The sequence below is a fragment of the Filicampus tigris genome, chromosome 8 (assembly GCF_054856515.1).
Source record: "Filicampus tigris isolate MCC_2025a chromosome 8, RoL_Ftig_1.0, whole genome shotgun sequence".
In the NCBI taxonomy this organism is placed as follows: domain Eukaryota; kingdom Metazoa; phylum Chordata; class Actinopteri; order Syngnathiformes; family Syngnathidae; genus Filicampus; species Filicampus tigris.
Window position 1 is genome coordinate 8377660 of NC_141224.1, and position 120853 is coordinate 8498512.

The following is a 120853-nucleotide window of genomic DNA, read 5'->3' on the forward strand; positions in this document are numbered from 1 at the left end:
GGTTCCGCGTTGTTTGCAACGCATTCAAATGTGTTAATTTCCCTTAATGCATTAATTCTTTTTTAAGATAGTTATATATACACATATTCTGGACAATCACATATACTTATACATACAGTATATAAAATATTTTAATAATATAGTTGCATTTCCTTTAGGAAAGAGAAGTTATAGTTTCATATTCTTTGATAATTAAGCTGCATTTATCAAGAAAAATGTTGTACACTATTTTTTTATTATTACTATTTTTGAGAAAAAAATCCAAAAAGTTGTATATTTGTAAATAATTTCAAGACCTTTTGTGAGAAACAAGCTGATAAAAAAAAAAGTAAAAATGTTGTAGATTTAATTTTTCATTTTTTTTTTCAAGAACTGTAAAAACTATAACAATGTATTGATTTTAAAACCAGGTGCATTTCTTTACTTATTTTACTTGGTATATTTAAAATAAAAAATAAAAAAAAGTATTTTTGAGAGGAAAAAAAGACCCCCAAACTTTTCAAGAAAAATCCAACAACCACAAACAACTGTCAATTTTTCACTGTGGCTTTTTGTTTATTCATGAAAAAAAAACAAAAACAAAAAAAAACAGCATAACATCAATAGAAGGCCGACACAGCCCGACCTGACTGGTACGCACGGCGGCAGCTACTAAACAGGTGACGGGCGTGGGCACGCCCGTTAGCACGCTGACGGTGCTTTCCAGGTGTTCGACACACTCAGCACGAGAAGATGCAGAAGAAGAAGAAGCTGATTGAAAGAGAGGCACCACAGACGTTTCTCCGCTCAGCACATTTGCACTCTATTTACATTGTTGCGTGTGCGTGCGCGTGTATATGTGTGCTATGTACACTTTTACAAACATCAAAAGTCCATTGGCCATCTTTTTAGAGAACAGCAAGAAAAGCACGTATGCAGGGAGGAACCGCTTCGAAAACAGTCCGTCAGAATCAAACAAAAACAAAGAAATTGAATTTTCACAATTGGCTTGTTAACCAAAAAGGAAGACACACATGATTTCCACACAGATTGCATAATGTTTTGTTTTTTTTCTCTCTCAACGCTTATTAAGCTTATTTGCATGATGCTTGTAAAAATTGCATACAACATGAAATCAGTGCCACTCGCCGTTGCGCTTTTTTTTCCTTCTGGGATTATAGGCCACCTTTAAAGCACATTTCTCCTATGGAAAACGTTTAAGACACTTTTAGTTGTTGTCCGTCCGTTTGAGTATAAATAGAAGAAAGATGGGGGGGGCTAGAAATGTAAAAAAAAAAAAAAAAAAAAAAAAAAGATCAATTACACCATCAACACTGCAAATAAATAAGAAAGATGGCGTCATTCACATTTCTCATTGTGTGTTCCAGTGGCAAAAGGAACTGTGTGGTACAAGGCATTGTTGGCATAGGTTGATCATATATATCACATATATTTATTTATACACAGACAGTAGAGAGAAACTTTTCCTTAGATTCTGTTCCATCCTCAACAAACCACACAGGAGTGATGGCCTGTTGATCGTCATATTAAGATTAACAATAATACGTGACACCTGGTGGTCTTTTAAGGCCTTGTCAAACAACTTGGTCCTTTATTTTTGTTAAAAAAAAAAAAAAAAAAAAAAAAAAAAACACACGTAAAACCACAAAAGTTGCCCTAGGGAATAAGAAATGGATTAAACCAGTGTCAGTTTTTCTTGCCGACCGAATCAGAAGTTCCAAGACAGAAGGAAAGAAAAGTCAGTGCGAGGATGTGTCCACACGTACACGCTTCCGTTTAAATTTCTTTTCTTTTTTTTTTTTTGTGATTTTTGAGAGGGGAAAGTAATCTTACAAGAATAGTCTTTTTCAGGGGTGAATAAATCTTGAGAATACTGTAAGATTTTTCGCAAAATAATTTGGTTTACCACATTTTTTTTTTCCTAGAAAAAACAGAATATATGTTTTGGTTTTTTGGGGTATTGTCAATTTCTAGAAAATATACTGTAACCGTACAAGAATAAAGATGTATTTTGGGAGAAAAATGTCTAAATCTGAAGAGGAAAAAGTCATAACCTTGCCATAAAAAAGTATTTTTAGGGAAAAGGAAATTTTATTCTTACAACAGTCATAGAGAATACTATTATTTTAGAAAAATTGTACTATAATCTAATAAATATAGTCCGATTTTCCCAGGGAAAAATTAAGATTACAAAATTGTTCTTGATGTGATATTTTTCCAAGGAACTTTACATCAATATCGTATATTTTTCAAGAATACATTTAGAATTTGACTTTTTAGAAGAAAGTCTTAAGAATAAAGTTTTAGTTCGTTTTTGGAGAGAAGTTATCAAAGAGAAAGAAATGTGCCTTATTAGAGAAAAAACAGTACTATTTCAAGAATTACGTGTTTATGTGGACAGACTTGGGTAAAAAATCCTGTTGTGTGTGAACATAAATGTTTTTAATGGTGTGAAATGTGAAATAGTAAAATGATGCCTTTTAAAACAACTACGTGTGGACACGTCCTAAAAACTGAGTGCAGTTAGCAAATTTTTCACCCAATGGCATGATTGCCCAAGTCATTTTTAATTTACTTTCACAAAATGTAAAAAAAGAAAAAAGAATAAATTTTATCTGTGCAGATTGTCAGTCATCCGGGTTAGGGTAGTTTGCAAAGGTTGAATCCGGAATTTGAGGGGAAAAAAAAAAAAATGAAAAAAAGATTCAACTCTTTTTGTTCTTGTTTTCTGAAAAGGTTAAAAAAACGACTTAGGCAATTACGCTACTAGGCACTGCCCATTTCCACAGGTTACGAAACGATGCCAGAAGAATCTTTACAGTGAATCATACTCATCATCATTATCATCATAATACAATACTTTTACAAACTGCAAAAATTGAGAGTCCAGGCCAGTCTTTTGTTCCTTTTAGTCATTTGCTTGCTCCACGATGGGGGCGGGGCCTCCTCCCCCTCGCCCCAGCTGCTCCTCCGTCTTGACCACGAAGGCGTTGGCGTTGGTCTGCGTGGTCTCGTCCGTCTCCTTGAGGGCGTCGCCGCCCTCGCCGGGCTCCGAGGGCTCCTCGTCCAAGGCAGCGGGGCTGCTGCCGCCGCCGCTGCTGCAGCTGCCGCTCCTGGCGCCGCCGTTGTTGGCGGGGGGCGTCTCCTTGGGCCCTTTAGCCGAGTGGCTGACGTAAAAGCGCTGGTTCTGGAAGAACTTGATGACGGTGAGTTTGGGGAGGTCCAGCTGGGCGGACAGCGTGTGGACGGCCTCCTCGTCTGGGTAAGGGCCCACGTCCTGGATGAAGCTCTGCAGGATGCCCAGGGCCTCCAGGGAGATCTTGCCGCCGCCGCCCGCACGCGACTTGACCAGGCTGCGCACCACGTCGTCCTCCGTCTCGGCCGGGGAGGCGGTGGAGGGCTGGCGCGGGGGCAGGCGGGGGCCCGAGGGGGGCTGCTGGGACAGGAGGGGCTGGGAAGGGTGCTGCAGGGACAGGGCCGGCTGATGTTGAGGCTGCCAATGAGACGCGCAAAGGGGGTGCGTTACACACGGCAAAATGGATTCGGGGAGCATCGTGTTGTGGGGCTGTAGTGGTTTTGGGGGAGGAAAAAAGGATTTTACTTCTCATTTTCAAGAATAAAGGCAAAGAAATTTTGCAAGATGCGAGTGGGCGAGCGGAGTAGCTTGTTGACCCATCCAAACGCTCACGCTTTGATTTGAATGGGTGAGTCACACGCTGGACATGAGATGTTGCACAAGATCGTGTTTGCGCAACACTTGACAAGCGTACGCACGCACGCTGAATTTGTCATTACGTCCGCCATCGAACCTCACATGCAACGCAAAAAATAAATAAATCAGCTAAATCTTTAAAAACAATTATGCACATTTTGGAGAGGTTGACATATTTTTGGTTACTTTAAAAAACAAAAAACAAAAGTGGAAGCCAAAGGATTTAATGTGGGTTGTGTTTTGCTTCTTCTTTGTCTTTTTTACTATGAAAAAGTACTATTGTTTTCAAGAATTGAGTTGTAATGGAGAATAAAGTCATGTTTTTGATGTAGAAAAGTTGTAGTTTTCAAAAGTAAAGTTGTCACATTTTTGGGGGTGGGGGTAAATGTATTTTACAAGAAACAGAAATTTGTATTTTGGGTTAGTAGGAGGAGAATTTATTTTCTTGAACAAATTTGTATTTTTTCAAGAATTCCTTTGGTAAATGAGGTATTTTCCCAAAATATTTTTTATGCTTTTCATATTTATATTGTAGTTTTCGAGACATGTCATTTTTTCGAGAAAAACACATTTGGAAAAATTCTGATGTTATTTGCAGAGAAAAAAATATATATTTAGAAGCTTTTCAAGGATTTTGTTTTTTCAAGGAAAAGGTTTTTGGGGGTGAGAAAAAAATACATACAAAAATATTTTTTCCAGAACAAACTGTTTTTTATAGTTAGTTAGCGTTTTATAATTAGTTATAGTTTGGAGTGTGAAAATTCCTGCAAAAAAATATAGCATTTATTTCCAGACTATTGTTTTTCTTTCTAGGGAAAAAAAAAAAAATTGGAGAATATTCTTTGATGTTTTTTTTTTTTATTTAATAAAATGTTTTCAAAGGAAAAGTATTTAAAATCTTTTCAAATCGTCTTTTTTTTTTCCAAAGAAATATATTTTTAAAAGTGGACTTTTTCAATAGTCGCTGATGGTGTAGTGGTTCACACGCCTGAGTCGTGTGCGGGCAGCGTGGGATCGGTTCCCGCTCAGTGACGGTGTCTGTGTGTGTCCCCTGCGACTGGCTGGCGACCAGTTCAGGGTGTAGTCAGCCTTTTGCCCATTGTTAGCTGGGATAGGCTCCAGCACCTCCCCTGTTATGCTGTGACCCTGTACAGCATAAGCGGTTTGGAAGATGACATGACATGACATGGCTTTTTCAATAATTAAATTGCCCTTTTTCAAGAAAAAAAGTTGTATTCTTGAGAATAAAATATTTATCAAAAAGTTTTGGGGTGAAAAGTAATATTTTGTAAGAAATTCAGTGTAATTAATATTATTCTTATTTTTTTTATAATTTAAGCATATTTTTTCAAGATTTATTTCCCAAATAAAAGGTTATTTTTTTCAAGAAAACTTTTTCAATAAGTAACTGTTAAAAATGACTATCATTTAGTATTATCATTATTACTGTTATCATTTTTTTTTTCCACTCAGCAAACTGAAACATTGCCTTAAATTGTTATTGTCCTGGCTAATAGTCACTTAGTGACGTAGCTCACCTGTAGCTGGTCTGCCGAGACGTGTGAGAAGTGTGGCGGCCTGTCGGCCCCGTTGTTGTGATGTTGCTGTCCGGCGCTGCTCTCCTGCTCGTAGATGGCGTCGCGCTCGGCCTGCGACAGGCTGAGGAAGCGGCGGATCATGGACAAATTCTCCCACAGCGTCCGGTTCTCCGGTGACGGATCCTCTTTCCAGCGCAGAAGTTCGCACAGCCAACCCTGCAAAAAAAAAAAAAAAACACATGTGTCACAAACGAGCTACAAAATAACTCTTGGCCTCTTATTTGTAAAATTCCAGAGTTTCAGAAACTTTCAGCGATTTTAGTCCAATTACCAACTTTTTTTTCCGCCCCACACTTGTATGTCCCTTAAGAACATTAAGGACTGGTTTGGTCGGATCGTGGCCGCTGTGGTAATCCGGCGTCCGGTGTTCGTCACCACTGGATTACACAGGCGGCGCTCGCTCGCTCGCTCGCTCACTGGCTAGCTAGCTGGCTCACGCACGCTCTCACGTGCACGCAGCCTGCCGCGGCAGCCGAGCGCACACGCTGCACGCGGGAGATAACTCAGCATTTTGCGCGTCCCATTCCAGATCCTCCCGTAAGCCTCATCAAACCGTAGAGGAAGGAGGAGGAGGAGGCGGGAGAAAGAAAGAGAAAGAGGGGCCATAAAGCCTCCGTGCCCACCTTGTTCCTTTGCCACATTTATTGTTGCCTTTTTAATTTGCATGCAGAGGGATTTGGACCGTGCTCCAGTTGGGCCGTCTGTGCTTTCAGCTGATTCGGCAGTGAGGGAGGACACACACACGCACGCACGCACGCACACACACACACACTCACACACACACACACACACACACTTGTCTTGTCCAACGCGGGCCTGCGATGGCGTAATCCAACTCAAACACTCTGCAAAGCAGCAGGATTAAACCCAAAGTAGCAGAGCCAATCAAAGCCCACATGGCGGGGACCCCCCTTGCCTGCCAGGAAGTCCATTTCATTAAACGCAAAGTATATGCTACGTCTATTAGCTCGCTGCTAGTCACGGTTAATTCAAATGTTGGTTGTTGCTGTTACTTGTACTTTGTGGAACTAAATATTGGTTCGAAAGTCATGTGCAAAACCTGCACATGACTGTGTAGTCCAAGAAGTTAGTAACTACTTTTCTCTCTTCTTGTGTCCCTGATAAATTTTTGACAATAGTTACTGCTGTCTAGACGTGGTCCTCTAAACGTTACTAACTTCAGCGTGAAATGTCCACCTTAATGGGGCTATTTGCCGATTTTTTTTTACTTTAAAGGAACCACCATGCCCAAGTCTGTTCAACTTACCAGAGACAAAAGGCATAACCGATGAGATGATAACACAAGCTAACAATGGCTAGTTAGCTTGAGATTCAAGAGCTTTGATTACTATTTTGGAATAACTGCATCTAGAGAAAAAAAAAAGTCCATCTCTTCTTTGCTAACAACTAAGCAAGACTAGCGTACAGAAGCAGAGACGATTCAGAAGCAAACTAGCAACATTTCTGTTTGACAGGTATGTTAATCGTCTCTTTTTGAATTGCTTATTGATTGAACACTGCAAAATATAAAACTTCAAACTAATATATATATTTTTTTGCTTAAGTAACACATAATTAAAATAAATCATGCTACCAATGTCCGCAACCGCTAACCTTAGCTTGTTTACAGTGCTAATGCTACCTCAGAACTGCTAGCACCGCCATGTTATTGAATCTGGACAGCATTTTTTTGTTACTTTTTATCATAACTGCGCACGTTCATAACCGCATGCCACGATGAATGGCCATGTTTGATAATCGTGCTCGTGCGCATATCAGTGAGGGGCGGGGCTTTGGCCAGACTCGAGGGCGTGTTGGGGATTCGTGGAGTGGGGCTAAAAAAACGGAAAACCTCCCCTTTAAATGAATGTAAATTCAGTAACAAGAAATAATATGCTGAATTTAAAAAACTCATATAATAACATAAAATAATAAAGCACAGGGGAAAAAAAAGAAAAAAAAAAGTCTACTGCGTGTGCAACATACACGTCATATGATGAATGCGATCGCTCCTCCTGTTAGTTATTCATGATAACCTGCCACCTTGCACCATGGAAATGAACATGACGTCTAAAAATAATCCACTGAAGTCAAGAAGTGCAGTAAAGGCCAATCTACATGAAGCATGAACAAGACGCATTTGCATTTGTTTCAATGCGTTGCTTCTCGTGAACAAGCAGTCGGCAATGACGAAACTCCTAAAAGTCATCATTCAGCACCATGTGCAACATTCCCGACATTGTCTGGGCATTATGTTTACTTGTTAGCTTCCCTCGCCATGATGTCATTTTGCACAGCGTCTCTGAAAAGCTGTCGAAAAAAATAAAATAATCTGGAAGCGGAAGCTTTTCGAGCCCACACGGACGGATCCCAGTCGGATCCGACCGAGGGATTTCCCCAAAAATTAACATAACAGAACAAATTGAAAGAGTGACTGTGATCTAATCTAAACCTCACAGTCCCCAATCACTCATAAAAAGTCCAACGGGAACCAGTTTAGTCAGGACAAATTCTTCAAATGATTTACTAGTCGCAATGCCAAAGGCCCATCCCCAAATGTCTGAAATCTGAAGTTACAATCATTGGTTTGAATCAGTTGAGAAATTGTTCATTTGAGGTGAGTGTATTAAAAAAAAAAAACAACAAATTACCGATATTTCTCAGTTTTCAGAAACGAGGATTTATTCTGAAAGTTGGATGTTTTTGCACTGCTGAAAATTCGGATTATCCTGATTAATTAGCGAATTTTCTCAAGGGAAATGTGGAATTCTTCAAAAAGTTGGATTTTGGAAATGTTGAATGCTTTAACGGCAAGGTCAATTTGTTCCTTTTTTCCCTCATTTCTGAATTTTGTCAAGGTAGAAACTAAGTGTTTGCAATGATTTGGGGTTTACACCAGTCACGGTTCCGCTTGCGAACGCCACATGGCCAAACCCAGAAAACAGGTGAGCCGTGAATGGTCGTGAACAGAGCGACTGTGATGTCATTTCCAGTCGACAGCAAGCGTCAAAATGGCCGCCCCCTGAGATGCATCAATACAGGTGGATTTTACTGCTTAATACATATTCCACAAACACAATATTAATCAGAATGCCGACTAGTGGGGGCGCATAGAACATATTAGTGTAAAACATTTTTTTGACTTGACTTAACCACTTTAAGTCTAAAAAGTCATGCAGCTGCCGCACATACTCTTCTGGCTGAGTGGATTCTTCCATCCACTTAGGTGCCTTCATGCTAGAAAAGTGGGCGTTCCCTGTCATATCTGGCGTTGTGCTCATTCTGCCATTGACTTAAGCACATTTCATTTCATGCACTCCAGAGGCTGTCCCGTTTGACGCACGGTGGGTGTGTCCAAAGTCGAGATAGGGGAATGTCCAAGTGGACTCTGTCATGTAATCGGACCAAAATGTTATGCGCTGCTGTTTATTGTCATCTTCCTTGCGCATTTCCTTATAATAGACCGATTTAATTGGTTATGAAGTCCACTTTCACTGAACACATATTGCCAAGTGAAATAATGCCTTCCACATCGGCAATTGAGAAGATCAAACCCCAAAGCCGCTGCTTGTGTAAACACATCGTCCTTGCAAACATCATGGTGACCTACCGAGGTATGAAATCCTCCTCCTATAGACATCTGACAAGCTCCCAGATGCTGTAAACAGGTTCATCCCAGCAATAAGCAGCGACAGCTCGGGATTATCGCGCGATGTTGGCACACACCTGCCACAATATTGCACCGTAATCCTCTGCCTCTGGGTCACCGTCACCTAATTAATAAACAGGAGAGTCGGTGTGGGAAGGGGGGGGGGGGGGTATTTCAGCGTTCACGAGAGGCAGATTGTCGACATTTTCTACACGTGTGACCGAGAAGCGGCAAGTTCACGCGGTCGTAAAGCCATCAGCGGGTCTTTTGTGGTTCAAATGGCACAATAGTGCAATTCATAACGTTGTGGTGTGCGAGTGTAGAGGGTGAAGTCACAAGATGGCCAATGACACACACACACACACACACACACACTTCACATATATACATATATACACGCACACACACACACTAACACCTTCCCATCTAATCTCATTTGGTCGTTATCAGGTCCATCAGGCTGACCTCGGCCGCCCGCCGGATAAATGAAATAAGCCAACAGATGTCCATCAGTTTGCTTTTTTTTTTTTTTTGCAGCTAAAGCAAATCCCAAAAATACAGACCCAGTCCTCTGTTCATTTGGTTCACAGGCTCAAACAGTGAGCTCACGCGGAAAGAAATGGAAGCATTCCAAGCTAAAAACTGAAAATAAACATAAAAGCTATGACAAAACATTCTTTGACCTCTGTTGCTAACCAAAATAGCAGCACCCAGCCAAACACCTAAACACAGACACAGACCTTCCCATCTAATCTCATTTGGTCGTTATCGGGCTCATCTGGCTGACCTCAGCCCGCGGGATAAATGAAATAAGACAACAGACAGCCATCACTTTGCCTTTTTTGCTACTAGAGTAAGTCCTCGAGCCAAAGGCCCAGTCTTCTATGTGTTTTCTTTGGTTCCCAGGCACAACGGATGATGAAACGGAAGATTGGAAGAGGATCTGGCCCCCTCAAAAATGAAATGAAACAAGCAAAATGATGGATATCTTTTGACTTTTTTTTTTTTTTTTATGCTGCTAAAGTGAAACCTAGAACTGACGACGCAATGTGTCGGAAGGAAAAGATGAGCTCCTCCGAGGTGCACAAACCAAAAAATAAATAAATAAACAGGACAAAGGCAACGCGTTTCATTGTCTCCTTGGACCTGGCTGGGCTCCAAGAGAAGCTCAGTCAGACAAAAACATGAGATAGGGAAAAGAAATGCACGAACCGGTTTGTCCTGCTCCGGCGCGGGCTAACGTGCGGCGCCTTGGAAATGGATTCCGCCACAGTGGACGCCATCTGCCGAGGACGACCGCCATGTATGCGGCGCACCATATGCCAATCTCCCGCCACAATAAGCAATAATTGCAGAAGGGGGAGGGGCGTACTGTATTTTCGTCTTGCCATGTCAACGTAACTTCGGCGGCGAAGTGAAAATGGCCTGCTGGCCACAGGAGGAGGAGGAGGGGCCATGGAAACAGAACTGGCCTTGAATGAACTGCAGAGGCGTTTATCACGGGCGATACGTATATTTTAGAACCATCCACAATAGGTTAATCTTCAATGTAGAGAGACCACATAAAAAAAAGTCTTTAAATTTTACATACGCCCACTTATACTGTACTATATTATATGGCTTGGAAGTGTTTTTTCATTCAAATATTTACTGTAATTATGACTTGACTACTGTACTAGCATTAATTAATGACGGACTTTAACGTATTCCCACTCATGGTATAAATTCGGGTTCCGTTCCCAGCATAGCAAAGGAATTCAGTCGTAAACCGAAGACCGCCTGTATTACGAGAAAACAGATGTCCAGTGGATCCCGACATACTCGTGGTTCGGCACCCGTGGATTTGCATATTGAATGATTTTCAGTATTTTTATTTATTTATTTATTTTATCATCTTTTGGGCGTAAACCAATTATTGTTATACTGTAATGATTTTTTCTGCAATGTATTACAATGGCCGCAAGTTATACACGGAATTTTGCTAATCGCGGGCTGGCGCAGTCCTTATCCCCACTGTAATTTGTTTTATGATACGCGTAAAAAGACAATTTCCTGTAAAAAAAAAAATAATAATTGTAATATTTGGAGAAAGAGTTCAAATGATCTGAGAGTACAATTTAAAAACAATAAAATTCTAAATATTTGTGACCAAAGTTAAAATAAAACTTTGACAAAACCTAATAAAAATTCTATGAGATTAAAGTCGTAATTTTTGTGATTGAAGTCGTAAAACGTAGTTTTCTTTACTGTAATTCTGACTTTACAACTGCGCTAGCTGAGGTTAATGATGCACTTTGGCGCATTTGCACTTACGTACAGATTTCTATTACTCTGTTGGCAGAGAAAAAGAATTCACCCGTAAAGTAAGGAACCTGTGTATTATGAGAAAAAAAAAAAATCAATTGTAGAATTGTATTTTTTAATAAAAGTTGTAATGTTGGGAGGAACAAAATTAATTAAAAAAAATATATACAGGTACATTTTTGAAAAACATCAAGAATAAAGTTGTAATTTTGATGAAGAGGAAAACTAATATTAGGGGAAGAAAAGTTTGAATTTCTGAGAATGAAATTGTAAAAATCCCAATTGACAAAGCTCACAATACTACGACCGAATTTTCGGAAAATATGCTGTAATCAAAGTAACGTTGTTATAGGATGCGACCAGTGACTCACAAATTACGTGATTGTGTTATTTGTAGTTATAGCCTAGAAGTGTTTTTCATGCAAACATTTACTTTAATTATAATTTTACTACTGCGATAACACACGTTAATGATCGACTTTAGAATGTTACACGTACACGCAAATTCCGACCCGGCGGTATAATTAATTATGGTGGAACTTCAACAGCCAATAACACCAACATTTCGTATTTTGACCACATATTCCGGGGGGCTAAGAGACCCTCTGCATGATACGGGCAAATAATATTACGGCTTTACAAGTGCATGCGCGAGGTTAGCGACGAACTATGGCGCACGGTCTACTTATTGTACTGACAGGTGGCGAGCACGAGGACAGCGTGGGAATAAAAATGATGTGTAAATATAACATCGTTGTTGTTTGTCTGAAAATGACAAACAAACCCCGAGGATGAACGGATGATAAAATTGCACGTTGGAATCCTGACTCACTGTCCCTGTCTCACAGACAGGATTAAACAATGAATCATTACAATCAACATAATATATTTATTCATTTCAAACTAATGATCTAATACCGTTGTCAGGCTTTGTCAAGAGGCTGCCAGACTTGAGTCTCACCGCGCGACGTGACAAGCCGTCATCCCCACGAGCGGTCGCGACCTCTCTTGGGGAAACAATGGGCTGACTTGACAACAATGACACGCCACGGCGTGACTGCGCAGGAAAAGCGACCTCCACGTGTCACCACTCGCTCCTGGCAGAACAATGGCGCGGCGGTTCAGCGGGGCAGCTTGCGTCACGGCCGCCGCAGCCAATAACGCGTGTGTGCGTGTGCGTGTGTGTGTGTGTGTAAGGGGGTTCAGGCGGAGGCGGTGGAGGTTTAGGCAAGCAAACAGAGGCAGATGGAGCATAAAGAATAACCAAAGGCAAATGACCAGTTCATCTTAAATGGAGCACATTAAACATCTGCGTGACTACACTTATTTTTAAGGACATCTTTTATTCCCGTGCAGCACACACAAATGTTCACAAGACAATCACCTTCAAACCATAAGTTGAACAATGGAAAGTGTATTAAAACCATGCTTTCGTCAAAGTACAGAAATTCTTATTGTTTGGCTAATTACAGGTACAATCGCCATGGCCAGTGTACTGTCAAACTTAACATTGAGAAAATTACACACTACGCATTTTCAAACAACTTTGCCTGCTGCTAGCTAAATGCTAACACACAATGCAAAACGCCAAGGCAGGCTACTGAAACGCATCAATAGTCACGGTACTAAAACCCTTTCAACAACGGTAGTTCAACACAACCGATGCAACTACTCTGAGCCCTGAGCAACTGTGATGTCATTTTCAGTCGACAGAAGTGACAAAATGGCCGCCCCCACAGACGGCTAAAAACGGGTGGATTATCTCTTATTCCACAATCGCAATATTTATCAGAATGCCTTGTTTCAACTAGTGGGCCTGCATAGAACATATTCTTGAAAAAAAAAATATGTTTGGCTTTAATTGATTATCAAAAATAATGATCTATTAATTTGATAATCGATTAGTTATGGATTCATCAACTAGTCGTTTTTGTCTTGTATTTTTAAAAAGTACAATACATTAGATTGCTATTTTCCTTTTTTAAAAACATACATTCCCAAAATCTGTGATGTTTTTTTTTCCAATCCAGATCAGTACATCGTTACATCAACATCCGTATTATTGAGTCACCGTCCGCCTGTAGTGATTTTGTCTGCTAGCATCTTGTTTGTTTAAAACTGGATTTCAATGTGTTTTCGCACGCAGACCTCTTCAAGTCCTTAAGTCCCGACTATTGGTCGCATTGCAATGTCTCAATCTATTTGTGTCAGGGTGTTTTTTGGGCTGTTGGTACAGCACAAACGTTTTCTTGATGGTCTTTTGTGTCGCTGCGGTGCTAGTCGGGCAGATGGGGGATAAAAATGCACCAACACGGCGCCGATGAAGCAACAACAACAACAACAGCAGCAGCTGCATTTCAAACGCACAAGCGACGACGCAAAGTCTGATTCCGTCAATTAAGGCGCGGGTTGTGATTTCATCCAAATACAGGCTTTAATTGCTAATATCAAAGCGTAATTAAGATGATAAATCGTGACTGATCTTATTGAATTAGGAGCCAGCAGAGAAGCAGCAAATTGACTGTCAGCTCAATAAGTGTTTGTAATTGGCTGACAAGTTTGCTTCCAGCATTCAGCAAACGAATGTTAGCCTCAGAAACTATTCCCAAATAAAACTTGTTGTTTTTTGAATGCAATTTAATAGCATTAACTTGGAAATTCCCTTGTTTTGGGACCTTTCTTTAGATCTTTCACAATGATCTCTTTAATTAATTTGTCTTAAAGCATTATGTTCGATTTATACCATTATAAATACGGGCGAACTGGTGGCCTGGACTATGTAAGTAGCTGCATTCTAGAGTTGGACGGATTTTGTTTCATGTTTTAGCCAAGACGACATGTTCACACAATAGAACCCTTTTAAGTTTTCTCCGAGCACTCATTGAATGCATTTTACTTTAGTAAACTAATCACAAATTAAAGTTAAAAAAAAACCTTTTAATTTAGCAAGATTCCCTTGGAAATTCCCTATTCTCGACTTTCAGAAAGACCTTCTTTTGTTGATGTGTCATAAAGCATTATGTTCACTTCATACCAGTCTTTAGGGGGAAAGTACACCGAGCGTTAGGATTACAGTAACCCTACAAGTGTACCAAGGAGAGACAACGCGGATCATCATCAGCATACACATTGTGTCTAGTACATACATTTTTGTGATGCCGCCCCAAAAGGTTGGGAAAGAATAAAAATGTGAAGATATAGATTGCAGATATTGAAGCACTTTTTTTTCTTTAATGGGTTTTACTGAATAATCTGAATTTAGGTCTGCACGCATTCAGTGTAGTACCATGTTGTGCCACAACATGCTGCAGGGCAACGCTGGGGTCTACTGGAAGTGATGTAGTGTAATTAACAGCAAGAAGAAGAAGCACGGAAGGTTCCAATTAAGCTTCAGTAAAAGTCGAGACATAATATATGTCTGTTATATCTATTATTGTATGCTTTGTATGTGTTGCTGCTCCGTGTGTTAAACTACCAAATGTTTAAAAGTTTAAGATTAGTGTAACATCAAAGCCAATATCCGTTAGCCAGTCTATGGAGTTTTGCATTATATGTTAGCATTAAGATGGCTGACTTTTGTTAGACGATATGACATATTTTGAGGTTATACATTTTGGTGTTTAAATATACAATGTTGTGATTTTCATTGCCCATTATTTGGAGAGCTATGCTAAAAAGTGTCTTCTTTTCGTTCAGACGATACTTTCCTATTTCTTGACTGCGAGACAGTGAAAACAGGCGTACAAGGGATCTTTTAAAAAGTGTCTTTTAATAAGTTTATGTGTGTTTTAATAAGTTTGAATGTGTTTAAAGTGTTCAGGAGGGGTACAACTATAATAACAATTTACTGCATTCCCATTTCCTATCCTTTGAAATTTGACCAAATGAGTTTCTTGCGGCATTTACGTCCAAAATATCACTGCTGAAGTCCAAAAATGGCCACTTTAAGACCCTCCTTGGTAGGATGTGTGCGGAGGGAACACATTGTGTAATGATTTGAGACAAAAATATGATGATGACGATGATGTGTTAGGAGGGAAAGGAGAAAGCAGCAGCGACCGAGAGAGAGAGAGAGAGAGAGAGGGTGGACACAAGCACTATCATGAGCACTTTTATCGGCCTTAATATCTCCCCAAGCACACACACACACACACCTATACACACACGCGGGGCCGTAGTTAAATTGAAATATTTGCCGGCGTGTGTCACAAGCATGCAGCATGGTAATTATGACAGATCTGATTAGGTGGTTCCGAGTCGGGCGGCTCCGGGCTGCAGGTGCGACCTTGTGCATTCCTGCGTGTGTACATAAAATTAATTACAAGCATGAGGGGGGGGGGGGGTGTAAGGAGGCGGGGTGGGGAGGGCGAGGGAGCGCGCCCGGGCGGGGCGGGGGCGGCCGCTCCCACGGGGGGCACCCTAATGGAATATTTTCCCCGAGTCTAATAATACAGTTGGTATTGACTTGAGGTAATTAGGGGGATCATTAAAGCGCTTTTCCCGGCGTATTTGCCTGCCTGATCAGATTAGCGGGAATGGGCTTCAGAACAAGCCCTGTGTGGTCTGTCAGGAGGAGAGCAAGCAAGGCGAGGCGAGGAGGAAGAGGCCCAGCTAGCAATGCTAAACCAGTAGCGGGCGGTGCATTTGGTACGTGGGCCTTAATCAGCCTCTTCATGCCACCACTAGCACGTCACAATTATGAAACCCATCAATTCTATCTAAATATACTGTACAATATAACACATGTTGTATCAATGTGTGCAGATGATTAAAAAACAAGCTGTAACAAGGATTGCCCTGACCAACCAATCAGAGGATGGTAAATGCTGACATCATCGAGGGCCAATACTCTGGCCCTGTCAGGACGAATTTGAAATCTGATTGGTTAAAGGAACCATTGCTATGGTCACACTGCAGCTCAATTCCAATTTTTTGCTCGGGAGACTACTGACATCGACCGTGACTCTGCAAAGTAACAGGTACCTTTACATTTGACTTTAACCCATTAAAGCCTGAAGCCCCTCGTGAGACATCTCTCGAAAACCTACGGTCGTCTTTGGAGTCTCCTTTGAAAACCTGACATTTTCGCCACCTACAAAAGAATTAATATCTCAGCCCCTGTAGCAGATAGAAACATAATTCCAAAAGAATTTGAGAGCTTAGACATGTGGCTATTTACTGTTTCAATTGAAGATGCAAGTGAAGCACTATTTTTAATTTCACAAATCGAGTGGTAACTACCATGCTATATTCTCTTACAATGACGTTGAAATCGTCATCGTCTACGAACATATATCCGAACCATACATCACGTTTGGATGGTTTCACGGCTTTAAAGTCCGCGAGCGTGTGAGTCTATATCACTGCCGCGACTTATAGCAGAGCTCTCTCGATCGGCGGCGTCCGCCATTATTCCTCGAAGAAATTCCGGGTATGCTCCGACAACTCACGACGCCGTCACATGTATATTCTGATGCATTTCATTGGCTAAGAGACTGAGAATTGGATTGATAAAAGAAAAAAGAAAAAGACGCTCTCCCGGCTTTAAAGGGAGAAACACGCAACAGTGCTACCGGCTTTAGTGGTACAAACGCGGTTATGCGCTCCCGTCCTTAATGGGCTAATTGAATCCCACTTGTAACATAAAGCATCAAGTGGACATTGAGAGACAAGATGCATTTAGAGTCCTAGTCCACAATTTCAGGCCATGAATAAGGAGCTATTTAGTTAGTTCTACCTTTGTAAATGCGTTTCTAGACAGAACTACTGGTGAAACTCGCAAGCTACTTCTCTCTCTCTGCTGTCCAGACTATTTCCCGCCCCGATTGTAATGCGTCAGGCTGAACAGGAAGTCTTCCCGGCTCAGGGTTCGTGCTGTGGCGTCCTCGGAGGAGGTAGGTAGGCGAGGAGTGACGTGCCAAAGCCGACAGATGGGGTGAGAGGTGGCGTAAGCGAGATGACAGGGGAGTCACAAAGTGCTATGAGTATGCACAGTGACGGGAGGAGGAGAAAGACGAGGAAGAGTGGGGGGGGGGGGCGTGGGGGTTGGGGGGGGAACAAGCTGGTGGGAATTCCACCGTCCATTAAACAATTTAAAGAGAGGCTCATTTTCAGAGGGAAGGGGAGGATGCCGCCGTTTGCCGGATAATTCATTCGCTAAATTAATTATTCAGACAGCTGCCTCTCTAGTTCCGCAATAAGAGACAATTTGGTTCCCATGGCAACCTAATAAGCAAGCGGGAGATAAATAAATACATGAATAAATTAATAAACAGACGCTGCCTGTTTTTGAAGCCCTCGGGGCTGCCAGCTCTCATCTGCCTCATTTTTTGTTGCAGGGGATTGTGGGTCTGCAAACATTACGAACAAGGTAGAGTGACTCCCAACTACACAATTGGCTCTTTTTGTTCGTCACAGAACATTTCAACATATTTTTTATTATTATTAATGTGATGCACAGAGAGAAAGGAGGCAAGATAGATTGTACAGGAGAACTATGATCTCCTCATTCTTGTCAGCTGTTGTTAAAAGTCAGCTGTATTTAGGGTCGTAATGCACCAATAAGGCCTTAATGGTCCTTGCAGAAGAGGGGAAAAATAAATAAATAAAGTAAAAAAAAATAAATAAAAAGAGTTCAAGTACACGAGAACTCTGATCTCTTCTGCTAGTTCTAGTAAGCACTTGAAAAGACGCATTCTGGGCCAGCTGCTCATCCACTACAGTATGTGGATGTTTTTGTTTTAATGACATGTTAACTCTTGAGGGATAAGCATTTTTCTTTCATAAGTTGGCATAGGCAAGTCCTCAATTTTTGTTCTTGTTTTGAAAATAAAACACCACTTATGATTACGTCAACTGTGGAAAATGATTTAAAGTCATATATATATATATATATATATATATATATATATATTATTATTTATTTTTTTTTTCCCATTTAGGGTACTAGACGACAACTAAGGCCATAAAAAGTCCTTGCAGATAACCCAAAAAAAAGAGGAACTAATCAATTATTTCAATCACTGATGGCGCACATGCGCAGGCACACACACACACACAACATGTACGCACACACACAACACACACGCACACACACAGAAACTACAAATCACATCGGTCCACTAAAGTGATTCCAGCCAATTAGTCATTTTCAAAACAAGATGGCAGCAGTTGAAGCTATGTCGTCACCCTCCCTCATCACCCCCCACCTCCACAGACCAATGGTGGCGCCCCGCTGCCCCGCCCGCACCCTTCCCTCCACTCCTGGGACTGCCGTGCCAGGCGAGTGCAGCGCGACAGATGGCATACACCAACCCCCCTTGCTCCCTGTGCTACTGCACCACGGCGAGCACAACCCCCCCCCACCTCAATCTCAACCGCCCCCCCCCACCTCACCCTTTCACCGTCTCTCTTGCCCACCCCCTCTGGTAGACCAGATCAGTGCCATTCTGTCTCATTAGAGCCTGGCTAATTAGCGTAGCCTCTTCCAGGGAGAATGAGCAAGGGAGGGGAAAGTGGGGGGGGGGGGTGGTGGGCCGGGGTGGCGGTCTCTACTGGTCATTGACAAGTCGCAGGGCTTTGAGCCCGGGTTCCCAGGGTGCTTGTTTTATGACAGCAGGGACTCTGATTCCATCTGTTGTGAAATTCCTCTCAGGAAGTGTCGGGAATGTTGCGACATAAAAGTTGAGTCAAAGGAATGAAGCCCACCCAAACCCCCCGTGCACCCAAGACAACCTGTGTTGCCCCAACCCAATATTAGCTTGCCAAGCTAACGGGTCTCTTCCGTTTCTGCCAATGACAACAAAGAGCTAGATCAAAAGTGGAATGCAACACTGATGCAAACAGCAGTCAGGGGCGCTTTATTTACTCAACTGCAGATGGGAGAGGCGTCTATTTTGGCAAGTCAAAGTGGAGTTAAAATTTTAATTTGCACTCATTTGTGGAGGGGCAACTCTTTGAGGGACTACACTAATAAAAACTAAAGCTAAACTAAGCCTTGTTAGGATTGGAAAAGGGCTGTTTCCAAACAGCATGCTTCAATTCTGTATAGTACTTTTTTGGGGGGCATGGCGTTTCCATTGTCCAGTCATGAAGGGGACAAAATTGTCCATTTACCATTGTCTTACCAATCACAATGGTGGCTAAAAGGCAGATACAACAAACCTATTTGAGGTGTAATTATGTTAAATCTATTATTCAAATTTTATTACTACTCTTCATGCAATGACCCATTCGAAAACGTCGATCTTGGAGATACGCATTTCAGCGACGAAGATGAGAGTGGAGGATGGGCCCGACTGGCAGGAAGCCCAGACGGGAGTCCTGGAAAATAATGGTTGGTGGGGGTGGCAAAGTGGCCTCACCATTGAGCCTGGCACGGCTCTGTTACATCGATGTGTTCAGTTCTAGAGGATCCATGGTGCATGTCGGTGGTTCTGGTTCTAGTGGGCTAGTGTTTCATCCACTGAGATACAAAGTGAGGCAGCATAGTGCTCCCCGGAGTAGAATAGCGATAAACACTAGTTTACTGATGCATGCAACTGTGTGTACGTGCGTGTGTGCGTGCAATATATGTCGATGTGCAGGCCTCTCTTATTGTATTCTGTGTGTGTTTGGGGAGAAGGAGGGGGAGGGCGAGTGATGGCGGTGGAGGGGATGTTGGATTTTTGCCATCCTGTTCCCTCTCAGGGCTCGTAACCATCGGGGTCCTCTGCCAGCCTTTAACTGCGAACCCCCACCCACCCCACCCACACACATTCAATGTGGCATTTCCACCGTGCTTTAAAGACCAGGGAGTTCTTCACGTCACCTTCCGAGTCCTCCCAGCTGTGATTTACAGTCATAGTAAGTGTTAGGATCATTAATCATTGGGATCAAGTTCTGAAGCTGCTCAGCAATGTTCCGTTTTGTATCCTTTTCGACACAGCAACTTTGTAAGTGTGGTACCCGGGTAGAAGCGTGCAGAAACTGTGATAAGGGTACATTATATTCATTGTGATACGAAATGCAGAAATATGCCATCCTACATCACCACCTTATGGTGCCACGATACCAGCACTAACATTAGCGTTCTGGCTAGACTTTACACTGGCTCCCAGTCAGCTGTAGAATAGATTTTAAAATTATGCTACTGGACTACAAATCACTGACGGCTTTGATTCTGAATACACTAAAGAAATGCTAATGGGATATAAACCCAGTAGGGTTCCGAGCTCAGCAGACTCGGGTCAATTAGTGGAGCCCAGACTTGAACGCAAACATGGTGCATCAGCATTTAGCGGTTATGCTGCACGCAAATGGAATAAGCTGCCAATAGAACTGAAGTCAGCCCCACGTATAAATGTTTTGAATCCAGGTTAAAAACTCAGCTTTTTTCCCCCCATACCTATTTTTTTTTTTTTGAGAATTTCTATATTTTTTTCCAAAATCATGTTCTTATTTTTTTAGTAATTAAAAAAAATACTTTTTATTTCTTTACTTTGCTTTTAAATGTATTTTTTGCCAGTTTTTTTAATGTCTTGAATAGTTTTGTCTTTAAATGTTTTGTAACAATGTGAAGCACATTGAGTTACCTTGTGTATGAAATGCAATATACAAACAAAATGTCTAGCCTTGCCTTTCCTGTAGTACACGTAGAGCTAGTTTGTTAAAGTAAGTGGAGAAGAAATGTGCTCGGTCCCAACAGTGATCTTGTACAGTACTAGCTTTCCGCTGGATAGAGTGTGAGGAGGGTAAATAAAAGACGCTCAATCTGGGGACGGGGGTCTCACATTTACACCCACACGGCAGGATATGTTGGTGGTGAAAGTGAATAAAAGTACAATTGTCTGCCCACGGCATGAAACTCAATCGGAACCTCCTTCCACCTTCAACGACGAGGGAATAGCCACAGATGTGTTTGCTGGGTTCTCATCTGCTTACTACTTGTAGTTACGTCACCTTTATGAAGTTTTGGGTCACCTCACCCCAAGCCGGTTATTTGATTGACTGCAACTGAAGACGCCAAGGGCTCGTCTGTTTCGCTATATGTGGTTACGTTACTTTGAGGGGATTGAGCATCACGTCTGATGTAAGCCCTGATAACAGCTAGCTTGAAGTCAGATCACTTTTCTTTCCACACTTGAAACACGTTGCTAAACCATAGCGCGTTCGGTACATTCTAAACTATCTGTTGCTACCTTTTCTTTTTTAGATATAGTGTCATGCCTGATTGGTTCATTTGCCAGTTGGACCATCTCTAAGTCGGATCGAGTTCCTACCGCAATAAAAATGTGCTGCTGTCTGATTTGGCTAGCTGTAGTTACGTCACTATAATGCGGTTTCGGGTCAACTCTAACCGGTTCTTTTGTAGGATGGGATCACATTGAGGTCGGATTACTTTCTTACCGCAAGCAAAGTATGCCAGGATTCCACCTGCGTTTGACTGCTGCGTTCAGACCTGACCAAACGAACCGCATCGATGGTGGGAAAAAACACATTCAAACTGAGACCAAAGGGTGCCAAGCATGGAGTTCAGAGGTGCTGACAGGAGGAAGAGCTGCGAGGTTGGCGCGGAAGTGGCGATGCCGGCTGGGTTGGCGGATGGGTGGGAGGTTTTGGAGGGTTGGTTGGGGGTGGGGGGAGCGTACCAGCTGCCCGGGGAGCGCCCATTACGAGATGGAGGCAGCGATAAGTGCTCTCCCAGGCCCCCTTTCGCAGGCATAATTAGCACACTTCTTATCTGCTCCTCAATTCACATTCACAGCCGCCCGCCATCAATGAAGCAGGCGTGAATCGGCGGCCAGACACAACTGCGTTCCCCCACAAAAATGCCTCGTACACCCCTTTCTCCCCCTCATTTTTCTTCCCCAACCTTCCGCACAGTCTTTGAACCCTTTGACAAAAAAAAAAAAAAAAAAACAGTGGTTTGTGCATCAAACTGCAATTTGGTCAAACAAAGCTATCTACACGCGTAATCATGCTAATCAGCAGGAAAAAAATAAAGTCTTTGCAGATATTTTGGGATGATTCCCCACCCCCAGTGATCTATTCCCCCCTCCTCCTCCTTGTCTTTTTTCATCAAGTGCAATTGTGGAACTCTTCCAGACTCTGTGAAAATCTTTAATAATAACTCATTATTGCTGCTTTTTTCGGGGGGGGGGTGTTAATGGCTTTGTTAAGCAGTGAGTGAGGGGGAAGCGGTCGCATGTCTTTGCCAGTTTTTAACGACTGTGTGAGGGCAATCGTCTGTGTGGGAAGGATAATATCAACAATTTCAAATCCAAAGCCTTCAATTAGAGGCTCCCCGTGTGTATTTTGTCAGATGACACCTATGTGTGTACCTGGCTTTTGGAGGCGGCCACTTTGGCAAAGAGCGCCTGGGAGACTTTAGCCCGCTTCATCTCTCCCTGGATCTCGTCGTAGATGTTGGAGTTGATGTTGAGGATGCAGCTCTCTGTTTTGCCGTTCCACTCACTGGGCAGAGGGGATGGCTTCACCTGCTCCCAAAGGGAAACATTTTAAAACTCTTGAGCATTTAATTTGCTTCTGGGCGTGTTATTTTATTAATACAGTGGTGCCTTGAAATACTAATTTAATCATTTACGAAACCCAAAATCATCTTTCCCAAATGAAATGAATGGAAATACCATTAATCTGTTCCAGCCTCCCGAAAGAAATAGCAATAATATTTGTAATGCATTTTTATGGCCTTAGTGGTCAAGGAAAATAACTCAATATAATATTGTAGTGTATAAAAACAGAGTAATGACATAATTCAATAGACTGTCAAGAATTAGACAGTTTGTGTATCATGATTAATTCTTTGCGACTCCTTCTGGTATAAGTGACTTTGCCGCCAGGAGGAAGCTAAACCAGTCAAACAGACAAACAAAGAAGAATATTTTTTAAGTGACTCAGTGACCTGCACTGTTTGTGTTCAAATATCGTTTGCTTAAAAGGTTAACACACTGACACTATCAATGGTATTTGTTAGCCGGTTAATGGTGTTTAACATCGTGTGTTATCATTATGCTAGCACAAGCAAGTTAACGTACGTTACATATAATTCTCTTTGTTTTGTTTAGTAGACAGAAAACTTAACTTTGACTAGTAACTTAAACTGAGTATGGCATAAAACAACTTGAAGACACTTTTATAAATAGTTGTATAATATTATTATTAATATAATTATTAATAATATTATTAATATTAGTAATAATAGTAATGAAGTGGTGTCTGCCATTTATTATTATTATATACAATTAATTAATAATATTATCAATATGAATAATAATATTAAGTGGTGCCTGCCTTGGTAAGTGAGTGCACCGACTTAATGTTTTTTGTATTAATATTAATATTATTAATATTAATAGTAGTAGTAGTAGTGGTAATGGTAGTAGTGGTAGTAGTATATTTTACTCACAGGAGAAAGGCCCACGGGAATGCGAGGGTTCCAGTCTTCGGGCCGCACGCTGTTACAGTCTTCTCGCCGTGGCTGCACAAAAGACAACAACACTGTCATTTATTTAAAATACACCACAATGTGTGCACACAGACACACACACACATTCAAAAAAAGCACTTGGAATTGTTGTACTCTGTGATTTTGTCCTGGCGAGGAGGCAGAAGGATTAAAAAACAAAATCAAATCATCTTCATTCAAGGCGTGTTGCTTCTTGACGAGATTCCTTTGACGAGGCAACAAGTAGCCTGATAAAAGCGGAGAAACTATCAGCATATTAATCATGCTCTTGCACGAGTGACGTCGGCGTCAGATTTGACTGGTAGGCGAGTATTACTGTTAGGACAGTGTCGGGTTAAGAGGAATATTCGTGAGGCTGTGTTCTTGTGTTCTGACCAAAAAACATTTTGAAGCTCCACATATACTTCAGATTTTTCTTTTTTAATTGAACCAAAAATTACATGGAGCGATTGTCAAGAAAGAAGCCGCACCCCACACATTATGCCATAGTTGAGTTGCTTTGGGGCGTGTTGCTTGGTGTGACGTGGTTGTAGGATTAGGGTAGTGTAATATTAGACGGTAAGATTAATGTGAATGCATGTATTCATTTGTTTACTTATTTATACTCATTTATTGAACCTTTACCCATCCAAGCAGTGCAATTGAGAACATGTTCTCATTTTCAATGCCGACCTGGCAGCAGAGGAAAACAACACAAAAGAAAAGCAACAAGCAACAACAAATTGTAGACTGTTGTTTACTTATATAGTTTCATACGACATGATGTAACATCACAGCACATTTGAAATAAAATGTTCTAAACAGGCTAAAAGCAGGTGCAGTGATTATGTACCATTTCCCACACTAACTTTTTAAATGAAGATATGGGATGAATGATGCAGTGGTTAGGGTCAGGATAGGGCAGGGTTAGGGCAAAAATTACAGTGGTACTGGAACTCGTCATTCGGAGCTAAGTGTTATGGCGGCGGCGTGCACCAGCGCCGCCACATACCTCCGCATGTGTTTTTTACAAGCCTATAAAAACCTTCCTCTGTCTCGGCCTCAATTGCCACCCTGCATGATTTATGTGTGCATATTCATTCTGCATCGCACCATATATGAGAGCCTGGCAGATGGCCAGGAGTGAGTGTGCGCGTGAGTATGGGTGTGCATGCGCGCGTGTGTGTGTGTGTGTGTGTTTGTGGCTTTGTGAGAATTGCCTCATGTAGGTCTATATGAGAGATGTCAGCAGGCTTTAAATCACGCGGCTAAATGATATCAGCCCGCAGATATTCCACTGATGTTGATTTGAAAATAAGGCCGCAAATTAAAAAGGCGGATTACTTTTCATGTCATCACACCGCCTGTTTGACAGCTTGCTAAACAATTTTTTGTAGTAACGGTGAAAAGACTACTGTAATAAAAAGATGGATCAGGTGAGTTACGTTTTATTGCTAACAACGCTTACTATCAAGACGACATTTGGCATCGCAGCTTCAGACTGGATTACACAAGAAGCATGACATCTCCATTTTAAGTATAAGGGTCCCCCCTTTTATTAACACTGAAGTATCCAAAGTGTGCCTCAATTATACAGAAATTTACGAATTTACGAATAAGTGGGCTTTTTTTCCTCAAAGAGGTTAGGGTAGTATTAGTGCTACAGTAGTGAAGGGCTCAGGTTAAAGACAGGGTTAAGGGACAGGGTTAGGCCAGTATAAGTGGAGGTGAGAGTAATGTAGGTGTAATGTAGGTCACGTGAGGCCATGTTGCGCTACTTGTTATGGCAAACAATTATGAATAAAATGGGTGCTTTTCCCTAGGCTCCTAAATATCGTAATGATTGTACGATGGACTGCAAGAGTTAAAAAGGGAAGGAAAACAACAAGGATTCTCAACAAACACCCTTGTTCTTTGACTTGGGTGTTCTCTCCCGTTGGCTGAACTGACACTTAAACACAGTTAGGTCTGAATGTGAAGATGAGCTTTCAGCCGCAAAGTGGTCGGTCCCACTGAAGTGCAGCTCCACTGCTTCACAATCACACTTTTGACTTTCTGTGACGGTGCGCAGCCATTTAAAAAGAGGGGCAGGTGGGGGTACAGTTTGTAGGCGGGCGGCTATGCGAAAAACAAGACAGAGGAAGTCATTGTGGGCTGTTCTCAGCGGCAGGATGCTGCTGACAAATGCACTTCTCCTCGCACGTAGTGTTCCTTTAAACACGGATCACTGACTCAAGTTGTGTAGTTGTACATTTGGGCTTAATACACTGAGTGAGAATCAGCTAAGTGGAAAAAAATGCAAAGTACAACCATTGTTTCCTTTGCGGAGGATGTGGAAGTTATGCTATGCAGTATTGTATAACAATGTTCAATAAAAGCTGGTAAAAGTCACACCGAATTTTCTATTTTGCCTGTAACTGATCTATGTAAATAAAGGCTATCTGCAGGTTTAAGCAGACATTTCAAGGTCATTTTGACCATTTACATTTAGGTTCCACAAAGGCAAACTTATCATAGAGATCTTGTCCAACTGCCACCAACCCTTCGCTGCACAGTGAGATACGGGCTTTAAAAATCAACATTTTAAAAATCCAACCGATGAAACCAGTTTCACTGAGCAACATGAAATTTGGTAGGCGTGTCTTATCACGACTAGACCAACAAAAAAGACTCAAGAAGCCATATCAGAAAATACACGGGAGGTCTGCCATTTTGGTGTGAAGTGGAAATTTTGGGGTGATTTTGGCCATTTCCAGGGCCCTTCGAAGACTAACCTGAGAGATTTTGCCATGGCTAACAAATTTGAAGCCTGCATAGTACACAGATGGATGATGGTAAATTGTGAAAAAGTTGAATTTGGTTTCAACCAGTCATTTTGGAGTCAATTTCAGGTACCCTTCAAATATAAACTCCTCCTAGAGATTTTGTCCAGTTTTGGAAGCCACCAAATTGCAAAACAGTTTTCTTCAGGAAGCCAAGTTGGAAAAGACACAGAGGAAGTCAGCCATTTTGGTTTAAAGGCCGTTTTAAGGTCATATTTACAATTTGAATGCATTGACGACTCTTAAATCAGTCAACACAAAGAAATTGAATGGCCGCACCTGAACAGGCCGGCTGGGTGGTGTGCTGATGAGCGGGGCAGCGCCCATGGCGGATGCAGCGGTCAGGCTGCGCTCCCTTTCCTCCTGGTAGATGCGGTCGCGCTCGGCCTCAGGGAGCTGCAGGAAATTCTGCATGGCGCGCAGGTTGACCAGCAGCGACTGCGAGGCTGTTTTCGGGTCCTCTTCTTTGCGCAGGATCTCAGACAACAAGCCCTGCGGGACGCCCAGACAAGGGGAGTTAAAGAAAAAGAAAGAAAAAAAAAAGCTTGTCACAGAATTGTTGGTAAGCACTGGATGTGTCCTACATGTGAGAAAAGTGTACCATAGTCTTCATAAGTGGCCAGTGATTGAAAAGTGGTCAGGTTGGCAAGATGGACGAGGCCTATGGTGTGGCAGAAAGTGTGGCAATTTCTAGCAAGTAGAGGTTTGCATCCTTCTCGTGGCGATAAACAACTGTAGTCTTTATGTTCTAGGGGGAAAAATGGTTAGGATGCTACTAAGAGGCCGACAGCAACATTGAAGGAGCTGCAGGTTTTACTGGAAAGTACTGGCTGTGTCCTACATGGGAGAGCAATCTACCCTAGCCTTCATATGCCAGGGAAGACACTGGTCAGGGTGGCAAAACGTGAGCAGCCTAAAGTCCAATTTTTTGGCAAGTACTGGCTATGTCCGACATGTGGCAACAACCTATCATAATCTTTATGTGTCAGGGAAGAAAATTGGTCAGGGTGGCAAAGACATAATGGGCCAACAATACCATTAAAGAAGCTGTAGCAATTGCTGGAGCGTAAAGGCTGTCTCCTAGTTGTGAAAACAATCTACCATAGTCTTCATATGACTGTGAAGAAAACTGGTCATCCTGGGAGGATCGAAGAGGTTTACAGAAACATTTAAAGGAGCTGCGAGAAGTGATGGAAACTACTGGCTTTGTCCTTCATGGGACAACAATCTAACATAGTTTTCATTTGCCAGGGAAGAAAACTGGTATTGTAGAGGAATCAGACTCTAAAATAACATGTTTTTGAGAATAAACTGATGATTAATGATCATTTGTGGAAATGAATTAGAGTGAAACTGGTTTCAAAGCCTTGCGGGCAATCTTGGACATATTCTTAGACGTGAGACACAGCTGGCAATCAGCAAGTCCTCTTGTTTACTCGTCAATAGTCAACCGTGGAGCATGATTGGCCCTTTTTAGCCATCTCTCGGTCGCACGCTGCGCAATTCTCTCACAGTCAATCGGTGTGATTTGCTTTGAAAACAAGGTGACGGAGGCAATGTGTGCTGATTTTTAGCCACTTTTTAGTTTACTCTTCAACATCTTGTTGTGTTGTGGTAAAAGGGGAAACTGTTTTTTCACTATTAAATGTCCACAAATGATCTACAAGTAGACTCTTCACCGCATAATTATACACTGGGCCCTTGTTATTATTCTTGCCTCAAACAAATCGCAATTTTGAGGGCTTCCCCATAGTAAAGAATTAAACAAATGAAACCAAAATAATCCAGCCCTCAAGCCAGTTGTATTTGGCAACATGAAATTTGGTAAGCATGTCGTTCATGAGTAGACCAAAAAAAAAAGCCTCAAGAAGCCATTCTTTGGAAGACACAGGAAATCGGCCATTTTGGTTTGAAGTGGCCATTTTTGGTTCATTTTGTTAATTTTCAGTGTTCTTCGGCTTGGTAGCACCCCATGTATTTTTTGCCTTTTTTTTCAGCCGCAAAGCCAGTTTCACTGAGCAACATGAAATTTGGTAGGCATGTCTCTCCTGAGTACAATAAGCCCACAAAAAAGTTTCAAGAAGCCATGCCTGAGAAGAAAATGGAAGTCAGCAATTTGGGTTTGAACTAGCCATTGTAGTGTCATTTTTGGCCATTCCAAGGTTGTCCTTCAAAGGCACACTTGCCCTATAGATTTTGTCCAATTGCTAGCAAATGGGTGAGTGGTGTATGGCAGCAAAGTTGGACAAGTCGCATAAAACACAAAGCTTGAGTAACTCAACAAGGTCAGAGCCTGTTTCACTTAGCTCTTTCTCATTCAAAAATTCAACAAATCAAGTGGCCATATGGTCAATTTTGCCTTTTCCAGCCAGGGCTCCTTCAAAGATGAACTTGTCTTGGAGATCATGTCTGGTTGCTACCAAATTTGAAGCACGTACACTAGACAGATGTCAGACACTAAAATGTAAAAGTTTTTTTCCATTGCGTGTGGGTGGAGCAGAGTAGCCACATTTGATGATTGGCCATAAATCACATCTTCAGCTCCTCCCAAAGCTTCCCCGCGACACCTCCACCTGCACCTCAGCAGCCATTTTATTAACCACCCCGCCCCCCCAAAAAAGAGCTAATAAATAATCCTCCAAAGACAAACTCTCAAATGACACACAAGGCCACATTCCTCCATCAGCACAGATAACAGATTGTTGTTTGTGTGGGAGACAGTACATATTGTACTACGTGGGGAGGAGAAGCACAAGGAAAAGATTCTTATCACGTTATACTTTCATTTTTTGCACATTCACGCTGAGGGGGTGTCATAATGGTGTCGTACATATTCACAAGCAAAACACATGTTAGTAAAAGATGAGAATTAAAAATGAGGAATAAAATAATAAAAAGACAATTAGGCTACATAAAGTATGAGTATTAAAAAATGACCTGCAAAGACATCTGAACACGGTTTAATGGGCAAATGGGCAAAACAAATTCATTTTTAGAGAAAAAAAAATCTCTGTTGAAAAAAATTGGGAAAATGTGTAGTTTTTATCTTGAATAAATCAGACTTTATTCATATTCAAGATTCCTAAAATATACAAATTTTGTATCTCCACAAAATAAGACTTTTCCCATAAAATTACAACTTTTCATCTAAACAAAAACACATGCATTTTTTTCTTATTATTTCTTATTTATTTTTTTAAAATATGACTATTCTTGTAAGATCACAACTTTTTTTCTCGAAAAAAGTACGAGTATCTCCCAAAATGACTGTTCTTTTCAGAGTACGACTTTCCAAATATCTGACTGGCAATTTTGTGGGAACGTTTTCCCAATCGGCAACTTTTTTCTTGAAATACGGATACCACTAAATACGGGACTTTCTCAACATCTCAAGCTTGTTTTGAAATGTGACGATTCTTGTCAGATAATGAATTTTCTCTCAGAAAAAAAAAAAACTTTTTGCATTTTTCTCCTTTTCAGTGTGGCTCTGATACTCCATAACAAAAAACAATTGACCACGGATGGAATCAAATTGTATTAGCCCTCACCTGAGTTCTGTTGAAGGCCACTCGGGCGAAGACGGCCTGCGATATGCCAGCCCGCTTGAGCTCGTCACGGACCCACTGGTAGATCTCGGAGGAAACCTCAGTGTTGGATCCCACCTGGGGCTCCAGGGGCTTGGCGTGCGAGTTCCGGTTGACGGGCGGGTGGTTAAGGTACTGTTGCGACAGCGACTGCTGCGCCAACAGACGGTTGACGGCGTACTGCTGGTTGAGGATCTGTGCCATCACCAGCTGCTGGTTGACCAGCTGCGGGCTGATGGGCGTGGACACCAGGCCCGGGTGGTGCATGCCGGGGGGCATTTGCCGTCCGCCTGCCTGGCCCCCTCCGTGCTGCTGGGGTGGCGGCGGGGCGTGGGACAGCGGGGGCACCGGGGACGAGGGCGTTTGCTCCGCTGTGCTGCCCGGGATGGGCTGCTGTTGGGAGAAGCCCAGGTGGTTGTGATTGTGGTTGGAGCCGGGCGGAGACAGGTCGGACAGGCCGTCCATCTCAGCTGGAGGGAAGATGGTAAGAAGAGGATAGAAAATACGGAAATTCAAAATAGTAGATTTACTAAACAAATGGATGAGAAAACTATGAATGGCATTTGGGGAGACACTGGCTCATTTCCCAATCATAACATTTGGATTTTTGAGCAGGGCAGCAACTTTTTTAATCTTAATGCCTGTCTGAAATGCTAATTTGAAATTCCAAGCCTGGTTAGAATTAATTCATGACCCCAACCCTAGTCTAAAACCCTGAACTTAGTTTGAAAGACTAGTTTGAAAGCCTAGCCTAGAAAACCATTGATTGAAACCCTAAACCTAGTTTGAAAAAATTATTTTGAAATGTTAAGCCCAGTCTGAAACTCTAACCTTAGGGTGAAATACTAATTTGAAACCTTAACCCCAGTCTGAAAGTCTAACCTTACTCTGAAACCCTAAGTCTGATCTGAAACTCTAATTTGAGACTCTACCCGAGTCTAAAACAATAGATTTGAAACCCTAGTTTGAAATCATAACCCTAATTCGAATCCCTCCTTTGAAACGTTAGTCTGAAATGCTTATTTGAAATAACCCTAATTACAAACCCTAATTGGAAATCAGAAACTTAGTCTCAAACCCTAAAACTAATTTGAAACCCTAACCACGGTCTAGAAATCCAAATTTGAAATCATAACTCAAGATCAAAACCCTAATTTAAAACTGCAGCGTGAAACCCAAATTTGAAAACCCTAACATTGGTGCGAAACCGTCATTTACAACCCCACCCTTGGTGCTGAGGCCACAATATCATTAATGGCAAGAGTTTGTTTAAAATATGTTCTTAACTCTTAAGATTGTTTATCTTTGCCGTCGACGTTTGCGCTTTTGTCTTTGGACGTGAATGTGGCCTTTTCACAGCAGTGCGGGGGCCACATTCATGCGCGAACACCTCCACACTCCGCATTCATTCATCCTGATGAAAACGGCGCTACGACGTACAGTTTTAAGCAGATGATGATTAAAAACGCGTGGACCTTTTCCAAAAATACCCACAATCGTCGCGCCCGTTTCCTGACTGTCAGTTAGCATAAAGCAAGCGGCCGAGATGAGTCTATTGAGCGTTTGTCAAAAACAAATGACGACAGAAGGGGGGTGAAGGGGGTTAGTGGGAGGAACAACAACAACAACAACAACAACAAAATCATCTTGGTAATAATCACGTCTTCTTTGCCCCGTAATCCCTGCCATTCCCGGGTCTCTGATGGTATGACTTGTATGTGTATGTGTGCGCGCGTTACTGCTGGGGGGCATTGCCATGCAAATTGAACAGAGAAAAGGAGCATGCAGTCCCCGAAAGACGGAGGAGGAGGAGGAGGAGGAGGAGGAGGTGGTCCTCCTGTGGAATGGTGCCACAAAAGATCCCTGGATTAAAGGCACAATGGGAACGTGATGTGGGCCGCAGGGGTGAAGAAGTGAATGAGGGGGTGAGGTTACGTGAGAAATGAGTAGGGATCTGATAAGAATTTACTGAATCTGATACCATAATCGATACTGCTGCAAACCCACCCAGTAGTCTTAATCTTACAAGAACCAAGTATATTTTAGAGCGAAAAAAAAGTCCTATTTTATGAATAAAAAATAGGAAAAAGTCCTGTTTAAAACATTCACACCTATGGACAATTTAGAGAGTCTTCAAAGAAGTTAACATGCTTGTTTTTGCATAGTAGACATGTTAACTACTCCACCAATATGATGCATATTCCTGTCATTTAAAAGTGTTAAATATCTTCTTTTAAAAAACAAAACAAAAAAAACATGAATCCATTTCTTTATGTAGTCGTTTTTCTATGGGAAAATAAATGTTTTCAATTGCATTTGTAATTGTTTTAAGTTCTCATATACAGTACATCCATCGGTCGACTATTTGAATTGAAAAAGACTGCCATACTCTTGTATTCCTTTAAAATGCTATTAATTGAGTTCATTGATTACCAATCCTGTAATTGATTACACTATATATTTTTTCATAATCGAGTCACCACTACTAATTACACACAAAACTGTGTGGGTGTGGGTGTGCGTGTGTGCGCGTGTGTGCGTGTGTGAGTGCCCAAAACATACCTAGTGCATTAGCACGGGGGCTCTCACGGAGGACGCACGTGCCCAGGTAGCCCTCCAGCTGGGAGGATTGGCGGATGCCTACAGGGGAGGGGAGGGGGCACACAGAAACACACACACGCATGCACACACAGAGAGCAGCGTGGTGAGGGAAGAAAGCGCAGTTAATACGCCAGCAAGGCGTATCAATGACAGCTGTGAGAAGTAAGGTACAATGCTATGCTATCCATGTTAAGAGCAGGCATTCACAAAGGGCTGCGCCCATGTTCCGACAACTTGACGTGATAGCGTCGCAAAAACAGATTATTAATTAGCCGCGCTGTCATCTTAACCAAGAAGAGAAGAAGATTGTGCTAGAGATTGCCAGCATCTTAGCAAGCATTCAGTGTTTGATTTATTTTTTTATGTTAAAGTAACATACGCTGTCCAGTTGTCCTGGGCAGCAATAATTTTTTAAAAAGTGTCATACAACACAGATGTGAAGTCGGTCTAAAAAAACGACACAACTGAATTTTAGTTCATTAATTGTAATACTACAATGTCCTTAAACTGTAAGCTAACAGGTACCAGAGGTTGGTTGGTGGACTCCATGCAACACAGTTGTGAATCAGTAATCAGACACAGTGCTTATACAACAAACATATTTGTGATTCTAACACTCCAATGACCATATATAGGCCAATGGTCCTTGGCTGTAAAAAAGAAAGGAAAAAATTCTCAGGCCTCCATTTGTTTGCAGCGTGATTGGATCAAATCAAAGCAAAGTCAGCTCAGCTGCTAAACACTGCGGCGTAATCTCAAATTATTAGATAACAAGATAAAAATGTGTCGGCCGCTTCATGTGACAGCAGTGAGACAAAGACGTACTTAGTCAGACAACATATTGTGTTAGTGCGCAAGTGAGTGAGTGTGTGCGTGTGAAGGACAAAAGTGTGCGTGTCACATTTTTGTAAAAACCCGCCCCGCCCGGTTCTGCTTACCCATCATATCCTTTGTCTTCTTGAAATGTTTATACCAGCGCCCGAATTCTTGACACTTTGCCGCCGACACATTTGCATAGTAAGTGCTGTTGACAATGGAGGAAATCATACTCTGAAAGAGAGATTGATTGAGAGAGAGAGAGAGAGAGAGAGAGAGAGAGAGAGAGAGAGAGAGAGACAGAGAGAGAGAGACAGAGAGAGAGAGAGCGAGAGAGAGAGAGGGAGAGAGAGCAAAAGAGAGAGAGAAAGACAGAGAGACAGAGACAGCGAGACATTAGAATCCGGCCGTGGAAAGAACAATTAAAGGTGGACTGAATGTTTGTAGAAAAAAAAAAAAAATTTAAAAAGCGGCGAGGAAAAATAAAATTGACGGGAACTTAGAACTTGACAAAATAAAGCAGTTCACAGATGCCAGGCTGGTGTTGACTCCATGCAACACAGATGTGACACAGTTGTTAGACACAGAGCGTATACTGTCCAGTGGTCTTGGGATGGAATAGCAGTTCACTGGTGCCATGCAACACAGATGTAAAGCAGTTGTCGCAAACACTGCCCATAACAACTGAGTATTAGTTCTGTGATGTTTATACTATAAGGACCATATGAAGTCAAAAGGTTCACAGGTGCTAAAAATGTATTTTGACTCCATGCAATACAGACATGAAGCATTTGTGTGAAACAATGCCTGTACAACTAAATTTCATTTCTGTGATTTTAATGCGTGTACAGTCAAGTGGTTCTGGGTTGGAATAACAGTTAGCCGGAAGTTGGGGGCCTCCATGCAACACAGATATGAAGCATTCCTCAGAAACACTGCTTTATATGAGTATCGCTAAATATTAGTTCAGTGATTTTAATGCTATAATGACCATATGCAATCCATCGGTCCTGGGATGGAACGACAGTTCACCAGTGCCATGCAACACAAATGTGAAGCAGTTGTCATAAACAGTGATTTTACAACTGTTTTACCACGACAACGACCATATGCATCTTAACGGTCCTGCCTGGGCTGGGGTAACAATTCCCAAGTGCGGTGCAACACAGTTGTGAAGCAGCTGTCATACAACAAATCTTAGTTCCCTGATTTTGATAGCAGTCTCTCGATGTCAGAGGTCACAGTCTACTCTTTGCAACAAAGATGTGAAGCATATCTCAGAAGCGGTGCTAGTATAACTTCGTATTCGTCGACGGATTTGAATGCCACAGTGACCATCTACAGTCCAAATGTCCTGGGCTGCAACAGCAGTTAGCCAGAAGTTGGTCGACCCCATGCAACACAGATGTGCAGCAGCTGCCAGAAACTGTGCTTGAACATGCAGCGGCGGCGAACAAAAAGGCGACGACGGTACAACAGAGCAAGTTGGCACGTTGCGAGCAAAGAGAGAGGGAAAGTAAGTGAAACACATCAGGCATGCAAGCAGATTGGGTCTGGTACAACAAAGGAAAACCACAAAAGGCCTTTGCCTGTTCTCCTTTTTATCAAATGCCACCGAGTTTGTCTGGAGTTGCTCTTTTTGTTTAATCACACGGCGATTGTGCATCTGTTGAACGCAGAGGAGAGCTTTACCTTCAGAAGGCCGCCGCGTCGTCTTTTAATACAGTAATAATAATCGCAACAGCTGGCTCGGTTTGAACAATCTGTCGGCAACTCGGGCTTCAAGGAGATGGCGGGTCGCGGGGAGCATGTCGGCCACGCGCTCCCGTCTCATCCCATCACATCGGACCTTCGCCCTCCTCCTCATCCTCACCTCCCTCCTTCCTCGGAAATAAGCAAAGACAATCTCCTCCTCCTCCTCCGTGGCGGCCTTTCATTATTAAAATGAACGTTTGAACACCTCGCTGGCCTCCGGGTGAATATCAAGGTTGGCGCGGGGGGGGGTGAGAAAAAACACTTTTCGATCATCATACATATTCAAAAGAGCCCGACCATCTGTTTTCAAATTACAGGTATATGCCCGTCTTTATCATTTTCCGTAATGTATGCGCTGGGGGAGGTTGCTGGCGAGCTCAGCAAGCTCCACCGCAAAGCTGATAATGTTCCTCGCCAACAAGGGGAGATGATCCCTCAACTCCTGACCTCCTAATCACCCCGTTTCACTTTTTGATAACATAATATATCAGAGTGTAAACTTGTGCCAAATGTACGTAAACAAAAGGGACCCCAAAAAATCCTTCCAGCTAGCTACTGGTCCAGAATGCTGCTCGAGCGCCGACTTCAACTACACTACACTGATATTAATAACAGTGATTCCTGTATGAGAACCTACAATCACACTTTGGACAAGAAGTACAAACAAAAATGGGAAAAATAACATTCACACGGCAGCTGATCAGAATGCTGCTACTTGAGAGCCGACAAGAACTACAAGCATACTCCGCTGCTTTTAAAAACAGTGATCCCTCCTTGAAAACAATCAAACTTCAGTTCAATGTGATGGTGATCTTTGTCAAGGATCAATAAAGGTGTTTTATTTTGAAACTTAGCAAATGATCAGACTGTCCAGAATACTTCTACTTGAGTGCTGCCTAGAACTTATATAACTGCAGTGAATCTACGATTTAAAAAAAGAAAGAAAGAAAGAACATTTCTTTCCATTTGCCAGAGACAACATGCTGGATAGCTAGGACACACTCATAAGTAAGAGTGTTTTATTTTGAAAATCAATGGAGAGTTAACCACCAGTTTACAATTTGAGCAATTTCCCTCTCGGATCAACAACGTTTTATTTTGAAAGCCAGGAGATGCGCAGCTGGTCCAGAATACTACTACCTAAGTGCTGACTCGAACTTTTAGAATAGCAGTGACTCAGAGAGAGCGAGAGAAAGCGGAAGAGAGTGAGAGGGTGAAAGAAAGAGAGGGACCGAATGTTGCTACTCCAGTGCCGAATAAAAGTAAACGACATTTCTGTTGATAATAGTGATTCATCAATGAGAGCCACAATTACACTTTAGACAGCAAGTGTCTGTCATCTGTGACGTCAATGTCACGAATGAGTTTTATTTTGAAAGTCATGGAGCACTAAGTGCAAACGCATGTAATCGAAATTCCTCAAATTTGGTATCTAAGTTAGTGTGAGCATGACATCCGTGCATCCATGTACCTGGCAGGTAAGCAGCTGGCCGAGACTGCTGCTTCTCAAGTGCTGACTAGAACTCATGTAACAGCAGTGATTCTATGGGATCAAAACTCACAAAAATTGGACGTAGATGCTTTTCAGTGGACGGCGATGACATGCCAGAGAGGGGGAGACACCATTTCAATTAGGGCTGCTAAGATTAGCCGACTAGTCGCGACTACTATCGGTAACTAGTCGACGAGCAAAATATTTGTTTGTGGCAGACCTAATTTCAAGCTAAGGGTAGTTTTGAGATTGGTGGATTCCATGCAACGCAGGTGTGAAGCAGTTATCATGAACAGTTAACAGCTTATATGACTCAATAATATGTCAGAGAGTTTCAATGCCGGAATGATCATAATTAAGTCCAATGGTCCTGGGCTGGAATAGAAAGTGCTAGAAACAGTAGTCACAAGCTGCTAACTTAATTATTTAAAGGCATCACAAAGATTTTTTTATGTTTTAAATTTTTTTATGCATGGGAGGCCATACACAGAATATTTCCATTCATTAAATATTAGTTCAGTGATTTAATGCTATGATGACCATCTGCAGTTCTACTGTATATGCAACCGGTTTGTAGCATATGTTCAATCAATGTATATCTAGTGACACCTGGGGGAGGGGTAGCCGCCAATTAGTGTTGTCTGAGAGTGGGGAGTATTCGGAGGACCTTTGGTACTCAAAATTGGAGGCGAGCAGGACGAGGCACATTTGGACATGCGGCGTATTACAAAGCCGGCTTTTGTGGCTCTGCGGAAAAACCTTCATTCAATTTGAGTTGAGCTAAGTGGAGGGTTAGCAAGGCAAAATATTCCTTTTAATGGCTCATACATTTATGCATGATGGCCTTCTTTATTTTGTCCTATTGGATTTTAGCCTTTTTATCTCAGCTTTTAATGTAGTGAATCGTAGACGCTACCTGGCTTAGCCTCCCCGAATTCCCCTCCAGCCAGCCGCCCATGTTTTATTTACAGTGTATCTGGGCTAAGGCTCACTCACTCTCTCTTATTCCCTCTCTCTCCCACCCCCCGTGCTTTTCCAAGGCTGGCTCGCCCTCGCCGCCATCTTTGACACAGATGTTCTAATAAACGCTGCTCATTAATCAGTCCTCTCCCTCAATACATCACGCCGGCCGGCTCTCTCACGGGGGGCCCGGCCGCGTGATTGTGTGTGTGCGACACACAACACATATAACAGAACGCTGTGATGCCACCTTGGTGCCATTGGGAAGTCTCTGTAACAACATGTCAACAGGTAACATGATTTTGCACCTGTGTGTGTGTCGTGCGTATAACGTGTGTGTGTGTACGCGTGTGTGATAGCCATCTGCAGCTCACTGAGCTTATCAGCAGGACCAGGAAGTGGCACTGGGCGACTATCGGGCCCCAACATCTACTCCGTTCCCATCTAGGGAGACAGGAAGTGTGTGTGGTGCGGCGTCTCACACAAATGCACACCAACACGCAGACAGGCTAGATTAACACACCAACACAATCGGACACACACATTCCAATTCGGGCAGGGAGCAAAACTGCATTTGCCACATCGCCAACATCACAGCTCAATTACGCCATCCACCTCAACTGGGGTGACCCACAAAACCTCCCCCCACAATACATACACACACTCGCGCACACGCACACTAAGATGGCATTTTGATGACTCTTTGCAGCTGGCGCATCGGTGTCTGTAGATTGGCGGGGTTGGAGCTCGTTTGTTGCCATAGTTCCTGTCCAAGTGGGCAAAGGGGGGCTGCCAAGCTTGGTACCAACCAACCACAGCGCTAAACCCTGATTGGCTGAATGAAACGAGCGGGGTCAGCACGCTTTAAGCCTCCAATGTAGCGGTCTTGGCTAAACGCGTTCGTGGGCATGACACCTACGACATTAGTCCCTGTGTGAATACAGCTATAACTGAGGACTGAAAATGAATACAAACTTGAGTGGTTTGGGCGTTTTGTTTTTTACTATCTTAAATATTTGTTTGTTTATTTGTTTTTTAAAATGATAATTCCTGAATAATTGTTTCGGAGGATATCCACCCAAAGCAATTCTCAGTGTCCTACACTGGTCACCACTCAACCGCAGGGCACAAGCCGTCGACATCGCAGCACTTATACTCACATTCACAACCACACAATTTAGAGTCTGTAAAGGCACTAACATGCATGTCGAAAGTCCACCTAAGCATGGGAGGAATATGCAATCAAACCCAAAATCGCAGAACTGTGAGGTAGACATGCAACCACCAGTGCACTTTGCTGCCATTAAAAAAAAAAATTAAAAAAAACTCCAATCTGGAAATAAAAGGTGACCCCCTATATCACGCTCCCCAACGTATACTGGAGGTCAGGGTAACAGAAGATGAGCCAAAAATGTCTTTGGTCAAATAGTACCCAACCGAGATGACAGATGGCAAAAGCACGGCATCGATTGTGACGAAGGTGCGAAGTCAAAACAAAGCAGGTTCCCTTCATGACCTTGTGTTGCCTCGATGGCAACAAGCTGTTGCCTCTGAATAATAGAATACAAACAGGAACGTCACATTGTGTTTTTCTGCACTTGGTTTATCGAAATAAAGCAATGACGATTGACTGCTGCTTTGATAGCATTGCTAATCGCGACGCCAAATAAAATATAAAACACAATTCATTAATAAAACATGTTTTCATTGGTCATTTTGATATGGAATGTATGGATTTATTTCTAGGGATCCTTCAAAAAGCAACTAGTCTGCTGTTTAGCACCCACTGGAATCAAGAAGATTCAGCCTCCAAAGCCAGTTTCACTTTGCAACAAGATCCTCATGAGAAGATCCGCAAAAAAAACTGTCAAATATCCATACTCAAAAACATACATGAAGCGGACATTTTAGCAGTAATTTCCAGGGATCCTTCAAAGATGAACTTGGGGCGCTGGGTAGCAACCCCTGGAATTTAAAGTCAATTCAGTCCCCGAAGCAAATTTAACTTAACAACTTCAAATTTCTGAAGCACTGACCCACAAAAAAGTCAAGTAACCATGGCTGAGAAGATACAGGAAGTTGGCCATTTTTGTTTGAAGTAGCCATTTTAGGGTAATTTCCACAGGTCCTTGAAAGTACTAGAGATTTCATCCTGGTTTCTACAGAATTTATAGCATATACCAAACAGATGGGCAACACTATTATGAGGGCTTTCACATACTCAAAATTCACCAATTTCAAGGTTGATCATTAAAATGGACTCTGTGGCATCCCCCAGAAATCTTTCAAAATCGGTCATCCAAAACCAGCTTTACTTGGCAAGATCTAATTTGGTATGCTTGTCCATCTTGAGTAGCCCATAAAAAAGTCATAAGGAGCCACGTCTGAAAAGAAACAAAAAGTCTGCCATTTTGGTTTGAGCATTAATCTTAGTGTAAATTTGGTTATTTCGAGGAATTCTTAGATTACTACCAAATATGAATGCCCTATGCTAGACAGATAGATGACGCCAAGTTGTGAAGACGTTTAGTTTTGTCAATGGGTGTGGTCGAAGCATGGCCGCTAATTTTCACTTATCCGCATGAAATTGGGTAGTCAGGTCTTTCATGAGTAGACCCACCAAAAAGTTTCAAGAAGCAATGTCTAAAAAGAAACAGGTAGTCACTTTTTTTGCTCAATTGGGTCAATTAGGCCTTTTCCAGGAGTGCTTCAGGCGAACTTATCCTCGAGATTTTGTCCGATTGCCACCGAATTTGAGCGAAATATACTAGACAGATGGGCGACGCTAATTTGCACAGAATTTGCATTTTCGTTGTAGCGTGTGGACAAAGCATGGCGGTCATAAAGAATAACCGAACAACTGTAATAAGTCGTTCGCAGATTGTTCAGATTGACCAATAGCCACTAAAAAAAAAAAAAAAAAAAAAAAACTATCAAAAAAATTATTGTAGAGTCCAAACATATAGAAACATCTCTCCGGCTCAACTATAAGCACAATAATAGACATATTGTTAAAATAATAAAAAGGAGAGTTGAAGAGGTCTTCTGCGCTCACTTGAGAACTGACGCAGTCTTCAATTTAATTTAAAATTGGTGTGTATGTGATAATAATAAAACGTGACTGCGTGCTTGCCAGCGTGTGCGCGTGTGTGCGCACTCTCTTCTGAGCCTTCTTCACATATGGACCGTAAACAGGGTGATTACCAGACTGGGCTGGGCTCCGCCTGAACGCCACCCAGGGACTCTTTACATCATCAGCGCACTGCTCATGCCCGGCTAAACACACAAACACGCCGCCGCAATGCTAAAGAACACACACACACACACACACATTGCACAAGAGGGTCTCCAGGTGACCATACGCTAGCATGAGAGGAGATCTGGTTGCACATTTACTGACAATATGCAACACAATGAAATACAGTTTGGACTCACGTATCGTGCATATGCATTGCACAAACTTTGCATTGACGCGCGCTCACACACCCACACGCACACGCACACAGATATATGGCCCTTCGTTGCATTGAGTCCAGTGCTGCCACCGTGATATATTGACTAGAGCGCCTGTTAGCAGGATATATGCACACTGAACACACAACCTGTGTGTGTATGTGTGTGGGTATCGCAGAGTAACTCACAAGATTTTGCCGACAACAACATCATGATGTCGAGATAATGGAAGGGGATCAATTGGATGATGCCGTGAATGGTTGGCTAAGAGTCCCTTAATCCACTGGCTCCTCAAACTGGGGTCCACATAGCTTGGGATCCACAAAATCTTGTGCAGTCAATTATGTCATATAATTTAGAAAAATGACTGACGGCCAATAAAATCAACATAATGAACCAATGACCCCTCAGTACCTTAACTTCGGGTCAATGAAATGGTCTGATTGCTCAAAACTCAGATAATGACCAATCATGGCTCAGCTTCAGAAAACAGGTGAGTTGTGATCGGTCGTTACCTGAGCAACTGTGATGTCATTTTCAGTCGACAGAAGTGCCAAAATGGCCGCCCCATGAGCTTGCTAAAAACGTGTGGATTTTGCTGCTGAACTCATATTCCACAAATGCAATATTTATCAGAATGCCTTGTTTCAACTAGTCGAACTGTACAGAACATATCTTTGAAAAAAAAAAATGTTGAGTTGACTTTCACATAAAAAAATTAAATTAACTAAATTGTTATTGTAGCAATTCAACATTTTTTTTTCTCGAAATAAGCAACTTAAATTCTTTTGACAATTATTTACACATGGTACTTATGTTCAATTGGCATTAGGAATATGAGGTTGTCCTGGAAAAAAAATTCTCCCTTGTAGCGGTTCTCTGGACCCAAAATGTTTGTGAACTATGGTCCAAAACCACAAAAAATATAAGTTCAATTAATGTATCATATGCCCTTTTGAAAAGCAGGATTTGTCATCTTTCGCCAAACAAGCTAAAACTTGTAAGGATGGTACAGTACATTCGCAGAATGAGCAAACGCTAAACGTGTGGGTAGTGCCACCCAAATACTTGCTCATTCCACCGAAGCCTCGTCCTTTCAAGTTATACATGGTTGTAAAGGTGACAAATCTGGATTTCAAATGACATATAACCAGGGGTGCGCATAAATGGTGCATGCGCATTTGCATTGGAAATATTGAATGTGCACTAGACTCAAGTGTGTCACTGTGCATTTGAGCTCAGTCGCGAGCGTGTGCCGCTTGAGAAACTCCCCTGCAAGCGGTGCCACTCGTGGGGCGGCGACGGTCGTTACGCGCAGAAAGGGCGCCGATGAGGCGGGAGACTTTGAGGGCGTCTTGGTCTCGCTGCGCGGCGACTACGACAGTCTGACTGATAATGGATAATTCATCAAGATGATTTGGACCGGCAAATACATCTTTCATGCCAATCATCATTACGTTGATTATATGAAGTTGTTGGAACTTGGTTTATTAAAACAAAGTAACAGCAATGGGTTGAGTTTTCATTGTTCGGGGAAGAAAAACAAAAACGATAGAAATACGCTTTCATTAAACAGGAGCGCTTGTATAACAGATCAAACTCAGGGCATTTGACAATATTGGAATAGTAAGTCAAGGATACAAAGGTGTGTGTGCTTTTGTGTAGCATAGCTGGGCTATTTGTTGTTCTTAGAATATTTTTTAAAGGGGGAGTAATAAGCAGACTGGGCTTCAGCACCTGTGATAAGGGGCATTCTTTAGCCAGAGAGCTCTGATTCATGTCTTTGAGTAACTCCTTGAGGGCGTTTCTTACTGTAGAGTGGCTCCATTGCTCTGGTGGCAGGTCCTCCAGCTTAGGACAACTGCAGAAGAAAAAAAAAAAAAAAGACAGAGAAAGAGGGGGGGGGAGATGGGGGAGGAAGGGATGGGGCATTTGAGAAGAAGATGAGAATAATGAGAAACAATTCAGAAGGAGAGCACGCAGATAGCACAGATAGCACTGATGCTATCTTGAATTAAATTATAGTTGCAGCAATTCAATGTCCAATATGATTTAATCTTCATTAAAGTGTTGGGACAATTCCCCGATATGTGGGATAACAACGGCAAGCTTTGAAATCTGCGGAATAACACAGTAACATCACGTGATTCTCTGATTAAGGCAAGTCAAGTAGTTCGCATTAGTTTGCAGTATGTAGGGTGAACCTATCTACTCTTTTGTTTACTTAAAATTAGGGCCCGACCGATATAGATTTTTGAAGCTGATGAAGATTTTTGGCAGAAAAAAAAATTCTGATTACCGATTAATTGGCCAACAAATTTAAACATTTACAATGCATAAACCCCCACCCCCACCCCCCAACTCCCCATTTCAGTGAGTGTCGATTATATGTGAATTTTTCGCTATTCGCGGACTGGTCTAGTTCGTGTCCGGTGCGAATAACTAAATCGCCGCTGTCCTTTGAAAAACATGCATGTCCATTCTTTTGTCATTTTAAAAATGTTTGTGTTAATGGACTTTCCGAATTACAGACATCCCATTAACGTGAAAATGTTAAAAATGACAGAAATGGACATAATTGTTTTTTACAGGACAGCGACAAAATATATTGTTCCAACAAATAACATTGCTTTTCGGTTCCCAGAATGCAGTGCGTGACACAATATACAATTTAATTAATGAAGCTATAAGGGCATTAATCCTTGTCAAGTGTGTTTCTGTTACTAGTAGTTGAATGTGTGCCATATTTAACACATTTATGTTTGACTTTTGTTCCACTTTTTTTTTTTTCCAAACAAACTGACTTTATGTTGTGTGTAAACTTGCATTGCTCACCTAAGCATTTCCTGTAAAATGTTTGATGTGCTTTGTTTTGAATGTCAGGTCCATTCAATGACCTTATCAACAAATGTCAGAAATATTTAAGGATACAAGTATATGGTATAGATTTATGTGAAATAAACAACCTGTGTTACTTGTGCACAACTGCTGTAAATGGTTACAGTTCATGAAGGTAAAAAACAACAGACAAACAGTAAACATGGGCCATTTTGCAGATTATTTTGGCCGATGTTAGAAGGGCCATAACCGGCCGATTTAATCGGCCGGCTAATTAATCGGTCGGGCCCTACAAAAAAAATAACCTAATTTCGAGAAGAACACGCTCTCGCATATTATACACGCAGCCAAAACCACCCCACAAGCTGATTTTCTTTCTTTGTCCTATTATGAGCTCCCCCAATTCGCTGGTATCCATGACCAAAAAGTATTTGAAGAAGGCCTACTTTTTGCATAGTAATTTGATAGATTGGAACTTCTCACGTTCACACATTTTTTTCGTGTGGTGAGAAGTTCTCTTACCTTGCTAATAACAGTTTCAGCTGTCAACACAGTAGCCCACAGATATGAATAGGTAGCTAGGTAAGGCCCCTTTTGTGCTGCGCGCTTACGGCGTTGCTACACTAATAGAGTCAAAGTGCAGCGCATTTCATTTGTGTCGACAAGAAAAACCAACCCTGTTTTCAAATGTTGGATATTGAGAGCACACGCTTTGGCATTGACATAACGGCAAACCTCATGAAAATCGGTTGAGAAATGAGCAAGTTACGACTACGTTTCAAGGTCCAAGCATTGCCTTGCATGGCCGACATGTAGGCAAGTCGTTAGTCGGCTGCTGCGGCTGCAGGTAAATCAAGGTACCGCTGTAGTTTCAAGAGTGTATATGACAAGTAATGTGCAGTATACTCCAAATAGGATACAGCATTTGTGGCTATGAAGTGGCAGACTGAGCTGTAAAGGAGGAGAAGCACCACCACCTCCTCCTCCTCTTTCCCTCCCTCCTCCCTCTCTCCATCCTCTCAGTTTTCCTGCTGCAAGCGCCCCTCCAAGACAGACAGATTTCATTTGGCGCATCAAGCAGATGCATCTGGAGATTACTCCCTCGCTCTCTCCCTCTCTCGCTCCCTTGCTTTCATATTCTCTCTCTCCCTCTCCTGATTGTTCTGATTAGTTAATTACTTTATACAACACATCTGCTGGATTGATGCATGAATTATACATCAGCTGCATGTGGCCGCCGCCGCCGCTATTATTTTGTCTTACTTCTACCTTCTCGCCGTGCTTTGCCAAAACATTGGCTACATGTCTGCAGTAGTCAGGTGGGGGGCGAGGGACGTGGATGGGGGGGGGGTTGAGATAATGGGGAAAATAACAACAAGGAGCAGGAAATGTACACACAAAGTGGATTAGCATGTTAGCTGATTCCAAACTGGTGTCGTTTTTCGCCTATCGGGGTAGCCGAGGGTTTAAGGGAGTCAAATTTGAGACCTCTTCTTTACTAAGTATGACTGCGAGGAGAGAAATGTTGCCATAATGTTTGGATAGACAGTAATTCCCCCACTATTTTGCGGTTCACCTACCTTGGTCCCGCAATAGAGAAAATTTCATTTAACTCATTCACTGCCAGTTTTCAGAGCGGAGTTTTCACTGATCTTTCGAAAACCAACAGAATTTTGTATTCTGGGACAAAATAAGCACTGAACCAACCAAAGGAAAGAGTGGACTCTCTTATGCGCCGTGAGCGACGATGAGCCCCCACTGGATTTTTTGCAAGCGTGTTGTCATTGTCTTGATTACTCAAGTTATTCTCACGATTGCAACATACTTTCCACTGCCAACCGCAACATATACTCTGTTCATACGATACACGTACAAGCTCTGTTTGAGTGTGAGGTGCCTGCATTTTTCCGACTTCCAACGGGATGGCGTTACTCTACCTCACGATGGATGGGACAAACCGAAATTCACCCCTTAATCTTTGTCTTCGACTCAAAAGCTGTGCTGATCCTAACTCCAAAGTGATGCAACGTCGCTATCTACAGGAATTCGTTTGTCACTACCAAACTTGATATTCACACACACACTGCGTGAGCCAATTATTCTATGATTCGTTTTTTCGACGAATTTTTAAAATGCTTGGCTGTGTGTGTGTGTGGGGGGGGGGGGGGGGGGGGGTGTGCAGTGAGAGGAAAAAATAAAGAACTCCTTGGAAGAGAAGCAACAGTGCTGAACTTTCTCCATTTATAGACAATTTGTCTAACAGTGGACTCATCAAGACTTTTAGAGAAACTTTTAGAACCTTTTTCAGGCTTCGACAATTGGAAATGCAACGCCAACAATCATCATCAACATCAATACGATTGAGATGGCGCTGCATGACCTCAAGATGGCAATTCAGATCCGACATGCCAGGAATCTTGCTGAACTAAAAGAATTTTGTAAAGGGGAATGTTCCAAAATTAAGCGGTGTGCACGTCTGATCTGCAACTACAGTAAACATTTGATTGAGGTTATTGCTGCCAGAGGTTCGAGTTATTAAATCCAAGGGTTCACTTACTTTTTCCTCCCAGTCTTGTGCATATTTGTTATGCTCCATTAAAAAAAATGAAAGCATATAAAGTAATTGTTTGTGTGTATTAGTTTAAGCTGACTGTTTGCTTTTTTCGTGTGATTTTGTTGGATATTAGACTACATTTTATGACCAGGTTTTGCAGAAATTAAAGAAATTCCAAAGGGCTCGCATACTTTTTTTCTGTCGAGATACGGTTCCATACATGTATTCCATAACGTAAGCAATAGAATGTTGACACCTTACACACATGCAGGCACACACACTTCAGTATTCACAAGTGCATTCCAGAGGCTTTTGAGCCATTGATACTGAACAAACCACTGCTAACCCTCCTGATATGCTACAGGACAAACTGACCCGATCTATTTTTTAAAAACAAAAAATAAAAATCTCAAAAATTTTGTAAAAGGGCAACAAAAACGTATGGCAAAAAAAAAAGCATGAAGTTTCTCTGATATTTTCATATTTAACTAACTCTAATTTTTATTGGTTAATTTTAATCACACCTTCCCATGCATTTTATATTAAGTATGATTTAAAGTTAATACATATAAATATAGAAAACAAAGTGCAAGAGGAAACTTTTTGCTGAATTTGTTCTTTTAATTTTATTTGTGCACATTCTAAAATTTAACGGAATAAGAAATGCTTATTATGTGGCATTTATATATATATATAAATATGCCATTTTTTAAATTTATTTATATATAATTTATTTGCACTATGCTACCGGTAATTAATATAGAATTCAGGAAAATGAATAAAATATATATTTTTAATTGATTAAAAAGAAAAAAAAAATTGTTGTTTGTGTTTAGGATATTAGCTTTTTGCTAAAAACGAAACATTTTGAGCTTTTCGATGGACAGTGAATTAGGACCATAAAATGGTGTCTTTATAACAGTCAGTAAATTCATTTAAGGATTGCTTTGGAACTTGTCTGATAGATATTACCACATGACGCAAAAACATTATCTGAATCAGATAAAGGAGGGGAAAATTAGTCTAATAACATCTGTTCACTTAAAAAAACCCTTTTATGTTGGTAAAAATAAAAAATTGTTTCAAATATCATTAAATAACTTGCTCCGGCCTTATTTTTGTTCTTTGGTTGTGATTACTATATATCATTAAACATAACAGGCTTAGGGGGTTAAATTAGAATGTAACCATGTGGGATTATTTAACATGTGCTCCGAAATCCTTAAGGACGAGCTAAAATATGGCTAATCTTGTATCGTCCATCAATATACATAAAATGCAGGTGTGACACGCACGCACACACCACCCACACACGTGCACACACAATCATCCAAGTGGCACTGGTGTTGAACCAGTGCCAGCTGCACACTAAGCCAGTGTTCTGCAGGCCTCTGGTGATCTGCTCTTCCCTTTTTCCCTATCACTTCCCTACCTCCTTCGTCTTTCTCCCACCTTCATCAACAAAGACGCACACACGCACGCGCACGCGCGCGCACACACACACACACAACAGCAGCAGGAACACAGAAGGTTGTGTTTATTTCCAGCATGCTGGCCTTGAATGCATGGTTAACCATCCTCCTCTTCCTCACTTCCGCCTCCCCTCCAGGTTTTTGTAGCCACCGCATCAATTTGCCGTGGAATACCCAGTGTGTGCGTGCATGTGTGCGATGATGCCCTAACCTGTGCAGCTGGATCTTGAGCGTGACCACGTGGTAGACATCCTGCAGCATGTCGGCCACCGTGGCGTCGGGCGCGTCCGTCACGTATGACAGGGGAATGGGGTTCCACTTGCCCACCTGAATCATACCTGGTGCAAAATTGAGGCACAGTGGGTCTTACTGAAGTATCAAACGTTATGCAAGTCGTTTTACTGTTTCAACATTGGTTGACTTCTTCTTACACGTGTATGCCAGTTAAACATTTCATTGTATATAGAGGATGGGAAAATATCTGAAAATAAGTCAGCAGAAGACATTGGTGCATTTTTTAAATATTTTTCCCGATTTCGTGTGTGTGTGCGTGTGTGGTGGGGGAGGGGGTTGACCCACAACGCAGATGGTTAATATATGTGCATAAGGAAGTGTTTGCTACATCAAAAATATGGATTGTATAACACAAAATAAGTCAATAAATAAAGCCAGCAGAAGACATTTCATCAAATTTTTGTAAGATTTTAAAACTTTGTTCTTTTTATTTTAATGGGTAAAAATCAAACATGGCCCGAATAGGTTGAAAATTTAAAAAAATGTTTAAAATACTGGTCATTTAAAAAAAAGTGTATCCCTGATTTTTTTTTTAATGAATTAATTTATTTATTTATTTTTTAATCAGCCCACAACATAACAGGAGGATTAAAACATTACCTATACAAGTTTACAAATCTGGATCTATATGCAGTCTTTCTCCTGTGGTGAAAAAAAAAAACCTTTCAGTATTACCTAATCAGATCATTATTTTTTGGCATTTGGCAGTTGATAATAAATTGGAATTGTAAAAATCTTAAGTTACTTTAGTTAGTCACTTTTTTTTCCTCCAAAATCCGCAGAAAATCTTTTTACGCCAATAAACGCAACCTATTTATACTCGTGTGATGTCTTCATCGACGAGCTCGACAATGTGTGCGGTAGCAGTGATTCATGCGTTCGGCTGTCTTAAGTGCGGCATTTCCGTGCGTAGCATTAGTGCAACAAAAGCGAGAGGATCAATAGGATCAAGAGGCCGCGACGGCGCTTACCTTTGGCCTGGGCGGCTGAGCTGTGCGAGTAGCCCAGCGAGAGCAGCGCCATCTCGATGAGCTGATTGAAGAGCATGTCCTTGCGCACCAGCACAAACTCGGCGTGCTCCTCCTTGCTGTCAAAATCCATAGGATTCTCGTAGTGCTCCACCACGCAGAAGACGGGCAGCATGTTGCCTGCCAGGCGCACACACACACACCCGGGCAAACCTTTGAGTGATTGCTGTCTATGCACAAAGGCCGTGTGAAGATCATAAAAAAAGCATTTTTCTTCTTTTATGGGACAATTTCTATCTTGACCCGTCGCCTATTTGTCTCGTCGCCAAAGTGAGGTATCAAACACTTTGGCAGGGAAATAACCTGCACAGTAATAACACATGTGGAGGGAGCTCATTTAAAGATGTGATTTTAGTACAGTTTGATGTCTTTCTTCAGTGTAAAACAGAGGAAGAGTGCTGTGTGTTTGGACAAAAGTTTTGGGACAACCGGATGTAAAAAGTGGAGAAAACAAGATGCTTCCACATGCTTTCAACAATATCTCGATCTCTTCATACTTTGATAGGGACGGTTAGCCCTAGCGACATGAACAACGATCATAAATGACAAATGATAAATAATTTTAGGGTGACTTGTTTGGTAACTAAAGCAAGGTGGTAGTCATTTTGGAGATACTTGAAGTTCATGTGAACAATTAATCGGCATTTGATGTCTTCCTACACAGCAAAATGAAGACCACGACAGAGGTTCTTGCTAGATGGAGGGCAACTCTGGACAACAAGACCAGACCATTTTGAATTTTGGGGCAGGGAGAGCGGATCTATGGCAAGCAACTCAAATCACAAACAAAAGTTGAAAGATTTGGGGGAGCGCCATGATTGTTTGTTTACAGGATACTTCCTAATTCTTGGAGAATGCCATACACAGGGCAATGGGACTATTCCATTTTAGATTCTGGAAGAGTTATATTTGTATTCAAGCTGACTAAAAATAAATCAAAGAGGCTAAAGTGGAAAAGAAATGCTGTTTTGCTTTTGGTTGCCAGTGCGTTTGCTAGTTGGCTGACTACTTCTTGGTTGACAGAGAACAGCAGGGCAAAAGCATTTTGGATTCTGCGGAAGGGTGAGTGGTTTTGTTACTACTCAAAAAGCAAACAAAACTGGAAAAATAAATATTTTGGTTTGGTATGCATGTTAGTCTGGTTCTTTGAGAAGGACATGGGACAACGCGACCGCATGATTTTGAAATTTGGGGCAGGACGAACAGCATTCATGAGAATCTTCTATTGGTACAATACTAGCCTCTTTGTCGTAATTCCCTTGGATCCTTGTCCAAACGTGACTAAAAGTTCAAATACTGTGAAAACATCACCACAGGTGCAAATTAATATAAAAAAACAGCATTCCCAAAACCAGAAAAGTACTTTGAAGCACACTGTGATAAAATGTTAAGTCCATGAGACCTCGGCCATGTTCTCACACTTTTGTCTTCTGCCCATTAAACTGACATTACGTCCTAATATTTTCCAATCCCTGGCATTCCAGAAGATGCGCGCAGAGTCCTGGCAAAACAATCAATCAGCCCACAGATGCCAGGGAATGTGCTGAGAGGGCTGCTTTTCCTCCTGCCTCGATTTTAATAGATAAAGATCTAACAATAAAGACTGCTGTGTAGGTTCATTTGAGAGGGGCGGGCGGGGGGGATCAATACCGGCTTTGTTTCCCGGGTAGCCCGCAGACGGGCGGCGGTAAATATTGTTCCGGCGCTCGGACACAATGCCCGCTGTGGGCCCTCTCGCCAAGGCTTCGGCGAGGCCCTTCTGCCATGGATGATGGAGGTGAGAAATTAGGCTCTCTCAGCTGGAGCGCCGCAATCGCAGATTTAAAAGGAAAGGGAAAAACGGCACTTCCGAGGACGCCTTCACAGCCAACAATGCTCAAACAAATCCAATTTTACATCATAAATGAGAAAATAATAAAAAGAAGGCGAGCAGAAGTTTGAAATCACATTTTTATAATCTTTTACACTTGAATTTTGTTTCATTTTTTTTCTTAAAAATAGGTTGGGAAGTTGCACAGTGATTTAGAAGCAAAATATCAATATTTGTATGAACTTAACCCATAAAACGTAACTTGGTTCTGGGGCGAGATTGGATTAATTCTATTTTCATTGTTTCAGCTTGTTAACAGAGGGTCAGAAAAAAAAAAAATCAGAGGGTAACAGCGGTTCCAGTGTTCACGCATTTGTGCATTTTCTATAAATCAAATAATCTGTAAGTCATTTATTTTGAAGGTTGCAAAATATTTTTAAATGACATTAAGCTGTTTGGAATCATCCTTTGTGGTATATTTATGGTTTAAACCAGTGCTTCTGAATTATTTTCTGTTTCGTCCCACCTTCCCCTGGAAGAAGAAACATTTTGCAGCCACCCAACTTTCTACCGCTGCTATATATAGTATCATTTGTCTATAAGATTGTCAAAAGTACACCACTGCATAACATTGTATCCATATTTACATTAAAGTAAACAAAAAGGGAAAGAGAAAGAAATATAGATCAATTTACAACAACGAATACTGTAACTTTTTTAACATTGTTTTTTTTTTTTTAGTCAGTATTAGAAATATTTTAAGTGCATCAATTTGCCTGAAATTAAAAGAAAAAAAAATGAGTGCCACTGCCACCTACTGCCATGGATGTGCAACTATACTATAGTACCGGTATATAATTATACTATAGTTTTAGCACGGCAAAAAATAAATAAATAAAAAGCATGATCGCCGGGGTCGCATGCACTAAGGAATACTTTAAAATGTGTGTTTTAATAAGTTTGCCTTTGTTTAAAGCAAAGGGACCATTTCAAAAAACAAATTCTATTGTCTCTCTACAGCAACACTTCACCTATCACGGCTGGGTCCGTTACATATCCCCCCTGCGATAAATGAGAGTTTAGTGCTCCAAAGAGTTGGCTTGAAACAATTCCTGCCGTGGGCCATCTCATGAAGGTTTGGCGGGGGGCGCGGTACGGCTACTGGTCTCTCCTCGGTCCTTCCACTCTGATGATGAAGGTGAGGAATTAGGCTCTCTCAGCTGGAGCCCCACAGCCGCAGATTTAAAAGGAGCGACGGCGAGGAAAAAACGGCCCATCCGAGGACGCCTTCCCAGCCAAACAAAGCCACTGTACTCACGCCAAGTGCAATAATGAGTCGGAACCTGCAGGTTTTCCAAACTCATTTCAAAAAGAAAACATCGTAACTATTAAAAAAAAAAAAAAAAAAAAAGCACCACCTCTTTTTGGACAGCTTTGGCGGGGCAAAAGAAAAACTATGTCATAATCGCAAAATGGCTCTTGGAGGATGGGAAAGTTGCAGGCGGGTAAATTTTAAAAAACAGCTGGAGGAGTTTGTTTGAAAATTCTATACCTAAGGAAAAATACATTTTAGAAGATTAAGGCCAGAAAAAGAATTTGGTTCCTCAAATTTTTGTTACATTGAAAAAAATAAAATAAATCAATTTAGCGATTTAGAAAGATCACATGCAAACCAAAATCTGTTGTTTGCTTTTCTTTGTTTAGGTAGTTTGGGACCTTCCTGGTTCATGGAGCATGATCTAAAATGTTCGGATTAACAGCTGGGATTTGCAAATTCAGAAATATTTTTCATGATATAACATGAAAATGAGAAAAATCACAAAAGGCATTCGAACTTCCCCGCCAATTTTTTTATACATTAAGAAGCGTTTGTTTGTTTTACTTTAAAAAGATTCAATTTGACCAAAAACATAACAGGAGGGCTAAAACATTGTCTGCAAAGTTGATAAAGGAAAAAATAAGAAAATAATTAAAATATGACCACTGCAAAATTTTCAGCTCCTCTGTTTTTGCTCCTCATGTATATGCTTGAGTAACATGAACATTTGTTTTATTCCACAAATTACTGTATATATAAATACAAACAGAGTATAATATAGTTAATATTATTGTATGCCACTCTAACATTACGCTTAAGAGGCAGTCAACCCCACAAAATTCTTTGCAATAATATGTTCTAAGCGGCTTCACTAGTCTAAACATGACATTCCGATTAATATTGAGTTTGTGGAATATGAGTTAATCAGCAAAATGCACTTGGGTTTCAACCATCTCCGGGGCGGACATTTTACCACTTGCTGTCGACTGAAAATGATATCACAGTTGCTCAGGTAACAACCAATCACGGCTCACCTGTTTTCTGAAGCTGAGCCATGATTGGTTGTTATCTGAGCCCCGATCAACTGTGAGGTCATTTTCAGTCGATAGCAAGTGGCAAAATGGCCGCCCCTTGAGATGGACAGAACCAAGTGCATTTTGCTGCTTAATTCATATTCCACAAATGCAATACTAATGAGAATGCCATGTTTCAACCAGTGGGCCTGCATAGAACATATTCTTATTCAGAAAATTTTGGAGTTGACTTTCCTTTTAAACATAGGGGAAAAACTGTGCCTTAATAAAGATTCAATTCAAATGTATTACACATAAAAGTTGAATAGAAATTTTACCTAAACAAATGTATAGAAAAAAACAGATCTAAAATATTAAATGCATGTGTATTATGTATGTATGTACTTAAAAGTTATATACTGTACCACTGAAGTTTACTTTGGCGGTGATTCTATCATGTGCCACGAAGGAAAGCTCGCGTACCACTCATGGTACCTGTATCGCACTTAATTACCAATCTAGAGCATTTATTTGCAAAATATAACGGTCCAGTGTTTTGTTTTGTTTTTTTGGTGAGGGGGTCTCTGTTTTCAAGACTTGTATATGTAATAAAAATTGAGAAAATATAAACACAAAGGCCATCAGAAGAATTTGTAGCCATTTTTTTTAGGCTTGGAACCTCTAAACTTTTGGTTAGCTTTGGCAGATTGAAAAAACAAAAACAAAACAATGTCATAATCGCAAAGTGGCTCTTGGAGGACGTGAAAGTTGCGGGCGGCTAAACAAAAAAGTCGGAGGAGCGATGACACAGCAGCAGCTATGCAGCACGACACGGGGATGATTCTCACAGTGCTCCTCTGTTTGCCATTGTCTGCCACAATAAGTGTGTGTGCGTGTGTGTGTTTGCGTGTGTGTATTTGCATGCTGCGATGACTAAAGGAGCATTGTGACGAGGGTTTAAGAGTTTTGGAGAGTATGCATGCAGGCAGTGGGGGAATGAGGGGGGGGGGTTGGTTGTGGGTGGTGGGAGGTGGATGAGGGCTTGCATGTTGTACTCTACTTCAACTGGCAATGAGTGTGATTGGATTAAACTCAGCATTTTATTATTAATGCGCCAAATCTTTATTGAATCTACAAATTGTCCAGGCCATAAAAAACCCAGCTCATCACACTTTCCCAATTAAGAATAAAGTTTAGCCTGTTTACACAAAGCAGTTGGGATTTTTTGTAACCCTAATTGAGTCACAGCGTATCAATTTTTGGCAGATATCCATTAGGATAATGCAGCCAAAAAGGTCATGTTCAAAGTCGCTCGCAGTGCCACGCTAATGTTGTCACTATTTACTAGACACAAAAAATAAAAATCGATTGGGCGATCGTATCGTTTTCTTCTGTGATGGAATTGCTTCAAATATCAATATTGCCATTGTCAACTTAAAATATCTGCATTCACGCAGTTACATAACGATTCTAAATGGACATCTGGACGTTGGGCACATGAGTTTCTTTTCTTTCTAATCTTTATTTTTAAGTTGAATTACGTGAAATGCAATGATTGAATTTATTTTTTCAGTTATAGTTAAAGACAGCTGTGAAGTGAATTCAGAGATTTGTTTCTAAATACATGTTTCAAGATAATTACTGTAAAGGCACAAAGACCGAGAACTATGTAGTACTCAATTGCGGAGGCATAGCATTAAACTGTTTTCCACCATTTCAATTTTCTCGATTCTTGGGTTGTGGCTAAAACGCCACCCAGTGACTTGGGCCCCTGGCCTGAGTCTCCCTTCTCCTACTACCTGTATATGAGAACTTTAGCGCTTATTTTACAATTATCAGTCTAAGTTAACTGGCACAATTGCAACATACATTTAGCTAGCTCGCTATGTTTACAGCCCCAAAATGCTTCTTATACAGTGTGGAGCGCTTTGAGTAGCAAAGGTAGAAAAGCACTATACAAGTGACAGCCCATTTACCATTATTGCTCAAATGCTATATTGTGATTTTTTTTTGCCTGTAGTAAAAAAAAACTACTGTGACAATTTCCACCTGCATCTATCACCAGAAATGATTTAGAATTCCAAACTGTATCATAAAGTTGTGTTCAATGCTTAGCACACAGGTTGGGTTTGTTTAAAAGACTCTGATGCAATTCCTCCGATAGTGCTAACGCTATCATTCGAACGTTGGTGCACACTGCCAATGTGAAAAGAGATAGTTGCAAACAAAGGATGGTGCAAAATAAATGTAAACACTATGTATACGAAAGACACACACCAATGTTAAAGTGACAGAGGAAAGCATAGGCTAATCCGAAATAATCTTTGGAAGCGTTTTATTCGTTTGCATACCGGAGTAGCTCTCAAAGCATTTATTGCATTTTCTAATTTATTTAAGAAGCAGATATCATTCCACTATATGAACACAAACACAATGAACTAATAACTATCAGACTATGGGGAAAGTGTGTAGTAGGGCTGTAAAAATTGAATACATTTAGAATAGATCATTCTATCAATTAATCAAATAATTGGATAAACTTATTTTGTGGAAACCAATTAATGTTGCATATTGTTTAATGATTAAACAGAACCAAATAAACAACAATCAAGCAATATAACATGAGAGGGAGTGATGTTCTCACCAAAGTTTTTGAAACTGAGAGCTACTTTTTGGGCACCGATTAATGCAAAGGGATACCCGTTCAATATAAACTTGTAAAGCTATTTCAGGTTCAGCAACATGTCAGCGATGGCTGCAGTGTAATTAACGATTATTTTCAAAATAGATTAAACTGACTTCTTTTTTTCCCATAAATTATGATTCAGTTCCTGGTTTGGTCTGCCAGAAAGAAAAATGTTGATCATAGTTTTCCGAAGTAAAAGCAGATGTTGGCAAATGTCTTACTGTACTTTGATCAAACATAAAAGATAATCAGTCTGCTTTCATGAAAGGACAACAGAAATATGAAAATATTTAAAGAATGGCTCTTAACAATTAATCAATTATGAAAATATCGTTGTCGATTAATTTTGATGATTGATTAGTTATCGATTAAGCAATTAATTTTGAAACCTCTAGTTTGTCCAGTTGGTGGGACCTTTTTCAAGGCAGTCAAGTTCAAATTCAAGATCTTATTTACGTAACCTATTCTGACCACATTACAAAAAGCTAGCCAATCCCAAAAGTTGCATCCCCGAAAGTTTTTTGCAAAGAAAATACAGCAATGTTTATCGTGGTTTTTTTTTAGGGGGGACCTTTGGGTGAGGATAATTAACTTTTTAATGGCTTGTATACAAACATTTGAGTCTCTGGAGGGGTTTGTGTTTAGCGATGGTTCCACTGCACGCACCACATGCAGGCATCCGTACACTAAGTGAAAAGTATATGAGGGGTCGTGTATCAAGTCCTACATCCACAAATGAAAATTGCAGCAGCGCCAACGTACGGGAAATTTCTCCTTTTAGTTTAAAATATCTTACTTTAACCACCTTGACCCTTCGTCATACCCTGGCCAGCGGCAGAACTCACATTATTTTTTTTTGTTTGTTTTTTGGGAGGGGGTTTGGTCACATAAATCCATCCGCGTTGTCATAACCTCTTCATCCTAGCTAGCGCTAAGCTAGCTGGGGAGATTGCTATGAAAGCGTGAGAGACGACTGAGGCGTTCATACACTACCGAGGCGGGCTTCATTGGAGGGCTTCATTTACCGTACGACCTAACGGTTTACTGAATGCTTATTAGCTCTGTAATTGTTCCCACATACATCCAGGATCTCGCTTGAAGAGCCCGCCGCCTGCCTTCACACGACGCATGCGCACTCCCCACATACATACGTCACACGCACTGAGTTGTCATTCAGTCTGAGGAGCAATGCGACAGTATAAAATGATTCAAATCTGGAAATTCTAATTCGCTGTTTGTTTTTTAGAGCCAATTTGCATCTCGATTCAAGTGAATTGCCCATGAACCAGTGGTGTTGAAATCCCTCCAGTCAAAGCAACATACCGCGCTTGTGGCAGGTCTTCAGCAGGTGATTGGCGGGCTTGTAGGGCAACCCAGCCAGTTTGGCACCAGTGCTACCCAGCCTGGCCCTCCCCAGGGGGCTACCGTTCTGCTCCATGCGGGGCAGCTTGGCCGGCGGGGGCTTGGCCTCGGCCATGCTGTTGACCAGCTCGGCATTCTCCTTGCCCAGACACGTCTCGCTGAGATGGTCCATCATCATCTCAGCAACCCTTGACTCGCTGCGGTCACCTGTGGAGACAGGGGAGAGATGTTAGCGCAGGGGTGTCAAAAATGTTGTACGTGACGGGCTAGAGAGTTATTGCTTCCCAGAGGTGGCAAAAGAACCATTCTGCTACATATATGTTAGTATAGAAAATGTTAGCAGGTTAGCATGTGAGCTAATTGCCTTTGAAATGGTTCCTTACCACAGGGCACAATGTAAAATACTGAAGAATCTGCCTCAGTATTTCTTCTGCTCAGGTTGCTATCTTGCTAATTGTTAGCATAACGATGGTTAGCATGTTAGCATGGTATCAAATCTTATTTGAAATACTGTAGTACGCAATCTAAGAGGAAATTTTTAATTCCTTTAGTGCCTTTGTGTTTTTTGTACTCAGGATGCACAATGTTAGCATACCAACTGTTAGCATTTTAACAACAAGTGTTAAAAATTGAACTATTGTAAGACTTTCCTTTTTATTGAGGTTTAAGTTGACTTTGACACCTATGTGTTAGCACTTCAGTCGGCCTTGCTTTTTCTGTCGTGTTCGCTCTTTTTTTGTTTTTTCAGCGCATGTATTATGTATGGACGTCCCACTAGTGAGTCCCACGCGAGGTGGGCCAAACAAGCCTCGTTTCTTTTAAGCGAGAACACATTAATTTGCAGGGAGATTCCGCTTGGATGCATCCAGCGCGGTATGAGGTTCTGCAGCCAAGCACGCAGGGCTGAGGTTTGGTCGAGGTTTTGTGACCCGCTCCATCAGTTTGTGCATCATCTCGCAAGGGAATTTTGCCGTGTCACTACTTTATAGGTGTGGACATTTATTTTGTGTTATTTTTTTTTTATTTGTGAACAATTTTAACCCTCCTGTCAAGTTTTATAAGAAAAGCAAAAAGAGATGAGTAGAAAAGTACAATTAAAAGAGATCAGAGGCGGTAAACCATATAAGCAAACATACTTTTTTGCTATACAGTTTACTACACAATACAATACCCATATTATCTACTTTTAACTAATTTCTAAAGTATTTCTGTCACTTTAAAATGTGTCAATTCAACCCGGGCATGCTTACTGTTCAAAAAATGTCAGAAATGGAAAAAAAAAAAAAAATTATTAAACATTCATTAAACATTGTCATTTTTAAAAGGTGCAACTGTTTTTAACTCTTCCTGTTTTGATTTGTTTTCACTTTTAAATGTATAAATTTGACCTTGGGTGTGATTTATTATCCCCAAAAAGTCTGACATGGTTAAAAAATATATATAAAACTAAACTTTTGGTATCTCTGTAACTTTTAAATCGATCAGTTTTACCCTCAACGTGACAGGAAAGCTCAGTGGAACAAGATAGTGAAAGAGGCCATTTTTCTGCATTTCAATGTATAAACATGATTTTTTTTTTTTTTTTTTCCAAACTTCACCATTTATAAAAAGAAAGTTGTCAAACAGCCAGTTTAGCCAATCACAAACCTGAAGAAAGTCATCTCTGGAAAAGGCACAATGACAACAAAATGTAAATCAAGGAAAACTGAATCTTATGTGAGGAGGAACAGTTGCACACAACACACCCCACTTTCACCACCCACCATCTAGACAAACACATAACACCACAAATTGTATTTGTTGAAACACACCCGTGGCTGGGTTGTACTGTCCATTAGGGCATTTGTTGGGGTTGCACGAGTGTGTAAGAGTCACGGTGCATATCAGTGCATCGTGTTAATTCACTGGCCCTGTCAAAGAGGACAAACTCGACCACCCCCGCGTCCAGAGATCATCAACTCCCCCCATTCATGACGCGCAATGAGCCAAGTAATTCCCTGCAATTAGGGCAGAAAAGTGAGGGTGGGGTGGTGGAGGGCATACAGAAGGCATACGGAAGGAATCCACACCCCGGGATCAACGTCGAATCCACATAAATAATAATCATATTGCTCATGGTGCTACTTTCCAATCATGAAGTTATTGTTGAATTGTGTGACATCATTTTCTATTGTATTCTTTACTTTCAGGAAAGGAACAACATCAGTAAAATCCAGATCAGATTTTTTAATTGACAAAATATTATTGATGATATTAATAAAACATGAGGGGAAGTTGCAATAAAGGAATTAGAAATTAAAGGAACCAACCTGGAAAGGAGCAGCTTGCCAGCACTTGGATTCCTCTTTTCTTCAAGTTTGGCCAGCGTAGACTGAGAAGTTTTGAAAATAATACTAACCATAAATAAGGCAAAACTTCCTGTTGGCAGGTGAGTGACAGTGAGGGGGAGGGAGGGCGCGGAAGTCAAGCCGGCTTCTAGGAGGCTCCGGCGGGCAAGAGGCGGGACCACCGACCGGTGTTGGGGCTTGGTGAGTGTCTGCGCTACACTATCTTACACCGTCCGGCGACATGGACACTAATAAACAAACCGAAAAAAAACAACAACAACAAGCGGGTGCAAAGTGAGAGGTTAGCCACTACTTCACCCAAAAATACAAACATGGCCGTGGGAGGCTGCCAGCCTACCCGCTAGCCGCCGCCGGGAAGCGGGCAGCGTACGGAACGGAACATGGTAGCCACCACCACAACCGCCAGAGCCACCGGCGACACTGCGTTTCAAACCCGGGTGCTTGGGAACTAGCTAGCGAGAAGGCAAGAGCGAGCCACAGTCCCTTCAGCTGTTGGTCGCGCGGAGCCGGATCGCGATACGGAGCAGGTTCGCCACATTCAAAACAAGGAGAGAGGGAAAAAAGACAAGCGGAGGTCAAAAAGTGTCGTTCACTTTCCCGACGTCGCGGAGAAACGACGCTCCCCTGCCGGGCGCTCAGACGCGGGGCTGGCCGCGCTGCTACTACCGCCGCCGCTGCCGCCTGGAGGTGGAAGAGGAGGCGGAGGAAGGTGTATCGCTGCTCGGGCTCGGAGCTCCTGTACCTCTGCTATCCGCCTCTCGGTCTCTCCCCCTCTCTCGCTCCCGCTCTCCCTGCGTGTCCCCATTAAATTATTAGTTGTATTGACTCATCGCCGTCCTCCTCCTCCTCCGCCCCTCTCTCTCTCCCTCTTGCTCTCTCTCTCCCTCCCTCCCTCTCTCTGGTTCTCTCCCGGTTGCTCGCTCTCCCCTTGGCGGGCGCATGGCGCGACCGAGGGGGCTGCAACATTTCCGGGGCGGTGGGGGTAAACTGACGGTAAACTAGTCCCTGGAGAGGAGCGGATGATTCCACCTGCACCGGCCGTAAAAAGTCCCGATGGCGGGGCGGGGTGGTGTTTGTTGTGAGGGGGGGCGTTTAAAGTGGAAAAAGTGCGCGGAGGAATTTGTAATCATCTTGATTGGAGTGAGAAGGCCGCCTTGCATTTATTAGCAACAGTGGCAACTATAAATCAGTAAGATCAATCATTCATATTTTCATGGCCACTCTTTGTATTTACAAGTCATCAAGGTGGGTTCGTCTAACTTTTTTCAAAAGAATTTGGGCCCCCGAATATGTGAAATTAGCTCATATTGAACCATGACTTCGTATATGTGCAGATTATAATAGCACATTATTATAACCGTGTTTTTAAAAGCCACTCCAAGATTTGAGATTAAGTTTGGGAAAGGTTGACACACATCCAATAAATAGAATAATATAAACAGAAATACAGTAGCCAGTGAGAACAAACCAAACATTTTGCCAACAAAATGTATATAAATCAATTTCCAAATATTTTAATTACTATTGACTTCTTTGTGATAGGAAAAGAATATCATTATTAGACAGGCACAAAAACAGTTGCACATAAAGCACAAAATATTTGACTGCCAAATTCAAATTCAACTATCGCCAAGTGCTTTATTTATTAACTTCTTTGTTATCCGAACAGAAAACTCAATATAAAGCTTGCATGAAAACTGATTCAAATCGTAAAAAATACTAATCTAGTGCCTTAACACTGACATGTACTGTACTTATGATTCCATTTTTTTGTCTTCTATCCTTACTATCCTAACATCCAGAAACATCATAGCCATGATCATAGCCGGAACAAAGAATCTGGAGTGAAGCCATCCAAGCAACTAAAAAAAAAAAAAAAAAAAGTTAACGTCGCACTTGTCTTTCTTGACAGTTGTAATTACACAAGAAAGGTGCTGTCAACAAACAAAGGCTAAGACACTGGAGTCACTGCCACATTCCGGGCTCTGCAGTGTTATTTCACAGCCAAGGAAACCTGTGTAGCAGGTCATCATGCCTTGACGTGGCGTCGTATTACCAGAAAATATTTGACAAGCTCCACAAAACCCCAACTGTCAACGCGTAAGGAAGACGCGCATCGGGAGAGCGCACACAGATTGTGCAAACACTCCCAAGCTGACATTGTAATTAATGAAGCAACCCTTTTTTATATACTGGCAGCTGATGTCTCTTTGACGTGTCAATAAATCCAAATGATATTTGATTAAACTAAACTCTTGAGGTTGGGTCCCATGTGTTGGGATTTCACAATCATTTATTCTCATAGGAATGAATGTAGTGCCACGCTGGACTAGTGGTTAGCACATCTGCCTCACTGCATTGAAGTTGGGGGTTCGAATCTATCATGGTTTTTTATCATGGGGATAAGTGGCATAGAAAATGGATGTATGGAGGAATTAATGGAACTCGAAATCAGGCCCATTCGTATCAGGCCCGCCGCATAAGTGGTACAGCCGAACTTAACTGCAATGGATCCTTGAGAAAACAATGACAGTTGGCGCAACGTGGGTTTGAGTCCTGCACATCTACCAGCGCGCTACAACGGGAAACTGCGACCTTGTGTAAGGTTTTGAGGCTTCACATACTGTATGTACTGTATATTGTACCGTATGATTATACTGTGGCGGCAAGGTGGTCGACTGGTTAGCACGTCCGCCTCACAGTTCAGAGGTCGTGGGTTCGATCCCGGCCTCCCTGTGTGGAGTTTGCATGTTCTCCCCCGTGCCTGCGTGGGTTTTCACCGGGTACTCCGGTTTCCTCCCACATTCCAAAAACATGCTTGGTAGGTTAATTGGACACTCTAAATTGCCCCTAGGTGTGATTGTGAGTGTTTGTCTCTGTGTGCCCTGCGATTGGCTGGCAACCAATTCAGGGTGTCCCCCGCCTACTGCCCGAAGACTGCTGGGATAGACTCCAGCACTCCCCGTGACCCTTGTGAGGATAAGCGGTATAGATAATGGATGGATGGCTGATTATACTGTCTGATTTATTGAACCACAAAAACGTGACATGATTGTCAAGGAAGAAGAGGCTTGCCACAGGAAGTAGGTGAGAATAAAAGCGAGAGTGTGGATATAATGAGAGGCTGCCTCGCCCCATTCACTGACTGTACACAGCGTGCTTAGTACATCCCTCACGTGCATTTTGGCGACAAGAGACTGCATACTTCACTATTTTATCCACAGGTACATACGGAATTATCAATATAGTTAAGTGTTGTTGTAAAACAAATTATCCGTGTAATGTTTGTGGCCATTTTGCACGTGCAAACCTTTAATAAATCAGGCCCCAAGATGACACCTAACCACAGATCAACTGCACTGTTTAGACTAGAGCATCATCAAGTATCATCAGCTGTTTCAACAGAGAGACTGGAAGAGTGACAGAAAGACACGGTAGATGTCGTTGGAAATTCTCATGGATTAAACTACATTTGTGGTCCGAATACAAATTGTGGTGGTGTTTGACTTGAAAACTCCCACCGTAATTACTCATACGGGGGAACTTGATTTATGACAATTCTACCTCGGTGATATTACGTGAGGAAGGCGATGTTGAATTCAAAAGTGGGACAGGACCAGGCAGGGCGAGAGCAGTAACTACTTATTGCCTATTGATACTTGTTATTGTCTGGCTTAAGGCGGAAGTCAACCCGAAATTTTTTTGACAATAATATGTTCTATGTGCCTCCACTCTTCTAATGGCATTCTCATGGCATTCTGATTAATATTGTGTTTGCGGAATATGAGTTAAGCTGCAAAATCCGCCTGTTTTTACAGCCATCTCCGTGCATTTTGCCACTTTCTATCAACGGAAAATGACATCACAGTTGCTCATGGCTCATGTAACAACCAATCGAAACCAAGCCATCATTGGTCATTACCTGAGCCTTGAGCAACTGTGATGTGACATTCAGGCGACAGAAAGTAGCACTTTTTAGGTTGACTTCCCCCTTTAAGAGGGGTATAATCCCCCTAAATTGTCTTTGTATTTGTTCGACCCCAACCGGAGAAGATTTAAAAAGTGGACGGGACAGGAGCATTTAGTACTTACTACCTTTTGATACTTTCTAAAACAATTGTTGTCCAATTCCAATTTGTGGCTGTGTTTGACTTTTGAAGTTCCACCGCATTACTTACACCTGTTGATTTTATCTTGCGGATGACTGGAATGTACAATCAAAAGTGGTGAAGATAGAAGAACAGGAAACCGACAAACAGGAAGCGCGTTTGCTAACTAACGACAAAACTAGAGGTGGCAAGACGTCCTGGCGAGGTCAGACGTATGTACAGATGTGGCAATATTTTCAGTCCACAACGGCAAACACCGTAATCACCCCGCCTTTGCAAAGCTGCTGTTTGATAAACACGCCGACCACAGACACTTTCGCGTGAAGGACTTAGTAGAAGAAGCGTAGAGGTTATTGTTCCACCCACACGTGTGAGGTTAAAAGTTTGCCTGACCCTACTGAATTCTCCGCAAGAGGCGAGAACAGAAGCTCCGAGCAGGAAACTACGACTGAAGCGTTGTCACCTGAGACGGAACGATGCCCGGTGATAAAGTTCTGCGGGGGCGGCGGGAAGCATTTTAATAGAGTCTCATGACTGCTGCGAGAGTGTTTTTCTTCTTTTTTTTTTTTTTTTTTTTTTTAACTCTTCTAACAGAAAGTGGACGAGAGGTGAGATGGTTCTGCATTCAAAACAAAGCTCTGTCCCATCAAGGGAAGGTTCATTCATTTTTTTGGGGGCCTCAACATGAGCCCCACTTCCAAAACTCACTCAGTAGCAACCGCTGGAAAGTTAGAAAAAAAAATAAAAATCCCCCCACACCAGTGTCATCAATTGGCAGGAAATGTACAATAACTAAAGTAACTTAATTAACCTAGTTACCGGTACTTTTAAAATCAAGTAATCAGTAAAGTAACTAAGTTAAGGTAACTGGTTAAAGGTTTCAAGAACGAATGCCTAAAATATAACATAAATTCGGCCATAGGCTCGTATGAACTTATTGAATTCAACTAATTGATTAGGTAACACTAAATGACGAACATTCTTTGCCCCTGACATCTAATGTGGTTGTAGCACGGCATCAAACTTTGATGATCATTCTCAGGGCTGTCCAGGAAAAAGGAAGTTTGAGTGCCAGTCCAGCTTGAATTGATTTTGCCTCTGCCTTCACTGTGATGTTGACGTCCACTCTCGATATCTGGTAACAGTGTGACAATTAATAGATACTCTCCCACTGTTTAATTAACTGAAAAGTTTTGTGTAATTACGTTTCTGGATTCAAGACGGTTAATAGAATTAGTCAAATGAAAGCGTCTCCAACTTTGACTTGTGGATCAACAATTATTTGAATAAGCAATTTTGCTGATTGATTCACTGATTAAAAAAAAAGAGAGAGAGAAAAATAGTCGGCATTTTGCAGAGGTCTGTTCTCTGATGTCTACTTGAGTTGGGCCAAACAATTTTAATTCGTATCGGCACCAAACTGGACATCTTTATTAGTGCACACCTGTTCGTCTGACGATTTGACGATTTTCAAAAATGTAGGACACGAACATAACACAATTTAAAAACGTACTGTTATTTATATTTTGCGTCTTTTGTCTTTTATGACAAGTCATCAAAATTTGCTGCCATGCTCCACCCACGCGTGACCCGTCCGTCAAGTTTATGTGGACCACATTCAGTAGCAATTGGGCACCCCCGGATAGTGAAAAAAAATGACCCTAAAATGCCCACTTCAAACCAAAATGGCAAACTTCCTTTGTCTTTTTAAACATAGCTTCTGAAGACTTTTGTCATAATAGACATGTTGCACAGTGAAGCTGGATATGTGGTAATTTGTGTTTTGTACGGTATGTTTTTGTTCTTGTATCTTGTTAGTCATCACTTTAAACACCCTACCACAATCGTCGTATTTTTGTGGTGTAATCTGACAATACAATACAACTTCATTTATATAGCACATTTCATTTCACAACAGCTACCAAATTTCATGTCGCCAAGTCAAAACTGGCTCTGACGTTGCGGAGCAAACTTAATATAGTTTTATGGCGAGACATCAAACTTTGCCAACATGTTCCACCCACTCACAATGACAAAAACTCAACTGTTTCCATCATTTAGTATCACCCATCTCTCTAGTACATGAATTTCAAATTTGGTAGCAACATGGCAACAATATCAAACAGTTTGTCTTTAAAACGGACAACTGGAAACGACCCCAAAATGGCAGACACCTTGAGTATTTTTGGAAAATGGTGACAGGGGCTGAATTTAAAAAGAAAAATCTTTAGGATGAGGATGTCTTTGAAGGAATGGCCAAACTGAATCTAAATAACTGCCCCAAAATCAAAATGTCAGACTTTCCGCGTGTTTCCGGGAGACTTTTTTGCAGATCTTCTCATGATAGACATAACGACTGAGTTTCATGCTGCTAAGTAAAACTTGTTTTGAAGGACCTCTGGAAATAAAAGGCCCTTTCTATCAAAAATAGCAGACTTCCTGCGTGTTTTCAGGCATGGGATACTGAGACTTTTTTTTTAAAAAACGAATGACAGACATGCCTACCAAATTTCATGTTGCTCAGTGAAGCTGGATTCGGGGGCTGAATTTTCAAAAACGCCCACAACCTCAATTGTCATATTTTTGTCGTGTAATCCTGATAACTAGCTCACAGAAGCCAATGAAAACATGACCAATTTGGCGGAGCTACTAAAAGAAAATGTGAACAGAAGGCTCTGCATCGCGCGCACACATTTATACTTGTTCGGCACCATGCAGAGCCGCCGCAAACAACAAGGTGTGTGTCAACATGCTTTACACCGCATTTTCTATTATTTTTCAGACGTCGTGGGGAAATTTGCTCCTTTTCTCTCTCTCTGGTGTGACGCAAGCAGCCGCAGTCATTTCCACGGCGATTGTCAGGCGCCATCAGAGAGCGCCGATAACCCCTTCCAGGCCTTGGCACGGCCAACAGGTGGCGGCGCTGCCAGCCAGCCAGCTTGGCAGTGACATGGTTGCAGCAAGGAAGAAAAAAAAAAATCTGACATCCAGAAGGGGCGCAGGCTTGCACTGAACGCACCGGCGAAAGAAACACTGCTGATTATAAATTAACATATAGCATTTGTGTGTTTGGAGAAAAAGAACTTGAGATTTATTCCGAAATTGCATGTGAATGCTAATGCTGAACAGAAATGCTACGGAATTAACTGAATTGTTGAAATGTGGAGAACGTGAGACTTGAAGTTGGATTGAGGTAAATATAATATTTCTGCATTTGGTAATGCTGTCATGGAAAAAGTGCGAATTATCGAAATGTGAAAATAGTTCCCAAGATGTCCTGAATCAGCTCAACAGTTTGAAGTTGGAATGGTTTGAATCAGTTGCTATAAATTGTGAATTATGGAAGTACGAGATAACTTCATTTGGAAAAATACATCTCCGCTAATTTCAATGGAAAACATGGATTTGTGGGACAATTAAGAATTTCTGAAATGTGAAAAAGTTCCCACGATTTCCTAAAGAAGGTGATTATTTTGAAGTTGGAATGTTTTGAATCGGTTGACCAACGTGTAAAATGTCTACAATCATTTGGGTACCTTGTCGTGGAAAAATGTGGGGAAAATAGAAAATGCCGGAATTTGTGGAATGTGTAAAAATAGTTCCCAAGTTGCCCTGAATGAGCTGAACAGGGAGTCACTTTGAATTTCAGTTGTAAAATATGGAAGGATACGTTCGTTGTGGGATATCTCTTTATTCATTTCAACGGCCTTATTTTCATTGAAAAGTCGGAATTATGAAAATATGGAAAGCAGTTCCCATAATGTCTTTGAATGACGTGAAGATTTTGTAGGGAAATTGTGGAAGAGGTAGAACAGTGAAAACTGGAGGAATAATAATAATGGGAAAACTACTTTTGGGGTGTGCGGAGTAATGTGTTCAGACAACTAGTTAAACACAATCTGAATGCAGATTTAGCTGGGCTCAATGTGGGATCACAGCATTGTGGCCTGGATACATACACTTACACACACACACACACACACGCACACACACACACACACACACACGCTATGTGTTGTAATTGTGGCAGGCTGGATTTGGTGCCACTTGGCCATGTTTGTAAGGAAATCACGACGAGCAAAATAGGCCTCGTTCGCCACCGAAGGCGTTTAAATGTCAATCGTCATTACACGTTTGCTACACCTGGGCCCGCGCTCTTTAAACGGCAGGACAAGAATATTCCATCTATTTAGGAGGAGGAGTGGGGGGTGGGAGGTGCAAAAAAAAAAAATCAGACACTAATGGGAGAGGAGACGGGAATGATTATGGAAATGCAGAATAGTTGGCTCGGCGCGGAGGTAGCGTCTTTATTTAGATGCTGAGTGCACGTAGGTGTTGTAATGTCTTCATGCTCGCCCCTCGCCTCGCTGCTAATGGGCATTAATACCATTATTTGCGATTACTAATACAAATTAGTCTGAGCGGTGGGCGGCGGGGAGGTGATGGGGGTCTTTAGCGGCGTCTCAGCTCCACATTCATACAATAGTGTTATTGGAGACAGCAAAGGATTTAAGAATCCTACAAAAACATCCCGCTTGAGAAAATTAATCTGCCGTACTGATGCCAATGTGTTGTTTATGACCACTGGACACAATATTAGGTACACTGTCAATGTCGCCCAAAAGAATGCTGTCAATTTTTAAAACAGAAAAAATACTCAGTTTCTGATATTTAGTTTATAAAGGAACGAAAATTTTATAAAATGTCAGTTAGGATAGCAAAATTCAGGGAATTTTTCAAAGTTGGAAAATGTCCATTGGAATGGAATGGGTAATTAAAAAAAAAAAAAAAAAAACACAGCGCCCCAGAAAAAACAACCAATAAGAGCGTATCACCCCCGCAGGCTAGCGCTGACTCGTTTGCTTGAGCTTCAGGAGCTTTGCTGGAACTACTGCAGGATATCCACTTTCGGTTAGCAACAAAAGTTAAAAAAGAAGGAATTGGTCAGATCCTTCAGTAGAAGCTGCTGTTCAGACGTGGAGGGGCCACGGAGAGCTGAGAGGATTCAGAAGCGACGTGGAATTAGCAACATTTCTGCTCAACGGGTAAGTTTATCACCTATTTTGAATTTTCAATCGATCGTACATTCCCAAAACATAAAACTTCACTACAATAAGATTTAGTGTTTCAATAAAAGGCTACTAGAAATAATCCATGCTAGCAACGTAGCAGCGGTGGCTAACATTGGCTTGTTTACACTACACATTATATACAGCAGGGGTCCCCCAACCACCGGGCCCCGCGGCAACGTAAATTAATAAATAAAATCAAATAAAATCATCAGTAAAATAAATTAATTTCCAAACAGCTCCAATATAATCCAGTACAACCACAATAATTAACATATTGTATTTTTTTGTAATACTGTGATTTATTATCTTTGTAACGGCTGAATTTTAAGGTGAACCTGATATTGTGACCAGTGGGTGTATGAATGAAAATGAAATTTACAAAAAAAACTGTCTTCTGGGAACAAAAAAGTGATTTTACGTGTGTGTGTGTTTTCAAGCGTGTGTGCGTGTGGGAGGACAGGTTTCACAATGTGTAACAAAGTGAAAAGCCAACATACAGGAAATGCGAGACAAGACAATTGTCATCATTTCATATCTGCTACTGACAATTTCACAATGTCATTCTCCCTGCACTCTTCTTCCAAAACACACACATACACACACACTTTGTCGTAGAGTGGATGCTTTCCATGTTTTATTAACGACCTCATGTGAAGAGCACGACTCGTAATCATCTCGTCTATGCTAAGCGCGAAATAAGTTGGGCAAATATTCCGTAACGTCTCTCCCCCTACAAATCCAATTAGTCCCGCTTTTTTTTCCCCCCCGCGTCCTTTTTTTTTTTTTTTTTTCCACCGCGTGGCGAGTGTGGCTTTCAATTAGCGGTGAAATAAGGTGATTTCTTACATTCCTCGCATGTCCGCCCGGCAGTGTGGGAGGCGAGAGAAGAAGCAGAAGAAGAGGTGTAATGAACACAGCGTCGTCTCCTAAGTGCTTAATTGTTTTCTAATCGTGTGAGGCAGACAGAAATAGACGGCGAGCGAGCCGGAGAGCGACTCCGGTGACATCATGACCACCCGACGCCAAGTCAAGTGGCATCTTTTGACCACATCCTGCAGCCCACGCAGTAGTATTGGTATCACACTGTATCGAACATTATTTCTCACGCTAGAGTACAGCGTTCTCTGCTATAGCACTTTTTTTTTTGGGGGGGGGGGGGTATCGCTTTTGAAGGGTTTTTACACTACGCAGGCAAGGCCGAATTTAGAGTTGAGCGCCTTTAGTGTAGTAGCACGTGCCACAGCATGCCTGGCAATGCTGAGGTGTACTGGATGATAATTAATTAACAGCAAGAAGAAGAGGCAGAGAAGGTCCCCCACTAAACTCTCGCGATCGTTCCCCCAGAGCAGAAAGAATGTATGCCTGTGAGTAGTTGCATGCTCTGTGTGTATGTGTTGCTGCTCCTTATTTCTTGTCAGCAAGAGAGGAAGAACAAAAGCTGAGGAATGCCTTAAAAAGTGTGTTTTGGCAAGTTTAAATGTCTTATAGCGTGTGGGCAAGCTAGAACCGTTTTTAAAAAAAAATTCTAGTTTGGTCCCTTTATATCACGGGTGGGTCTGGAATGTATCTCTTGCAGGAGTTCACTGTATTCAACGATAGAATTAGTATAGGAGGAAAGTGCAGTTGTACGTCAAATTTTTGCCCGAGCCATATGAGGCGGCTCTCGCGACCCAACCCCCGAACAAAATGGATGACTATTTCTACAAATGTTTTTCTTTACACAGATGGATGTCATTATTGTTGGCAAAATATTGCCAGATAATATCATATGTCAAGTTATTCCACTAGTCCCACCCATCACTTTTTGTGTTTACCCCAAAGCATTTGACACGACGCGCTATGGCGAGCGTATTGCCCCGCGAGATATGTCACGACACGTGATTTGGAGTTCGACCAACAATTACCGGAAAAAATACACTACTCACAACAACGTTAAGGATTTTCGCCTGTGGGCTGACATTCCAGGATGAATCTAAAGTGCGCTATAATCTTTCCAGGTGAACTTGATTTGACCTTCTCTAAACATTTGAATGTCTACAGTCATGAAAAAAAAATATAAGAGCACCCTTGCATAGTTTTTAACCTAGATTTAAAAGCATTTACACTCGGGGCTGACTTCACTTCTGTTGGCCTCTTATTCCGGTTGCGTGCAGCATAACAGCTAAATGCTGCTTCGCCATGTTTGCTTTGAACTCCACTAATTAATCCAAGCCTTCAGATGTTAGAGCCCTATTGAATTAGCATTTGTATGTATTCAGGAGCTAAACCATTCAAATGAGTCTCAATTATAAGCAGGAATCCTAAACTTTTGTTTGTAAATGCATTTGAATGTGCAATGTGCGTTCTTTTAGTAATTCTTAGTAAGCTCTTGTTGTCTTGGCTTTGAATGTCTTTAGCTGTTTATTCGTAAATGCTTTTAGGTGTCGTGCTTTCGGTTGTGTGAAGCACATTGAGTTGTCTTGTGTACGAAATGTGCTATATAAATGAAACTGCTTTGCCTTGCATTGCCTAGAGAGACGGCCGACGCGAAACTGCGAAACCTTTTTTGCCTACGCCATCTCATGTTGGCGTAGGACAGCATGTAAATATGACGATCATTTTGAGGATTCTTGAAAAGGTTAAAAAAAAAAATAGTTGTTTGTACGATGACGAACTCGGATTAGGCACATTTTTTAGCAGTTTCTCCAATCAATATGAAATGGGACGACTTGTCTATCGTAAAAAGTGCACAAAAAAAAGTTTCCAATTACCCGGGCCCAAAATTTGGCCACATTGGTTTGAGAGCGAGAGCCTTCTTTTTGTTTTTTTTCAATGTGACGTTATACCATCACTTTGTCTCAGCACCGTCACCACTCTCCCATTTAGTGACAGGGAGAACAGACACTACAAAGAGCATCGCGGCCTTCGTCGGAGGCGCTGCGAAAAAGCAGCAAGGCGACAGGATGGGCAAAGCCTCTCTGGGGAAAAATAAGAGAATAAATAAAAAGAACGCGGGTGTCGACTTAAAGACGCGTCGCCTTTTTATCGTCATATTTTTCTTTGCCGCTTTAATCCCTCGTCAAAGGAGGCGTCACTCATCCGGCGAGAAACAAAACGCTCGATAAGGATGCAGTGTGTGTGTTGCGGTACGTGGGTGGGTATTAACAACCTGATCTCAGACGGATGCGCTTTCCCGCAAACTCTCCCTCCTCCTCCATAATAATAAAAAAAAAAAAGAAAAAAAAAAAGAACAACAACAAGCAAAGGATTCCCAAAAACCTCCACAGATGGGATAAAGACAAGCATCGGAATGAAGGACAATGAAGTGAAGAAAATAAGCCCTGAGCTAATGTGATTTGAATCGTGACTTCAAACTTGTATTAAATTGTATTTGCCACGCTGTGGCATAACCACAGAAGAAGAGCGCACATATTGGAGGGTTGTCATGCCGCGCAAAAAGCGTGACAAAACCGACATGACGGACTTTGCTTTTGTTTAGCTTTTTATCTCCCCCGCGAGGACTCGCCAACCTTTTGAGGACCCGCGAACAATAAGCTAAGCCGAGCAATGAGGATCAACTGTATTGAAATCATACGGAAAGGCAAGAGACACACTCTGAACATATAGAACAGAAACTTGAAAAGCATAAGGCAATGAGCGTTAAATCTCCTGTCATGTTTTGGGTCAAATTGACCCATTGAATATCAGGCAAAACTATGTGGTTAAACCGATTCTGAGGGACTTATTTTTTTCCCTTTTTGTTTAGTAAAAATAATTTGCATTGTTTTGTTTTTTTTTATATTTTTTTCAGATTAAACATACAGCGAGTCAGATTGACCCATGTACAATAAGCTAAATCAAGCAGTGTGTATGAACTGTATGGAGTTTATATGGGAAGGGGAAGAAAAACACACTAAACATAGAAAGGAACTTTAAGAAGATAATTAGAAAATGAGCTTTCACTCTCTTATTGTGGGGGTCAAACTGACCATTTGGAAATCTAGAAAAAAATATCGGAAAAATTGTAAAGAATTCAGTTCAAACATATTCTGCAGGCCTTTTTTTTCTTTTGTATTTCATAAAAAACATGCAATATGTTTTTTTTAATCATTTGCATGGTGCTAATTTATTTGTTACTTTTGGAAGTTTAAATGTGTAGCGGGTCATATTGACCCTTGTGCAATAAACTAAGCCAAGCAATGTGGGTCAAGCATATGAAACTCCAACAGTAGGTGCAGAAAAATACACAAAATGAGCTTTCACTTTCTTGTTGTGGGTCAATTTTATATTTTTATTTTTTTGTTTGTTTGTTTGTTTGTTTGTTTTTTACAATGAATCGTATTGCGGGTCACATTGACCCATAAATTCTGTTAGTGCATGTACACAACGAGAGCACATGCTAAGTGTTCTCCCAGGAGGGGGCTCATAAGTAACTTTTCAAGGAATTGCAGCATTCAAACTTGCTACAACACGCATCAAAAAAAAAAAAAAAAAAAAAGCAATAAACCCTGTGTGAATCATTTAATACCTAATCGTAAAATTTGGAGGTGGAATCCCCCAAAGTACGTGTGGTAGACAGGCCTCTTATTTACTGGCGACAGTCTCATAAAAAGACATCTAAACAGGTATTTAGTCCCATGCCTACCGCAGGTATAATTGGACTCTTTGCCACGCAAACTTGCCATCATCATCGAGACGGTAAAAGACTGCAATTAATGGCTTTATCCAAGATATCATTCTCTGCAAAGTGGGACTATAAACTATGTGTGTAGGTGTGTGTGTGTTTAATAATCCTCATGGAATGCGGCACTGAGACGTCTATGTCCCTAAAATCGGCTCTGGAGCGCCCATTGGAATGGTTAAAAATGTAGCCCCGGGAGCAAGTTTCACCATGAGACGTGAAATTTGGTAGGCATGTCTATCATGAGGGAATCCGCGAAAAAAAGTCTCAAGAAGCCATGTCCAAAAATAGACAGGAAGTCAGCCATGATGGTTTTGAAGCAGGTAGCGGTTGCTACTAAATCTAAGGCATGTCTTCTACAGATGGGAGATGACGTTTTGAGGGCTTTCTTATTCAAAAATCACAAAATTTAAGGCGTGATCACCAAAAATTGGTTCAGTGGTGACCACCACACTCCCCAAAGTTTTGGAAACTGTAGCCCCAAAGTAGGTTTCACTTGTATAATGTACAATGTATAATTTGGTAGGCTTGTCTACCACGAGTAAACCCACAAAAAGTCTCGAGAAGCCATGCTTTAAACTACACGAGAAGTCTGCCATTTTAGTTTGAAGCAGTTTGTAATGTGTTTATCATTGTGGTCGCAGAGCGGTGTGTAAAACGCAGCCAGAAAAGTGTCAAAATATTTGAAACAGCACTCCACATGACACAAAGTCTCTATTTACGCATGTGTTTTAGCAGCTTTCCGCGGTGAGCTTTTTTTTTTCCCCCCGCCTGGGAATAAAACTTGACGATTGAAGCAATTCGAACGGAAGCATTATTTCATCACAGATAAACAAAGGGAAGAAAAGACACCACCTTGTGAGTAATTGGCCCCGCAGGGTCAAAAGAAAAAAAAAAAAAAAAAAAAAAGTCTTGCACGAGACTCCCAGCCGAGACAAAGGTGGTGGGCGTCAGCAGCAGCTTCTGAAACTCAATTACCGCACAATCATTTCCGAAATAATCTACAAAATAACCCTTCTCGAATGTCTACACAAGATTTTGCTGGGAACTGTAAATGTGAAAATTTGAAAATGAACATTTGGATATAGAGCTAGAAAGTGAAAAAGGAAATGACAAGCACATTAAGAAGTGGAATATGTTTCCCCCGCTATGCTTTATGAATTATTTTTACTGTAAAAGGCAAAGAAGAATAAAAAGCATGTATGACACATTAAGACTTTCTGGAGTCATTCTTCTTTAATGCTATGATGGCCATTTACTCACTTTGATTTAAAAAAAAAAAAAAAACATATTAGCTAAGTAATTGAAGTGAACTTTCCCAAAGGTGTGGATTTTTGTCTGATTTGGTCATTTATAAGTTGAGATCTTTAAATGTATCAATAATATTGTAGTGACCCAGAAAAAGGGTTGAACCAGGAACCTGTACCTGAAGGGAGGGGGCGGAGTTGACATGTTTTTGGGTTGAAAGGGAAAATAGACGTGAAAGGGTTGAAGGAGATATAGATTACTGCAAAAAGTCCGTTTTGTGCGGAAACCAAAACCGTGTACCTCCAAAACCGTCACTTTTCAGGAGACGCCAACCATTAACATTGCGTCGTCAAAGAGCGTAAGCCATATTCAACACTTTGGATTGGTCAACAATACGTAAAAAAAAATAACATCAACATGTGTAGACTGACTAATAGTATAGATTTTGGAAAAATAGATGAAATTGACTACACTGTGACTTATAAGGTTTCGGCCCGATGCCAGCGATATTTATTTATTTTTTTTTTAATTGATTTTTGAGGTTGTTTTATAACTTGCACATTGTGCTAACAAAAAAATCCAAAAGGACTTGAGGGTTAACTTTTTGTTTCGCCTGTTTCTTGATCATTGGGCAGCGGCTTCTCAGCCACCACGGTTCTTGATAAGTGGCACACACGCGCCTTGGGCGTCCGAAGAAGCCGCAACCAACATGTGCTGCGATCCGTTTGCACAAAACGCCCTCATGGCTTGACCCTCTTTTTTTTTTCTTTTTTTTTTTTTTTTGTCAACCGCACACAAGCCTTACACTTATCTGATCCAGATTCTTATTTCATAGAAACTTCCACATCGCGTCATACGTGCAACAAACCTGCTCCACGACATGCTTTGTTTTTCTGTGGCTTGGGATGCAGCATAGCCTGCTACACCTGCTAATTGGATGCAGTACTATAGAATATGTGTCGACTGATGCGAGGTGGGGGTTGTCTGTTTTTTTTTTTTTTTTTGTTGTTGTTGTTGTTGTTTTTTTCTGTGGCGTGAAACTTTGCAAGTTTTAGGATCAGTGTGGTTGTAAACAACTGAAAATGCCATCAGCACCTATGTACACGCGCACAATGTATGCATGACGTACAGTAATCATTCAAGCCTTTGTTTGTCTTTGATCGCAGGGCAAAATAAATACCTCCCTGACAGTGTCACTTACTGTACATACCATAAAGGAATGTGCACCCAATTAAATGGCTGCATGAACATTGACATTGGCACATCGGCCGCACACACACACACACACACACGTGCACATGTGCAGTATACATGACATATACTTTACGCACGTTTCTTCGACCGCCCTCGGTGGAAAAAGAATGCCTCGCGCTGATTAAAACCCACATGGCTCTCTTATTGGATCGCATTCACGTTTACAGGCATGTGTGCGCAACAAAAACTTTTATGAAAGTTCACACAATGTGCACATTGTAATTTAACCCTTCATTTGCCTTTGACCTCAGCCAAGAAAATGAATACCTCCCAGTCAGTGTCAATTAAATACGACTGAGCTCCTGTACTCTCTGATCTCATTCTATTGTGGGAGTGTGCCTAATAAAGTGAGCATGGATTTTAAAACGACGGAATGCAACTTTGACAAAAATCTAAAAAACCTTAACCCTGTTAATCCTTCATTTTCCCTCCCCCAATCAAAAATGAATGTCTCGTGTCCATTAAATGACACTGCTTTCATGTTGGATCTTAATGGCTCGCGCGGGTGTAACTAATGAAGTTAGCGTAGCCCCAAACATGAAAAAGTGACATGTGCAACTTTGACAGAAACCTCAAAGCCATTAACACTCCACTGGCCTTTTGAGTTCAGTCAAGAATAAATGCCCCGTGTTAATCAAATATAACACATTTCTCATTTGGATTGAGCATGTGTACCTAATAAAGCGAGTGTCGATCCAAACATAGCAACTTCCACAAAATCTAAAAGCCTTCATTTTCTCTCGATCTCAGAGAACGACAATGAATGCCTCGTGTCGCTTAAATGCAACACAGCTCTCGCAGTGAATCGCACAGGTTGACTGTAATGAAGTGAGTGTGGCTCCAAACGCGGTGTGTGTGTGCTGCATGCGACTTTTGACTAGAAAATCGACAAATCCTAACGCCGGTTAAGCGCTCACTCTCTTAGATCCCAATCGTGAATGGATGCCTCGTGTCAGTAAAATATAATACAGTACTTGTGTTTGGATTTTACAGGAGTACCTCATGAAGTCGGCGTAGGTCGAAATACAGTGGAGGCGTGTGTGCAGCTTTGGCAAAATCTTAATCCTGTTAATGCTTCATGTTCCTTTTATATCATTCAAAAATGAATGCCTCGTGTCAATCAAATACAATACCACCGACGTGAGTGAACGTCCAAACATGGTGGAATGCGTCATGTGCAACTTTGACAATAAAATCTAAAAATCCTAACTCTGCAAATCTTTCATTTTCCTTCATCTCAGTGGAGAATGAACGCCTCGCCAATTGAATGTATTAAACTCTTGTCCTGGATTGTGCAGGTGTACCTAATCAAGTGAGCCTAGAACCAAATATGGTAGAGAGTGTGCCCAATTTTTGCTAAAAATCTACACGTGAATAAAATCCAATTCCTGTTAAAGCTTCATTTTCAATGCCTCAAGTTGAATAAATGTATACATCTCTTGTATCGGATCTCATTGAACCATTCAGGAGTAGCTAATGAAGCAAGCGTGGATAAACACAGGAGCGTACAATGTGCAACATTGAGAAAAATCTTAACGCCATTATTGTTTCATTTTCCTTTGACAGTATAACGAACGCCTCGTGTCAAGGAAAATATCTTACGGCTGTATTACCGGATGTCAATAGAGTGAACGTAGAGCCGACCACGGTTGAATGTGTGTATAATGTGCAACTTGGACATTGGAAAAAAAAAAAAAAGGAAAACTTCCAACTCTGTTAAGCCTCCATTTCCCTTGATTCCATTCAAACACGAATGCCTCGTCAAATAAATACAATACAACTCTCGCAAACGAATCTCAGTGCGTTGTGCAGAAATAGATCCAAAGGCAGTTGAGTGCATGTGCAACTTTGACAAAATCTAAAAGTCTTTAGCCCATTAATGCTTCACACACCTTTTACACCATTCACTAATGAACACCCCGCGTCAATTAAATATAATACAGCTGTGTACCAGCTCTCGTTGGAGGGAGTGTAAGCCCAAGCATGGTCGAATGCGCGTGAAACTTTTGCAATAGCTACAAAATCTTGACCCCCGTCGAACCTTCATTTGAGCTCACGCTGTATGCAAAAGATGAAATGGAAAGAACTCAAACGAAGGAGTGACATTAAACTCCAATTTCTTCTACCTTGTCCATCCGAAATCTGAAATATCAAAGGTAAGGTCTATTAATGAGCACGTGTGTCTGCATGTTCTGCTTAGTTGGCCTCTTTTTCTTTTATTCTTATTCAAATAAAATGAGATGAATGCGTGCTGAAAGCCGCCGTTTATATTTACCATGAAAGCCTGCATGCTCTTAAGTTTTTAATTCGTATTTTTATTCCTCCCCCTCGCTCTTTATGAAATATTAAAATCCCAGAAGCAGAAGAAGAAGCCACTTTGGGTCCGTGTGGGTTTTAAGTGAAAGGAAGGTCTGCCTGCCTATTGCTTTTCATGCTATTTATTTTTCATAGATAGGCAGTATCCTTGAAGCAGCACTTATTAGCTTTATGACTGTAAAGATATGAAAGAAAGAAAAAAAAAGTCGCATTAAAAAGACGGTAAATAAAATAAAAAGCAAAGTGAGAGCTGAACGTACCTGTCAAGTCAGCAGTGGCTCGACCTCTTGTTTTCCATCAAAAGTTCCACAGTGAGGTGAAAAAAAGCGGAAGAAAACTGCTTTTTTTTCTCCCCCTCTCTCTTTTTTGTTTGTTAATATTTTTCTACCGGGGCTGAAGTTTGAGAGGATGCAGCGGAGGCTTAGGAGGCGAGGAGGAAGAAGAAGAAGAAGAAGAGGAGGAGGAGGAAGAAGAAGGAGGAGAGGAGAGGAGGAGGAGAGTGGAGTGGCGGCATGCGAGTGGGACTTTGAGAGGGGCGGCGGCAGGTATAACGCGCGAGTATCGCCCCTCCCCGCTACGCGTGTGCAAAAAATCGATCATTTGCCAGCTGTGCCGCGGCTTGCCCCACTTTGCGGTGAAGTGTGTGCGTGAGCGAGCGAGCGAGCGAGCGAGCGCGCGAGCGCCAGTGAGTGTGCGCTTCGGACGCGCGCACGCACGCAGGAGCAGAAATAGAGGCTCACCTGAACGCCAAACGAAACCGGAAAAAAACACGTCAAGTGACGTTTAATCTTATCTTGAACTTAATCGTGTGTTAGTTTATCACTACAATTATTTTGTGGTTTTGGAATTGAATTGCATTTATTGCCCCCACCCCTCCTCTCGTCCAACATTCCAGCTCTACATAGCAGATGACGCGGAAATGACATAAATCAAATCAAAATTATCTAATAACGGCAATTATAATAGATGCGCTTGGTCTTGTTTTTATTTTTAAGATGAAATAAAAAAAAAAATCAAAGCGAACTCATCAAATACAAACCCCTACTTTCAAGAAAGCAGCTACAGATGAAAATTCAGATTTCAATTGGATTTCTGTCCGATGACACGCGAACGTTTTCACGTGGCAAGAAAGAAAATGAAAAGAAAAGAAGACAACAGGGTGTGTATGTGAATTTTCCCTCTCCTTGTCAATGATAGAGTTCTTGAATCTAATATTACAATTATGGTTATTATCATAATCGCTACAAAGTGCGAAATTATATTACTGCTGATTTAAAGCACTGACATTTGAAAAGAGTTGTGTTGACGTCACTTCTCATGTTCAACTCGTGTACGTGTGTGTGTGGGGGGGGGTGTGCGTGTGCATGCCTGTGTGTATGATTGACAGTTTGCAAGTGTGCATTACGTGCACATAATGTGTGTGTGTGTGGGGGGGGATAACTGCAGTGCCAGTTTGTGTCTATATAGTGTAATGTTCCACTTAAAAATTGTATCGTGGGTGGGGGTGTGCGTGCATATTTTTATTATTAAATGACTGAAAATGGGAATATATTTACTTTATTTACCACATATTGAGATTAAAATTGAGATAACAATAACACATTGTAATTTAATGATCAGCAAACAAATGTTGGAATTAAAATGAAAATACATTTTAATTAATAGCAAAAAGCGCTCTTTATTTGAAAAAAAATCGCCATTATTGCAATTTTCATGCAATTTAATTGATTAAAAGCAAACAAAACAAAAAACAATTAATTCAATGAAATTTCTTTACAGCAAAACCCAGCCAAACTGGGATTAAAATGTTTTTTAATTAATAGGAAAACGTCTTGAAAGAAAGTTGGCATTTAAAAAAAATAATAGCAGCAAACAAAACAGAAAAAAATAAAATGAATGCATGTTAATTCAATTGATTAAAAAAAGATGTAAAAATGTAATTCTTTTTAAATACAATTGTAATGCCACACTATCATTGTCTTTCTATATTTTCTCCTGTCTTAAAAAAAAAGATGAAAAGTTCTCATGTTGTTCTTGTGTACCTCCACCAAATTTATCATAATGAAAAGAAAAAAATCTGCATTTAAAAAAATAAATAAATTAAAACAAGTAAAAAGTCCTTCCAGTGTGTTTGCATACATCATTCCTCCTGGGAGTCCAAATGAGAATAGGAACAGTTTAAAGAGATTCCAAATCATTATAAATTCGCACTCAGTGTTTTCATCATTGCGGACAACAGCTGGTGATTTCAATGTGTGTGTTGTTTGTTTTGTGTTTTTCCGCAGGAGCTCGTGAAAAGCTGCTGCTGCGCTTCCCTTTGTGTCCACAAGGTGGCCCTAATGGGCAAAGATGCAAGCGCTTCCATTAGGAACTTTTTAGGCTTGTTTTCTTTTTGCCCTTGACAGCACCACGCAGCTGCTCCAGCTAATCACACAACAAACCTTGACCTCTACCCACGCACACACGCACACGCTTACTTTGCGGCGTGGACCAATTTAATGCAATATGTTAATGCGCATACTAGACGTAAAAGGGGGCGAAAGTCAAGTCAGCAAATGAAAGTGGAGACACACAAATACTCCTTGACTCAACTTAAGTAGATTTTTCAGGTATCTCTTTGAGAATGTAGTTTTCTTTTTATTTGCTTGGAGTCTTTACTTTTGAACACACGCATACATACCAGGGGCGTAGCCATGGATGGGCCTGGGTGTGCATAGTCCCACCCAGATTGACAGGCTGCCCACCCAGTGAGATTCATGAAAAAATATAGACTTTAACATTTTTAGTAAATTATTATTCAATTATTTTTTGAATTTGTGGTTTGTGGTGTTCTTTTTTGAATTGAATATTAAGAATGGCATAATTGTGGTGGTCTAAGGCTGATCTGAACTTCATATTATTCAGTTTGTCATTTTATTTGAATATACGATATGTTGGGACAGGAGGATTGCGCTCAGTGAGGAAAATATTTAGGCCCACCCTGATTTTTCCAGACCCACCCATTAGCCACGTTCTGGCTCCGCCCCTGATACATACACACATACACAAACCGACAATGACAGACGGGTGCCCAGAGCGCTGATGAATGGTGAATAACGGACTGGCAAAATTTACTGACCCGCCCACCTCTGTGAAAAACAAGTTTTGGTCACAGTTTTGGTCACAATGCGTCAATGGAACGGCCATTGTACTGCTCTTTCTGGTGTGCCTGCCTTGGCAACCTCGGGGCAGTGAAAGACAGACTGATATAGCGTTCATTGAAAGGTCTCCACTCCTCTCTCAGCTCATCAGCACAGCACTAATATTAGTCATTCGTCACAGAGGATAAAGAATATATGACTGTGAGTAATGTTCTATTGTCCGTCTACGTGTTGCTGCACCATATGGGTTCAATCTGCAACAGATGCTACTTAGTATTAGCATTAAACGGCTCAGAAGAAATAAATGAATAAATGCAAAAAAAGACAAATAGAGAGAGGTAAAGTCAAGAGCTGATTGACTGACTTACAATACAGTCGGTTCTTTTTTACATAAGTAAAGCTGATGAATAAGTACTTTTTACTTTATTTTATACTTAAGTACATACAGAGTGCCAGTACTTTTGCCGCCTCAGCACTCAACACAATCTTGATGATAAAAAGTCGCAAGTTAAAATAATTACAAGGAGCGATGAGCACACACCCATGAATTAATCTTTTAACAAGCTGATACTCAATGCACAGACGTCTCTTCATCGTAGTTTAATGACAGCCTATTGACGACTTGCAGTCATTTGTCTGAGAAAGATGCCAAAAGACAGTCGTCAATCCGAGATGTTTTTTTTTTTTTTTTTTTTGTGTGTGTGTGGTTGGAAACTTTCCCCAGCATTTTGTTCTCTCCTGTAATTGTTCAGCTTTAATAGGCTAACAAGGATTCCACAGAGGCAGCTCACATCAGTATGAAGCAGCGGGACACGAATGGAGATCATGAGGTTGAATTTTAGCATGTTTTTGTCCCAGTTTCTGATCAAATTCAGCTAATCAACAATTGTATGTCTATAAAAGATGATCCTGAGTTATTATTCTGTGGGTTGCAACAAATGGTCAAAATTTGAGCATTTTTGCCCTTTTCCGAAAGAAATCAGCAAAGGCCCAATTGATGGATATCCCTGAAAGATAATTCTGAGCGAATATCCTGTGGTGCGTTAAGTGTGATTTTTTTTTTTTTTTCTCTCTCTGATCTGCTCGAAAAACAGTCGTGGCCGACCGTCGGTTCACACGTACTGACAATTGGGCCAGATTTGAGCTTTTTCCTCTCTTCTGATTAAAGTCAGCAAAGGCCAGATTGCAGGATACCTCTGAAAGATGATCTTCAGCGATTATTCTGTGGTGTGGGGTGAGTCAAGAATGAACTTTGCTCACAGATATGCTTGGAAAACAATCAAGGCCGACAATCAGCCACATTCAACCAATTTTTTCCCTCTCTTACGTTTAAAGTCAACAAAGGGCCGATACTAGCGTGTCTGTAAAAGATGATCCTGAGCAGTTATCCTGAGGTGTGGAGTGTGTTAATAGTGTTTTGAATTTTTTTTTTTTTTTCATATTTTGGTTTAATGGACTTTGAGGGTATCGTTACTTTGAGGAAGGAATCTCAGAAAATTACAAAACAAATATAAATTCGCCCCTGACACCAATTTCACTGATGGTCATGAAATTGGGTAGTGATGTCTCTCATACCAAGACTGACAAAAAAGTCTCAAAGACCCATGAAATTTAATACAAGTCAGCCATTTTGGTTTGCGGCAACCAGGATTTTAGGGCTTATGAAGTGACAAAGAAAACTTGAAAAATAGAAAGAAAAAAAATCTGCCTGATTCAAGAAGTCATGCCCAAACAGGAGATTGGTGTGAAGCAGTCATTTTAGGGCATGCTCATTAGGATACTTCAATTCTACAATTTCTTGTTAGGGAATTTGCTCAATTGAGGCCAAATTGGGAGCAGGTGTCCAAGAAAATAAAAATGCTCAACTTTTCTTACCTACGGCATCTAACGCGGCATCAAAGTTTTGATGATCATTTTGGGGATTTACCATGACAAAAGGGGTGTGATGTTTCCTGGATGAATTGGTCTAACTGTCTATTGTTACCGTAATAATTAACACTTGTGCGCCTATGTGACTCAAAAATCTAAAAACTCTGTTTTTCGCTTTTGATTTCGAGTTGAATTTTGAATGAAATTCCCCCTGAAGTTACCTGAAGCACCGCTGTTGGTTTCACTTTCATTTTTAGTGCTCCCTCAGGTCATTTTCACACAGTCTTCTTTCAGCATGTGAGAGCAAAGGCCAGTTACTGACATTTCCTAAACGTGCAACAGAAGAAAAAAAAAAAAAAAAATCACCTGGAAAGTGAAACGTGGCGGTAGTTAAAACCGCAGCGGAGTTACAAGTGAGCAGGAAGTGGCGAATGGAGCGTGAAGTTCCTCTCAGCGTGGGTACTGAGAGAAATCACAGTGGCAGCCCGCGAGTCAGGATTAGCGTTTGAAGGCTAAGCGCTGTTATCGCTTGTGATTAGCGAGCGGCGGCGGCGGCGGAACTCGTTCGCTCCACCTCGGAGGCGGCCATGGATGTCAATAGGGCTAATTGGCTCATTAGCGCAGGTATTTAACGGCACTCTAATCACTCAGTGTCATCACTTAAGCCCGGGCGGAGCGGCGCGATTGAATACCAGCCTCACCTCCACAATAATTGGACATGAAGAGCCTCTTCTGACAGCATTGCCGGTCATGATAGCTTGTCTGCTGTTTTTTTTTCCCTACTTTTTTTCCAAACACTCACTTCATTAGGCTATAATAGATAATAAGGTTCACTTTTGATTGACGCTGTCACTGAGGTATTCATTGAAGTGTATATGATTAGTGGCCAACCATGTGGTGCAAAGGTCTCTTGAAATTGTTTTAAGAGCACCCAGAAACGTTTTCAGTTAGCAGCATGAAAGTTGGTAAGCTTGTCTAGCAAGAAAAGAAACAGGAAGTCAGCCATATTGGTTTGAGGCGGCCATTTTAGGGTAATTTTCATGGATCTTCAAGGGAGCCATCCTTGATAGAGCACTGCGGAATATTTGGAAAATTCAGCGCCCAAAGGTTCCACTGAGCAACATGGAATCTGTAAGACCTGTCCGTCACACTGAGCACTAGTGGACCCTCAAAAAAGTCTCAAGTAGCCATGTCAGAAAAGACGCGGGAAGTCAGCCATTTTGGTTTGAAGCTGCATTTGTTTGGGTCATTTCCAGAGCTCGTTAAAAGACGGCTAAGTAGTGCAGTCCAAAGGTTTTTGGAAAATTCAGCCCCTGAAGCAGGTTTCACATAGTAACATGAAATTCAAGCTGGCATTTCTAGCATGATTAGACCCACCCACAAAAAAGTCTCAAGATGCCATACCAAAAAGACACACGGAGTCAGACATTTTGGTTTGAAACTGCCTTTTCGGGTCATTTCCAGAGATCTTTTAAAGACGGCTAAGGAGTGCATACTAGAACGTTTTGAGAATTCAGCCCCCGAAACAGGTTTCACCCAGTGACATGAAATTTGGTGGACATGTCTCCCATGATTAGATCCACAAAAAAAGTTGCCAAGATGTCATGACTGAAAAGACACAGGAAGTCAGCCATTTTGGTTTCAAGTGGTCATTTTAAGGTCATTTCTAAGGGCATTTAAAAAGCAACTACTGTACATCCTGGAGATGTTGTCTGATTGCTACCAAATTTGAAGTATGTACACTAGAGAGAAAAGTCACACAACAATAATGAGGAAAAATCTGCCTTTTTGAAAGATATCCACCTCCTGACAGGAGTGCAAATCAAATGCACTGGCAATTATTTTTTCTTTTTAAATATCGTTGGAAGGGATGGAAAAAAGAGTGGCGATTTCTGCTAAATGAGCTCAGTGATGATGATAAAACGTTTGCTGTGTAAAAGGGAAAAAAAAATAAAATAAAAAAGTCTCCCCCAAATTAAATTGCAAAGTTCCGATCCAACACATCTTTTTGTTTGTTTGTTTTCCTTTCCCGCAAGTTCCTGGAATTCGCTGGAATCTTGCGCCGTGGCTGCCAGCTCTGTGCTCAAAGGAAGAGAGGATGGGTGGGGGTGGTTGTTTTGGATGTTCAGGGGTGGTGCTGGGGGGTGGGGTGGCGGCGGTGCGGGCATCCTCGGGGCCTGTGCGAGCTGGCATGGTGCTGACCAACGCCGCCGCGTTTGCTCTGAAAGGAATGTCTAATGTGGCATCAGTCACTGTTGGCATCCTGGAGGTGGTCTGCCAGTCCCTGCGCTCTGTGCCATACACACACGCACACACACACACACACACGGAGTCGTGCATGGAGGCGATAGGCAGAGGACGGCGAGCTCGCATCCTTATCGACGCCAATCCAGATGAACCTACAGACACGCTTCCCCCAATACCCCCAGACCCTCTCTCTACACACTTGGCCACCATTAGCCTGCTTTTAGCTAAAGGCTAAGGAGAACCGTGGGTAAGGAAGGGGTGGGCGGGGGGGGGGGACTAATGCCACCACCCGCCCCCGATTGGCTACACGTCCCCGGGCATCGGGACCTCTGGGCGTGCTGGCCCGTGGAGACGTGAAAGCCTTGGCCTCCCTGGAGGCTCTCGGGCCGAGCCGCGGTGCGTTTGGCAATGGCGGGGAGCGCGCATGGGCCATGATACGCTCACACCCTGGGATGCGCATGCAGCCGCATGTCGATGGATGAATGGAATCTGCCGCAAAGCAGCTTGGGGGAGGTACTGTATCCCCATCTATTTGGAGGCTGCCAAATGTGGGCGAGTGTCCAAGTGTTGCACCACAAATGGCTACAAAGTTCACTCAGTTGTGAAGTCAGTACGTCACAGGAGAGTTCGGGTTTTAAACAAAGGGTAACTGTCTCAAATTAGGGTTACAAGCCTGGGGAAAGGTTTAAGAATAGGGTTAGGCATTTAAGACAGGGTTAGGGTTTCAAGATTGGATTCTGGTTACAAACCAGGTTTAGGATTTCAAATTAGCATTTCAAGCGAGATTATGGTTTCAAATTATGGTTGGATTTCTGGGTAAGGGTTTCAAGATAGAAATATGGTGACAAATTAGGATTTGAAGCTTGGTATAGGGTTTCAACTTACAATTTCAGTGTTGCGTTACGGTTAAAACTAGGATTGGGGTTTCAAATTAGGGTTTCAAGACAGAGTTAGAGTTTCATATTGGGGTGTGAAACCTGGGTTAAGGCTTCAAAAACAGGTTAGGATTTCAAGTTATGGTTTGAAGTCTGGGTTAGGTTATGGTTTCAAGTTAGGAATATGGTATCAAATTGGGATTTGAAGCTTGTTTTAGGGTGTCAAGTTACAATTTATATCCTGTGTTAGGGTTTCAAGACAGGGCTGGGCATTAAAACAAGGGTTAGGCTTTAAAATTAGGCTTTCAAGACAGAGCAATTCGTGTTTCATATTGGCATTTGAAACCTGGGTTAAGACTTCAAACATAGGTTAAGGTTTCAAATTAGAGTTTGAAACTTGGCTTACGAGTTTTAAACAGAGGTTAGGGTTTCAAGCAAGGGTTAGGGTTTCATATTAGGGTTTGAAACCTGGGTTAAGACTTCAAACACAGGTTAAGGTTTCAAATTAGATTTTAATGTTGGGTTATGATTTCAAACAAGGGTTACAGTTTCAAATTTCAAAGATTTCAAGCCTTTTTTAAAAGTAAGGTTTCAAGACAGCCTTGGTATTTTAAATTATGGTCTGATGGCCGGGTTATGGTTTTAAATTAAGGTTTGAAGCCTGGGTTGGGATTTCAAACAGTGGGGAAGGTATAAAGTTAGGTTTTCAAACTTGGGTTATGGTTTCAAACCGGGGTTAGGGTTTCAAACAAGGATTAGTGTTTTTAAAGTGAGGTTTCAAGGCAGGGCTAATATTTTAAATTAGGGTTTGAAGCGAGGCTAACAATTGTTACAGGCATATACTGTATTCTGCCTGACTTGTGGGGAAAAACAACCGTGACTAGAGTTTAGGCTGTGCCTTTTACTCTTGCTCTAAATGACACTGCATGTCTTCCAGTCGAGCTCAGTGCTGCCTGGCATGTGGTGGCACAACGCGGTACTACACTGACCACGCACAAGTCGAGATTCAAACTTGCCTGCATACCGAAAAAAAAAACCATAAAAAAAGATCACTTCAAAATCCGTGATACAGACAGGCGTTCGCCTTATATGATATACGTCATCTTTGACGTTCCGAGTGTTTAATTGCTTTGTACGTGCATTAACGAGTACTTTGATGAAAAGTGACAGTCGCGCAGTCGGTGGGCTTACCATGAGTGATGACATCGTTTCGGTTGTTTTCCTTCATGGCTTCTGACTGCCTTGATGCTTTTGAGCGCATCAAGAATCCAATCATTACCCGCTAATGACGGGGGAGGAGGTGGAAAAATGACTCACGGCGGGGGGGTCGGGCCCCCCTTGGACACGGAGGGTGGAGCGGCAACGGGGGCGGGAAGAGGCAGCCACCTGTCATGTCGAGGTGGTAATTTGCATCTTGGGCCGCCGCCCCTTTCGCCAAGATCACAATGCTGAGCTAAATGAAGCCGTAGGACCAGGGGGCAAATTCAGACATCACCGGGGGTCACCGGGGAGGGGGGTAGCCGGTATATCCCTCACGACCCCGGGTTCCTCTGCACCCTCTGGAATGGTGACTGACATGTTGATTGATTGATTGAATGATTGATTGAGTCAATTGACTGTCATCATAGTTAGGACAGACCTCATTTTGAAACTCAAACTCTGTCTAGAAACCTTGATTTGAAACCGTAATCGTTGCTTGGAACCCGCAAGCCAAATTTAAAACCCAGATTTTTGGTTTAATCCCTAATCACAAAACCCTAATCTGAAACACGAACCTTTGTTTTAGATCTTAATTTGAAAACCCAATTCTGTCTCAGAATCCTAACTAACAAATATTGAAAGACTACATTTGAAACCCTAATTCTTGGTTGCAACCCTAATGTTTGAAACAATAACTAGAAACCCTAATCTGAAACAGTAACCCTACTTTGAAACACTCACCCAAACTTCAAACCCTTATTTGAAACCCTAAAAATAATTTTAAACCTTAACTTGAAACCCTAACCTCGTCTTCAAATTACGATTTCAAATCCTAACCCAAACTTCAAACATAATTTAAAAACCCAACACAATCTATTGACCCTAACCCTTGTTTCAAGCATTAATTTAAAACCCTATTTGAAACAATTACACTTGTTTAAAATACTCTCCCAAGCTTCAAACCCCAATTTGAAACCTTATCAGGAGTTTTAAATTTTAACTTTCAAATTAAGGTGACCCCTGTTCGAAACGCTAACCATGTTTTCAAACTCTGCTTTGAACCCTATCCCAAACTTCTAACCCTGATTTAAAAACCGAACTCGGGTTTTGAACATTTAATTTGAAACCCGAACCATTGTTTCAACCCTGAACTTGAAAACCTACGCCTCATTTGAAACACTTTCCCTTGTTTCAAATTTTAACTTGAAACCACAATCCTCATTTGAAACCCTACCTCTTGCTTGAAAAATAAATTTCGCCCTTGCTCGAAATACTCACCCAAGCTTCAAACCCTTATTTGTAACCCCATCCCTATAGTTTTAAACCTTAACTTGAAACGCTAATCCTCATTCGAAACCCTAACTCCGGTGTGAAACCCTATTTCAAAACAATAAACCCTGTTTGAAACTGTGACCTTTATTTGAAACTGTAACCTTGCATAGAACACTAACTTGAAGCGCTGACCCCGGTTTGAAACCCAACCAACCCTTTGGACTTCCAGGAGTAGGTCAAATCAGATCAGGATCTGAAGTTGGGTGCAGTCTAAAAGTAACTTTTTAAAGTTAGCTTGCCTGATTCTTTGCGTGTTGCCTGTCATAAAGCAAACTTGCTGAACCTCCATCTGACCTTCTTAACGCCATTACGGCCTTCAGTAGATCCACTTGACTGGGTCACGTAGTACATACCGTATCACTTGCACCTGGGACATAGACGGGTCGTTGTTTCCGACCCGGTTTGCCCCTGATTGATTAACACGACTGCATTAGAGAGGCAGAAAAAGTTCAAACTTTTGGAGGAGTTGGAACACGTTCGCGGCGTTCCCGCTACTTCGCTTGCGCAAAATCAAAACGACTGGCCGTTCAAATCGCGTCAGCGAGTTGCGCTGACAGCCGCGCGCTTAGGCGGCGTTTCCCCGCGGCGTTCCACCTGGTTTGCCGGTGACAGTTGCGACACGGCAGCGCGGCACCCACGCCGATCGCGCTAATTACATGCCATCAATCTCCTATTAGCGCTCATCCTCAGATGCAGGCGCTCGGCGCTAAGATAAGATAAGATAAATTAAGATAAGGTTGTGAGGAACTTTCCCAAGTTGCATGTTTGTGTGGTAAAGTTAATGACGTAGCGCACGCTCAATCTTTGCCTAATTCTGCTCAGCTAATAAACACTACAAGATCATTTGAAACCTTAATTTAAAAACCTAAAAACTTGATACCCTAACCCTACCTTCAAACACAAACCTTTTACCTTGTTTGTTTGAAACCTAACACTGGCTTGAATCCATATTTTGAAACCCTACCCTCACCTTGAAACCTTAATTTGAAACCCTAATCCTATTTTAAAATCCAATATATATATATATATATATATATATATATATATATATATATATATATATATATATATATGTATGTATGTGTATGTGTATGTGTGTGTGTGTGTGTGTGTGTGTGTGTATATATATAGTCCTCAGGTTTGAATTCCTAATATGAAACCCTAATTTCAAACCTCAGCCATTGTATGAAAATTTACTTCAGGCTTGAAACCTTAATTCATTTGTTAAATCCCCAATTGAAATCTTAACCTTGGTTTCAAACCCTAACAATGTATGAACCCCTAAACCTGGCTTGAAACCTTAATTCAAAATTCAAATCCCAATTTGAAAACCCTGATCCTGAATTGCTTCTGTTCTGAAGACATGTTGACCGAACGTGTGCTTCCAAAATTGGAAAGCAGCCATTTTGTCCTCTTTCCATCCAGTCTCCCAATTTCTCATTTTGCAGGCTAATATTAAGGCACTAATTGAAGCGTGCGGGAGAGAAAGGAGGCGCTCATTACTCCACCGCCGCCTTACACCTGGGGTTCAACGCCGGCGTGGGTCAGAGGTCACGGGATAATTATTGACAAGCAGATGTTATGAAATCATTTATGCTAATGTAATCATAATAAACCTTTTGCTGCCGCAAAAACGCAAAGTTTCACACCGTGATTGAAACTGAGTTGACAAAGCCAGAAGATGACATGTAGGAAAAACACAAACACACACACACACACACGCCCACCCCCACACGCGCACACACACCCCTACACACGAGCACACTATATGAAGTATATGAAAGTGTTGCAAAACTACAGGAAGTGGGAAAAATGTGCCTTTGCAGAGATAACAGATTCCACTCAGGTGGAAAATCAGAGTTTCGAAACAAGTTTAAGGTTGCAAATTAGGATTTCAAACCTGGATTAAGGTTTTGAACAATGGTTAGCATTTCAAATTAGGATTTCAAATGTGGATTAGGGTTTCAAACCATGGATACAGTTTTAAATTAGGATTTCAAGACAGGGAAGGGTTTCAAATTAAAGTTTCAGAGGTACAATTTCAAATTAACAACAGGTTTTAGAATTAAGGTTCCAATGAAAGATTGAGTTTTCAATTTAGGACTTGGATTAGGGTTTCAAGACTGTAATAAGGTTTCACATTTAGGGTTTCAAACCCGGGTTAGGGTTGCATGCCTGGATTAAGATTTCATATTGGGATGTAACGCCGAAATTAGGGTTCGAATTGAGTTTTTTTGCTTGTATCAAAGTTTCAAATTAGGATTTCAAACCTAGATTAGGTTTTCAAACTACGCTTACTTTTCATGTCTGAAATGGGGTTTCAAATGAGGTCTGGTTGGGGTTTCAAGACAGGGTTAGACTTTCAAATTAGGGTTTCAAACGTGGATTAGAATTACAATCCTTGCTTGAATGCATATCGGCGCATTGGCATCCAAGAGTACGAATAAACGTGTACTAATGAACACGTGCGTCAAAAGCGTCTCTGCAGTGTGGAACCAGCAGATGTTGAGCGCTGTAAAAATAACCTGCCGCATAGCGTGTGTGCGTACGTGCGTCTAGCGTGTGTGAGTGTAGGTATTTTTTTGCCGCTATTTAAAGGCCCAATATAGCCAAGAGGAGTCTTCTCACACTCTGCCGATAGCGGCTAAGCGCTAGTTGTCACTTTTCAACACACATTGTAATTTCACACACTATGCACAAACATCTCATAGGGTTTCAAACTAAGGTTAGATTTGGTAGGTTAGGGTTTCAAACTAGGGTTGCAAATGAAAGTTTCAGGCCTGGTTTAAGGTTTTCAAATGAGGGTTTCAAGACAGGGATTCAAATCAGGTTTGAAATGTGAGTTTCAATCCAAAGTGAGGGTTTCAAGCCAGGGTAATGTTGTATGCGCATGTGTAAAAATAACCTGGCGCGTAGTGTGTGTGCGTGCAGGTATTTTCTGCCTCAATTTAAAGCCTCAAAATAGCCAATCAGCCATTAGCGGCTAAGCGCTAGCTGTCTGTTTTTACACGCATTGTCACACACTATCTGCATTCACAAACGTGGTGGGAATTACCAAAACCCTTCCAAAAACATGCATTAGCCCTCCCCCACTACCACCTCGGCGACCAAGCTTCTTCTTCTTCATCCCCCCCCCCCCCCCAAATATGGTGCGGGAACACGGCGGGCGTCGCTAGGCGGCTAACCTGGCAGCTAACCTGGGAAGAAAAGCCAGCACGTTATCACGCGCACACACGCGGCCAGCGCCAACATTAAGCCGCGTTGAATCCCGGCGCCTCGGTCCCACGTATGCCAGCAAGCCGCGGAGAGTTGCCACAGGATTTCACGCCGTACCTCCAAATCCGTGGAAAAAAAACTAAACTCCACCATGGCTTTCCCACAGAAGTGCAGTGTTGTTGTACACACAAGCACAGTGGGAACAATGGGAATGTGCTGAGTCATGCTTCCCATTGTTCACTTAATATTTCCCGGGGTTTTTATTTTTGTTTCGGGGTTTTTTTTTTTGCGGGAGTGGATTTGACGTCGCGGTGGCGTCGTAGGGCCCCCTCCCGCTGACACGAACACGGCATCGCTGTTGTTGGCGGGGACTCGGGAGAGGGGCTTACACACCCCGAGAGCTTCTTAGGGGGGCCTCTTAACGCTAAGCCGCTAATAATTCCCGCACTCGCCTTCAGAAAAAAAAGGGGCGAGAGACAAAAGGTTGGACAAAGTGATGAATGCCAGGCTATGATAATGCTAATGCTAATGCGACGGGCTGCTTTCAGGCCGTTCCAAGGGTCCGGACATGACAGCGGCGGTGGTGGTCAACAGGACAAGGGCACATCATGTAGTGGTTAATATGGCATGACAGCCCATTCAGACAAATTCATCAGGTTTACCTTTCAAGTCATTACAATTTGGGACAATATGGAGGGTAAAATGAGGACATCTTATCACTTGACTTTCAATTAAGAGTTTCAAGACAGGATAAAGGTTTCAATATAGGGTTTCAATATCGACTAGAGTTTCAAAACAGGGTTTAAATAACAGGTTTTAGTTTCAAGTTAGTTTTTAAAGTTTGGGTAAGGTTTTCAAACCAGGGTTAGGGTTGGAATCAAGGTTTTAAGTCATTTCAACTCTGGGTCAGGGTTATTTCGATTAAAGTTTCATGCTTGGGATGAGGTTTCAAGTTAGCGTGTTTCAAATTGTGATTTGGGGATAATATTAAGGTTTTAAGCAAGGGTTATGTTTTTAAAATGGGATTTGAAGCCGAGGTTAGGTCTTCAATTTAGGTTTTAAAGCCTGGGTTAGATTTTTAAACAAGGGTCAGGGCTTCAATTCAGGGTTAAGATTTCAAGTATGTGTTTCAAAGGTTAGGGATTTCAATTTAGAGTTTCAGATTTAGGATGAGGATTCAAGTTGGGATTTCCAGCTGTGTTTAGGGTTTCAAATTTGGGTTTCAAGCAGGGTTTAAGGATTTGAAGTAGGGTTTCAAGATCAGGTTACGGTTTTAAATTGGGTTGTGAAGATGAGGTTAAGGTTTCTAGTGAGCGTTTTAACCTTGGGCTTGAGTTTCAAATTGGATTTGAAGCCGAGGTTGGAGTTTCATGCCTGGGTTAGGATTTCAAATTAGGTTTTGAAGTCTGTTTCAAGTTTGTTTAATTACAGTTACTCAATGGTTGAGATCATTTGGAAAAGGTTATTGAAATCCGGCCCGATGCCCTATTTTTAAGTCTCAAACATTTGAGACTCTGGTCACATCACCTAGAATATTTTCCATTTTAGAAATCCCAAGTGACAAAATGAGTCACAAAATAAATAGGGTTGGAATCTATTTGATATATATATATACTATATTTGTCACAATTACTTACTTGGGACATGTTTGATTAATCTAGTGCTTAAAACATAGCTCTAAAGTGCCAAATGATGATTATTAAATGATGCACAAATCTGGTTTTGAAAATAAAATATCCCGAAGCGAGTGTGTGTATGTGTGCGTTTGTGTTTGATTGGGTGTGCGTGAAAGGTGTGATGTGTGTGATGTGTGCAAGGTGGCGTCCGTACAGAAGGTGCAGAGGTGGATAAATTTAATTACGGCTTCAGATATTCATTTGGCAAATATATCAAGGTGGCGTAGACGGGCCCGGAAAAAGGCGAGCGGGCCTGGCAGCCGCTCACAATGCTGACAGTAATCCATGAAAGCAAAGCAGACATTTAGAGAATTTACAGCGAGTGTCTGTGATGTTTGGGGGGAAAAAAAAAATAAGTGGAAAAATACAGCAATCGCCACCTTGTGTCTGACTCTCATCACAGCGCCGGCACACCGAGAAGGTTAATTACCACGCTGGCGCGCTCAAACTTTTAACAGACGCACAAGCGTGCGCGGCGAACGACGTCATCTGGCGTCCGATCACAGACGAAGTAGGGAATGGTCCCTCTCTGATGTCAACATCTTACTCAACTAACTCATTAACTTCATGCTTAACTCACTAAAATATCGAATTGCCCAAATCGCTTAACTGACTCACTAACTTCTTATCTGCGCAACTAACTCATCAATTACTCAACTCACTCCACTGACTGTATCCCTAATTCACTCGACTAACTCACTAACTTAATACCTAACCCATTCAACTAACTCACTAACTTCATGCTAAATTCACTGACGACCAATTAACGAACAAACTCAACTTATTTGTTGATATTGCACTGTTATCTGTTGGTAATACTCCAACTAAGTACTTCATTAACTGATTGCCTAAGGCCTCAACAAACACAAATAACAAGCCTAGCTCACTGAGCAAAATCATAAACTTAAGGTCCAACTTGCTTCAACTCACTCACTAACTTCATGCCTAACTCACCCAACTACTTACCCAACTCAATCAACTGAATTTCTGGTGCCGTTTCCCATAAGTAACTCATTTAACTAAATTGATGATTTTATTCCTGACTCATTCAAATAACTCACAAACTGCATTTCTGAATCACTCACCTAACTCACTAATTACCCAACTCACTGAGGTGACTTTTGAATTTTTTGGACTCACTCACTCCCTCCCTCACTCACTCACTCAATTCATTTAACTGCCGTCTGATCTCTAACTCACTCTATATATCTATATCTATATCTACATCTACATCTACATCTACATCTATATCTATATCTATATCTATATCTATATATATATATATATATATATATAATTATCTCGTATTTTTTCACCTATTGCAGCTGGGTCTGGAACATCCCTAGCGATAAACGTAACATCTGCAGGGTTAATTCCACTTCGTGGTCTACCCAGTGAGTGCATTGTAGTGTGTAAGTTTGTGTGTCAAGTGAAGAGTTGTTATCTCACGTGCTCGTTTTGACATTTGTCGTGCACTGGCAGCAACAGGAAGTGCGACAGGAGGAGCGCCTCGCCACTTTACAGGCGTGCAGCGACACAGGTGGAGGTGCGCCCACCCCACGGGGTACTTCCTCTTCCTGTGGCGGAGGCGAGCGCGGGCGGCCTACTTTACCAAAGGCTTGATGTAATCAGCCGAGATGATGAAGTGGATGGCAAACCGCACTGACGCTCACCCTTCTGACTTCCGCCTGCAGGGGGCGAGCCTGAGTGGGACACGCCCCTCAGGTGCTGCTTTTAAGGCAAAAAAAAGCCAACTGACAACAATGACCTATATGGACTAACCTCAACAACTGTTTTTCTTTCCACCAGACATAAATAAAACAGCAAGTGTTCTGTCACATTAACACGTTTAAATGACACGTCTACACACGTCTATTCTGTTGTTAAAACAACCCCCCAAAATGTCCTCCACTCACTTCACTTCAAATCAATACAACATAAAATATTTCCATTCAATTTCATCTATTCACGCTTCCTTAATTTAAATTTATTGGTTTTTTTTCCCCTCCCGACATCCTTCTTATTGCCCCTTGAGCAAAAATTTCTGTTGCATATGAACCCTTTTTGACCACTTATCCGAAATTCGACGTTAGACGCCCCGAAAAAAAATGTCTTTCTCCAAACGCAGGGGATAATTTCCTTAACTCACTCAACTAATAACATCACTAATTCATGAACTAACTTAAAAACTCGCTCACCCAAACCTCCCTAAGTCACTCAACTAACTCCCCATCTCAAAAGTCACTCACCTAACTAAATCACTAGCTACCTCACTCAAGCAGCTACCTCCCAAACTCACCTAACTCATTCACCCCCTCACCCATTCAAATAAACATCGCACTTGTTCACTTATTCCTCATCTCACTCGCCTAAAAAACACACACAAAGCAACTACCTAACTCTCTAAATACTGCGCTTGCTAAATCACACAGTAAACTTACTTGGCTAACTCCCAAACCAACTTTGAAAATATCTCACTCATAACTTCCGATCACTCAACTAACTTCTTATTCAGCCATCGCACTCCCTACATCATATTCCTAGCGAACTAATTTCACGAGCTAACTCCCTAACTAACTCAATTAACTCTGTTTCACTCAAAGAAAAGCCTATCTGAAGTCACTCGCCCAACAGTATCTAAATCACCAATTCCATCACCAACTTAGCTGACTCACTATGTCACTCCCAAACTCATGACCTAACTTGACTTTGTAACTCACTCAATTAACTAAATAATTAACACTCATCTAACTAAATCCCTCACTCCCCTAACTCACTAACTCCATAAGTCACTCAATTAGTTGTATGACTAACTCTGCACCTAACTCATTCAGTTACTTCCTGACTCACTCAAGTAATTTAATCACTTACTCCTCATCTCACTCAGCTGACTCCCCATCGCACTTAACAAACACATTAACTAACCCGCATACGCTCAATGAATGAATTCACAAAACAAGTCCCGGACTCTCTAATTAATGTGCTAACTCAACTCATTTGCGGCTAAACAAAGATGGTTCAAAGTAACTAAACTTGGTCAAGTCCGAGTGGACCTTGGCCTCTGGTTGTGGAGGTAATGTGGGGGAGAGGGGGGTGCAAAAGAGGGATGATGAAGGAGGAGGATGAGAAAACGCTTGATCTGCGCCACAGGGCATTTTTTCCGTCAGGCGAGTTAGGCGAGGGGAGAAAAAAAAAATCGGGTGGGAGGACGCATTGTGCGGCGTGTCCGCGCCTTTACAGGATTCAGCTCAAGTTTCCTTTGTGCTTCCATTTTGAGGAGGGATTATGTTCTTTGACAGAGCGCAGCCAGCCGAGTGGAGGCGGCGAGGACGGACGAGGGAGGACGTCTTTGTTCCCCCGTGTGCATTTGTGTATGTGTGACAATTTAAAATTTATGGCCCCCCCAAGATGGAATCTATTAGAATTGGAGAGACCGGAGAAGAACCTAATTCTAAATTCCTACTAGAACAAGGACACGAATTTCCAAAAAGTACTGTAGTGTTTCAGTGTGCGAGTGACAACCTAAAAGACTCAAACCTATGGCTAGGTGGACGCCGTAAGACTGGAGCAATCGCTGACATTCATCTCCCAACTCTCCAGTTATGAATGAATACCGGGTCAGAACAAGGCACGACATTTTGGAAAACACCAGAAAACATGTGTGTGTTTGTTTGTTTTAAGTTTAAAATCTATGGCTCTCCCAGGATGGATGAGGTGAGACCCAGAGAGACAGGATAAGAATATTTGAGGTCCTTCTGCCATTTCTATGCCTCCAAATAACTTGCCAGAACAACGCTTGGAATTCCTGAATATTTCCGTGTCTGTGTGTGTGTGTTTGGGTGATAATTTTAAAATCTATGGCCCTTCCAAGATGAAAGCCGGTATCCATTTCCCATGAGGGTCTTCTCTCATATTGCCGGTTCTAAATGTTGGCCAGAACAAGACGTGGAATTTGAGAAATTTTTCATCCGTGTGTGTGCATGTGTGTGAGTATGAGGCGATTCAAAATCTATGGCCATCCCAAGATGGATGGGACAGTTGTGAGGTTCTTCACACATGGTTCTAGCCCTAAAGTACCCCAAAGTTTTCTGCGGAGCGTTCAGCAGCGACTGTGCGTGTGCTCTGCTAAGCGTAATTACACATGACACCAATTGCTCTGTTACTTTGTATTAAATTATAATGGAAAAACTCCGCCGGAGAATTGGAGCCTAATTGCGTCTTCATTTGCATAATTTTGCATATTAATCACATCACTGATGAATAATAAATTTGGGGCAGAATTTTTTTTATGGATGCACAGATAAATAAATGTAAAAAATAAAATACTCGCTCATTTCTCTCGTTAGCGTCAACGATGAGTAGTAACGTCTTGTTGAATTTTTGGGGAGAATGCATAAAATTTAGGAATTGATGAAATTCAGGAAACATTTTTTAAATGATTATATTTTTTTATGAATTTAAAAATACATATTTGTAATATTCTACACAAACAAATTGTGCCATAAATTAGTCAAAAATGTCAGGAATACAGAAGAGTCACTTTATTAGGCACACCTTGCCCTCTCATGTAGTTCAATAAGGTTGTTTTTTTTTTTTTCAAATGTACCTAATAAAATACTATTTGGAAAGTCAATACAACACAATTGTTCTCATTCAACATATACAATACATACTGTAACATAATATGTGCCTCAGAAAATGCTCAATGTGAGTAAATGATCAATTTTAATAAATAGCTGTGCCATTTCGCCACACTCAACTGTCTTCGTTAACACGTAAAATGCTGTCAGACAGTTACATTTCTTATTTGGCCTCAATTAAAACATTTTTTGGTGTCACATTAAGTGTCATATTGCAAGACTTGTAAACTCCAAATGGCATCTTGCTTATTTTGTCATACTGCTTGTTATCACTCTTTGCTCGCTATATGGCACCGAATATATGGATTAAATTAGGTTATGTATTTACAGTCACGTGCGCACACACACGCACACACACGTACACGCACACACAAAATGCAGACAACAGTGCCTTTCAGTGGCAGTTTCGTCATTTAACCTTATTTAGGTGCCACTTAACTGTTTACTTAGTCTTCTAATGATTCAGAATAGTTTGGAAAAAAGTCGACTTTGCATTATTTTTAAGAGTATAATAATAATAAGTTACATTATTTTCGATAATATGGCTGAACATTATATTACAACATCATATTGTAGAGTATGGAGCCTACATAAAATCATATAATTAGTCCTGTTATACAAAATTATAGAAAGTAAAGTTTGATGTGTGTATGGAAGATTATCGTCAAAAGTTAATGTAATTAACATTTTACCTTATTCCGCAGCAACATCCACGTGTCAAACATGAAATAAATGCTATCTCCCCCGCCCCCCAACACACACACACACACACACACACACACACAACCCCACACCCCACACACGCACGCACGCACCCCCACACACACCACGAAAACAGGCAAAACACTACAATAAATTTGCTAATTGGTGCGCCATTTTTCGATCATTCAAGACGACCAAAAATAGATACATAGCGCTCTCTGCTGGACGATTAAGGTAAAGACATTCACGTGTCCATCTACATTGGCTATGAGGATACATCCATTATCCAAATATGTTTTATTAAACATGTCTCCAAGACACCCAAACATGTCACTTCCATCCAAAATGAGCTCTGCCTTTAGGTTATATGGTGACATTGTTAATTATTTCCTGTAAACTTAATCCTTCAATACCTCACTTACAATCTTTTCTTTATTGTTTTTTCAGGCGATGGTATTTACTATTTTCCGTGAGCTAAAGCTTTGAACGTGTCGCTAAAAAGTCACTTATTTGTGATTATTTCATTTTACCTTTAAAAATAAACAAAACAAACATAATTTAGCCTCTCAATTTGTTTTCTTTGTCTGTTTATCAAAGTCAAATTGATCCGTAAAATAATTAAAATGTGAATTTCATCAATTAAAATGGGCAGATTAAAAATATATTTATTATAACATCTGTAAATTAAAATTTTGATGTGATTAAATCAGTGATGAATACTGTATTGAACAGTTGAACTGACCTTTAACTGCTTATAATATTTTGTTATAATTAGTAACTTTTTAACGACGTCTCACAACCAAATGAAGGCATCATTTTAATAATAATTTATCATTGTTATATGTAACGTGTGCATAATAAACATAATAATAGTAGAAGTACTAAAGTATTATTTACATTTTAAATGTTTTTTGTGGCATTCACTCGACTTTAGTAACTACACTATAAATGACTATTATTTTGTTACTAACGCTTACAAGTGACTCTAAACGCAGCATTAGTCCACAACAGCGAACCTTTTGCGTGTAGTTGTGCGATGTACCTTATCTCCTGAACGCAACAGTTGCATTCATGTCATGAGCACAAGGGCATTGTGGGGAAGAAAATGGGGTGACTTGTGTAAGTTGAAAGCTAAGGCGCCGGGTTCAACTCTCCTACCGGTTGTGTGGTCCGCGGTCTCCCGGTCCAACGCCGCCTCGTCCCAGCTGTTGTGCTGCGGATCGGCCGCCTCACGTCGTGCCGGGGGCTCGCGGTGAGCTCACCCGGGATGTGCAGCCGGCCTCGCTGTCCCGCGCGGCGGTTCAACCGCTGGACGCATTTAGCGAACACTGGGAGGCTCGTCTTCCCTGCACCAAGAACATTCTGTTCGCAGCCGGGCGCTGACGGTGTGGAAGGAGGAAGCTCCGACCGGCAGCCCGACATCTCGGTGGTGGGCATCCCGGATCCTATCACATGGATCCGGTGTAAAGTGATCCTTCTCCTCGTTGAGCTCTACTTCGACCTGGATGTCAACTCGGATGATTTTGAAAGAGGAGTGAAGCGGGTAAAACATATAACACATTCGATTAGAATAGATTTTGTAATTTCAAGCCACCTCTGGCACTGAGGCTTACACTCAATTGTAACGTTCAGTGACTTTAAACAGTAAAATGAAACCCTAATCAAGATCGAACCCCAACGGTTTGAAAGCCTACCTTGAAATCCAAACTGTTATAAATCCTAATTAGAAAAACTAACTCTATCTTGAAACCATAACTATTGCTTGAAACCATAACTTTGCATTGAAACCTAATTTGCTAATTGAACCCTTGTTTGAAACCTTTGTTTTTCCAGGTTTAAAACCCTACTTCGAAATCTTACCCTAGACTTGAAACCTTAAATTGAACCGTAACTTGAAACCATAACCTTGACTTCATATCCAAATGTGAAACCCTACCTCAAAACGCTAATCCTTGATTGAAACCTTAACCTGAAACACTCATTTGAAACCCTAAACCTTGTCTGAAGCTAACCCAATTCAAACTTGAAACCTGTCTTAAAACCATCTTTTAAACCCGAACCATTGTTTGAAACCCTTATTTGAAACCCAATTATGTACTTACTCAAAGGGGAAGTCTAGTCCTACGTTTTCTTTACAATAATTTGCCTCACGGAATATTTTCCGCTCGCTATTGACTGAAGAGGACATCACAGTGCTCAGGTAACGACTGTCACAGCTCACCTGTTTTCAGGGTTTGGTCATGTGATGTTCGCAAGCTGAGCCCTTAGGCACTGTGATGTCATTTTCAGTCGACAGTAAGTGGCAGGCCAAGGCAAAATGGCCGCCCCGAAAACATTACATTACATACAACATACTACATTTTTTATTAGAGTTTTTTTGTTGTTGTTGTTGTTTTCAGATGATCCGATACAGCATCATAGGCAGCATCAGGCCTCATGGACAACATCATATTTGTGTTTCCGGAGGATGTCTCCATGGTTGTTGAAGTGCACGGTCAGTTTGCTGACGGGTTTGCTTGTATTGCTATGTTTTCAAGTAGCAGTGGTTTGAATGTTTACCATTTACCATAACAGGTTACAACTATGCTAATTTTGACAGCCCATCTATGGGGTTTTGCATTACATGTTAGCATAAAGGTAGCAGAGCCGTGCTGCGGATATCTACAAAGAATTAATGTCGCCACCCATGCGGAGATGATCACAAAGTATCAACACCATGCTTTTAGCATGAATCCACGATATCTAGTAGTTAAATTATTAAACACAAACAAACCACTTTCACATGAGGCTCATCAACGGTATTAGCTCACATACTAGCCTAAACAACACGCTAGCACAAATTGACGTGAAATCACACATGAGCAAAGAAATACTTGTACATGCACTACCACCTGTCACAAATGATATTAAGTCATTAATACTCAGCTTTTGGCATTTACACACAATAATAAATGTTAGGACAGTAAGGAAATGAAAAATTATAATGGCAAAGTCGACTACATTATGAGTAGCTGAATTGGGAGGGAAGCTAAGGACAAGAACATATCCCCCGTGATAAACATGGGGTTCACTGTATTGTTTGGTGTGCAGGTAGAAAGTTTTGCACTATCGTTATGAGGCTTTGGTATCTGACGACGCTGGACGGTCCCGACGACCCCGAAGGCACCAGGATATTCCGAGTGTCCCCCCGGGCCAGACGGTGCCCGGCCAAAGAAAGTGGCCACGGCCGTCTACGACTAAGTACGTCATTTCCGAAAATGCTGTATGTGGTGGAAGAATGTATGTAACAAAATAAAATAAAACAAAAAATGTATGAATGAATATAAATGGGAAATGGTTGAGTTGTGCAATATGTTTAAAATGTGTAATCATTATGTCTGGACTGAATAATACAATTTCATAATATTTTTAATTATTTATGCCACTTATTTATTTATGATTTGTATTTGTTTCAATTACTTACACACAAGACATCACAATTGATTGTATTTATATCTTGTTTTATTGAATTTGTTTGAATGATCAAGCTGGTCAGAGCTACACACACACAAGATACATAAGGATTTGTTTTGATAGATCTATTTCTTTTAATTAAATGGCTGATCTTGCCAACCACGCAAGACTCATCAGGATTGAATCAAATGTAACTTCGTGTGACCAACTACATGATAAACTTGTATTTTGTACCCTTTGTTTGTCAGATTCCATCGTGAGTTGACAAAGGGAGTATCTCCGGACTGGATGGTGACCACAGTTTGGCACTGGAACTGGAAGCCAACTGACTGAATGTTTTGATGGCATTCAAACTTTCCAGAAACCCAAAATGCTCTGGCCTTTCATGACCCGCTACGTATACACAAGTGAACATGTGACTGTGGCGCTTTCTAAGCCCCTAAAGTTCTCATGATATCATTGAACTTATTTATACAACATGTAAAAAAAACTGCATTCACCGTTTTTTTAATAAACAATTGAATTGAAATTATTTGAAAAGTATTTTTTATTCTCTCCATATCCTTGACATCCAGTAAGGTCCTTGTATGTACTAGTGCGCAGCCTTTGTCCTCTCTGGAAAGTCAATTCAGTCCACAAGTAGAAAGACTGCCTCTCACTAGTAACATTTTTTTCTGCCACTAGTGGTAGTACTAGTAGCGGTGGTGGTAGTATGAACATGGCCACTAGACCTACTAGTATGCCAAAGTCATTCTATTATTTAGCAGTAGTAATGGGCAGATTAGTCCAAATGTTGATATTGATAGAATTTAATACAGACATTGGTATAGATATTAATCGATATCAGTGCAATGAGATCAATACTTGGGTTACTCTCTCTCTCGTATCTGCATTGCTGCAGTTTTATTGCAGAGGAAAATTTGCTGACTGTTTGTTTCTAATCACCAACTACAACTAATAGTGGTGAAAGCAATATTTTAAAATCATCCTTAGCATTAGTTAATTCAGTGCCACTGGCCAAGTTAGCCAACTCAAAAAGTAGAGATTATGTTTAAACCTTGATGCATACATTTTTCCCATAGAAGTGCGTTACTGAACTGGATACATTTACTGGAATTTGAAAAAAATTACTAAATAAATATTGTGAAAGGGATATCGATACTTGCTGTGTTTACGCTATAGCGTGAGTGAATAAGTGAACAAAAATTGTTCTGATAAGTATTTCTATTTATTTGTGAATGTGTCCAAATCTTTTTTCTTTTTACTAATTGATATTCTAAAGTAAAACAGACACCAAAAACGTAAAAGATCGTGAAAATGCATTCAGATTAGGAATTTCATGTATCAGCTTATTGATATTGGCGATACTAACCTAGTATTTACATTTACATTATTAGTGAGGCAAATTTGATTATTTGATCACTAGGGCTGGGCATTGAAAACCGTTTTTTTTTCTCAAGAAGAGAATTTTGGTTATGAACTTTTCCAACAAGGCACAGCTTAAATGTCATCAAAGGCGGAATCCTTCCAATTTGTGTTGTTGTAAGAGGAATACAACACATGAACGTATGTATTTAAAAAGACACGTGAATATAGCGGCAGACCTCTGCGTCATTCTTCGTGTTTACAATCAGTTCACGCAAGATGATTAATTTTCCTGTGGCGTACTAATGAGATTACGCGTACTGACGCGATGTCAACATGACGGCGGACACGGCATTTAAACAATTTGTCACGCTGCCGCGTCACTCCATTTTCAATGGCGGCAGACACAAAGAATCGCATGCAGCACGCGTTATTAATTAATATTTTGATTTATTTAAAACTATTTCACAGTGTCAACGAGTCGAGGCGGCGTGCCAACGAGACGCTTCATTAATCCTCTTATAGGGAAAGTGATGGCAAAAGGGCTCAGTGAGGCCATAAATGCACTGTTTTGTCTCTTTGATGCAATTAGACATCAAATATGATATTCACACAGAACAGATGATAAAAAAAAAAACATCAAATCATTTGCATGACTCAATTACACTTCCACAGTATTGCAACACACGTTTTTGTTCCCAGGCTAAGTAAAGCTAATTTTCCTCTTGGTTTATGACACTTTTTATGATTTTATAGTGACATAAAATGCCACATTTGGTACCCAAATGAAAAAGAGTTGCGAAAATACAATTTCTGTCCTAACTACAGAGCTTTGATTTCCTTGAGTACCGTTCGGAAGGCTTCCACGCAGACCTCGCCGTCGGGATGCCTCATGGACGCCAGCTTCCAGGCCGCCTCGAACGTCTCCTCGGGAATGTTCGCACCCACGTTCCCGAAGATCTCAGCAATCTGTCGACGGGAATTGGAATACTTGTGATGCAACAAAAAAAAAAAAGGCTCTTTCAGTTGAGAAGCCAATGGACGCATTTAAAATAAATCGACTTTTCATAAAAGTGAGCAGAAAACGCCTGTCAAAGTAAGCACGTCGGGCAAGAAACTAGAAAAAAAAATTACCAATTTGGGACAATTTAACTTTCATTTCGCATGAATAAATTGCGCTTATTAGCATACGAAGTGTCAGTGTATGCTGATTTTTGCAATAATCCAACGTATCAACATCACATACCTCTTTCTTGGAGCGTGGGCAGAAGAATTGGTCCTGGTAGACCCCTCGGCGTTCGTACACTGACGGCAGCAGCAGGTCCACCACCCTGTTCATGTCACCGTAGTTGACGTTGTCGTTGATCCTGCGGATGCGCGGAGCCGCGATGTCCGTGCGGACCGACGGTACCCCGAAGGTGCGAGTGTCTAAAAAGAGAATATGGGTGGAATATGTTCCGGTACAGTGTCCCCCGCTTTAACCTCTACTATATATAACACAAGTACAGTAATTTCAAACGTTGTTACCTGCGCTACCTGTGATGTCGATTTCAGTCGACAGAAGTGACAAAATGGCCGCCCCAAGAGATGGCTAAAAACGGGTGGATTAGCTCTTATTCCACAAACGCAATCTTTATCAGAACGCTTTGTTTTAACTAGTGGGAATGCATAGAACATATTCTTGGAAAAGAATATGTTGGGGTTGACTTCCCTCTTTAAATAATAGTGACTTGACTTGGTAACTTACTATATGCTTGCGGCTCCCCCGCAGTGGCCCCAATGAATGAGGCAGTTGTGATGAAGCGGTCTGAGTGTGACTCGGGTCGTCTGAGGGTCCTCACGGTCCTCTTTGAGCTGCCAGTCTGGAAGGGCTCCAGGTCATCAGTTTTCAACAAAGCGCCAGAACCAGGAAGTCCTGACGATCGCAATTTGGGGTCATAGTCTGAGCCGGTCTGGAACTGGGCTGAATAGACATAAAAGGAAATGTTGAATTGTCTTCCGTTGTCAAAATTCTGCACTCGTGGAACTCACTGTTCATGACGAGCTGCTGCTCCCGTCTATCCAGCGGCATCTTTTCCTTCAAGGTGAGGAAGTTGGCGAACTCAATGAAGTTGATGAATCCGTCTCGGTCGAGGTCGCAGTCGTCCACCACGTCGTCCAGGACGGCCTCGCTGGCGTTCACATTGAAGTGACGACACACTTCTTGCAGGTCCTCCTTGTCGATGCGCCCTTTGCCTTTCTAGGGACAAAACCGCCTTCGCAGTCAGCGCTTAGGCCGCCGCAGTTCTGCCAGTCCATCTCCCGGGCCGTCTAGTTAGCAGACTAATTCCTGATTTGTAGAGATCGTTCCTATTTCATTTTACGCATACGGTATGTAGCTATATATTTGTGTTCACTGACGCTAGTAGTTTGTCCAAGTTGACTTAGTCACTTCTCACCAAACTTTCTCACCCAGCAGTGGTAACAGTGGCACCTGGTGCAATGGGTAGCTGGTCCTTCAGTAAGGATTTCTCCAAGTAATCTACCGTACCGCTATCACATCAAAACTACAGAAACCATAAATACAAAACAAAAACCCAATATAACAGCCTCCCATTGTGCCATGTACATCATCCGTCACAATCGATTATTTATCAAATAAGGAGAAAAGAACACAAAAACCTTTTAAAAGGTCGATTATTAAATGCGTGCAGATCACTACAGGTGTGTTTTGGTGGGCTGGCCATGGGAGGCGAATTCAAAAATTTGATTGGTTAAAGAAACTTTTATTTAACATTAAACATTAACATTAAACATAACATTAATTTAGCATTGTTGACAGTTGAAGTTACATGGGCCGGCACTACTTATTATGAAGGCCTTGGGCAGATTAGCTTGACATGGCAACACACAGAGGCTGAAATTTGATAGGACAAAAAACATCGGCATACGTAGCAGCCGAGAGGAGCGCTATGAAATGAAAAGAAGAGAGTGTTGGTAATGAATTAATCTAATTTCATGAAACAAATTCTAGAATTTAGGTCATAATTGTATAGGTCAGTGCTGCACCGATTGAAGGACCAGGTCTCAAGTTAGTAGCATAGCATTAGTGTTTTGCTAACATCATAATTATACTTTTTCTTTTTATGAAGTTGCAAAATCGTCTAAAAATGTAGAAACCAAATTCACTTTCTGATAAGATTATTAATTCTTAAAAAAAGTGAAACGCTGGGCCAAAGTCCCAATGATCCAATCCCAGGCCTGCGAGTCCGCATATACCTTGTCATAGTGCCTGAAGGCCTGCAGCAATGACGGGAAGTTCTGCAAGTTGATCAGTTTGAGGCGGTTCTGCACGGCCCTGGCCAGGCGACGCCGGCGCTCGCCGGCTCGCACTTGCTTGCCCGCCGGCTGCTGCGCCAGGTGGATCAGATCCCCCACACCTGCGCAAACATGTGTACAACATCACGTTCCCATCTCAGCTCACGCCATCCACTCTCACAAAAAGAAAACTCACTGTATTCATCTTGTGGTATGATGATTCCAAAGGTGCGGTCTGGAGACACCTCAACATTGTTTCCTCTCCTGGGAGAATCACATGACAAGTTATAAAAGTTGAAGTTTCGAGATATTGGGTGTGAAATATTTTTTTAAAAAAGGTACTTCTTGTTTTTCACGTTTCCAATTTGCTGTTCCAACTTTTCCCTGCTGTTTGGAGATCTCGTCCACTCTGGGTTTGGATTGTACAACCTTCAGAAAATAAAAAGTTTTAAATAAACACTTATAGGTAAAAATTCAACATGCTGGAATATGAACCGCACATTTTTTTTTTGTACATGCAACACTTTCCCATTATTCCAAATAATCAGCATTTTATTATGAATTTTTTTTTTTTTTTTTATTCCATAATTTATCAAAAAATGTAAATATGAAATATATTATTAAAATATATCAATAACAAATAAACCATGCACATTGAACAATAACATAAATGCTTTATATAAAATAATCAAAATAAAATAGATAATATAAAGTTATGAATAAAATACATAAATATTTAAGAATCTTGATAAAATATGTACAAATAGAAAAAATATACAAGATTTTTTTTTTCACATGAGGAGTTTAATAAAAATACATTTTTGTTTGGGTTGCTGCTTCTCATTACATTTGTCATTATTGTCTTGCACATCTTTGTGCATTACTCAACATCATCACAATTATAATTGATGAAATGATGATTGAATGATTGCGAAATTGCAAAGGGCAGTTGTTTCCTGGCAACTGCTGCTCGGCAACCACCACAGCCACATGATCTTACATCATTATAAGGCTGCTAATGTTTGAGTCAGGCTTAGTAAAAAAGCAGCTAGTGCAAAATTAAAAAATAAAACGTTTGCTGTTCATGTCACCTGGTGGATTCTCCAAACCAACGCAGACTTCTGCCGACGTAGCCTCCGTCTTTGTGATAAGGCGTCTGGATCCCAAAACAACTGTCTTTATTATAGTTGTACTTCCTGTCTATTTGTTCGCCTGGAACACAATTATAATTGTGTCAAATTGTATTGTTCTATGTTGTAATACAAATTTAAAAATTTTATTGTAATAATTAATCTACATCACATTAGACCATTATTGGGTTAATACCTTCAACAAAGTTCCACACAAATTTAACAATTTATTTTACATTACTAGATTAAACTCAACCGACATAAATCTCTAAAACCCTACATACATTTCATACATTTAATGTCTGAAGCAGATTTTTTTTTTTTTTACTTTTGTGGATTGTGAACTTGTTTTCTTTTTCGAATGTTTTGACTTCATTTTGTAAGATAGATTTACATTTCTGCTAAACAGGCAATCTGGATCAGATCTAGATTAAACTCGGTTGTCAATACATCCTAAATCTATCTTTATACATAACAATTCGGTGGATGATATTACCGGTCCTTTTTTTTTTTTTTTTTTTCAATTTTGAACATTTTTGTTTTTTTGAACAATCATTCGATCTGGATGAAATCTGGTTTTGACAATACATCTGTACTTGATGATCTTTTTGCTTTTTAAATACATGCAAAGTTCTCACCAACAAAGTATCCGTTGTGACTGCGAACATAAGCCTTGTGCGCTTCCTGTTCCTCCTTTTCCAACTCTCCCAAAGTTTTAGGAGGATAAATCACATTGCCGGCATGCACATCTGCACACGAGAAGAAAAAAAAAACGATAAAAAGGACGAATGAGCAATCAACCAAACCCAAAACCTTAAGAGATGATTGAAGTGACGCACCTTGTTGAGTTTTAATTCCAAACGTGGTTTTCTCGTTGTACCAGGTGGGAAGTCCGCCGCGGTTTGGCGAGCGGCCCAGTGGCGCCGCTTTCTGCGAGTTATATGTGGCCTCGCTGAATTCCTGCAGCTTCTGTTGGAACTTTGTGAGAGGTGGTGGGTTGAGCGTGACCGCAGCCTGTCATGAATAAAATGACAGTAGCTGTCATTTTTTGCAGTAATATATGTTGGATAATATAAAGCATTATTAATGAAAAAAATCTCTAATATTAGGCATCATGAGTCAAAGTGCTGATATGAAATTTGCGGTTTGGGGGCCAATTGCGGCCCACGGGATGATATTTTGCGGTCCCCTACTTGACATGTTGGTGCGGACCCCATGTTTTTTGCTGTGTCATTGCTCTGGGTGTTTTATCTGTGTGGGGGTTTTGTTTTTGTATTATTTTTTTAATTAAGAATGGGCTACCATTGCTTAGGCTTCATGACAGCTTCCGTCAAAACATAATTCTGAAATGACACCAAGTGGAAGAAAAAGGTATCCGGTCGCCAATGTCCAAGTCATGCCTTTTTCAAATTCTGCTGTGAAGAGAAACGTTGATGACAAGAGCAGTCATTTTCAAGAAAAACAGAAGACGGAATTTTTTGGGGAGTTGAGTACAGGAGTTAACCGACATGTCTTGAATGCACAGAGAAAGTTGGCGTGCTCTCAACTAGTCATGCTGAGGAGTATGCAAAGAACCAGATGACAGAGAGGACCGGGTCGCCAATCTTGTTCACGTTCTGAAAGCGGAAGTCAACGCAAACATATTTTTTTCAAGAACATGTTTTCTGCAAGCCCACTAGTTGAAACAGGGCATTCTGATAAATATCGCGTTTGTGGAATAAGTGTTAATCCACTCGTTTTTAGCCATCTCCGGGGGCGGCCATTTTGTCTTCTGTCGAGTGAAAATGACATCACAACTGCTCACAACGACCAATCACGGCTCAGGTTCAGAGAACAGGTCAGCTGTGATTGGTCGTTGTAAGCAGTTGTGATGTCATTTTCACTCGACAGAAAACAAAATGCCATAGATGGCTAAAAACAAGTGCATTTTGCTACTTAATTTGTATTCCACAAACGCAAAATTAATCAGAATATTGTGTTTCAACTAGTGGGCCTGCTGGGAACATATTCTTGAAATTCCGTACGTATAAATTCTTGTTTGTCCCTGTGGTGTACCCCACCTCTCTCCAAGAAATCAGCTGGAATAGATTCCAGTTCACACGCGACCCTTTGTGAGGACAAGTGCAATAGAAAATTCATCCATGGAATTTCAAATACCAGCTGACCGTTAGCGGAGACTTGGTGCTAACGCCGTGAATGAGCGTGTTGGCCACTTTTGGGTCGTTGGCCTTCCCGGGGTGGACTCGGATCATGCCGAGACCCGGTTTGTTGCTGTTGTGGTACTTTCGAACTGCAGGTGGCGTCCGGGCCTGGAAAAAAAACAAAGTGGAAAAAATGACATGTTTTGACATATTTATCATGGCTTTGTGAAACGAAGGATATGCTGCAATATGACCGTAGAGAGTATCTACAGATACTCCCAAAAAAAAAAAAAGCATCAGTATTCATATTCTTTCACATGTTGATCCAGTCTTGTGCGGTCAGATCCAGACTGCAGAATCTGCCAGCAAAGGCAGGATATTCCCATGACAGCGTGCCTTGTGACACTGCATCCTGCATCCATCCAACAATTAGATGAAAGATATAATTGCCAGCATCTGTTGTGACATAAAATAGTTGTCTGACAGCCACAATTGCTTTCAACATGACAGGGCGGGGAAGTAAGTGTCACTTCCCTGTCCCGGCATTCTGCATCAGTGCCATTCATACTGAATATAATATACTGCCTCCCGACAGGAACAATTGCTTTCAACACAACCGGGCAGGAGAATTTAGCTCGTATCGTGGCTCTGATACTACCTCAGAGGCGGAAAATTAGCGGATTGGCTCTGAGGCCCTATTCCGAGTTAGTACCATACATTTCAAGAAAATTCCATCGTTTGGACCTTCGGGAACACAAATGCAATTGTCCACTTTATTTGGACTTTAAACAAATCCTTGCGTTTACTTGTTGTCATTGTATTCAGTTTTAAAATATTTTTTCAGGTATTTTGAAAACCTGCATGGATAACTAATCATTAGTTTTAGTAAGACATTAAGACATTATGTCTTAAACTTGAACCAGACTTTTAGGGTCCCTCAAAAAAAGGTTTATTATAACTTACCGTTGTTGTTTCTTGAAGACAATCAGCTGCTCTGTATCCAAGAGGGACTCGTTTTCCAGCCTGGCGTTTGGGGGAAAAAGGTACAAATGATATGTCTGTTTAAAATACAGATCTGCACACAATATCAAAGTCAGACGCCCGTGGCGTTCTGTGGCTAAACTCAGACAACAACACGTACAAGTCGACTTACCCTCGGCATGTGTATTATCCTCATTGCGTCTGACATATTCACCTTAATATTTTCAATAATTTGGATGCAACTAAAAATAAAATGTTCCCTGCGGGGGATCCATGAGGGTTGGCTTCAGAAAAAGTTTGTCGTTGCCTAGCAACATTTCAAAGGCGACAAGGCGATATATTTAAAATACTTTTCATTTGAACACAAAATAAGAGCGCGTCCCGGTAAACGCGACATTAGGTAAACTTGTGTAGAAAATGTTTCGAAGAAAAAAAGAAAAAAAAATTTTGAATGACGTGTAGACGAACGAGTTACATTTCTACTGTATGAAAAGATCGCCATTTTGTGTTAATTTCTCGCTTATTTATGTTTTATCCCGCGAGGAATTCATACGCATATTTTAAAATATCCCAAAATGATTAGAACGGAGTCGAGCGTATGATTGGTGGGGCTCGGTGAGACGTAGGAGGGTTGCCAGTTGCAGTCATACGATCTGTCATCATCGCTCGTACAAAGCCAACAGGGAAGTTGAGACAAGTGGCGGAGCCTGCTGGGAAAAAAAATCGAATGTTTCACTAAGCCCGGTAGACATCAAAGTGCGTAGTTTTGTTTTTGGGGGGGACTCTGTTAGCAACATTTGGAAGAGGCGTCGTCTCTTGGCTGGGTGAGTAAACGAGACGATTACGAGACAGCTAGCTGGCGGCTAACCGGAGGGGGGGGGGACTCCACCCGTAGCGGCCGCGACTAAACAAACGTCCAACCCCGAGCGCAGCGTCTCCATAGCGGGATAGCTTGCTAGCCTTAGCTCGCCGCTGACGATGACGCTGGAGGGGGTCGAGCTAACCTGCTAACGTGGTGACCCAGACAGGTCCGACCGGTTGGATTTGGCCCCACTTCTTGTGTTATGATGATAAACATGGACGCTTGTGAAGCATTTTGACCGCATTTGTTTGACCCAAAAGACAGCGCACGGATAGTGACGTTAGACAGCTGTTAGCCAGTGACGGCTAACATGATAGCTGTCATTAGCCGTACACACCCAAATCGACCTCACATAATATTAATGTTTTCCAAAGCGACATTTAAACATGCAATTGTACACATACGCTCGGTGTGTCGGCGTATCCGAATGGCACCACACGCCACCAAGTCGACTTTGTCACCGGCTAACATACGTCTCTCGCTACGGCGTTACGAACTTACAAGGTAGCCGCTCGGCTAACGTTCGCTAGTATTGTGCTAATTCACGCTAATCAACAACAACAACAGAACAAGTTGCTTAATTAAACTTGCTCTTTAACGCGTGTTACACGCAGACGACGGTAATTAGCAGTCAACTGTGATATACTAATCATGTGGCCTATCTGGTAATGTAATTTCATGTTGGGGAAAAAGCCAGGGAAACTACCCCTGTCCCACATTATTTTCCAGAAATCAGTATTATGACCATTGTTTTGGACCTGTGACCGATAATGATGACGATGGCGGGCTCTGAATGAGAATATTAATATGAGGTCTTATCATGGCCGTTGTCATAGTTGCCGCAACTACTTGTTGAGTTTGTCAAAGCAACCAATGTTTGTTTGTCGTGTGACATTGGGAATGCCAAACCATTCCGATGACTCAGTCGATGTGAACGGTCGTTGCTATCAGGGTCGTCGCTGTGTAGTGAAACACTGGCACCTGGAAGGTGTGACTCTTCACAGTTTACCATGTGGTGCACATTTTGTTAACCTGTTGTAATTGCTAAAATATGAAAAGACTATAGCTGCTTCAGCCAATGTGTACTGAGCAGATCGACAGTGACACATGCACCTTGCTCACTGAGCGTAAGTCTCTTGTTAGCTAGTGACTGTTGTCAGTGAGCACGCCAAATCCACAGCGCTACTATCAACTAAAATGTAGACTCGCAAAACGCGCAAGATGTTTGGGTGTTGCAGAGCTTGAAGTGTTGCGTGATGATGCACAATAATTAGCTAGATTAAATCTGACGATGTCAATCACAAAGGAAAATAGTGGTAAATGCAGTTCTTTAGTCAGACGCCTAGTTGTTTACATCTTTTATTTCCTAAAAAGAAGAGAAACTGTGTGTCTCAAAATGATGAAATGATGTTTCATTTTAAATGTCTTATCTGTATCTGCTTACAGAAAAGATAAGTGTGTTTTTGTTTGCATTTTGTATCTTCACTGTATGCAATATGTCGGTTGAACTCCGAGGTACATACCAAACTTGGGAGTTGGGGCGTTGGAGCACTCACCATTGAACATTTATGTGGTTTCACGGAGGACAACCTCAAAGAATTTTGTCACCTGTGCCTTAGATTGTACATATTATTTAAACGTTCAGGTGTTGACGTTCCATTTCCCCGTGTGTTTCCGCAGCATCCACAACAGGAAGAGTCCGGAGAAAGTGACATGGCAAGTAGAGGCGGAGCTACCCGACCCAATGGGCCCAACGCCGGCAACAAGATCTGCCAGTTCAAGCTTGTGCTGCTGGGGGAATCGGCGGTGGGGAAGTCGAGTCTGGTGCTCCGCTTCGTCAAGGGACAGTTCCACGAATTCCAGGAGAGCACCATTGGAGGTTTGGGTCTTGTCTTGTCCCAGTGGACTACTTGCACCATGTCCGAGACATACTCCCAATCTCACCAGTGATCGGAGGAAAAAAAAAAAAAAAACGTTTCCTGTAAACTTTCTGTTTCATTTACAACAGCAGGAAAATGAACAGACAGAAAATCATGTATGCTTTAACTGCCCGAAAATGAGGAAATATGATGTGAGGGATACATTTAAGTTTTATAAAAGGCTGGGTGGTTCAAATTAGCATTGCTGTGTGCCACTTGGCTCAGGATTGAGTTGCTATAGTAGCAAAATCAGCATTCAAAGACCCCGTCCTCTTCAAAATTGGAGGGTTTTTTTTGTTTTGTTTTTATTACTCGGCACAAGTGGCATTTCTATTATAATCTATCTGTAACCCATTAAATTTAATAGATTTGAATGTGTTTTGGGATCATAGTTTGTAGGGCTTTAACTATTAATACATTATAGGCAGTTATAAACACTTTTGGGGGGGGGGCAGATCAATTACTTGCATTTTTTTTGGTATTGGCGTCGCTTTCTCGCTCTCCTGACAAATAGGAAACTACTGTATGATTGTTGTGCCCTAAAGATGGCTGATGCTAACACCGCCGTCCATATTGCGCTTCCCCCAGCCGCCTTCCTGACTCAGACGGTCTGCTTGGACGACACGACGGTCAAGTTTGAAATCTGGGACACGGCCGGTCAGGAACGCTACCACAGTCTGGCCCCCATGTACTACAGAGGAGCCCAGGCCGCCATCGTGGTCTATGACATCACCAATGAGGTACGTCACAAACATCCATCCATGCATTTTCTTTAGCGAGCCTATCCTAGCTGACGTTTGGCCAGAGAAGTGAGGTCCAAGTTGGACTGGGCACATTTCGACAAATAAGCATTCACACTAATACGTTTTGACAGATTAAGGTTACAGATGAGTGAGAGCCACGCCTGGCAGACTTTTGGCAAGAGAAGTGGGGTACACCCTGAACATTTTGCCAGCAAATCACAGGGCAGGTGTAGACAAACAAGTATTCACACTCATAACCTGCATGGACGTTTTGGATTGATTGAGTCTGTCACAGTTGATTTTTATCTGGGGAAATGTGGTCCAACCTGAATTGGTTGCTAGTCAGTGGCGGTGCATATGAACAACATAAACAATCCAATCAAATCATTTGGTTCATGATTTAAAAGTCAAACACATAAAGCCTCACTAGCGTGCATCATGGGTGGCTTGGTGCTGCTGTTTTCCTGCGCAGGAGTCGTTTGTGCGGGCAAAGAATTGGGTGAAGGAGCTCCAGAGGCAAGCCAGTCCCAACATCGTCATCGCGCTTGCCGGCAACAAAGCTGACCTGGCCAGCAAGCGAGCGCTCGACTTCCAGGTACGTTAAAATACGCCGCGTATATTTGTTCAGCTTTTTCTTTAGTGCAGGGGTGGGCAAAAGTACGGCCTGCCTGCTCCTTGAATCTGTTCCAGCAAGTATGTATGTAACAGTACTCTGATATCTGTTACTTTAGTGTAGCAGGGTTTTTTTTTAATTAATTTTTTACAAAAATTGTTTAATTTCATTTCGTATTCATTTCACATTCAGTAATTGGTCAAATGATTTATTGTAAAACATTTTTTAAATGTGCATTTTCTTATTGTGCATTCTACCATTTTACTATTTACAATTAATAATGCACCATTGATTTTTTTTCTTAAATAAATGTTTAACTATTCATAAATAATTTACATAAAATAAGCCTGGATTTCAGTGGGACTGGATTTCAGTAGGACCCCACTATTTGTGGGGGATAGGGACAGAGCCAGCAATAAATCTTTGAATAATTGACACTCCCTTTACAATTGCCATGAAATAAAAAAAATAAAAAAATGGCGTAAATATGTGGGGGATCGGGTCAAAAAAGGCAGATATCCAGGGGTCCGGGGTATTTCTTAATTCAAATAATTTAGGACGTTTTACGTACATTGTTATATATTTAAAATTAATGAAATGTTTTTAATATTCATTTCTCATTAAATTATTGGTTAATTGATTTATTGTAAAAAATGAAAAATTAAAAAGCTTCCAGTAGGATTAGCAATTTTACGTATGTTATTTTTTTGTATTTCTTTTAATAAATATTAATTTATATGTAAACAGTACAACTTAAAAATTAGAATGAATTATGAAAATGTTTCTTTAAATTTAATTTTAAAAAATTTTTACTTTGAAAAATCTTTTTTTTTTTCATTATCATTATTCATATTTTATTAATTATAAATAATGCAATTACAAATTTGAATTCTACGAATAACCTGGCACTCCTGGCCCCCCAAAATCAATTATTGTCTCTTAATACAAAGTTTACCCACCCCCGGTTAAGTATATTCAGTCTAAACATGTGCTCACGTGATGTATTTCACTCTGTAAAAATGGTCAGTCAAAACTAAGATAAGTTTTAAAGGTTTGATTCAGGTGCTTGATTGGCTGTCGGTAAACTGTGTTACCCAATGAAGTAGCCACTGAATGTCTTAACATGGCGCTGGCTGAGTAGTTTGATGCTTTGTGAAGATTGTTGTTGAATACAGCGCTGAAGGAATGTGTCTAATTGAGCTGTGATGATGTTGTGTCCAGGACGCACAATCGTACGCCGACGACAACAGCCTGCTCTTCATGGAGACGTCGGCAAAGACCTCCATGAACGTCAACGAGATCTTCATGGACATCGGTGAGCATCTCCTCCACAATACTTGTCTAATTCCACGTATGGTACAATGCCAGCATACACAATGCAGCATATCGTCGCTGTCCTGTGAAAACACTTATGTCCTATTTTGGAATTAAAAAAAAAAAAAAAAAAATTCACGTTAATGCAATGTCCGTTACGCGGAAACGCCATTCACGTAATAATAAGAAAATTGAATGAAATGGACAGAAGTGTTTTTCACAGGACAGCGACAATATTCTATATTTGCAATACCGTTTTTTAGGAAATAGTGGAAAGAAGTGGAAATCTATCAAAAATAATCTAAAATGCAGATGCTTGGCGCCATCTATTTTTGGCTGAATAGCATTTATTAATGTGAAAAGGTATATTACGTAAGAGTGGATTTAAAAAAAAAAAAAAAATTTTATGGCGTGGCCACACATTGGTAAGCGTCGATTACAATTTTGTCATTAATCATCTCCGCATAACGTGAAGGTATTTTCAAATGCGTTTACATGCATGCACTAAAGACCCTTTAAACCAGGAACACTATTTACCTGCTGTGTGAAAGGGCCTTAAGTCTCCTCCCTTAATTTTCTCCGAGAGACCATTTACAGCATGGGTACTGCTGTTTTTTTTTAGCAACAGCGTTCAAAACGGCCTCAAAACATTAATTCTGCAATGTTCCTTTCTAAACGTTTATACAAAAAAAAAAAATACAATACAATAAATACAAAAATAGTGCAAGAGTCTTAATGTAAATGCTCGGTGGCTGTTGTAATTTGTTACCTACTTATGTATCACAATGCGGGAGCCAATCTTTGAGATCTGATGAAGCGCAAAAGCCGTCGAACGTAGCATTTGGCCACCGGGACCAGCTGGTGTTGACGACGCTGTGTGCTGATGTCATCGTAGCCAAGAAGCTCCCCAAGAACGAGCCCCAGGCAGCCAATGCCAGCGGCGGGCGGAACCGGGGCGTGGACCTCACTGAGACGGCCCAACCCAGCAGCCGCAGCTGTTGCAGTAACTAGGAGGGGCCACGGTGGTCTCTGTTAACAAACACCCCCCTCAACGCCCTCACCACAACACACACGCACGCACACACACACACACATACACATCAGCTTCCTTACCTTGCTCCTCACCACCCCAGTCCGAAATAGCGAAAGACTTTGTATAGCTGCATTTCTAAAACCTTTTTTTTTTTTTGTTGTTCTTTTGTTGATGTTCCTCCTTTCTTTTTAAAAAAGTTTTTTTTTTAAAGATGTGTACATCAGTATAATGGATGCATGTTATCACTACAACGCCTGACGCAAACACTCTCTCATCCTCTCGTCGTAAACTAACCCCACCCAACACCAATGCCACTCGCCCACAAAATGGCTCTCATCCTGACACATCCCTGCCTTTATCCTCATTTTCCTGTTCTCTCAAACAAAAACCCAACAGGAGAGATTTTTTTTTTGCTTTTTTTTTTTTGCTTTCCTGGAGGATTCGTGGATCATTTCACCCCACCGCCAAGTCAACACCGCACGTGTAGGAATGACCACGCAACAAAAGAGATTCCGAACAATTGTACAGTTGGTTATGCTTTTTATTTTTATTTTTTTTGTATTCATTCTCTTCTCGTCTCCAACTGGTAAAGCTGTGGTGTTTCTTTCTTTTTTTTTTTTTTTTTAAATCATTATTCTAATTAGCCCTGTGTAGTGTTATTAACAAAACAAAACAAACAAACGAAAAAAAAAATCTACTCTCTGGTGTCACGGAAAGGAACTTTTAATCGCATTGCACACAGTGTTGATCATCATGTCTTCATTTTATACGAGCGAGTGCTTGTGACCCGCGAACGGCTCGATGGGTTTTAACCACGCGACGGGCCTGGTCGGTTTTTGAGTGTCTGAATACAACTTAATAAATTCAATAAAGATTGAATCTCTTGTACGCCTTCTTTGCTCTCTCGCTGGGTCAATGGCTTAAACAAAATCATAGTCATATTGCCAGTAAACATTTGTATGATGAACACTTTGCACTTCATTAATATAAAACATTCATTTTCTTTAACTAAGTTACAAATACCGTGCTGCTGTTGTTTGAATAGAACAACTAAGCTAAAGCTAGCGTAGACATAGCCATGCCGTATGGTTTAGAAGAGCGTAAACTAGGGTTTCTATAACATAAATTGTGATTGCTTCATTCTGAGCTTTGTGGGATTCTAATGGAACCTCGATTTAACAAACTAATTGAGGTCTGCTGTGACCACAAACTAATGTGGTCTGTTAGAGCCAATTTTCATTTACATTAATGTACCTTTTGTGGCCAAACGATACAGGTCAAAATTAGTTTTGTACTTTTATTGTGGCCCAAAAATACCCACTAAAGTACAAAATTATTGTAACTCAAAAAAACGAATACAAAAAAATTGAAACTGTTTTGAAAGTTGATCCAAACAAGGTCTTAAGGAAAACGGCGAAAGCTAATTTCTTAGGGCACACAGCAATGGTCACTTGAACCATCCCTCAAGTTATATTTACACATTTTCCTGGCAGTTAAACAAACAAGTGTTTCTGTATGTTTATTTTAAATTAAGCTGAAGTTAACCAGAAACTAATTTGTGGATCACTGGCGAGATCGGCAGTACGTCGTGTCCCTGGTGGTCCATAGACCCGAAGAGGTGAGAGTTATTGCAGGGCGACTTGTAGCTGCTCACAATGCCGAGAAAAACATCGCCATGCTGAAGGAACCTCCCTACTCATCCGCCCTGCAGGGGCCCTGTGATTTTTTTTTTTTTTTCCAAAAAAAATATGTTTTTTTTATTTGAATTTTTTTTACAATCAAGATGGCTGTAAGGATGAAAGCCGTGGAAGAGTCTTCCCCAGCATGCTTGACGGCAGGCAAGGCTGCGAAGTGTGTTCGTCACGAATTACTTCCAAGGGGAAAATTTGTAGTTTGGCTCTGAACTGTGTAAGGCCAGTGTCACCAGTCATGGAACATTTCTAACACACCTCATGGATAATTCATTAAGATATTTTGGCCCACCTGTTAAACAAAGCAAGTGCAAATGTGCCCTCGGTGAGCCCTGTTAGTAACCTGAAAACGACATAATACGTAAAACGATGAGACCGTGTACCTGCATTATCAACGTGTGGCCCTCTGGAGCAGTTCCCTGATATCGCCACGCGGGGGTAGTAGTGCAGCGTCACAACGTCCTCGTCATGCTTCTAACCACAGGGTTGAAATATCCGTCATTTTAAATCATTTTATTTGAAATATAAATAAATGTCAGTTATGACATTTTATCAAAGTTTGTCAGCTTGTATTTGGTTTTTACCATGTTCTGACCGCCAAAAAAAAAAAAAAAAAACAACAACAAAAAAAACCGGCTGTGATCTCTTGCCGTTACCATGGTGACAGCCTCCTCATTACAGCTTATCCCTTGTGCTCCCTGGAGGGGATCGGCAGGCAAAACTTTAAAGGACACATTTTATGTGTTTGTTTCACAATTTAAAAGTTCCCAGGCACACTAATATTATTATTATAGTGTATACTTATACTACTGTATATGCGTATCTGTATTTGTTGCTTCCA

At 41.3% G+C, this 120853-nt stretch overlaps 4 protein-coding genes and 1 long non-coding RNA gene across 9 annotated transcripts; 3 read left to right on the plus strand and 2 right to left on the minus strand.

The window, feature by feature from the left end:
• Positions 1-530: 530 nt before the first annotated feature.
• On the minus strand, positions 531-79248 carry satb1b (SATB homeobox 1b). Of its 5 annotated transcripts, none has more exons than XM_086037161.1 (14): positions 60581-61783; positions 59876-60403; positions 57528-57773; positions 49321-49497; positions 48267-48393; positions 42929-43052; positions 33654-33765; positions 32677-32754; positions 30079-30584; positions 26810-27022; positions 23670-23741; positions 22585-22740; positions 5251-5466; positions 531-3493 (listed from the first exon to the last, which is right to left on the minus strand). In XM_086037161.1, exons 3-14 carry the CDS (start codon positions 57742-57744, stop codon positions 2909-2911), a joined length of 2583 nt encoding a protein of 860 aa, XP_085893287.1. In that variant the 5' UTR covers positions 57745-57773; positions 59876-60403; positions 60581-61783; the 3' UTR covers positions 531-2908. The 5 variants fall into 5 exon arrangements, with proteins under 5 accessions (XP_085893287.1, XP_085893285.1, XP_085893288.1 ...); XM_086037159.1 differs by having other exon boundaries at positions 59876-60141; positions 60252-61783; XM_086037162.1 differs by lacking the exons at positions 59876-60403; positions 60581-61783 and adding an exon at positions 78834-79248.
• Positions 78233-81275, plus strand: LOC147143340 (uncharacterized). The gene is made up of 3 exons (XR_015087741.1): positions 78233-78413; positions 78973-79118; positions 80859-81275. It is a non-coding gene; the product is annotated as an uncharacterized LOC147143340 (long non-coding RNA).
• Positions 81276-100862: 19587 nt separating this feature from the next.
• LOC147143341 (m-AAA protease-interacting protein 1, mitochondrial-like) lies at positions 100863-103452 on the plus strand. The gene is made up of 4 exons (XM_086037824.1): positions 100863-101013; positions 101870-101964; positions 102561-102710; positions 103172-103452. The coding sequence occupies exons 2-4, from the start codon at positions 101907-101909 to the stop codon at positions 103186-103188; spliced, it is 225 nt and encodes a 74-aa protein (XP_085893950.1). The 5' UTR covers positions 100863-101013; positions 101870-101906; the 3' UTR covers positions 103189-103452.
• efhb (EF-hand domain family, member B) lies at positions 102954-113088 on the minus strand. Its single transcript, XM_086037822.1, has 13 exons — positions 112010-113088; positions 111820-111879; positions 110881-111024; positions 109555-109729; positions 109354-109464; positions 108677-108797; positions 107928-108014; positions 107782-107849; positions 107547-107707; positions 106320-106527; positions 106036-106251; positions 105535-105716; positions 102954-105257 (listed from the first exon to the last, which is right to left on the minus strand). The coding sequence occupies exons 1-13, from the start codon at positions 112043-112045 to the stop codon at positions 105111-105113; spliced, it is 1716 nt and encodes a 571-aa protein (XP_085893948.1). The 5' UTR covers positions 112046-113088; the 3' UTR covers positions 102954-105110.
• rab5ab (RAB5A, member RAS oncogene family, b) lies at positions 112460-119200 on the plus strand. The gene is made up of 6 exons (XM_086037823.1): positions 112460-112661; positions 114380-114578; positions 115207-115358; positions 115834-115956; positions 117196-117289; positions 118184-119200. Exons 2-6 carry the CDS (start codon positions 114413-114415, stop codon positions 118297-118299), a joined length of 651 nt encoding a protein of 216 aa, XP_085893949.1. The 5' UTR covers positions 112460-112661; positions 114380-114412; the 3' UTR covers positions 118300-119200.
• Positions 119201-120853: the final 1653 nt, after the last annotated feature.

Bases quoted from the DNA above. Each gene is read 5' to 3' on its own strand.
- satb1b (XM_086037162.1), bottom strand. From the start codon at position 57,744: ATGATGATGGACCATCTCAGCGAGACGTGTCTGGGCAAGGAGAATGCC. The intron at 43,053-48,266 runs GTTAGGGCATCA...TTTCTTCTGCAG, and splicing joins CTCAAGATCCAGCTGCACAG to TTGTCCTAAGCTGGAGGACC. The intron at 3,494-5,250 runs GTGAGCTACGTC...TCTCATTGGCAG, and splicing joins TCTCGGCAGACCAGCTACAG to CCTCAACATCAGCCGGCCCT.
- LOC147143341 (XM_086037824.1), top strand. From the start codon at position 101,907: ATGGACAACATCATATTTGTGTTTCCGGAGGATGTCTCCATGGTTGTT. The intron at 101,965-102,560 runs GTCAGTTTGCTG...TTTGGTGTGCAG, and splicing joins CATGGTTGTTGAAGTGCACG to GTAGAAAGTTTTGCACTATC.
- efhb (XM_086037822.1), bottom strand. From the start codon at position 112,045: ATGTCAGACGCAATGAGGATAATACACATGCCGAGG. The intron at 109,730-110,880 runs GTCAGCTGGTAT...TATTCATGACAG, and splicing joins GCACCAAGTCTCCGCTAACG to GCTGCGGTCACGCTCAACCC. The intron at 108,798-109,353 runs GTGAGAACTTTG...ATTGTGTTCCAG, and splicing joins TCACAACGGATACTTTGTTG to GCGAACAAATAGACAGGAAG.
- rab5ab (XM_086037823.1), top strand. From the start codon at position 114,413: ATGGCAAGTAGAGGCGGAGCTACCCGACCCAATGGGCCCAACGCCGGC. The intron at 114,579-115,206 runs GTTTGGGTCTTG...CGCTTCCCCCAG, and splicing joins CCAGGAGAGCACCATTGGAG to CCGCCTTCCTGACTCAGACG. The intron at 117,290-118,183 runs GTGAGCATCTCC...ATGTCATCGTAG, and splicing joins CGAGATCTTCATGGACATCG to CCAAGAAGCTCCCCAAGAAC.